Raw genomic sequence first — 144179 nt, 5'->3', positions numbered from 1 at the left:
GTAAACACAGTAAAATGCCTAACTTGGAGATGCACTTATTCCATGAGTCATCATTATTGCTCTGTGGCGAGAATAAGTTTTATTTAAATACAAATATTGGGAATTCTAAATTTTAATATTTCTTTATACTGAAGAAAAGGCTGAATCAGCTTCTCTGCATATTTTGTATTTTTATTTTCTCATATAACATAGCAGTGAAAACCCCTATTGCAATCAAACTTGTTACACATGCAAACTGTAATTCATTCTAGCTATCTTGAAAACTTTAATTTTCAGTTAAAAGTGAGAGTCGCAAAAGAAAACCATTACAGGGTTGTGTAGCAAGAGAAAGAGGGATCCTTGCCCTTTTGTAAAACCATCACATTTGAGGATGTTTTTCACTTCTTTTACCTTTTTAAATGTTTTCCAAAACCTCTGATAGTCTATATATAAAGATATGAAATTAATGTAGTATCTCAGTGTACCGGAAAAGGTATCTTAGATGCTTTTTCTCCTTAAATTGGAGGGAGAAATGTACATATATAAGCTAATGTAGGTGTGTGTTAGTTCAGTTTTCCAAAAGGTAGCTCTGCCTGTACCCTCCAGATGACTAAAGAGGCTGAGTCAGCCTCCTCCTGTGCTTATCTCAGTGCCCCCATTTGAAATCTCACAGTGGGAGAAACAGAGTGTCAAGGGCTTTACTAACCCTCTCAAAAAATCGAAAATAAAGTGGAGGGAAAATAGAAGCTTTCATCCTAATTCCATACACTTTTCACAATTACTTGCTTAATGCCACATGCCTTCCTCTGGGAAGGCAGCCACGTGCAGCTGTCCCAGCACCTGAGCTGAGAGTGTTTGTACCACTAGGGAATGGCTGCTGTGCTTGCCAAGGATATTCAGAGCAGTGACAGCTCTGCAGCAACACTTGGCTGACTAGAAAAGTTTGATCACAAGCCATAAACTTGGGATTATTTTGTGGTGTTAAAAGGATAATTATTTGTTAAGAAAGAGCAATATTATGCACTTGCAAATGATGAGAAGGGGAAGACAGCCCAAATAGAGAAGGCAGTGCTAACAAACTGGGGAAAGGTTGTCCTTTATTTTGCAGAAAACATGGAGAACACACAAAATTTTTTAGAAGGGAAAAAGGGAGACCAGTTCTGGGTGAGGCTCCGTAAGCCCTTTGAAGGCTGTCAGCTGTAGTTTGGATACTTGGGCTGTTACGAAGCACTGGCTGACCCTACCTTCCTTTCTGTCAACAAACTGGTGCTTGCTTTCTTTGTACCTTCACGCGAACACATGCGTATCCGCAGCTGAACTTTCCACTGCTGCCAGCAGTTGTTTTGGAACACTAAGGGGATTCCAAATGCAGAAATTTAGACTCAATTAGTTAAATACTTGCTGTCAAGCCTTGTTCCTTCTGCTGCTGCATGGAGCGATGAACTACTGACAGACTATTGGAGTCTGCAGTACAGCAATTTATGTGTAATGCTAAGTTTTGGATACTGTTCAGAGGATGACCTTTCGTTTGTTTCAGGAGAGGCATGAAAGTTTTCCCCTTTTTTTCCATAGCAGAAAGAGACAAAAATGACTTGCAGTATTGTGTTCTAGCAGTCTATCTTTGAACTCCACAACTAGGCCTCTGATAATGGTAAGAAAGTCTTGTTTCTAATTATGACACAAAATTTCATTTCATTAAATTATTACTACACGTTTTCCAAATCCATTGGTCCTCCTGTTTGCAAAGGTTTATACATTTGTCAGCACCGTTAAGTCACGAGGTTACACAAGGGACAGCTATTGCTGGAAGATGTATGTTATGTTTCATAGCTATTGAATTTGCATAGAAAAACATTGGAATTCAGCTGAGATGTTTTGGAAGCAATGCCAGAAAACAAAGTTATCTTGAAGCGCTTTTTTCCCCCCCATTTTCCTAAACTTCCAGAAGTATTAATCTCTTTTCTTCAGATTTCTAATCTCCAGTTACACCCTGGGTTTATGTTTGATTTTATCCTCGTGTCTTTTAACCAAATCCTTGCCAGTCCTGTAGTTTTTAATGACACTCACAAATGCTTGTTGTTTATGAGGAAAGATAAGCTCTTGTTCTGAAATGTTCAAAAGCAGATTTTCGAAGGTGCATAAGCACCCAAGAAAATTTTATGGGATTTCACCTGCTTGGGTAGGTGCCTAGCTGCATCCTTCAGTGGCCATGTACTTTTGAAAATGTTTCTTGCCTGATCTGGATAGACTGGGAAAACGCAAAAACATAACTTGCAATGAAAACAGGGGATACAAAAACAAAAAGGAGAGTCAAGTACAATTGGGTCATTCTTTGATGTGAGCATGAATATTTCTTTGTCTTTCTGAACCATGCAAGTGTTGTTTAATTGATCTATTTGTTTGGAATTTCATGAGAATTATTGTAATGTTTCTGCTTTTTCTTAGGAAATTTGGAATGAGGTGAGAGTGCTCAAAATTTAGCTTTTGGAAATAATAACTCGGCATAAATACTAGCACAGAGAGACAGGAAGCATATCAGCTACAAAGGAATATTCAACAACAATGCCATGAGCAGCAGAAGAGTCAAGGAGCATAAAAATGAAGTGTCATAAAAGAACTTTATCTGTGGAGTGTTGATTGGAATGGATCCACCAGTGGGTGTACAGGAAAGGTATTAAAATTGGTTAAATATGACCTGCTGAATGAGTGCGGACATGGAACCTTTCTGCTGAGAGCCAATTTGGTCCTGGGCCCACTTGTGCCATATGGGAAAGAAAACCATAACAAACTGAAATTGTTTATCTTCCTCCAGAAGCATTTCACATAATAACATGATGCTATTAACTGCATTCATATTTTTGACTACAAACACCCAACTGAAGCTTCCAGTACTATTTTGCCTAAGCTGTAGACGAGACAGTCTCAGCTCTGTAAAGTCAATCTCGATCTGTGTCTTAAATTTAATCAATTACTAGACACCTGTGTTACTCCATCTAAATAGATCTCAGTGTTGTTCCTAACAGCCTCTCCGTCTTATTTTCTGAGGTTTTTAGGTCTTCTCATCTCGAGCTTTACCCTATTCCTTAGAACTTTACTTCCATTTCTCCCAACTCCTCTTGGTCTGTGTAGGGCAGAAACCTATTTACAAGCTCAGCAGGTGCTGCGAGAGAGATGAAGGACGCTCTGGAAACAGACACTGCTGAGTTTGCAACCCTAAAAGAAAATGAACCCCACAAACTGCTGAGACATGGGTAGCAGTCAATGGTCTTTCATAGAAGATTTTAAGAAAAGCAGCAAATATTTAATTTAAGGGTAAAAAAAGAAAATCTCTGGTTTGTGTTCAAAAGTATCAGACTGAAGAAGTTAACTGGCTTGGGAGGCATGGAGAGAGGACTTTGTGCCACCACCATTGCCCAGCATGGTTTTTTCCTCCCATAGCTTAGGCAGCAGCTGGGGTTGGAGCAGAAATCCAGCCACTGAGACACAAATCAGCACAAGAAACATCCTTCTTTGATGCTGCTTTTCTAGCTCCAGTACTCAGACAAACACAGAATAGGGTTTATCCAGGTCATGTCTGGCACACTGTTAATTCTGTCAGGCCTCAGCCATATCTCAGGGGCTAGGGCAGTCTACCCAAAATATGCCTCAAAGTGTTTTAATATTTTCCCCACGCAAGTCACAAGCTGGACTCCAAAGCTAGCAAGTGTTTTCCTGATTATGGTCCATTTATTTATAGAGAAAGAATCAAATATAAGAACACATTTCACGTGCAGAAGGGAAGAAGGAAAACAAGGCACATCATGGCACTCCCTCAGGCTAATATGAAGCCTTTGGTTGGGCACAGATTTACCAGGGTTATTTTCCATCCCTTAAACTGTGTTTAGACTGTCTCAACTTCAGCAGTCTCTGAGACATGTAAATTATTTTATGCAGAAGGACAACAGCTTTTTGTGAAGTCAAAATAGGTTGTGAAAATTGTATGTAAAGCTACTCAAGAAGGAGTGCGTGTTCTCTGTTTTGAGTAGCAAACTCACACCATAGAATACAGGCCCCACTCCTATGGAGGAACACAGACCAACTGACCACAACTGCTCACACGCCCCGAGTTAAGCCCCTGTGGATTCTTAAGAAGATCGGAGCCACAGATTTTAGTTAGTAGAGGTGTACACATGAAAATAGTGTCATTTTCAATATGGATTTTATTCCAAACAGTCCTTTAGCCTCCTTTAATGTAATGGCATCAGTGTAAAATTAGGAATGCTTGTACAACTGTTAACTGCAAGGGTGTAAATTTTGGGAACAACTTTTAAATACATTACTAAATATGGTGGGAAAGCAGTCGTGCAGCTTGTAATAAGGCTCAGCACATGTTCATCCACCAACATCCTCTGTGGGAGTCTCAGCTGCTGAGGTAAATCTTTATTACCTGAGGAAAGAAAGGCACATCATAGCTGTTCTCAGCCATCATTAGGCAGACTTTCCAAAGCTCATAATAATTTACAAGGCCCATTTCTAGTAAGAGAAAAAGAGTAGAATATAAACTCTTGTTTATGAATCGTAACAATCAGCATGGGGCACAGCTGCTTTATTCTGCTCTCAAGTTCCACCTGCTTATGAATCCCAAGGCTTTCTCCCTTGAGGCTCCTCAAGTCCAACCCCGTCTGCCTAAAGCCACAGTTTCATCCACAGCCATTATCCTGACAGAGCAGGCAGAACCTCTGCATCTTCCACCTTAATTTGCTGAGAGAAACCCTTTCCTAGCCAAAGCACTAAATTATGTAAAATTATTATCTGTTATGTAGTGCAGAGGTGGCCACAAAGTACTGGGTATCAGCTGAGCCTATGGGATGACAGACTTGGCTTGAACTGGAATGGAGATCGTGGTGTTTTACCGTGCCCTTTCTGGAAGGGCTGGGTTGGGAGGATGAGAAGGACAATCACAGTCTGTTGTTTATGCAGCAGCCTGAGCCAGAAGCCCAGTGTCCCTTCAGGGCTCGGAGCCTCTCGTGGCAGAGAGGAGGCAGCAATGCAACTCCCAGTGTCAAGTCCAGCACCCAGCTGAGGTCTCCTGGTATTTTCTGAGCTCAGCTCTTAATGTTAGAGCAGATGGGATCACAGTTTAAAACTGTAGAGATGTAGGAGTTTGCTTTTCATCACGAACAAGCTCTAAATAAAAAATGTCATCAAGCTACCTTTATAAGCATCCCTTCCCTTCTCCCAAGGGTTTGTGCTTCCCTCCCTGGCTGCTGGTGCTACTTTGATTCAGCTTCTTTCCAGAACCAGTTTTTCTCACCCTCTGCTGGTTCTCATTCTTCTCCCCAGACTGCTGCATAAATGTGTGTTTTGCAGTCCAAAAATACCATTCCTGACCTACCATTCCTTGCCAGCTCACGGCTACAATGTAAATAATAGGGTGGGTGGGAAAAAGTTATTTTGAAAATCAAGAAAGTAGGTGATTTCCATATTTAGGTTTAATCAAAATTATAGCACCAAGATATATGAAACACTAAGGCACCAAGGCCTGGCTGATGTTCTCCACTGCTGTTGAAAGGAGCTTCTGCCTTCATTCCTTCAGATGGTTTTGATATATAGGGAAATATAATGTCCCAGTAAGTAGTATTGTATTTATCCATAAAAACTGAGAGCTAACAGTAAAGCAAACTAGTAAATAATTATTTAAGAATTTAGGATTTGGAGGGGCTTTGGCTTTTTATTAATTTTCCTCTGCCCTGACACTCTTTGCAAAAGTCCTTGGCCAGCTTATTTTCAAAAGTCTTCTAATTAGTCATTCCAGGAAAACAAGCATTTATGGTTTGTGCTTTTGTCTGTAGGTTCATCCAAGGTGAAAAATCTTGGGAAGTTGCCATCGCTCTTCCAAGTTAATTCAACAGAAAGTAATTATATCATATTTGGTCTAAAAGTTAGTTTTAAAATATGCCATTAAGCATTCATGTGTCACCACCTGCATTAATAGCTTTCTGAAAGACAAAAAGTAGTTCTTATTTATGTATAATGTTTCTATAGTAGTAGTTGTTAGTAGAAATATGGACATAGAAAAACAGATCAAAATGAAAATCAGAATTTTCTATGCCTGTTTTAATAGTGTTAGCTAAAAGGTATTTTTCTATTTCTCATATTCTCAGTCATTTTCCTGAACCCTACCAGGACTTCTGTGTTCAACATTTCAATGCAATCACAGAATTCCTGTTCGATGGCGTATCGAGTGTGCATCATTAGGTCTGACCTTAGAAATTCCAGTTAAGGGAACCATCACGAGTCAGGTTTTAACTAAGGATGCTCACTTTCCCTCCTTCCAACCAGTATATTTCAAAGGTGGCATCCAGACTGCTCATCCAAATCAAATTTCTTGTTGCCCTCCCTCATGCTTTCCACAGCAGGTCCATGCACCCTATTTCCTCCGATAGATCTTGGGTGCATTGACAGCACCACAGTGCTCCCATTTAAATGCTGAATTATCTCAGCAACTACAAAATTGTTTTCTCTTGCTCCAGTGACATTTTATGGCACAATAACACAGCCTTGAAGTGAGAACAACTGGCGTTAGAGGAATGCTCTTTATCATTTCAGCCCTTCTGGCCATGACAATAGCATAAAACATACACTGGGCATAATCTTAGTTCCTGCCCCAGATTTTTGTGGCAATGCCAGAGATTGCTGATCTGCTTTTCCCAGTGCATTGCAATTGCCAGTCTTGGCAACCCCAGGTTTGCTTTCCCCACTCTCTGGACTGGGCAGGCACCTGCACAAGCCTTACACGGCGCTGAGACCCCCACTTCGCTCCCACCCTTGGTGCTGGTTCTGCACACCGGTGTAGCGAAATTCTGGATTACAGCCTGATGCCTCATGCCTCTCCTACTGTTTTTAATTATTTGCAACACCTGGAGAAACTTCTAAGTCCTGCTTCTCATTTTAGTGTGCTTCACCTGTGCGCCAGCTAGCTCCTCTTTGTCTCCAAAGATCCATCAGTCTTTTCAAAAACAAGAACTTTTCTTCCTGACAAAGCCAGATTCTTGGCACATTCTTCCAGCATTCCTTTAAACATCCAGTCAGCAAACAACGGCGCAAACATTTGCCTGCACTCTCATTGTTTCCTGACCCTGATTTACGAGAGGTCAGTGTGATAGATGTTTAAACTAACCACAGGCTCAGTTTATACCAGGCCATTCCATCTGAGCTTTCATGTTGTATTTGTTACAATTGCTTTAAATTCTGTTGCAATTAAAATTGAAAGCAACACTTGTATGCTTTCAGCACCTCCCACCCAAATATCACATATTGCTTTAGGCCAGGTTCCACCCCTCTCCTCCTTTCTCGATATCACCTTCCCTTCTGTTCTTCATATTTTCAATCCACTCTTGAAAAACATGGAAGTTCATCAAATCAAGTAGACAGCCAAGTGCAGCGACATCCAAGAGCAAAGTGCTGCCTTTGATAAGATGGTTCCAGTTTGGCCCTTTGTAGATTTTTCTGAGCTGGCTTTCACAGCACAAACACGGGATGTGTCAAGCACACAGACTTAGATTTTCTGTTTCCAAAATCGAGATGTTACAGCCCTGATTTTAGAGATACGTGTCAGCGCTGCTTTTAAGCATTAGGGAGTGTGCCACACCAAATGAAACCATGGTTCTGTAGAGGCTGAAGTGTCCGTGCTTTTCCAACCCAGCAGTGGCACTCCACATGGCAAAGTGTCCTCTTCAGCTGCAGCACCTTGAGGGGATGCCCCTGTCACAGCAATGGGCAGCTGCACTGGGTTCAGCTACTTGGCCCCTTGCCCGACAGATCAACTGCTGGATCATAGTCTGCTTGCAGCACCTTGGCGTCCTCCGAATACTACTCACTTTTCCCCCCACTGCATTTCTTTTATTGCCTTCCTTCATCTTTTGTATTTCTAGCTCAGCTTTGTCTTAATTTCACTGGAACCAGCAACCTTCAGCTGGGCTCTCAGACTGAAGGATCTGCTGCACTTCCTTTATGGTCTCACAGGACTTTTGCTCAAGCTTCTGGCATAATTTCTTTCTTGTAGCTTTTTTTTCCCCCAGATTCTACTGAAATAGCTGTTTGCTTTTCCAGTAAGAGATGCTGCATTACTACCAGGAGCAGGTGGTTCTCATTTCAGAAATTTTAGTCAAGAAACTGAAGCATGTGACATCTTGTGAATCACAGATTCTTGCTGTCTGTCCTGATGTTTCTCTTATCTTTCTGAGCTGAAAGCTGATCCTTAAAATGGATAACTAAGTGAAATTGCACACCACGCCACTACAATCCAGCCAAATAATATCTAGACAAATGGCTTAGGCGGAGCCACTCCAAAATGTAGAATTAGAAAAGATCACTAGATTTTGGCCTAGACAAAGTTTTTATATTTGTTTTTATATTTTTATATTCCCAGATGAATTAAAAATTACATCTTACAGCTCCTAAGACTGTTTAAAATCTCCTCATATCTTCTATCAGCATAACTCGAGATTTATTTTCTTCTTCAAGAGGTTCAGCTTGAGATCCTGTTTGCCATTTTGCAGCCTTTCTTTGCTCCTGCCTGAGAACTGGAGTGCTGGTGACCCCAAGCAGCCATCAGGCACTTCAGCTAGTTCCATGCCATAGGAAGTCCAGCCTGGCCATCTGTCCAATGAGAAAAAATGCATAAGGGAAAAAAAGGCAAGAGATCCCAGAGAAAATTATTTTTAAAATATGCATTACAGAAGGTTATCTATGGCAAGATAGGATATCAGATTTAAACATCTGAAATTCAAAATCTGAATGTCTTACACATTTTAAAATATATCTCTGGGTTTGGATGTCTCTGGCTGGGGTCTGTGTCTCTCTTTTTGGCATTATCTGAACTGAGCTAGTTGAAAGGAGATTCTGCTGACTCCAGACTCTTCCAGTTGCTATCACTAGCCCATCACATAACAACAATAACTTTACACTTAGCTCATGAAGATATGCCAGAGAATTTTCTTCCACACCTCGCTGCAGTCCAGACGGGCTGGAAGGCAATGCAGTGTCCTGGGAGCAGCCGTGCCTGAGCCCATAACAACTTTTTGTCCTACTTCGTATCTGAATGTTCTTGTTTTCAGTTGTGTGCAAAGGACAAGAGTTTGGAGCTTGTGCACGTGCTATTTGAGTAGCCTCTGATAATGTCAGTGCCACGGAGTTACAGTCATTATCCCTGATTAAAGTAATGTTCTCCTGCTGTCTCCTCAGTGGATTCACTGCAAAAGAGGGAATGGCATATTTGCAGGTGCAAGTAGCAATCCTTCCCAAGGATACTTTAGTCTCTTAACCTGTCCTTAACTCCAGTTGCCCATCCAGGTGCTCTCTCCTTCTTGCTGGGGGTCTGCTCCTTGAGCAGCACATCATTGCTCAGCGTTTTCTCTTCACTTCTGACCTAGCTCTTCCCTGATTCAGCTTCTGCCTCCTGTGCTCCACTCAATCAGTGTACTTGGCTCATGACTTCCATAAAGTTCGGAACTGGAGGCAAGATGAGTCTTTCACTCCAATTTTAAACTGTCACCTTAAAAACATTTTAAACTGTTATACGTAAAGCTCAGGCATATGAAAGACAGAAGCTTGTGGGGGAAGGAGAAGGAGTAGTGCATCTCTCTCAGCAGCTTCCTTACCATCAGGGCTAACAAGGAACAGACTGTTCTATTCACACCAAGCTTCCGGAAAGCCCAGCTCTCTCTTAAGTGTCCCAGAAAAGCCTCTATTGATTTATTTCTAGCTAATACTACCTCCCTCTGATCTGTCTCCTACTTCCAAGAGATTTACTCAGATTACTCTTCATGCTTTCATTTGGTTTCCACAGTTCTATTTCAGCTTCCACATCTTTAATCTTTCTTACAAGGTGTTAAGGGATCCTTATTCTCTTTTCAGCGTTTTCTGGAAAGTCAAGAAATAGCTGTATTCAATCACCTCTTCTTCCCTCTCTGTACTTTGCTTCTGAAGGATCTCACCATAAATACCATTTTGGCACCTTTCTCCATGCTTATGATTCACCAGCTTTTCTACTTCCTATTTGTCACATTGGGATATTTTTGGTAATCTTTTTTAATGCCACTCCACTAAACACATTTTCTTGCAACTCTTGGGCTTCTGTATCCTCTTATTATAGAAACCTGATTTTGGTTTCTCACATCTGTTACTCCCACCTTGTACAACTTGTGTTCCCATAGTTCTGATACAGGTAGGAAAGCAGTGGTGGGTTTGTGTGGGGTCACCAGTCACTATAACCTAGAAAATGTGAGCAAAATGTCTTAGTGAGGTTTGGTAAATGGAAGTAGATCAAGTCTTGAAAACATCATTTAAGACTAACTTATACTATCCTTTGCTCATTTTTTTTCCCCTGCATTTAGAAAGGTAGATAATACATAATCAAGCCTACTAGATTTTTCTAAAGACAACTGTATCCAATTGTGGAGGTGTAAACACAAAAGAGAGGGGCTGAGTGCCTGGCACTGACCGAGAGGGAATAACTGGGAGTAATGAGATTAAACTGAACAAAGGAAAACCACTGAAGGTTGAACATCAGGAAAATATCCTGGCTGTGTCTATCAGACCATGGACTAATTTCCCACGGGAAGTGGTAGAAACTCCATCTCTTGAGTAATTTAAAATTAGAACAGATAAATCACTAAACAACAGAGGGCTGGGAACAACCCAATTGGAATTGGAAGGGGATGAACTAGACAGTTTTGAAAGATGTTTTTAGTCTCAGTTTCTCTTATTCTGAAATTAAATAACAAGCCTTGTTTAGGGTGTGCTCACGCAGGACTGACGAACCTGCAGCTGCATCGTGTTCTCCTCATTATGGCCAGGTTGAAATGCTAATGTGACTCTATCTGATCATTTGTTTGTGCTGTGGTACCATTAAAGCCTGAGCCTGGCAGGGAAACCAGAGGAGTTCCCTACGGGCCCTCCTCCTTCCCAAATCCCAGACCTGGTTGGGGACTGTCCTAGGGTTTTTCTGCCAAATCCTTTGTTTTCGATGGATTCCTTGTTATTTCCTCTACCATGTACCCTGCTGGGCTGAGATCCCCTAGATGGCAGAGCTGAAGCAATTTAAAATGCAAAATGCTTTACACAGCCCTGATGGAACAGGGGCTACCATAGACAGCCCACTAATTTCTCCAGAGCTGCTGTCTACAAACAGCTTCTGTTGCCATGGTTCACTCTTTGCTGCATGTGAGAGATGGTCCAGCTCCACGTGCAGTTACTGCTGTAAGGACTTGGCCCCAAAATCATAAACGATTCACATTTCCAGTTCTCAAAAACAGCAGGCCAAGAAAATGGCTCGTTCACAGTTGTGTCTTTAGCAACACCCCATGGTCCAGCTCACTGACTTTTTGAAAAAAATCAGCTTTAATACAGTTGTGCAAATGCTTGGAAAAGCAACAAAGGTGATGAGGCAAGTTCAGAGAAGATACAAGTGACCTTCTTGTCTTTCTGTTACGTAACGTTTCTGGTTATCCCGTCAGCAGCGTTAGTCCACACAGCATTGCTCTCAGTCCACACACAGCTGTTTTTCCAACTAATTGAACTCTCCTGCAATGCATTTTTTGGGGACTGAAGTGCTGAGGAAAGCTGAACCCAAACTGGATCATATTTTGAGGATTTCTTCTGAAATTAAACACGTAACTTCAAGTTTAAGGATCTGATAAACAATATTTGAGTTCTGTTATCTCCAGAACTGTCTTCATTTTCTATGGTTTGCTGAAGAGGACAATAGGTCAGGGGGTTTTTGTGTGTGTTATTTCTTTTTCAGCTGAGCAGCTCCACATGGGCTGTTGCATTTCTCAGCTGGCAAAATACTTTTTTTTTTAAAACTGTTGTTGGACTAGCACAGGACACCTGAGAGTTTTCTGTCTTACAGTCAGAAACAAGGAAAATAAACTGACAATTGTTGTAGTTGATCTATAGAGAGGAAAAGGGAATTACTTGGGAAGAAGATTGATCTGAACTATTTCAAGTGTCTCCTTTTCTTACCTATCTGAGGACATTAGGTAAGTAATGCAATCCAAATCAAGAGCTGTGAGTACAACATAGAAAAAAAAAAATTATCTGTTGATAAGTCATTGGTTCAGAATCAGGCTAACCTTCTTAGCTCTGAATTTGTATAGCTTTATAGATATTCTGGAAGAATTTTTTTCTCATATAATGATTATTCTGCTTGCATCCAGTCTTTTATTGATAATTTCATGTGTTATACTTTCCATTATTTTTATCTCTTTCTTGCTGAGTTTTATAATTTTTAATATCCTACTCACCTTTGATTGTCTCTGCTCCACATTTACTTTACTGTTTAGTCAGTTTTTGCTTTCTCCCTGTATCTGTGTTATTTTTATAATCACTGTGTATCTTTTTTGATTTTCCACAGCACAGCTTCACAGTATCAAATACTCATGTTGCAAAATTTCCCCTCGTATAAAGATCAACAATAAGTTAGCTGGAAGTCATCCGTATTTCATTATACTTGGCACTGAGAAGTGCAGCTTTTAAAGAGCCTCCACCCTACAGCTGCATCTCATCATTGATCCATTTAAATGCACTAATCTAGCCAAAAAGCAAATGTTTCCCATTACAACCTGTCTCTAAGTGACATCTATGTGCTAGTTTAGGAATAGATCTTCATAACAGAACTACTTTGGAGGTAAACCAGGAAAAGATATTCCTCTGGTTCAGTGCTGAACACTTGCATGCTTTTAGCCTGAAATAAGTATGGAGCTGTGTACTTCCATCCAGTTTTGTAGTGGGTAAAATAAACATTGTGAGCGTTGCTCACTGAATACAAATTCTGCAATTATGGGTTGTGTGTATGACCAGTTAGGTGACTAGAAATTGGCTCCAACATTGGTAGGAATTTCTCCACAGAAAAGGAAAAATATTAAAATCTCTAAAGCTCAAAATGAACATAAGGGAGTATATGTAACATACAGCTAATATCCCAAAGAACCTCAGGTCTTTATAATAGTGATCATAACACTATAGCTTCATAAAAGGAGTAATGAGGCCTGATCCGCCCACAGGCTATCACAGAAGTGTGTGGGATGGCTTCTGAGTTGGTTTGACTTTATTGACACAGTTATAGTACTGGAAATTCTGCTAATCAAGATGAAATGTCTAAAAAAAAAACCCAAAAATGGGGGGTTTGCAGGTCCTGTGACACAGGCACATTTTGAAGTCAGCCTCATAGAGAGATGAAAAAAAGGTTTCTTACAACAAAAAAGGAACACACACAGTGTATCCTATACTATATTCATTATTTCATACAAGTTTATGTTAAAAAATAATGATCAATATCAGTGCAGATCATCTTTCAGTCCCAAAGCTGCCTTTGCACACTTCTCAGCAGCCAGTGGGCTGCAGGACTCTACCCCGGCACTGCTCCGCTCTGACAGCTGTCACAGGAGAACTAGAGGGTTTTATAACAAGAGAGTGGGTAACTGCAATTTTTGTACTCAGGAACTTGTGGGAGTCTCTTGGTTCCGAAGGCAAGTGGATAAATGAGAATGTACAGTGAGAGATGCACAGGCTTTGGAGCACTTTTCAGGAGCTGCTATCAGGTGATCCACGGAGGCCATACCCAGCTACTTACAGGTTCTGGCACCTTTAGATATCCTATGGTTTCTCCTGAAGGCCCTTCTTGCTGCCAAATGATTTTTGCATGTGTTCAATGGATGCCTGAATCATAGATTCTGCTAACACTCACAAAACTAAGTCTATTTTTGATCTCCTTTCCAAAGCTTCTTTTCTAATTCATGGTTGTAGTTAACAGCACCTTTGACCTCTTACATCCCTTCCCATACACTCAGCCTTAAGACAGACTTACAGTTAAAGCCCTGAGTTGTATTTGCTTTCTGAATTAACATCCCGGCTGTGATAAATGTGGCAGTGCTTGGATACCAAAGTTATTGTTTCATGCTGTTTGCTGGCAGCATCAAGATAACTGCAGTGGTCTCAGTTCAAGCCACACACCAAAGGCTGTCTTTTATAGGCAAAAGGACTGAAAAACAATCTGCTGTAGGGAGGCCTTGGTTCTCCATCCCAGTTCCATGAAAGGAACACATCTCCAATCACTGTCTTGTCCAGGTGAACAAGATAAGGATTTAATCACTCCTAGTTACAGAATACTTTAAAGAATATCTGTACTGAAAGTCTTTCTATGATGCTGACATACAGAATTGATGTACAATGAACAAAAAACCCCAGCCTTCATGAGAGAAACAAGAAAAAACAAGATTTGAGTTCAGTTCTAATGCATTTGGCACACAGTTTATGATGTTTAACTCTTCACCTCAAGAGAGGTCAATTATATCATGTGTCAATATTTTACTTTTCTCTGGACTTACACACAAGTCACTTGTGAAACAGATCTTCTAATAATTTCTTATGGTAGTGGACACCACTGCTCAATTCTTTATTACTATTAAATGGACCCCATTCCTATGTCAATAAAAATGATATGTCAATAAAAATGATATATAAATAAAAATGACTAGGCATATTGTTTCAAGGGTCACAACCCTTCCTGGTATAGTTTGTGACAGCCAGACTGCTAAATTTTTAACATGATGAATGAAACTAAACTGAAAATCAATATTTTCTTTTACAGAAGCTTTCAAAATACAAGTCCTGGTGTCTTGCTCAGAGTAAAAAATCCTTCCTTACTAAAGACAAACCTCCAGTAATACAGATCGTGCAGCACAGTCACACTGTTGCTCTCACCCCAAAAAACAGCATGACAATTTATAAAGCTAAAGAATTAGAAAATACCTAATTAACATAATTGAAATGTCTCAGTTAATATACTTGGTTAACAGCAGTGTTACCAGGAGAAAATTCCCCCTACACACTTGGATGAAAGCCTTACTGTTACCTCATGTCATATTTATTTCTTAATATAGAAATAATTAATACTTTTATATGTGTAGTTATACAGAGCAGAATCACACAGCTGTCTCCTGCTAGCCATCAAAGGGATGTGTTTTATACATAGAAATAAAGTGTTACTTTTTTCGTAATTCTCCCAATGTGAGGGCGGACAAAAAGAAAATGGTCTAATAATATTGCAGTTGCAGTAGTCTGGGCTCTCCCACAAGTCACTGGAGAGAAATGAGAACCCCAAGAGGTTGATGCAAGCCATCCTACGTGTGGTATGAACGTGTCTGGTCAGCTTCTGGGTCTCTTCGCTGACTGTTGAGCGAGCCTAGCTGATAAGCTCAGATCAAATGAATAATCTATAGATGGGTAAAACCAGGTGTCATGAATACCATCCTCAGTGCCTAGTGCAATTGGAGAGTACAAGGCAAGCAGAAAATTTCCCTTGCCTCAGGATGTTAGGGGGCTGTTTTACTAGGCTCCCTGTTTGCCCAGAAAGGAGTCCTGTTGCAGCCAGATTTGTAAGGATTTGCTTGCTCCTGGAATTACCAACAGTGCCCATTCTGGAACACCTGTACCTGCAACAAGAGCCCCTCATTATTTTCTCCATGTGGAGGCTAAATTGCAGCTGAATAAGGCATTCATATTTTGAAAGAGAGTACCCAGCATACATTGTGCTAATCCATTAATGTTTTCAATATTTCAGCAGTGCTCCTGCTCTGAATTGGAACCAAAAGCAAGTCTTTTCATTAAAAGCCAGAAGAAGAGAGTACGAGATCCATTTAATTAAAGCATTTCCAGCCGATACGCCAAGGAACATTTAGATTCTGCACACATCTTATGCATAATCAATGGAAATTGCATGAGCAGAAACTGGAAAGGCTTGGAGGAAGCCAATGTAAAATGAGCAAAGGCTACTATAGTCTAGACCCTAGATTAAAAAGCTCTGTCATTTATCAGATAAGAACCAAAATATTTAGCTACTAAGTGGCCTCCCTGTCTCTCGAAGAGTGTCAGGTGAGCCCTGACATGGTTTAGAGCACTGAGTGCTCCAGCAATGCTTCTGCAGAGGATGCACAATCCCCTCGTCCAGAAGTGCCAGTCTCCCTGTATCTGGCATATCTTCCAGCTGGATCAGTTGTTTCTATATGCTCTCTCAATGGAAAGCAGCATAAAAAGGGGGAGGGCACTAATGCATTACTCCAGCAGTCTGTGAAATAACCATTTGGATCCAGCTGCAGCTAAATCAGGCAGCTGTTTGAGGTAGCTGTCTTCAGGCATCACTGACATGGACCATCCTTTCCCAGTGATCCAAGCAATGTGCCTCACTCTTTTCCCTCATCTTTGTTCTTGTAAGTACAATATTGTCATGATCATGAAGAGCATAATCCTCCAAGCTGGAGTCAGAAAACATCTTGCAGGAGGAAAAGCCAAAAGATGACTTCTGCAGTGTTTCCACGCAGTCCATCCCCTTCACTAAAGCAGCTAACTATTGGAAGGGACTTGAGCTCTACACAGATGTTATTTACCTCTATTTTGAAGTGCAGAAAGTTGCAGTAATCTGTTTATTTTTCTTTAACTCTTTTGTACTTTGGAAGTATCACACAGTTCAAAAGGCAATATGACTAATTTTTAAGAAAACTGTTTTGCTGGCAGTGTTTTAACAACTGTTGCTTTGTAAAAGAAAAGCAATAAATAAGGAAAAGCAAATTAAATAAACATAGAAGCTAAGAACAACACAAAAAAGTTTTAGTGAATAGAGAAGTTTGACAAATGTCGACTACTACAAATCTTTGCTTTTTCTCTAGCTTATATCAAGATTTCTCTAAAACTTAGACGATGTCTCAAGAAGAGCAGCCTGACACATTGCAAATGGAATGGAACCTGTTGCTCCTACTGGGGATGAGAAGAGCGAATAGGCATATGTCATATCAAGGAGAAGGGTTTTTCCTTTGGATTTCTTTTTTATATTAATCAGATCCAGTTACTCAGGCTAACTACCTTTATAGAAGTTGTATAATACTTTTGGCCCTCATTTCATGCAGGGATATAGTCCTGAACTCTAATTGTCCATCCCCACCTGATCAAAAGGAAAGACCACTCTTACTGTGTCAAAAATATTAATCAATCCCTGACCTTGGACATTGGAGAAAAATGCTTTGCATTACTGTGCTCAGAGTTTGTTTTGTATTTTGCTTAGGCCTTAAGGACCGCCTTGAGAATTAAATTAACTTGGACTGTTTTCCCTTGCGTCCCTTGCAATGCTTTGGTCTAATCCTGCAAATGACCTTTGTGTGGACATACTTTGCATCCACATGGAGTCATTTGGAGTCTGGCACATGTGAAACAGCACAATATTGCAGCGAAGAGTTCAAGTATATCCAATGAGTTAAAATATTTGGCTGCTGCTTTCTTCTGGGAAAGCAGTTCTGAAATGAATGTCTGAGGGTGTCTCAGCAGAAGACTGGGCTGAAAATATTCTGTAAACGTGGCTTTGTTCCTTAGCTCATTACTTTCATTTCAACTTCTCCCAGCATTATGTTATTGCTGATCAGATTTCTGGATTGATTTTTGACTGAATTTGAAACTCTAAGTTCATTGCCAAACAGGGACAAATGGGTGGAGGCTGCTGACAATTAATTTAGTCACACTAGAAACATGTTATATTCAATGCTTTCTTCAGTCAGTTCTTCCTTCCGTACTACAGTTTGCATAGGCAATCAACATAGCCTGTGTACAGAAAAACAAGGAGCATTTCTGTTCATTAGTTGCAATAATTTACATGGCTGGATTCCTATGTTGGTTTTCTTCTGTGGAGGCAGATGAGCTAAGTTGGAACTTAAACTCAATCCTGGGTGTCCCTTTTGCATGCAGTTGCCTGTGTTGTTTCCTAAAGCTACAGCAGAATCACTCATTAGTATCTCTAACTCTCAGCAGCCAGCAACTTCTGTAGCATTTGACATTTGTTCAAAGGGTTTGTAAAACACCAAAGGAGAATGAATCTGGTACTTTCTTCTTCTTGAAAGCAGCATTCTTAGACAATCCTTTCTCTGAAAGTAGTTGGATTTATAATACTTCTTCCAAGAAGTTATAGTGACAGTTTAGTTCTGTTATAATACCAAACATAATCCTAATCCAGCCTCTTCTGAAAAATTCATACCATACAGACATAAATACAATCCTGCTTGCCTCACAGGTGTTTGTTTTCGGTTGGTTAGTTGGTTGGTTTTTTGACTGTTTGGTTTGTTTGGGGTTTTTTTTGGAATTTTTTGTGAAGCGTCATGCTTCCCTGGATGTTGTCTCCCCATTTCCCATCTCACTTTTTAAAATCTGTAGCAGAAAGATGGAAAGTGGTGGGGGAAAAACAACAACAACAAAATCACAAAACCCCCTCCCCCAACCAACCAACCCCCCCCCAGTGTAATATCACTTTCAGAGTCTAGTCCCCATAAATAGTAATCAGCTTACAGGTTTAGACATCTTCTGGCCTTTAGATGACTCCTGCTGAGCTAGAGAGCATCTCTTGTGTCTCTTCAGAGAAAATAGAGCTGAGCAGTGGTTGATCAGCATCAGTAGCAGCACATGAAGTCATATTTAGCAGCCAGTAAGAGCCAAGTACCTAGTTTCTACAGGGTGTCTGGCAGTGAGGTTCTGATGAGCTCAAAGTGAAGTAAAAACTCTTTGGACAGAGTAGATAAAATAATAGAGCAGCAACTGACACATTGGGTGTCACCTTTGGGTGGGTCATGTCATTTTTGGAAGGAGGGAGGGTTTGAATGAAATCAATATATTCCTGTGACGTCTAATTTCTATTCATCAGGGTTTTCTCAATGCCTGAAAGCTGTCTTGATCCAGCTCAGTTCTACAGGAAGATCTGTTAAATGGCAGAGCTCAGGAGAAAGCTGCCAAACTTTGCCCATCTAGGGTAAGTTGTGGATAGTCAGAAGAAATAGGGGATGGGTAGCCTGAATTTTGGAGACAGCTGTTAGCACCTCTGTGCAACTAAAACAAGTTTTCACTAATCAGTGGATCAAGCTGCTGATTATGTGATAAAGCAGGGAGAGTGATAACACTGTTGTCAATTCATCACCAGCTACTTCCACCTCAATTGTCAGTTCAGTAGTTAAACTAAATATTTTACAAAATAAGGCTGATTTATCACCTCCCAGATGACAGCACAGAACCAAACACAGAGCTGTTATTTCAGTAGAGGAGCTAAGGTAACTCAAATGGTCATTTCACTTTTTTCTGCCATTCGAGCACTTAAACCTTTTCTGTCATGGCCAATTTTAAATAGGTTGGATATTTATTGTGTTGAACTCCTTTAAACTGTGCGTGTGTGGGAGGGGAGAGTTTCTGAGGGGAAATGCTGCACATGTAATAGTCCCTGCTGGCTTTCTAAAACAAGTTAACATTGTTTGACCTAAAGTGAATAAACCCTCAGCAGAACTGAGGCCGATGACTTTATCTGTTAGACTCTGGCTCCTCTAATTTAAAACAAATGAAAGAATGTAGATAGTTTAAGTGAATGCAGAAGAAATTTGAGTGATTTTTTTCCCCTAGACCTTTAAAAAATAGGAAATCCAGCTGTAAACAGGCATGGTGTCTTCAGAAACGTTGTCACTGTTGTTATTCCACAGTGACAGTTTCCAACAGCAAAGCATGAAAAACAAGTTTTGCTTTGCTTATGGTTTCAGAGTGTGTCAGTAGATTTTCATTGCTAGGAACCCAACTTAAAAGTATTAAGTGAGTTCTGCTGGGCTCCTCCTAGCCAGAATCTTGCTTGCTCAAATTTTACACTGCAACTCATTCCCTTGGGCTCACTGAATTATACTTGAAATTGTTTTTGTCTCTGGCTGGATGATAGTAAATTCCTGCAGGCTTGAACAATTTTGTATTTCTTTACAGAGTACCAAGTTTGCTGTCAGAGGTAAAATACTAATGCCACAAACCCACCAAAATGTATCCAACCCCAGACTAAGAATAGCAGGGATGGTTACTGTGAACAACTGAGCTAATTGCTGTAAAAGCCATGTGTCAGACTGCCTTGGTGCACTTTGGTAGCTTCACACAAACACGTCTGGGTTCAGTTCAGGAAGATTATACTCAGACATAGACAAGAGCATTAGTAAGTAGTAAGTTAGGTTATGAATTCACAAAGCATCAGAAACTTTTCACCGTCTCTGCTTTGGACATATTTTTCATGGAAGAATAACTTTTCTCACTACTTTGTTACCCTTTCTCTGAGGGGAAATGAAGCCTCCTTCCTGAACACAGCTTCCTCTCAGTTTGGTGATGGTTCAGGGATGCTGGCCAGGAAGAACAGTCATCTCGCTGTCTACTCCTGGCTTCTCTTTGTGCTTTGGACTTTGTCACCCTGACCACATGAGGAGCAGTGTCCTGACAGACACAGATCTCTCTTCACACCTAAGCTTCGTTATCTGAGAAGACTATGCTGATGAATAAAAGACACATCAGCTGAGACATTGGTTTTCACAGCATAGGTAACTGGTTCCCAAAAGCAGACAACTGCCAGAAGCCAAATAGTTCTTTCTCCCTAAAGCACAGCAGGATAAGAACTAGATACCCAGACTTCCACCCAAGTATAATGTTACCCTCTGTTGGCACTCTCAGGCAGTGATTTTCCCTGAGAGCTATCCTGCAGAGCACTGTATGCACTTGTAGTGGGTTTCTGTGGCTAGGTTTTGGTAGCAGGGGGGAGTGGCTACAGGGGTGACCTCTGTTAGAAGCTGCTAGAAGCTTCCCCTGTCCCATGGAGCCAATGCCAGCCGGCTCCAGGACAGACTTCCTGCCACTGGCCAAGACCAAGCCAAGTAAGAGTGATAGTAACACCTCTGGGATAACATTTAAGAACACAAGGTTGTTGCACAGAAATAAAGTTCCAGGCAGGGAAGAGCGGAGTGAGAACATGGGAACAATAATGCAGACACCAAGGTCAGTGAAGAAGGAGGGGCAGGAGGTGCTCCAGGTGCCAAAGCTGTGGCCCCTGCAGCCCGTGGTGCAGACCATGGTGGAGCAGCTGTGCCCCTGCAGCCCATGGAGGACCATTGGGGTGCAGAGACTCACCTGCAGCCCATGGAGGACCATTGGGGTGCAGAGACTCACCTGCAGCCCATGGAGGAGCCCATGATAGAGCAGGTGGATATCTGAAGGAGGCTGTGACCCCGTGGGAGGCCCAGATGGAGCAGGGACCTGCAGCCCATGGAGAGGGAAGCCCACGCTGGAGCAGGTTTTTCCCAGGTAAGACTTGTGGCCCCTGTGGGGGACCCACGCTGGTACAGTTCATTCGTGAAGGACTGCACCCCATGGAGGAGTGACCTACAGGACAGTTTGGGAGGAACTGCTGCCTGAGGGATGGACTCATGCTGGAGAGGCCCATCAAGGACTGTCTCCCGTGGGAGGGACCCCACCGGAGCAGGGGAAGGACTCCTCTCTCTGAATAGCAGCAGAAACAACTGACCTAACCCCATTCCCCACCCCCCTGCAGAGCTGGAGGGGAGGAGCTAGAACTTGGAAGGAAGGAGGGGTGGGGGGAAGGTTTTTTTAAGATTATTTTACTTCTCACTCTTTTGCTCTGATCCTGTTAGTAATAAATTCAATTAATATCCCCACTTTGAGTCCGTGCCGATGAAGGTAATCAGTAACTGACTTCTCCCAGCTCTTATCTCTACTCATGAATCCTTCGCTGTTTTTTTTCTCTCCTCTGTCCAGTTGTAGAGGGGAGTGAGAGACCAGCTTTAGTGGCTACCTGGCATCCAGCCAGGGTAAACCCACTACAGCACTTAAAATGGTGTTACTTTCTAAGGGGTATTGCTAAACACCCTGTGACTGGTGGAGACAGCTGACTGAAGCGTCAGGATGTCAAAATCCTCTATTACTGTGGACACAGTGGTAGGCCTTGATGCAATTCTCTTTGGCAGTACTCTGGAACAGTTTAAAACCATCAGCATCCAGGGCCAAGTGAGGTAGGTGTGATCTCCTGTGAGGAGAAGAATGAAATAAAAGAAAGGAGACACATTTGTCCAACTTCAGTGTAGCAGGGGAGCCAAAATGTAGGCATGGCAGCAATGACACTTATTTCTCTTGCCACAGTGTAGGTGATAGGAACATCCATAAAGTGAAAGAGGAATATTGTAGTACAGTTACCAAGAAAACAACTGTGATGTCTAGGATGCATAATGCACTAGTGCTAGACAGGAAACAGATGCCTATATCACGATCGAATCACAGGAATCTCAATGCAGAAATCCATAAGGAAAACAGCCTGCAGTTGCAGACAATGGTCATATTACTACAAAGCTCTAGTAATGATTTCATGGCTTTTACATGTCTAGAGAGGGACTGTCTACTAGCTGCAGTATCTTGGAAGTATCAATGAATGAAAAATGTATGTGTAATCCACTACTCGAACTCCCATTCTGGGGAGAATCTAATGAATCATTCTCATGCAGAGCACCTATCAGGATCCTTGGGAGTAGGAATGCTGTTAGACTGATGCCAATGGTGAAAAGGCTGTAGTCAGGCTGCACACCACAGTGTTTCCAAACATTGCCCAGGAGGTAGTAGTATTCCTTATGTACAAAAGAGAGGACATAGCAGGTGTCCAGGTTCAGCCTGAACCTCTCAAAGCAGGCTCTGACTGTGAGATTAAAGCCACTAGGGACTAGGGTAGAAAGTCTTATCAGAATGATCATTACCTCAGCAGCTCCTACAAGTGACAATTTCTGAGAGCAAACATTAATACAAACATCTACTTGCCAAAAGTGTATCTCCTCCCACTCACTCTTCTTTTCATCCCCAAACTCAGGCACTGTTAAACTTGGACCTTTTCCTACTTAACTTTTCAGACTTCTCCTCAGAAGAGAAAGTCTTGTCCTTATCCCAGCACAAAATACCCAAGATTTACTGCTATCTCCCACTACTGCCTATCTAATCTCTACTCCACACTAATCTAATCTAAAGAGTCTTGCAAAAAACCTGCTCTTGCTTTAAGTTCTGTTTCTCTCCACTCCTGTTGTTGTCTAACCCAAAGGTTGGGCATTTGGGACTGGCTGTGGCTGAGCCTTCTCAGCGACCATGCCACCTCAGATCTGACATATCGTGGTGGGCTGCAGGTGGTGGGAAGAGAGAGATCCTTCAAGATGGCAAGGACAACGTAACTGCTTGGCAAGTGAGTTGCTTCACCTGGGTGCAGGTTAGATGTCTACACACTTGTACCCGAGAGAGAAAGGCAGTGCCTGTGCGCTGCTAGAGGTGGTTGTTATGCACTATCTGAGAAGGAGGCAGGTACCTAAAATATATTTAATGTAATGAATTTCAGTCCTCCATTCTACCTGTCCAAGTGAATTTTCATGTCTACAGTTTAGCCTCTAGAATATCTATATTCTCAAGACATAAACATGTTCATTCAGCAAATGATAGTTCAAGAAGATAGAGCCCAATAATTGTGCCACCACTGACCCAGTAGAATAGACAGAACAGAACAACTGAGCACATCTTAGCCCCTGGACTCCTGCACAGGCTCAACTCTGCCTACTGTGGCAATTTAAATTCAGCTGCTAGATTTTGCACTGAAGTGGCTGAGATGCCCTCAAAGATGTCTGCAGTAGCTCTCCTGTGGGGATGATACTCTTTAGCAAGGAGTGATAATAAACAGTAGGACGGTGCTAACACTTTAAGCTGCTGCAGCTGTCTGCTAAGTGAGTATGTGTCAACACCTTCAGACTGGAAGGTGAGAAAGTGAAATTATAGCTTTCAGTTACCCTAATTCTGCTTTTGCAATCTCTTTTATTAAATCCATTTCAGGGGTGATTAAGGGACTCAGAGAGTTTGCTTGTGTGTTATGAATCCAAGAAAAGGAGCTTGCATCCTTCTATAACTTATTATTGTAACTATGACACCTTATTTAGAATGAAAAATTACAGCAGCATAGTCTTATACATGAAAACCCTCAAAACAGCCCAGCATTTCAAACAAAACCAACCGACACTAAAAAAAAAACACATTGAATATGAGGAAGAAAATTAAGTACACAGTTTACAAAGATTTGTGTAGCATAAATATTCTTTTGATAATTACACAAATATAACCTCCTCAGAGTCAATAATAAGATCTAGTCCCTCAGCCTAGCAATGATGTAATTTGTGATTCTAGGATCACATTTTCCTCTGTGATATTTTCATGTCCCTGTTATAGCTTGAAAGCTGAAGCTAGAGAAATTGATGGGCAATGTAAAAAAAGTAAAAATGGAAGATTTGTCACTGTATTGATGTAGTTGTGCTGATATAAACAGAGACTTCTTAGATACTATACAATCACTCAGTCTACTTATGGTTTACTCTGAGACATTTTGTAAATTTGACAATGGTCTCTATGGATATTAGTTATGATGCTAATTTACATTTGGAGTCATTACTGTGGTTCCTATAGAAAAAATTATTATGAATACACAGGACCAATTTTGTATACATCATGGATTCTTGATGATGTGTGCACATGCAGACTGACATGTTGACTTCAGTGCAGAGAGCAGTATTCAACTGAGCACACAGCTACACTTCTTGGTTCTGTTTGATAACAGATTCTCAACAGGAAAAGTGCCCTGACTGTTCCCCTTCTCTACCCTTCAAAAATCTCAAGTGATTTTAATTTTGGTCTTTTCAACTTCTTGACAACCATTGAGTGGACTATATTATAACAGTTTGCTCAAGGTCTGGATGGCAAATAAATCTTTAAATGCTGTATGACAGTGAGAAATGATTAGGGATCTGGGCAGAACTCTCCTGCAGATTGTCAGCTGGACAGCAGTATGCTTATTTAAAACATGTACATATAGTCTCTGGTCCAGGTCAGGTTCAGCCACAAAGTAGTCTTTAACAGCAGAAATTTATGAGGAACTCAATTTTTTCAGATACTACTACACATTTTTAACTGTATATGAAATCCATAGCAGCAGCACACAGTACTGGAGGTAAGCACCTGAAGCAGTGCAACTGGCCATGAGTTGTAACACCCTTTTAAACTTAGCAGATGTGACCTTGGTTGACAAGAATTAGCATATGGGCCTTGAGAGTTTTCCTCCAGCTACTGGAAGTAAGCTCTTTCCTCGGTTTTCTGGATACCAATATTCATCCCTGCTCACTATGCAATTGCTGATTGTCCAGTCCAGTCACCTCTTTTCAGAGATAGTGATCTCACGATCAAGAGCAGCACCGTAAAAAACTGCCACAACCCAAAACTTTACTATTGTTTTGAGAACACGAACTAGCCACAACCGTTTGTTTCACTGATGACCTTTACTACTTCTTACAAATGCTTTGTTTTCCTTTGTTCTCTTCCACAGAGACCTTACTTGTTCAGCCTCTACGCTGGAAAACACAATTCTAGAGAACGAAATTAAAAATCACACACTCCGATAACGATAAAGTATAGAAGATGTTTAAAATCACCGCCTTCGCGGAGACAACAAAACCAAGTTCCCCCAAGATTTGAGTCGGGTCCGTCCAGAGCTAGTCCAGGGGCGGTCGCAGTCCCGGCCCTCCTGAAGCCAGGTGCAGGTGGAGCTGGCGGCAGAGGCACCAAATCCTGCGTTAGGGCGGAAAATCTGAGCTCGTTCCTGAGTGAACACCCTCCGAAAACGCCCAGGGAAGGCGCAGCACACGCCACCGCCCCAGGCCGTGCTGGCGGGCGGGGGCCGGCGGGGCTCTGCGCTCCCCGGCCGCAGGGCGGGTGCCCTGGACGGCAGCCGGGAGCCAGTTCCTGCCCTCGCGGTGTCGTCTGAGGAGGTGGGTGGATTTTTGGAGGGAAGAAGAAACCGCCAGCCTGGAGGCGGGGGAAGGGGACGTGATCCCCACCGGCCCCAGCGGCAGAGGCAGCGGGAGCCGCCAGCGCTGGGATCGTCGCGGCGGGGGAAGGGGCCGGACCCCCGCGAGCCGCCGAGTAAGAGGGGCAGGCGGAGGGACGTGGGGCAGCGCTGCCAGCACCGCCCAGTCGGCTGGGGGTGGTGGTCGCCCGTGCCCCTGTCAGGGCGGGGTCCGCGTGTGGCGATGGGACGGAACCGGGGCCTTCCCGGTGATGGGGTTTAACGGGACGGGGCGGAACGGGGGCCGTGCTGGGGCCCGGAGGAGCGATCGTGGTGAGCGGCGCAGGGGAAGCGGCACAGCTCCCGCGCCTTCGGGAGGGCGCCGGCTGGAGCCCCTCGGCACGCCCGCGGCTCCCCCGCCCGCCGAGCCCGGGCCAGTGCCCAGGTAGCCGGGGGAGCTCGGGGAGGAGCCCGAGGGGGCGCAGCTGGCGCGGCGCGATGGCCCCAGCGCCGAGACGCCCTAATTGGCGGCGGGGCCGCAGCAGCCGCCGACTGCCGCTGTCGGGGCGAAGCGGCGTCTGTGCGGGGGGAGGCCCGAGGGAGGGGCGCGGGCGGGGCGTGGGGCGCGGTGGTCTGATCGCGAACGGCTACGGCTACGTCGACGGGGGGAGGGAGCCGCCTGTGAGTGGGGCAGATCCGCGTGAGAGACAAAAGCCCGGCACGGCCTCGCTGCCGCCGGAGACGTCTTTTGTTGCCGCTTCTTCGTCGGGGCTTTTCCCGCCGCCTCCGCTCAGTTACACCGCTGGATACGGCCAGGGCAGCAATCGCGAGCCGGCAGCGGCCTCCTTCCCGGCTCGGAGAGCGAGCGGCCCCTCGGCCCCGACCTCCACCAGTTGATCAAAGTTCGGCCGGGCCGGGGAGCGGCTCCACCGCCCCCGCCGGCCGGGGCTGCCCGGGAAGCGCTGCCCCGTCCTTACTCCCTCCGGCGGCGTGTAGCGAAGTAGGAGGGAGCGGACACCTCCCGCCTCTCCCCGCCTGCCCTCTCCTCCCCGCGGCTGGGGCTCGGGATAGGAGGAGCCGGAGGAAGAGGAAGATGACGATCGGGTGCAATTAGCCTAACAAGGGACGGGCGGTGGAGGCGGCGGCTCCTTGCCGAGGACTGACACATCTGCTCTCTCTCCTCCTCCAGCCATGAAGGCAGAAGCCGGGGAGCGCAGCTGAAGCCCAGGGTCGTTCCGGCGCTCTTCCCTATGGCAACCGCGTGAAGGGGCCGAGCCCCCCTCCCCCGGCGGCGGGGCTGGGCTGGCCGAGCCTCGCCTGCTGTGTGCGAGCGGCTCTGGCGTTGACTCCCCCTTTCCTGTCCGTTCCCTTCCCCGATGTGGGCTCCAGAGGATTTGCGCCTCCTTTGTAACCGGGAATGAAATAATGGCGACCCGGTGGGCAGCGGGGCCACCCGGCGGAGATGGAGACAACGAGCCCCCCCCGGGCGGCGGCAGCGGCGCCGGCGGCCAGGTAGGAGCGGCGGGGGCGGGCGGGGCGCGGGCCCGGCCGGGCGGCCGCCTCCCGCCGCGGGGAACGGCTTGGCTGGAGCGGGCTTAATGGCCGCCCCCTCTCTCCCTCCCTCTCTCTCTCCCTCCCTCCCGCTCTTCCTGCCCGCCCGCCCCGGAGTTGCTGGGAGTTGGACGCTGGGAGTGGTGCGGCTCCCCGGCAGCGGAGAGGAGGCAGCCGCCCGGCCGAGCGCTCTTGGGGCGCCGCTTCGGGGCCGGGCGGCGGTGGCGCCTCCGCTGCCTCACGGGCCGGGCGGCGGCTCCGCTTCCCGCCCCGCGGAGCCGCCGCCGCCCTCGCCCTCGGGACGGCGGTTTGCCCGGGGTCAGCCCTTGGGCCCCTCGCTCCCCACCCGGCCCCTCGGTCGGATCGCGGCGTGTCGCCCCTGCGCCCGACCTGCTCGCCTTGTCCCGACGCCTGTGCCCCGTCCCCGAGGGACGGGAGCGCTTCGCTGGGCGGCACCGAGGGTACGGCTCCGTCCCTGTCACACAAATCTACTGGGGTGATTTTTAGTAGAAATAAGGGTCCAGCCTCTGCCTCCTTGTACCCAGTACTTGCCAAGCTCCTGCCTGTCCGTAACGGCTTATATTAAACGTGTTTCTGTCCGTAGCATTTGTTGCTGCTACGATCGTCTCTGTCTGTTTCGTTCAAAAACTTCATAGTATGCCCTGTGGTGGCACCATTGCATGTTTTGACTCGCAAGACAAAGTTTTTAACGCAGAACCATGTCTGATGCTTCTTTCTGTGCTCCCTATTAATAGTATAAGTGTCTATGAAGCAACTGCAACTTCAGATCCAACAAGATACATGTAAGAGTTTCAGTAGGCTCGTTTTAAGATCTGTCTTAAACTTTATTTACAGACAAACGTGCTTTTGTATTTCTCAGGGTTAGGGGATGTTGTGCTAAAGTCAGAAAGCAGATTTAAATCTGCATAGGGCTGTGAAATAAACACCCCTTTTGTTTGCTGAAATTGAAACACGGTAGAGTGATTTTTAAACCTACAGAACTTAAATTTTAAAGTATGGGTGATTTTTGGGTTGGTTGTGGGGTTTTTTGTTTGTTTGTTTTGTGTGTTCTGTTTTATTTTGTTTTGTTTTGTTTTTCCCCCTTTGGACACTGAGTTTTAGTTTATTGCTATCCTCAGTTCACCCTTTTGCCTTGGTTTAAAAGTGGCACATATGGTATTGTAAGATTTTCCTTTCTCCTGTCACCACATTTAAGAGATTCACACAGTCTCTTAAAGCAGGTGGGTTAGGTGAGGACAGAACTGGAGTCCTAAGTAAGGACACAGAAAACGTTAAGACTTTGTGATAAAATGTGGTTGAAAACGTGCTATGTTTGAAGAACCTGTCCTTCAATACTGTTCAAATAGCGTGGGAAGAGGGGGGACACCACATGTCTAGGGGTAAAAATTAAAATCTGCTCTTTAATTCTGTCGTATTGAAACTGCTGGTCTTTTGGCACTGACTCTTGTCATAATCCACCTATCCCTGCTGTAGTAAGCCCCAACAAGGCCTGTGGCACTTTTGGAGCTCATCATGTTAAAGCTGTCTAATTGGGGACTGCTACTAGGTGTGGAATTGCAAAATGGACTCCTCTGCCTGTTGTTTTACCTGGTACTTACCCATACATGTTGCAGTTAAAATGTAACTGCTAGAAAACATACGCTTAGGCTGGTGATTGCCTTAATCACAGCAGGCCTGATGTAATCTTTGCTTGAACTTAGACAGCCCTCCTGAATGTCTGATCAAGGTTGTGTTGCTTTCTCGGTTACCTTAATATTGTTGCATGTCTTAAAGTTCAGTTTATTTTCTTAAATTTTTTTTTTCATAGATTCATGTAAAATGCCAAGAGAGAGGGAGGATTTGTGATTTGACATCTGCTGTCTCAGTTCAGTTGATGAAATAGTTACTGTGTACAGTGCTTGATGTGCTATATGTGAAAAAATCCCTTTAACTGAAGTCTTACTTGTTTGTACTGGACAGTAAGAACGGCTTTTCTGTTTAAAAAATCAGAAAACACCTTCAATGAAAGACAATTACTATAAAAATGGAATTTTAAGTTCTCAAAAAAATTACTGCAGTTGCAGGGTTTGACATGCAAGATATTAGCAACTTTGGGAAATGATTTATGGTTTTGGGACACTGTATCCCATATGGTGTTTGCATGGTAATGCAGTAATTAACTCATTTGATTTTTAGCTGTAGACCTGTACATGTGGCAGGTTGTCACGAGGAAGAGTCCCACCATAGCACTTGTTCATCACAGTCAGGGGAATCGCAGCAAATTAGGATGGTCAACCAGTTTAAGGTTTTGGAAATACACAACTGTAATCATCAAGGTTTCAGCAAGAACTGAAAAACTTGTCCTCTGGCTTCAAGATCAGTGGTCAGACAAAGAAAGGGCATGTCTGACTGAGAAGTGGTGCTTCTGTGTATCTTTGTGTACAGAAGTGGGGGAATAGAGGACATGCGATTTGAGTCTTCTAGGTACTGCATGCGTTGGTTGATAATTGTGTTTTGTTTTGGACGCCTGTCTAATCTGATATTAAGTTCCATTTGGTCATACCTTGCCATGGTTTCTGTTTTTATTTTCACTTCATTTTTTTTTCGTTTTCCCTTTGACATTGTACCTGGTGGTCTTTCTCACTTCAGAGCCCCTTCGCTGAAACGATTGTTGAGAACAAAGATTGCGCGTTCAGGCTTGCAGGCTCCCGTCTGAACATGGAGCGCTCGCTCAAAGGGACAGGTCACGTATTCTGGGCTCTGGGGAGAGCTGGCAGAGAGGGCCAGGGACTCTCAGGGCTGTTTGCCATTCCGTTTGAAATCTGACACACGTTTACAAATGGAAGAATTGCTGAGCTTATGTTCATAAGGACAGATAAGCTAGAGCGTGTTCTTTCTGGCTTTTAGATTAATAGGCATATGCTATCTCTGTTTCGTCAGGTTGTAGTGGTGTTTCGCTGGAGTGTTTAAGCCCTGCTGAGGTACAGGCAGTACTGCTTCAGTCACAACATCCCATCTACAGGCCTGTCCGGATTTGAGGCTGGAACTGGCTTCTCTCTTAGTGTCAGTTTAATTTCCCGTCCTTTGCTTAGAAAGGCACAACAAAAACTGCCCTTTTATTTTTTTTTTTCTTTTCTATTCCCACTGTTTTGCATTTAAAGAATTGCCAGGTCTGTTTTTGGTATAGTTTACTGTTCTGAATGTTAAATGCAGGATGAAAAAAATAGTAACCACAGCATGTTTAGCTTTAAAAGTCAGATTTTAATTCTTAGTAATACTATTTCCTCAATTTATGAATATTAAAAATACTTTGTCAAATAATTTCATGAAGACTGTTTGATATTTTTCTCTTGGAATTCATTAGAGCACACATACATTTATATATTTATTGCAAATTTCTAATACTTTACTGCAAATTTTCAGTAAGAGTGTGAGGTTTTGGGTTTGTGGGATTTTTTTTGTTTGTTTTGCTTAACAGCTGAGTTGTTAGGAACAGTGACTTGCCTTTGGAGATTCCCAAGAGCTTCTGCATTTGGCAATAGTTAGGAATACATTTCCAAAGACTCCTGTAAAAGAAAAGTCAGAGGTTATTTAGTAGTTGCTTTTTAATCACAACTGTTCAATTTCAGAGAAGGGAAAGAAAATCCCACAATATTGTCACTCCTACACCTTATCAGAGAGAGGACAACTGCGTAAGCTCAAGAGAAGCATGTGCTGGGTCAGGAACCAGAGAAGGGCAATGATGACGCTATAAATAGAAAATCATTTGCGTTCTTGCTAACAATAATTAATAGATCGTTTACTATTTTAACGACCTGGTTGGGATGACATTGCTAAACTTCGAGTGGTGACTCCCAGGTGTTACAACTCTCTAGGGGTAGAAGGACTGAAGCTGTATTTTGATCCTGCATTTCAGTCTTTATATTATTATGCCTGTGAACATGTAAACTGTTCTGAAACTGTGTTGTTGGTATTGGTGCTTTTGCTGTGCCTGATACTTAGGTGCTGGAAGGTTTAATCGTAATGTTGAAGTTATCAGAATTAGAGAAATGCACTTGCAAGATTTTTATGTGTCAAATAGTACACAATAATGATTGTTAGGAGTGTACATTACTTAGGGGGAAAGAGAATTCTGCACAAACCTTCCGTTAAGGGAGAATAAATTCAATATAAATACCAGTCTTACCAGGAGTTGTGATTGCAGCTATTCAAAAGGCTGGAGTCAAATCCTGTTTAATCATGCAAGCATAATGCTGACTTCTGCTCTCATTTATGTCACAGTAAGCATAAGATAATTTGACAAAACATGGATCTCTTCCATGAGGAAATGTTACATATTTGATAAGTGACAATATAAAGCAGAAAATATTTCCTTCAAGAAAAGGAAGGTATCTGCCTTCAAATGTAACTGTGTTTGATGTTTTTTTCAAAGTGGCTTTTTGCTTCCCAATAATACAGCTTTGTTGATCATACCACTTTGATAATTGTCTGAAAAAAGTATTTTTGCAAGACAAACAGAATGGATTGAAGAGTATCTTGAACTGTGTCCATATGAAATAATTACATATATTTAATGCAGTATGCTCATTATAAGAATGAACTTTTTTTCTTTAGCAGGTTTGACAAGCATCAAATGACTGAGTTGACTTTTTTCTCTGTATAAGCTATTTTTAATGATTTCTGTTTTTAAAATGTGAAAATAACGTCTGCTACTTCAGATGTATTATTTCATGTCCTTCATATTTACTTACATGAAAAAATAATTGAGAGAACAGTTGGGGAATAGGAGGTATTTAGTCTTATGCACTGTATGTGTTTGTGATCTTGGCCCTCTTGTACCTTTGAAAACATCTTACTGGAAGTAATCATAGCTCAGCTGAACAGTATGTGCTCTGAAAAGAGTGAAATAAAAGCTGACCTTTTCTTTTTCTTTTTTTTTTTAAATTTTGTGAATAGGTACACATACTGCTTTGTAGATGGTGATTACAATATAAACATGTGCAACTGTCAGCCTTACTAAAAGAAAAACTTTCTGTATCTCTTTCTAGGGAGCAGCGTTAATCTAAGCTATTAGGAATATATACTGGTGCTTTGTAGCTGGTGTTTTTTGTTTTTTCTCTGATAACCACTGGAAGAAAAATTGAGGTTTTCTAGCATTCAGAGGTTGTAAGTTATTCTTCCTTGCAGTTGTTTTTATATTAAATTGCATAGGATAGGAAGCAGATATAAAAAATTGGGAAATCATGTTAATTGAAAACAAGATTTATTTCCTGTGGTTAACAGGGGTCATTGTTTTTAAAAAGTGGGGGTTAGCCTTGGTTATAAATGGTGAGGCTTCTAAACTGGCATTGAAACGATCTGAATTGACAGCACCCCAGAAGTCAGTCTGATGGGCTGTTAGATATAATTCCCTGATTGTGGAAGGTGTCAGAGTCTATGTTCTCTTCAAAACCTTAGGCCCTTGCTGTAGAGGAAATGTTTGTCTGCCTACCACAACAGATAATATATTAAAAATAGTGTTATGCCAAGCATAGTGCAGAGACACTGGATGAGAATTATACTGTCTGGTCAGATCAGTGGATGAATGGGGGTAAGCATGCTTGTCTATAATACAAAACGTAGATAATGGCAACTGCTGTGCATTTCTCCTTCCAAATCCTTCTTATGTCTTGTAATTTTTAATATTTCTGCAAAGACACTTCTGTGGTATTTTTTGCCCGTCACCCAGCACTAGGCACATGCAGTAGAAGTATGATGGGTGGGAGCAGCGACATCAAACAGGCTTTGACTGTGTTCATATCAGAAGCTTGACCCATCCTTCAGGAAGGATATTGAGGTGCTGGAGCAGTTCCAGAGAAGAGAAACAAGGCTGATGAAGGGACTTGAGCACAAGTCCTATGAGGAGAGGCTGAGGGAGCTGGGGTTGTTCAGCGTGGAGAAGAGGAGGCTCAGGGGAGACCTCATCACTCTCCACAACTCCCTGAAAGGAGGTTGTAGCCAGGTGGGGATTGGTCTCTTCTCCCAGGCAACTATTGATAAGACAAGAGGGCATGGTCTTAAGCTGTGCCAGGGGAGGTTTAGGTTAGATATTAGGAATAAATTCTTTACAGAGAGGGAAATCAGACATTGGAATGGGCTGCCCAGGGAGGTGGTGGATTCTCCATCCCTGGAGGTTTTAGATGAGACTCGATGTGGCACTTAACCACACCAGTGTTGGATCAAGGGTTGGACTTGATGATCTCAGAGGTCCCTTGCAACCTGGCTGATTCTATGACTGTGATCTTGTAAACCTGAAACTGCCTAATCTTAGAGTTGTAAGGTGGGATAAGCTATTTTATGTATGCAGTTCTTGAATGCATAAAACTTATTTGATGGGAAGGCTTCCTCTGTGGCATTTTTCCTTTTTGCTGTTTTTTTTTTTTTTTTTTAACCAAGGTGAAATGCATTTTTCATTTAGTCTAGTTAGATGGGAACTCTGGCTACTCCCTGAGTTGTTGTTTATCTTGGTAATGGTGAAACAGTTTTCTGAATTTACTGTTTTATCATTGCTGTTGAATTTGCAGAGAACTCTTCTGGGGAGGTGATACTAGAGTTTAGAGAGTGGATCACTTGGTAGTAGGATCATAAAAATTAGGCACAACTACATGCTTTTTTCTCTGGATCTCTGCTTTGGAGGGGCTAGAATTACTGCAGTTTTCTGAGTTGGTGTACCCTGTTGTTCTGTATGGCAGTGAATTGTGTTCAGCAGAAGTGTTGCTGCTTTATATTTTCTGTTCTTGATTTTTGCATTGAAAACTTGTAGCTCAGAAGTGTTTGAGTGAAGCATTGAGAGCTGTTGCTGCAATTCTCTGAACAGTATGGTGTTTAAGAGAGCCTGATACAAATCATGTTAGTAAATATTTGGTGTTGGGCATAAGAGATTCTGTGTGGGCATTCTGGAAAAATACAAACAGCTGTTTAGATTTTGACTCTGGCTTGCAACCATGCGTGTACATCTTCGGGAGTGTAGGTAGTAGGCTTATTTTTGTTCTGAATTTCTTTATTTCAATTTGCCGGCAGCTGCTGCTTTGGTGAGAGTGAATGAGGAGCCTCCTTAGAGGACATGGCTAATTACAGACCCACTGTTGGTGGAGGGGGACACTCCGAGATAGACATTTTCTTTTATGTGTGTGTCATTTGCATAATGTGTTAGGACACACAGTATGGACTGCATTAAGCACTAGCAAATATGCTGTAGGGAATAATCTTGCACTGGCATCACTGAGCTGGCTGGATAACACGATCTTCCTTATTTTTAATTTTGAGGTTTATGTTTGTTTGAAGGGCCAGGGCTGAGAAATCAAATAGAAAACTTTAAACTGTATTGAGGAAAGAGATTCTAAATGCTTCTAACTGCAACCAACAGTTGCAGTTGGTACAAATAGGTTGAAAAGAGAAACCTGAACCTGTTTCTTCTTCTTCTTTTTTTTTTTTTTTACCTAATAGAAATGGTGGTGTGCCCTCCTACTTGTATCTATGTATATCTCATTGTAGACTTTACTGAAACTTTATTACAAACCACCCACCCTTTAAAAGATTGTATTTTATTCTCTTCTAGTTTAGTTTTTCATCTAAATATTTGGGAGGTTTTTTGTGTTACGAAGTTTATGAGAACATACGGGAATGAACAATCTTGTAATTAAAAAATGCTAAAAAAACCAAAACTTCTTAAATCACCTTAAACCTTAGTGTTGAATATACCTGCGTACTTTTTTTTATTTTAAGTGCGAGGGCAGAAAAGACTAAATTAAAATACTTTCTTGTGATGCAGTTTAACACTTTGAGATGGGTAGGTGTCTTGGGTACTACTTGTTCTGTCCGTGGAATGAGCTAAAAGAGAACCTTTAAATTCTCAGAAATCCCTTTCGTATCACTTGCTTTGTGGCAGACAGACAGAGTCTGCCCAGGGATATGTTCATGGCATTGAAGTGAACTTCTCAATTTTGAGAACTAAAACTGAGCTCAATCTACAGCTTAGGTTGTGGTTTTACATTGGAAAACTGCACATGGAGAGATGTTGCTCAAGAACAGGTTTATGGAGCTAAAGCAGTGAATTTCAAAACCGTAATTCAATTCCAGTTATTTTTGAGGAAAACATGACATTTTAATTTGTTCAAGGTCTGTCCTGTTGTAATAAGATTTGGAAGTGGCTAATTTCCTAAGAAACCTGACAGATATTTAAATACAATTCTTTAATTAAAGTCTATTGTAGTTCAGACAAGGTTAAGCTCATATGTCCTCAGTTTTATAATATCTAAGTGGGCTAGAGTTCAGTCAGCAGTTGCAGGAGTATGAAAAGCTGTCAAAATTTCCTTGTGATGCAAGAATTGAGAACTGAAATATTTTGTTGTTGTTTTGGCCAGCAAAAGAAGCAGCAGGTCTAGTATGTGCTCCTCAAGCAGGTGACTCTTACTACCTATATGTTCTGACCTGTTTTTGGTAAGATAAGGATCTGGTTAGGGTTATCTCTGAAAAGAATGCTGCAGTTTTCATGTAACAAGCTGTCCCACTGCAGTTCATGCTTTGTTATTGTTGCTGTGCTTTTCTTCTCAGGTCTCTAATTTTGATGCAACTTTAATAGGGAGCCTGTGACTCCAGTGAAAAGTATTCCCATGTGTAGCCACAAACATTTCTTATTCATCAATGGCTGTAAAATCTGACTTGTTCCTTCTTGCATGCATTTTAAAATTTTATTATCCTCAATCACCATGGTAAAAGGTGAGTAAGTAAACTTTGCCCAGAGTAATCAATTTTCATGGCAATTTTACAGGTCTTCTGCTCCATTCTCTGTACTTGCACTGGTTTTGTATGGGTCTGTCTAAATACAGTCTTGCACTTTCTGTATGCTTTAGTTATTTTTTAAAAAAAACATGTTGGAGAAGTTGTTTTGGAGCTGCTGGTGAGGTGGGATTTAAACATGATCTCCTTTCTTAAGGAGAGACCTTGTGTACTGCTTTGGGGGTATTAAAGTTTCCCATCTTGTCAAATTAACAATAATATGAAAATTGGAAGAGTGAAACAAGTTAACATGAATAATCTTCAGTGTTTCTTGCAATCTGTGCATCTGAATCAGATGCTGGAGTAATTTGGTAGCTGTAAGTAGTTTGCAAGCTGGTATTGTGATCCTGATGTCATGGGTGTCTTACAAACTCATTACTTGCATCTCTCTTGTTAGCATTTTAATTAAAAAAAGGGAAGTAGTATTCCCTCGTCTTAAAAATACTGCACACCTGACCAAAATGGGCCTTGTGGCTGAGTCTGTGCAACAAAGATTTTTTTTCTAGATGAAAGTGTTACGAAACATGGTCTTGTAGAATGGATGCTGGCCAATACCTGTAGCATTTCATAGCCCGTGCCCTTTAGGTGTTGTTTTTTCATGAGTTCTTTATAGGTGGTTGTAAGTAATTTTCTCTCTATTTGCACTGTGACTGAGGCTACAATCCAACTGTATATCTTAACAGGTCTGATAGCTTTCTGCTGTTTTCATGAGTTAAATGGCAACGGAGAGCTAAAGTGCTTATTTTTTTAATCTGTCTTTGTAGAGAACTTCTACTTGCTGATGCAGTTATTCAGATAAATAAAGATGAATTGTCTGTGAAGAAGTGCTGAAGGACCTTTTGATATTCAGCACTAGTTGATCTAAAATGAAAACTGAAGTGTGCATAAATGTCAAGTAATATGTCACATATAAAATACTGAGAGCTAATGATTAACTAAGAGCTCATGGGTAAAGTCTTAAGAGTTGTGGTAAGTAATTCCAAGGATTAAACAGTAGCTTAATGCTTGGTCAAAAATACAAAATTTTATCCATTTCCTAATGATTTTGAAGAGTTAATGTTCTCTGTCATGCCTCAGTGTATAAATCCATAGTGCACTTGGAGCTGGTGTGTCTAAGTCTAGTGCTGTCCCATCTCCCTTCATTTTTTCCCATCTTGGAAACAATATAGTGAAGCCTGAAAAGTCACAGAGAAACGCCAACTATGATAATTGAATTTATGGAGTTGGTACTGTATGAAAACCAAAAAAGGAAGCTAGGATTTGGCAGTTTGGGAAGAGACAGAGGTGATGTTGAGATGCTTTCTCCAACTCTCTTGAATTTCTATGGATCAGCTTTCTACTATCTACACCAAGAACTTGAGGGTGTCAAATGAGCATGGGTGGAGTGAGAACAAGCAAAAGGAGATGATCCTTTGCATAAAAGTTAGTTAAACTTATTACTCTGCACCATAATATTTTGGAAGCTAAAGGTGTGTATGCAACCCAGATGCATTTTTGAAAGAGCAATAGAGTTATTCAGTACCCTTGTAGTGGAATGGATTATGGATTTGTGAATAATTGAAGCTGGGAGGATAGTCTAGTGGTGCTTACTTCTATGTTCTTTCCTAATTATTGGCAGCTATCTGGATTTGGTCACTGTAGGAGAAGGGCTAGGTGAACCTTTTGATCTGACCTACAGGTGTTCTTACATGTTGCAATGCTGATTCCATGATAGCTCATCAGGATTCCTTCTGCTTTCATGAGGTTCTGTACTAACCCTGATGAAACAAGGCAGCTGTTGATGATCAGCAACAGGAAATGGAGTTCTTCAAATATTCAGGACTGGGATCTATTTTTGCTTCTCGAAGTTATCAAACTTGTCTTTGATTTTGCTCGTTTTTGTTAAAGTTGCTGGTAATTCTTGTTGCATTTTATAGGTCTAATGTTCTCCAGTTTTAATAAGCTAAAATGAAATGCACAGTTACCTGCTTTTGTATTCCCTCTATCTCATCCTCCACCCCCCCTCCCAGTTGAAGGAGAGGGCAAGGTGATAGGGCTTATACACAGAACTTAAATACGCTGTCATATTTCTTATTTCTTTTCCTCTTGTTTTCTTTTCCACAGTCAGGCAAGTGGGGTTTTTTGTCTGTTGAATTGTTTTCTGCATTACTTTTTAAGTGGACTGCATTACATTGCAAGACTTCATTTCTCAATTCCAAGTCTTACAAATACTGCAGCAGCAAAACCAGTAAATCCCTTAGAGCCAGTGGAAAACTCCTTTTTTCTTCTGTGGTGAATGATACCACTGGGTCTTCTGTTCACTGGAGTGAAAGAGGAGTAACTATTCTGCAGTTCTGTGGTAGCAGCTTAGGGAATGGAAACAGCACTTTCAGGGGCTACAAAGCGAGTTTCAAAGGCATTGGACTGAGTGATGTACAGATCAGGGAAAGAACGGCAGGGAGGAGCTCCTCCTGGCAAAATGGAACTTCTCCTCTTCACCAAAAACCTCTCCTCTTCACCTGAAAATCAGTTATCAAGAAGGTAAAAAAAAACCAACCAAAAACCTCCTACCTAAACAACTGTAAAATGAGATGGCCATGAAGTAGTTTTGTTGAGTTGGGGTTTTTTTCTTTTGTGGGTAGGCAGACCGACAACCTCCACCCCCAAAACCTATTTTTAAAGCTAGATCTAAAATGTTACAAGGCGACTGTGGCTAAGATGGTTTCTGCTCTTGTAATCAGTGATTCACGACTGAGAAACTAAATTCTTTAATGTGAGTGAGTAGAGACAGTGGTAATATTAGACAGTTACTCAGCAAGGCGTGTTCAGGGTAAACAGTTCTCACTGGTAAGTTTGTCTGCAGAGAATAATTTTTTCCTTGTTTCATTTAAACCAGGGAGTTGTATAAACTTACGGAAAAAATCCTGTGTTCAGTTTAGAATTCAGTGCTGCCTGTTATTCACACTGTCCGGTGTGAGTTTATTTGGGAAAAAGATTGTCCCCCTGCAATTCCCTCGGCATGTTAACCTTTATCCATTTCATGGCCAGTGTTCAGTGGCTTAAATTGTGGATGATGCAACATCAATCAGTGATGTAATGGTTGTCTGTAAGCTTCCTTGCAGTTCACAGTGGGAATCTGAAGTTTGGAAACAGAATTTTATCTGTGTTAGGTTCTGTGTCTACTGTGAGGGAGGTGAAGCAGAAATACCACAATCATCTTATTTTGGATGGTACCAGAAGAGTGAATCATGATGTTTTAGTGTGGGGGCTTTTTTGTTTGTGGTTTCAGGTTTTTCGGGTGGTGTGTTGCTGTGTGGGTGGTGGTGGTTTTTTTATTTAAAAATTGTTGTTTTTTTTAAATTCAAACCATTAATGCCACCAGATGAGCTGAGGGGAAGGCATTATGTGTGAGATTAGGAACAGGGTTTTGGGAGTGACTTGACCTTAAGTTCAGTTAATACAGTGTCACTTCCCCTACTTAGATAATCTGGTCTGGCCGATTTCTCTTTGCTGCTTAGGACCCAAGATACCATGAGCTTTCATTCCTTGGAAAGCACCTGTAGTCTTCCCATCTCTTGTAAGTGAGAAAGTAGGGATTACAAGCATATGCCCTCAGCTGAGCATTACTAGCCTTTTGAACCCATGAGCAGCAGTGGTTGTTCTTCCTCTGTATTCTTTATCACGTCGTGCAATTGTTTTTTGTGGAACTTAGTTTCTTTCTTGCAAAGACACTTCTCATTTGGGAAAGAAATAAAACTAGTTGCATTTTAGAATGACTAACTACAGAAGGATCTTTCAATTAATTCTTACCCCTTAATAATCCCTTTCTGGGGTAGTTGCACTTTATTTCACAAGTCTGTTTTTCTCTGTTACCTTATTTTGGCTGTTAAATGGCTGTTATAATGTGGTAGTAGAGGCTTTACTTTTCCATTATGCTATTTAGTACTATGAGTTCCAGCCAGTTCCTAGAAGTTCCATTGTATTTATTGCTTGAAATTATTGGAGTCTAGGCTATTTTTTATTCTTAAGCGCAGATGTAGGTTACATGATTTCAGAAATGATAACAAATATATGCATAGGAAGATATTTTGTGATGGCTTATGTTAATAAAACTTTTTTAATAATTGGAAAAAAAGTATTCAGTCTAATTAAAAATACTAAAATAGGGGGGAAAATACATTATTCATACTTCATAAAATAGCCTGTGTAAGTCCTTTCAGATGAAGATTCTCCTGGACTTCAGCAGGCTTTGGATCAGAGGTTCTAATAAATGAACCTTTGAAAAAAGTCTTTAGTTGTTGTGAAAACCAGTCATGCCTGTTCTGTTACAGTTCTTTAATGCTGACTGCTTTTTTATTATGTGCTAGAATATAAGTAAATAACTTGCATTGTATACTGGCTGCAAACCTTCTTTTGGAGGAATCAGTGTCAAGTTTAAGCAAAAATATCCCAAGCAACTAACATTTTCTTCAATTCTTAGAGTAAAAAACCTAAAAATACCAGTCCTTTTTCTTTTTGTAATGCAAAACTAGATTTACTATCGAAAACCTGACATGCTGTCATATGGTTCTGTGATATGAAGTCACAACATGAAAATAGGAAGAATGTTGTAAAAAAACCCAGTAATTTGAATTTAAACACACAGTGGAGGTTGATGTTTGTTTTGGGGACAAAAATTTGATATTTTTAACAACTCTTTTATTCTTATCCAAATTTAGTGGGGGGAAAAAGCTTGTCTCTAAAGGAAATCTGTGAAGAATGAGTCCTGCTTTTTTAAATGTCTGCAACTTGAAAGAGTTGTAGACACATCTCTGAAACCAGGCAAATAAGACTCTTTGCTGTAAACATAGTACAAATTGTGAATTTAAAAAAATGTAAATTTAATCTAAAAAAGAAAAGGAAAGCTAAAATAAAATCTTGAGCATCTTTCCATAATGAGTCATGGACTGAAGTATAATTATACTTCATTCAGTGTATCCTTCCAACATTAACAAAGTCTGACTGTTTTAAGAGAATTCTTTTCCTGTTTTGTTGTTTTTTGTGGCTTTTTTTTTTCTTTGCAACTTTGCTTATAGAAGCCTCATGTGTGAAGGGTGTAGGTATCTTACCTAGAAATAACAGAGTAGATGGTTAAATGTACTCTCTACACACTCAGCTGGGAAAGTAGTAAGAACATACCAATGTTTCTTAAAAAAAACTGCTTTTAAGTTTTTTTCTTAATTGTAATTGAATTTTATCTGTTGTTCTGCTCTGTGATCCTTTTGCAGGAATTTGTAGTCAGCTGTGAATATTTGAAGTATTTTTTCTCCTGTTAGACTACGAATAATGAGGTAGATTAATGTGAATGTACCTTATTAAAGAACATAGTTATAAATTTGGTAAGTAGATTTTTGTATAGCCTGAACTTGGAAGTAAGAGGTAGTCAGAATTGCTTGCAATGGCAAAGTACAGGGATCAGCTGATAATGTCATAATTAACTGTGGTACAAAGAAAAGGCTTTTCTGTAGTTTCCACAGGATTTTACCTGGAGCCTGGAAACCACTGCTGTACCTGCTGCAATCACTCTTCGGTATTAAATTTTTCTATGACTCAAGAGTTTCTGGCTCTCTGAGATCTGTATCAGGGTGAATTTGTTCTTCTGATTCCTGCTTCCTTCCATATACCCATGTGATTATATATTGTAATTGTAGATGCTGTAAGTAAGTGCTTGCTGAAGCCAGAAGTTTGAGAAAATTGACATTTGTGTGAATAACATCGTTTCAGTAAAATTAAATGAGAATGGCAGAGAAATGGATACCTCTTTGCACTTACCTTCACAGTCTCATGTGCATGCTAGCAGAGGGTACTGCCAGAGTATATTGGACATGAATCATTGAGGTTGGAAGGCACTTCTGAAGATCATGTAGTTCAGTAAACTGGAGCAGGCGACCCAGGATGGTGTCCAGGCTGGTTTTGACTACAACGATGGAGACTCAGCAGCTTCTTTGGCAACCTGTTTCAGTGTTATGATTGTGCTTATAGTAAAAAGTTGGGGGGGGTTTAATGTTTAAGTGGGTTTTCCTCTATTTCAGTTTGTTTGCAATGCCTCCTGTAGTTTCATATTTGGCCTCCAGCTGGACCTCTTGCTGTCGTTCATAACCCTTTCAGCCTGGCAATTCAGCCACTTTCCAGTTGAGTTCACTGTCCATTTATCTAACCCATACTTCATCAGTTTGTCTGTAAGAACAGTATGGGTGACAGTGTCAAAAACCCTTCTGATGTCAGGATAAAAAAGACCTGGTGCTCTTCTCTCATCCACCAAGCCAGTCAACTCCTTACAAATGACCATCAGGTTCATTAAAGATGTTTTCATCTTGATAAATCCACCTTCTTGTCCTTTGTGTGTTTGGAAACCTTTCTTGTTGCCCTTCATGTCCCATACCTGATTGAAATCCAGGTGGGCTTTGGGCTTTCCTAAGCCCCATCACCACATGCTCAGACAGCGTCTCTTGTTTCTCCTGGGTCACCTGGATCGTGCTTGTGATCTTGTATGCTTCCTTTTTACATTTGAGTTCAGTCAGAAGCCTCTTGTTCATCCATACAGGCCTCCTGCCACCTTTGCTTGATTCTCTGCACACTGGTAAGGACCATTTCTGAGGTTGTAGAAGGAGATCCATGAAAATCAACCAGCTCTCCTGGACCCCTCTTCTCTCCAGACTGTCTCCTGTGGAATTCTTCCAAGCTGATACCTGAACAGCGCTGTTCTTCAGAAGTCTAGGGCTGTGATGCTGTTATTTGGCTTTGGTTTCTGCTCTCAGGATCCTGAACCTCACTTTTCACAGTCACTGTAGCCAAGGTGGTCCCTGAACTTCACACCCCCAAGAATTCTTCCTTGTCTGTAAATATGAGGTGGAGCAGATTGCCTCTTCCTTTTTGGATCCTCAGTCCCTGTGTCAGAAAGTAACTGTTAGCACATTCTGGAAACCTGCTGGATTGCTTGTGTTCTGCTGTGATGTTAATAAAATTATTAAAAATAATGTATATTTTATTACTTACATTTTTTTCTGAATACCTTCTGAATTGGTCTTGTACAAGATAAAATAGGAGCTGCTCTTACAGGCTGTTGGCCAGGAACTTGTACAGGGGATTAAATACAGAGAAAAGGAAGTTTTGTTAGCGAATAATCTGTTTCATTATACAACATAATTTGAAAGCCAGGATATAAATTTAGTAAGAAAACCAGTGAAGAGGTTTGGTAAAGGACTATTAAATAATGATGTTTGGCACACGATATTTTGTGCAAACACACAAAGGTCGTGGAACTTCTGCCATTTGATTTGAAGTTGCTATATGGTGATTTTTTAAAAATTTCTCACTTGAAAGAGAAGGTTAGGAAATACATTTGCCTTTTGCAGATGTAGGAAGAAATGATAGCAAAAGCTTCTAGAAGAGAGCCACTTGTCCAGTACCAAATAGTTTTGCACCGTCGTATTACTGTCATGTAATAAAGAGCTTGGCATGTGTGTAGTAGTTTGTGATTGATGGGTCGCAGCGTGTGTACTCACACTTGGGACAAGGCTGGTAAAGACATTCCTAAGATGTATTGTGAACTTAGAATGACACTAAGTGAATTTTTTGTTAAGGATTGAGACCTGCTGCTGGCTGAAAGGAGGTTGTGGTGGCAGGCTTTCTGCTGAAATATAAGCAACTCTGAATTTAGTTTGTGACTTTCTCTTCATTATATAGTCAGCTTGTAGTTTTCCACTAATAAATCTCCTGCTTTTTTCTTGGTTTCTGCTAGTGTGTTGTTTTTTACCTATATTCCGTGCATTCAGCCATGCTTGTTTTTCTTTAATTTCTTTTTGGATGTTGTAGTTTTCAGTAACTTGTTTTGATTTTTTTTTTTTTGGCTGTAATATTAGTACTCCCCTGAGCACTGACAGAAGTCTGTTATCTGATACCTTATGATTGATTTAGGACTTGCTTGTTAAAATGGTATGTTTTCCTTGAAACTGTGATTTCATTAAGTTTCACTGGCACATTAATTTCAGGCTTTGAATGTAGCTCTCATGACTGTCTGGAACTTTACAACAGCATTTTGTGTGGTGTGTCCCTTCACACACAGAAATTGTTTTGGTGAGCGAACAGCTTTTCAGTCTGTTGGAGTATACAGGTTCATGTGGGTATATGTACTGTTTCCTGGGTGTGTGCACCTGGATTTCTGGCTTGTTTGATTCAGTCTTTAATTATTAAAAGTTTCTCTGAGATTTTAAGTGCTAGTGCATTTATTTCATATTTACTAGGAGTCTCTAGGTTGCGATTTTTTTTTTTACCTTTTTCATTTCTTTTGCATTGTAGCCCTGAACTTTTCAGTTAAAACAATAAAATAATAAAAAGTTTTTGACCCTTAACTCCATCCAGGTTTTTAAGAAAGAGAATGCGCTTTGTGCTTTGTATGCAATATAGAGGGAATGTTTTTAATGTGTGACAAATATTATAGATTTGATTATTCATGTTCCATTAAGTATTTGGATGTCTTTTTATGTTTTCAATCACTTGTACCGTGCAGCTTAAAAATAAGGACCACTTAATACCCTCTCTCATCCTACTCATTCTGCCATCTTCCTACTTCCTCTGTTGGGGTTTCTTTCCATTATTTAGTGTGTGGCAAAGACTTCTTTTTTAATGAGTAGACTACTTGAAAAAGGCCATGGAATTACATGCTGGTTTTACAGCTCTGGAGGTCCTAGTTCAAACAATTCAGTGAGGGTGGAAAAAATGTTTACCTATTACTCCTATAAGTAGTGCTGGTGGTGTAACTGTTTGTTGTTGCTATGCCTGTATAACGTTTTTGTCTGGTCATATTTAACTGTTCACAACATTTGCACTCAGTTAATCCACAGAATGTGTTGGTGTTGTTCCCCATCTGTTTGGTGCTGTTGAGATTCTTCCCAGAAGACCATGCCCAGTTTTTGACCCTCCCTGCAGGACATGACAAACTGGAGAGAAGGAAGGCGTTCAGGGACTGAAGTGTCTGCCTGGAGAGGAGGCCACTGGCACCAGCTGTACTCAGCCTGAAGCACGGAAGGCTGACGAGGCAGCTGGATGGGGTCTTCAGCAGGGGACAAGAGAGAACAGTTGCATAAGGGAAACTCCAGCTGAATACAAGGAAAAAAATTATTGTTGAGGCTGGTTAAATGTTGGAACAGGTTGTGTAAGGTCCTGCAACCTTCCTCTTTGGAAACTTTCAGGACTTCACTGGACAAAGACTTTAACAGCATTTTCATCAGTAGTCTCCAGTGACAGTGATTAGAACTGTGTGTTGTACTTTCTCTAGGGGCCTCTGGTGGTCTAGTGGTTAGGGTGCAGGACTCTCACCGCTGCGACCCGGGTTCGATTCCCAGCCCCCCGGGCAGATGGAGCTCGTCAGCCTTGTAAGGCAATCCATCTAAGAGAAGGTCACTCTAAACAAACCTACGTCCTGGGGCCCTCACTGCCACTGTCCAAGCTTGCTTGGCCCCGGCAGATGAACCTCAGGATTAAAGGGTGGGCTCAGTTCAGCGCACGCTGTGTCTCACCTAAAAAATCCACTGCGCAGGCTCGAAGGGTTAATGACCTTTCCCAAATCTTCGCTCGCGAAGACTGGCCATATTATTATTATATTGTACTTTCTCTAAATAACCTTCTGGTCTGTTATATTGTAAAAAGTCTTACTGGCATGTCCTTTCTAATAAAAATGAGGTATTTCTTAATCTGTTCATACCAAGAAAAGGACACCTATCTGTGCCTGTAGACTTCTAAAAAATGGGGAAAATGCAATTAGATTCACTGGAAAACACTGACTTTTCTGTTGCTCTCACAGGTGTGGGTTGTATTTATTTTTTCTCCTGAGTCCCACCTATGTAGTACTTCATGAAGATTACATTTTCAGTATAATGTAAAGCTTAGCAAAATTGTGCTATTTTGGATTAGTCTATTTTAGAGATAGAGGTGTTTCAGGGATAAGAAAAAAAAATAACATGATGGATCTTGATCTTAAGTCTCTCTCGAGAACTTCAGTGTGATGACTGAAGAGGAGATGGCTTTTCATCAGCCAGCATGAGTAACTGACTAGGGTGATGATTAGGTCAAATTTACAGTTCCTCCTTATTGCCTAACTTTAGAGGCTAAAATTTTGGTAAAGTAAATAATCATCAGGTTGACTTTCTTAGGAGCTATTTTATCTATGTGGCTCCTGTATTAACTGTTTTTTTTTCAGGTTCAGTGCTCAAGTAAAGTGAAGGTACAAGTCTGCTTTTAGTTTTCTTTCTTAGCTTATCCTTATGTTGGAGAATTCCAGAAATTGTAATTTAAAATAAGTTCCTGGAATCCCTTTGTATTTTTTCCTCATTGTGCTTTATGTTTTTAGTGTAAATCATTCTCTTCTGTCAAGATCTTGGGAATAAGGAGGAGGAAGGACAGATCCGAGATCAGTGTGCTTCTAAGAGTGATAAATCTTGATGGTGATGGTGGAGTTATGATACAGGCCATTGTACCACAGCTACCCTGCTTGTCCTTAATTTATTAGTGAGAGCACTTCAGTGAATGCTATGACTGATTTCCCAATAACATTAAAGCTACATGGCTGTTTGTGTTCAGGGTTGGAAATAGGCTTGAGAATAGCTCTCGAATTGGTGGGGTGGAACCCTGTTAGCCAGAGTTTTGCTGTGGCTCTGCTTATACCCTCTCATAACAGTAAGCACCCCAAAATATTTTTAAGATAAAAAAAGTGAGATTTACCACAATTTTCTTGTATATAGAAAGTTGATGTAAAAATTATTAGATTGAGTTAGAAGTTAAGGGAATAAGTCTCCACTCCCTACTGACTAAAAGAGAGAAATTCTGCTTCTAGAATTGGTTTCACATGAGGGTTTTTTATTAATTTTCTGTTATGAATTGAGCAAAGATCACAACTGCTCAGAAACCAGTTTCCTCTAGTGTATAGGAAGTTTTTTTTCCCATTTCCTCTGAGGCCTGTGTTTCTGGTGGTGTTATTAGCAGTTCAGTGGCTGAAGTGGTTCACTGAAGGGACAGGGAACAAGCTGTTAGGGTGGCTAAGCCCATCACTTCTAGAAATATCAGATAGACTCGAGAGATCGTGTGGAAAGTGAAACTTACTTGTTATTAGCTAGGGTTTTTAATGCTGATGAATGTGAACACAAGCAAACTTTTGTTTTTTAAGATACTTCATCCTTTTAAGGAAGCAAACATTCTGTTTGTCTTGCCTTCCAGGTGGACTGACGCTATTTTTTTAAGAGTTCTGGAATGATGAATTGTGCCACCAGTATCATGAGGTTTAAGAGTATAATTCTAAGCGACATATGAAGCAACAAGATCTACTTAGATAACATCCCTGTGGAGCTACATGTGTTGAGTCTGTGGTTTTTTGCAATCAGTGTATTTCCCTTTAGTGGTAAGCACTAAAAATTACCCTGGGTTCACAGTGTAATTGAAATGTTGAGGCCAGAGGGTGAAGCCATTGACTTCCTCTGTAAATGTAATTGGGCAGTGTTTTTAGTTGAGGAAAAAGGTCTTTGCCGGTGCTACAGTAGTATTTTGCATACTGTTTGTTTTTGTCATGAAAGTTCCTTTTATCCTGTGGTTAAGAAATAAAAATATTTTAAATTCCATTGTATGAAAGAATTATTAAGTATCATGTCAAGTCTCTTTCATGCCACAAGTAATTGCCTGTTACATACAGTCAAATTCCGACACCTGGCGTCAGTGCCTTTGATCATTTAGACATGCATTACAGTAATTTTACATAGTGCCTTTTACATTCCATCTAAAAATGTGTTCAGTGTCTGAACTGTAGAAATAAGTGGGATTTTGGATGTACTTCTTTTTTCAGCTTATTGTATTGCTGCTTTTAGCATCTGCCTGGTCTGTACCTCACTGTTTTGAATTTGCTTTTCAGACGCTTCGATCTGTCCATTGCTGCGATATGAACCTGAGCTTCCCATGTTGTAAATGCCACTCTGGGAGCTGTGCCCCATAAAGAGAAGTGCATCATCACCTATGCCTGTGTTTTGTGAAGTTGAGCTTTTGTTCTCTAGAAAAATATGCATTCTTCAGCTCTTACAGACATATAGACTATGGGGAAAGTAGAATCTAATGTATTGGAAAATGAATGTTGGTCAGGAAAAAAAAGTTTATTGTTCCACCTGTACTCGTATAACTTTTTGACAAGAATGTGACTGACTTCACGATTTTCAGTTACGATGTTTTTTTTCCTGAAGAATGTATATAAGCATTATAGGATTGGAATGTATTAAAAGCCTACAGTTCTGCAAGTTTCTTTTTTTACTTTTGATGAGAAGATGACAATACTTGCATTTCTGTAGGACAGTTCAAGAATGATAATACTATAGGAATGTGGATAAAATATGGATGGAGTAGAGAACCGGGTTATTGTCCAAAAAAGAAGAAAAAAAAAAAAAGGCAAGCTATGAAATGTAGCTTGTGCAATGATAACTGTGTGCTGAAGGAGTGGAAGGCAGTACGGGTGAGAATGAAAGGCTCGTGTTTTTCAGACAAAAGAGAGTCAGAAGCAAATGATGTAACGGAGTGAAGAAGTAAAAATTCTTGAATCTGATTTCTTCTATGCATGCCATCAGTCTGCCCATCTGTTAGTTCCTCTGCAGTTGCTCTTGAGGTCCTTGGCCAGTTTTGGTCAAATTCCAAGGCAGGGAAAGGTCTCAGAGATAATGAAATGCCTGGAGATTTAGAGCAACTCAGCAGCTAGATGGAAGAGAAGCCCAGGTTAATGCTTCACACTGAAGGTGAGATGGGGAAGCTCTTGTGGCCAGTCAGCACATGTGTGACTGCCAAAAAAACATTCTTTCCTTTATAGGGGATCTGACAGAATGAAAGAAGATGACAGGGAGATACAAGATGTATGAGACCGAAGTCAGTTCTACTACTCATGTAGCAACTCGATATGTTTAATTTGTTTCTAAAATAAACCTTAAGCCTTCTTAGAATTCCAAAGCTCCCTGGAAAATATGTTAACTTCTTTTAAAGTGTATTTTCTTCCAAGTCAGTCCACCTTTGGATGAATGAAGGCTTTAGAGAAGGGATGGAAACTTGCACAATGGTGGGGAAGACCTTGATCAAGTCCACATATTTTATACAACAAAAAAATACTGAAAGTGATTATTTGGTTTCATATTGTCACATGACTGATCCGATAACACTGTTCCTGCAAAATTGGGCTTGGTCTACATAGAAAAAAACATGGAAAAACTGATGGAAAATTTGAATTTTTGAATTTCTTCCAATTACCTAAATTGCCAGGAGAGATGACTAGATATGTAGAACTTAATCTTTGAGATTTGTTTTTTTAAAAAAGTAAAGATTTGAGTTTAAGCCTCTGAAAACACAGCATATGGAAGCAAGGTTACTAAAATTTTATTTGTGGGCTTGATATACGGGGAACAGGGGTGTTTGATTTTGTTGTAGTTTGTTTGCAGTACCTCATCTTCATTCCAAGAAGTGAAAGCTTCATCAAAGTTCTAGACAAGCCTCTGGCACTGTGCAACTTACTAAAGTTTGGGGACAGTCAGAAGAGAAACCTAGTCATAAGTCAGCAAGCTGTATTAGTTAACAAGCTGTTTTTATTTAACTCTTCTTCACTGAAGAGTGACAAGTGGTGAATCTTGTTTCTCTGCTGGGTTCTGTAGTTTGAGTGTGACAGGAGTTCTCTGTACTGCATTATGTTGCCTGTAATCAATATAACAAATTGCCTGACAGATTTGAAAACCTAACCCGTAGTAGCTTTATTTGGTAGCATATGTTAGCTACTATATTTACACTTTATCCCTCTTCAAAAGAATAGTGGAAGTGCAGATGTGAACGTTGCTCGTTAGGAATCTAATGTCTTGGGCTCTACCTTCCCTGTCCTTGCACCCACCGGAAGAAATGTGCTAACAGCTGTAGGCTTCCAGTCAGAGGTGTTTCCTTAGGGAATATATAAAAAGGGTCCTTATCTATAGAGAGTAATAATTCTTAAATACGATGTTTTCAAAATTTGCTTGCAAGTAGGGTGCTGCTGTAATATTGAACAAGAGTTAGGCTTCAGACTGCACTGAGTAATTCAGTGTAAATAATGCTCCTAAGTGGCGTTTCTCTGTAGCATTTGCATAACACTAACAATGTGTGAGTTCTGCTCTAGCTTTAAATTTATGAGACCACAGGTGGAAGCAGGAGAAGGGCATTTGGAAAGGTTTCTGTGCAGAGTACTTGGAGGTCTCTGATGGTGTGGAGGTGAAGTGGCTGAGGAGGGTGTTCAGTGTGCATGGGCCTTGCCAGCTGGAGTGTAGCCCTGAAGGAGTTTGCTGCAAGACATCTCAGTACACTGAAGGGATTTTCTCTATAATCACCAGAGCTAGCACTATATTTTCCTGTGTGTTTCTTTACACATTAATATATGTAAGGGTTCTGTTTTATCACAGTAAAAATTAGTATTCTGAAGCCCAGTCTTGGGCAGGCAAGCAACTTAGCTGTGGCTTTGGGCTGGGATCAGAAAATAGCAGAGCTGATCACATGGCACTGCACTGCAGTGAAGACTAGGAAGACAACAGGAAGTCCCTATTAGAATTATCCCTGTGGTAGGGCTCAGGCCAGTTGTGGAGTCATGTGTGCTCAGACAGGATCACTAATACTGTAAATAGAAAACCTTCTGTAAAAGAAAATATGTGTGCTGTTGAAACCAAAGGCATTACATTTGATGTGATTTAATTTCAATGCTTTTACTGTTGTTCCTTGGGGGAAAAAAAAGAAAACCTCCCTGCTTTCTAACCTGATCATGGCTGCATCATTACCATTGTGTGCAGTGTGTCTTCTGGAGATTCACATGTAATCTAGAAATAAGTAGTAATGTAGCTTATAGTTGCTGTTTTCAGGAGGACAAATTGGGAGGTGATGGGTGGTATGGTGGGTATTACTACCATATTACATTATGGTAGTAATAAACATGTCTGTATTTTTTTTTCATTATTTGTTTGGACATGAAAATTATTACCATTAAGAAAAAGTTCAAATTAAGTTGTGTTGCGTTTTTTCTTTGAGTTGTGGTGATGTAAAATAACCAAGTGAATAGTAGTATTGTGATTAGAACTGCACTTAACAAATATACTTGTTTTTACTTCTTTCTTGAACTTGCTTTTTTCATCCTCCGCTGACATACAAAACTAAGGATAGTGAGAACAAATGAACAGTGAAACAAAGTGATACAGTTGTATAGACACTGTCTTAGACAAAGAGAAATTTCCACAGGAGCAGTAGTTTTTGTCACCCAGGAACTTGGAAGTGGAAAGCAAGTGATCCCCCCTTGTGAGACACTGAGCTTGTAGTGATGATAGCTTGAGTAAATGTACATGTTCTCATGAGTTTGATCTTATTAACACTGTAGATGTTATGCTTAATGGTATCACAGAAGTACACTTTGCGTAAGAGTAGATATGGCTTGTATTTCTTATTCAGTCCCCATTCAACTTGGCTGTGCTTTTCTTAAATAGAACAGTGGCAGAAGTTTCCAATTTGTAACTGCTTCTAGTTTCTGAAGGCTGTTAGTTGCCTTTCTAGAATTCTGTTTGGGGACTAAGATCCTGTTTTATATCCAGTATATTCATTTTTGTGGGATAACATACGAATGATACTTTCTTGTAGCTGAAGTTAGTAGAAGTCAATTCTTGTTTGAATACCTGATCTTCTCTGAAATGAAGAAATCTGTATGATTGAATGTCAGATAAAGAAGAAGAGAAAGTGCACATTGTATCAGATCGTAAATGAAAGTTGGTCGGAGAAAGGAAATGCCAGACTAGTCCACTGAAAATGACTAAGGCTAAAATCCAAGGAAGTGGGCAGTACTTGAGCTTAACTGGTGAACTGAGCTGGTAGCTCAAGAGAAAAGCGCTTTTCTTTCTCATTACTCAAATTGACTTTTGACAGGTCAGTACTGCTATCCCATGTCCTCCTTGGAAGCAACCAGACTGACGGTGAAAACATCTTGAGAGTGGATGCAAAAGAATTTTTTGAGAATTAGGCAGCAAAACTGATGAGCACCTCACTGCATGAGTGTTTAAAACACAATTAGAACAACTGTCTGTATATGATTTAGATCATATGTGGGGTGATGGAGTGGTGCATTTACAAAACGAATCAACAGATGCACTGATTCATCTGATGAGCTTATACGTTGATTAAAAATTGAAGTTGCAATCATGGAGAAGAAAAATGACAGTTGTTTTCTTTTGCCCTTGGTTTATGATGGAAAAGTGGTAAGTCTTGTGTACTTGCTTAGGTTTTTTTTACTTTTATTTCTAGTAGAGTTGTAGCAGTCTGGTATGAATGTGTTAAACAGCCTGAAATGATACTGTGCCAGCTGTTGTACCCTGCATTTTTTCCCCTAAGGAGATCTCTTGTGGTTTTAGTTCTATGAACTGTATTGCATCTTAAGAAAGAGTTGATAGAGGAGGAAGGAAACACTCTAGAATTTTTAGGTTTTTTTTTTACTGGGGAGAGAGATGTTTTTTGTATTTGTCGTCTTTTCCTTTTTTAATGTTCATAGCTTTTTGTAAAAATTTCAGTGATAGGAAAGAATTCAGAATGGAAATCATATTTCAGCCTCTTCCTGCTGTTGACTTGGTTCGTAGGAACTTTTCTCATTGTCAGACTTTGTGAGCTGAGCAATGGAAACACTTAGTGTTTTCAGACGTGCTTTTCCTTTTTGTTCTTGTGTATTTCTCTATTTCATTTACTAAAAAAACCCTAATTTCCGCTCCAGCTTCACCATCATCATTACAAGTCTGCACCTTTTTGGTGTAGGATTTACCCTTTCAAAGAACTCTGTGTTCCAAGTTCTGAACAGCATCTTTCTGGTTCACACTTCAGTGTGTGCTGACGATGTGGTTGACCCTTGTGTGCAGCTTGCATATTTGCTCATGTACAAAAAGTATCCGGAGTTGTAAGGAAAAGGAAGCCCTTCCTTTCTGTGAGCATGAGCTGTTTTCTGTTTCAGAAAGCTCACTGCAGTATTTACAGAGAAGTAGATAATGAACTTTGAAACCTGGTGTCATCAACATCTATTTTTCAGTTGAAACTCAGTGTATGATAAAGGCTCTTTGGGCAATTGGACATTGAGCTCTTTGGAGCCTGCTAATACTGATGTGTGTCCCTTGTCATACTCTCGTTATGCCATGAGTGCATCTTTAAATGCTCTGTTGATCTTCAAATTGGAAAGTCAGTGTGGAGGCCTTGCTTTTAAATTTTGAGCAAATCTTTTTAGAAGTTTTAAGTGTTTACAAAACCAACTATTTTAGTTTTGTTTCTCCATTAAACTTTTTGAAGGAAGACCTTAGTAAATTGAGTGTTGAAGACAAAAAGGGAAGGCCTCTGTTTATTGTAGGCCTACTTAAAGGAGGTTTTATACACAGGAACCATGCTTAGAAGAAACAAAAACGGTCTCCCATTAAACAGGTTAACAGTAAAGAAAGGTTAGAACAGAGGAGTGCTGAACTAGTGGAATTTGGTTTAACCTCGTACCAGGAAGGAGATTGTCTCATGTAAATGAGAGAGTGGTTGTCAAGCTACTTGATGATCTGTTCAGGAACAGTGTTCAGTAGTGGCAGATCAAATTTATAAGTACACAGACTGACTTGGAAGAAAATTTTGAGATAGTCTATTTTAAGCAATAAGTGCAGTTTACTGTTGAAGGTGCTGCTCTTGCAGCAGTTTCTGAGCTCCTCCTTTTCCCTGAGGCACTTCAGTAAAGACTCAAGCTTGCAAAAACTTTCGTCCTCACCTCATTCTATGCCTATAGGAATTTACAAGTGTTTTGATACTAACCTTTGGTGGCAGCTGTCAGGCCAATACTGACTGTTTCTAAAAGTGTTCTCCTACTGCTCTGTGTTGTTATTTATGTTTTTACCTGCAGTATTTAGACACTTTTGCGTAAATTGCAGTAGTACATAAGCACTGCCCAGGTTGTAGGAGGAAAAGAAAGTGGTTTAAAATTTCCTTAAAGCAGTTTTGAAAATGAATGCTGAAAAGTAACAGGTTAATAATGGTTTTAGTAGAGAACATCAGTCTTCTCTTAATTTTCCAGATTTACTTTCCCTTCTTCCCTCTGCCTTATTTAGTTGATGACAGCATTTTTCCACAGTGCAACAAATGTGCAGCTGGCTGCTTTTCCAGCCATGTGTAGGCTGCCCCACACGTTCTGCCAGCATCCCTGCTGCCAGTCCTGCAGGGTGCCGGGTCCTTCCTCGTTCCAGCATTGCTGTCCTGGAGACTTCTCTGCCTCATTCTGCTCTGGCATCTCTGCAGTAACCCCCTGCTCTGTAAAATCTTCCCAGACATCCTCTCCAAGATTTCTCAAGCTTGGATAGTTATGGTGTCTGTTGTGAGGAAGTATATCTGTTCCACCTAGTAATAGTTGCTAAGCAGGACATTTTTTCTAGCCCCTTGTCATGTCAGCACAGGCTGCTTCAGTGCAGACCATCTAACTTATATATTATTGTTCTAATTTCTCAAGCTCTTTAATCTCCTTCTTTTAGTGTTTTTTTTTCTTTTCTTTCTTTTTTATTTTCCTGGGGACACATTCATTTTGTGCTGTGTTGCACTGATACTACTGTTCTCTCTTTTGCTTGATTAGGTGTTGTAAGGATAATAGAGAATCTCTGTCATGTATATCTTAAAATGAACCAGAATAGATTTTTTTTTTTTTGTACACAACTGTGTCTTGGAAATTTTCAGACTATTCACATTGTCGAGAAGGGAAGAGGTTGGCTTGGACTCTGGTATTAGTTCCCAGAGCCCTTGGGATGAGAAGTTGGGACAAGATTTTTTTATTTGGTTTAGTTAAAACAAACGGGGCCTTATTCATGTAACTGTTTCAAAGTTATGAGCTGCTCTTTGGCCACACCATTTGTTTGACCCTTGTGTACAAGTTTGTTGTATTTCCAGACCGCTTTTATAGCACAATTTTTCTTTCACATTTGAATTACTTCTCAGTCATTGGACCATTACTGAACCAAAGGGTGGATTGGCCACCTGTTCTGTAGCTGTTCCTCCATCCTTTCCCAAGATAGAAAAGTCTCTTGTGTCTCACTTGTTAGCTACTTGTATCATTTAAACTGCAGTATTCTAAGTTGGTTCTATGATGGGTCTAATAGTTCATGTAATCGTCAGATAAAATGTGTATGTTTCTGCAGAAACACTTCCATTCTGAATCTCACCTTGGAAGGGGAGTACAAGGTAGACAGTCCTGATACAGAAAGTGAGGTGCATGCTGAAATAGGGTAGTTGTTCACAGATTGCAAAAAAGAAATACATGAAGGAAGAAAGAAACTTTTCCAGTATTTCTTCAGTTTCTCAGGATCCCTCTGGTGTTGCAGCCCTGTCAATATGGTTTTCATCCTTCATTACAGAAGGCAGTCAGTGTTTCTGTGCAATGCTAACAGTACTCCTGTAGGTTTAAAGAGAAGTCTGCTGTTTAAGAGCCCAAAGTAGATAAACCCATATACTTTTTATGAAAACTGAAGTTCTCATAACATTGAGAAATTGCTCTTACTGTGCTGTTTTAATATAGCCCAAATCTTTTGGATCACATGTAAACACAGGAGCCATCATCACAACTATGCCTAAGCAAGTTTAAGATTCATATGATATGAATTATGACACTAAATTGCTGATATTCAGAGCAGTTTCAGCAGGAGCAGAAATGAAGGGGGTAGGGGAAAGAAAAAGCACAGTTTGAGAGTGCCTTTCTGTATTTGCTTTAGTGTGATTTCTTAGGATGTTCTTATTTCTCATTTATTCCCAAGAATGCATAATTTGTCAGATTCGGAAGTATTATTTTGAAGAATGTTACTCAGTTCTGTCAGTTTATCTTGTTGAGTTGACATATGGCTGGGGTGGGAAGGGAGACTGAACAGGAAGGAAAGTCCTTGTTCCTGAATGTCATTACTGCATAGCTCTCATATCCTCGAGGATCACCGGGACAAAAGCTGAGTCAGAGCACAGCAGCACTCTGCGCTATAGCAAGACATGGCCCAGCTCAGGATTTTGGACTGCATTATCAATCACAACTGGAGTTTCATATGTAACCTGTATTGTGCATGGAGTGATCAGGTTTGTTGTTTGCTTATCCTTACATACGATTATATAATTTAGTATGAGGTGGAAAAAAAAAGGCTCTGGTCGATCTCCCCACCCCCAGTCTTACTGAGGATGTACTATTAGAAGTCTTGCTATTTACTAAGGAGTTTTCTAGAGTTACTAAGCATACAAAGCATGGTTCAAATATATATTTGCTTTTTTTAACACTTTGAGTCCTTTAGTTTGTTCTCTTTAGAGTCTTAAGCTTTGAGGAGTCTTACATAATGAATTGCATAGAAAAATAAATATGACATACAGGAAGGGGGAGATATGCCAGGATAAACTGTGCTGTTAATAAATATAAAGCTGACTTGTTTTCCTGCTTTAAAAAGATGGAGCATCTTGGCTATTGCAAAATACTTGATCATGAATAGGATTAAAGTGTGAGGGGAGGTTACTTTTTTTTTAACGTACAGGCTTAAATTAATTTCTGCAGGATGCTATTCAGTTCTTAATATGGACAGATTTAGCTCTATTTCACTGACTTGCTGCAGAACTGGAGGGAAAACAAACAAATGAAACTTGCCTGGATTTTGAAGGAAAAGGTTTTAAAATAGAATTCACTTACTAAAGGGTTTTAAATAGTGTATGCAGTTGTAATATTACTTTAAAGGTACTGTAAGTATTTGTATTTCTCATATAACATTCAACCAGTTACTTAAGAAAATTTTTTTTATTTTTCTCTGGTGTAAGGGGGAGGTAAGCACTTCTTATAAAGTTGCAGTTTCAGTACACTAACTAAAGGCAGGTGATTCAGAAATTTTCCCCACCATACATAGAAGTCCTTTGAAATAATCTACCATTTAAAATACATACTACCCCTGTATGTCATGTCTGTACTGAAGCTTCATAATCAGAGAAGTACATTGCTATGTGATGGTGTTGTGGTTTGGTTTTGGGTTTGTTTATTTGTGTCTTTTGTTTTAGTTTTCTTTGTTAATGATGCAAAAACTGATTCACAATGTCTGGGTTTTTCAAGTGATCTGCTTAGCATTACAGGTAAAAAGTTTCTTCTGTTGAATTTGAAAAAACTGACGAAACGTGATGCATTCTCTTAGAGTTAATTTTTACAGACACTGTTTGATCTGGTTTGCTTACATATATGTAAGAATTCACCTGTACAGTCAAATTCAGTGTGACAGTTGCTTCCTATACTTTCACAAAAATCAACAAGAAATAAGAAAAGGCTTGGCTCATGGACAGTCCTGTGAAGTTTTAAAATGCATTTTAAAATTCATTTGATATAACTAGGGGGAAGGGAAAAGAGGATTTTTTTGAGCATATTGAAGTGAAAGATTTAAAAAACAGTAAACCACTGTTCTCTCCCCCCCCAAAAAAACCCCCTAAACCAACAAAAAAACCCTCCACCCCAACCCAGAACAGGGTTCACATAATCTAAAACCTGTTTCCTACCAAACTGGAAAGAAAAACCAAGTTTTAGATCAATATACCTCGAATTACTTGCATGCTTGAGGTATAAATTTTACTGAACTGTTTGACCTTGCTAGATTTTATTAAGTAGACTGTGCAATTGCTGTGTGTGTTTGGGGTTGTTTTGTTTATTTTACCTGAAGTCAAGTCCCTGTAAACTGTACATTTTAATGAACTGCTGCCAATACTTTTATTTGAAATGAAGCTGGAAGTTCACTTATGGGATATTACAGCGCAGCTACTCTCTTCCTGCTGCACTGAAGTGCTGTGGCAGAAGTGGAAGCTGCCAGGCCTGTGAGAGAGGCACTCTGCTCTGTACAGCAGCGCTGCTCTCCACCCGGCAGCGCCCAAGCAGGCGGCTGGTGAGAAAGCAGAGAGGTGACCTGTGAAGTCTAAGACTAACAGCTCTTCCTCAAGTGTAACCTCAAAGCACAGTTCTCATAATTCAAGGATACCATGAACCAAAGGACAAGTTAGGCAGCGTTTTTGACAATTCCCATTCATTCTGACCCCAGTAAAACATCAGGGGATAAATTACTCCTTGTCATGTGAGAGCTGAGTTGAAGACCTCCCTTACAGGAAAACAAGTTTTCTTCTAAAGAGTCATCAGAAATACAGATTCAAGAAGAAAATGCAAACCTAATTAATTGTCTGCATCTGTCACTAATAAGTTCTCAAATTACATTACAGAGTCATTCTAAGGATTTCTTTTGTTTTTACTGCTCACTGCCTCCCCTCAGCCCCCTCAGCCCCCTCCCCCACAGCTTCCCAGCATATATTTCCCAGAACTTGGTTTTTAAAACAGGAAGCAAACAAGGATGAGATATGTAAGGATATTTTCTCCTATCTACAATGGTAATTTATATTTTACAAGAAATACTTTCACAGTGCAGCGTGAAAATTACTATGGCTGAGCACAGTTGCCCTTTGCACTCTGATACAGGAAATTGTTATGTGTATTAGAATGTTTTCAAAGGATATGCAGTGTTTCATATTAAAACAGAAACCTCTAAAATTAAATTATTATATGATATAAATCAGTGGAGTTCTGTTGGCATCAGTGAATTACAGTTTTTAGTCCAAACCTTGGATGGAATTGATGGCTATCATGTGGTGATGCATAGACAGTCACTCAGAAGCCTTCTGCAAAAATCTAGAGTACAGAAATAAACTTGATTGCTTGCAGTTTTTCATCTTTCACTTTTTCTTCATGAGAGAACTTCATTACCTATCTTAAAAATATTTCTGAAAATGAATTATTGCAAAGTACTGAAAGTGTCTTGCTTCTCTTTTGTGTTGTCTGTGACAGTTGTGGGACATGGGATATATTCAAGTGTTAGAGTCTTACTGGCAATTCAGAACTTAAACATGATTGCAAATATAGAATTGGTGAAGGAGAATAGTTGTTAAAAAGTTTTTATCCTGTAGGAGACCTTTATGTGCAAATTTGAATCTGTTCTTACCCAGACTGCTGCAATAATATCATAGATGATTAATCCTATTACTTATATAGTCTGGTCTTGGTAAACAAGGACATTTTAAGAGAGAGGCGGCCTTAGAAAGTTAAGACAATTTTTTTTTAAATGATAATCTGGTGTTTATGGAGTTGCAATCTTGGAATCATAATTTAGCCATGGTCCAAGTAAAAGGAGTTCCTCAATGAATATATGGAAGTGCTAAGGTGCTAAGTAATATTTTTTCCTTAGTAACATACCAATTAGACTCATCCTTGGTAAGGTGCAGTAGGAACTACCCCTCTGCCCTTCTAAGGACATCCTTTATCAGCATTCAGCACGTGAGCAAACTCTTCAGATGCTTGGTATGTCCATTGACCTTGTGGCCATGGTGGGCTATATTAGAGCAAGTAGGTTTGAAACAGTGAATACCATTGCTTTAGATGGTTGGAAGAAGTACTGGTAGGTACTATAAAGTAGGTGATACAACGGTTGCAGTGCGAGCCCTTGCATTGCCTTCGTTCCAGCCCCAGAAGGCAGCAGTGCTGCAGCAGCTGCTGCACTGCAGCTATTTCCCTTGCTCCCGAGAATCTCCAGTAACATTAAAAAAACTTTTCAATCTTCCAAATGTGTCACTTAAAGGGATGAAATAACAAAGGTGGCTGCATTCCTTCTGAGATATTTGCAGCTGATAATGGTTTTGAAATGCGGTATTTATGTTACCTTACTGTGCTCTTCTGTTTATCTGCTGCCTCGGGCAGGGAGGGAATATGATAAAAATCTTGTCTTGGTAGCAGTTCGGGATGTGCTGTTTTCACTGTAACTGAGTAAAAAGAGTAAAATCATTGCATGAAATAGCTGCTGACTTTACTCATTGTGGAAATTCACATTACTGGAGAAACATTTTGTAATGTCAAGAAGTACAGGGAAGTAACTTGGCAACAGTGAGCAATTTAAGCCATAGTAATAGGCATGTAAAGACAAGTAGTTCTTAAATAAGCAAATAGATTTGTGGTAAAATAGGTTTCTTCTCCCCACTCCAACGTCCAGACAAGGATACAAATGTAGATTTAGTCATCTATATCAACCATTCTTACTGACATATGCAATGCAAACTGTGAGGAAATATGCAGGTCACGTATGATCACATCATAAGTCAATGCTCAGAAGCTTTTGGATTTGCAGTTAAACCGAAAATCCTGTGGACAACTTTCTCTTCTCTATCCTCTTAGTGATAGCTCCTCTCTGAGCATAAAGATTTAAGATTTTTTTTCAGATTAATGACTTCACAGTCCTTTTTTAAGCATTTTCCTGTGCATTGTATCTTTGTAAAAGAAGTTCTTTACTGAAAAAGCTACTTTTCTTCCTCTCTTGTATATGCACAATAGATTACAAATTTAGAGGTTGGACATAATTTAGTTTGGATGTTTGCATATGTGGCTTTGCATCTGTGTATGCTAATTTTATTTAATTGTTCAAAACATAAGTTTATTCATTTCTGAGTTTAGGACTTTTAAAACTTAAGAGTGTGTTAATTTGCATGTTATATAATATGTTCAAATGTCTTGGAATGCAGGAATTGTATTTAAGTGATGAGTTTGCAGGAGTTAATAAATAGTCTCTGTATCAGAAAGCTTTAACACTGAGTAGCTCCAGCTGTATATTTATTTCGAGGTTATTTTTGAGGAGAGAAGCTGTGTATGTGGGGAGGTAAAAAATCTTGACACATTTGTCATAGAAGTTTTGTGGTGTTTTAAGTCACGTTTTTCTGTGTTAAAATTCCTGTGATGTTTTTTTGGCTTTATACAAATAGTTGTTCTCAAATCAAATAGTTGTTCTTAAAACTCTCCCCATGTGTCTAGGTAAACCTTCTGCAAACAGAGTCAAACTCTGGAATAACAACTCACTTGCAATAACCATGTTTTCAGGCTGACAGTTGAGGTTTTGACATTGAGAGGGTAAATTCCTTGATCTTCCAAAGGCTTCTGTTTGGCTTTGGGCAGGTCAGAGACTTTTCTGATGTACATGAAATAAAATCCTAAGTAAAGCCTCAATATTGCAGAATTGAATGAGCTTAAGTCTTAACAGTTTAAATTACTAGCAGGTATGATGATGTGGTTATTCAGATGAACTGGTGTGTCTAGTCTCTAAATGATCTCATTTTCTTGTTTTTAAAACAGGAATGAATGTATTCTGTTTATGTTGAAAAGTTCAGTAGTTTCAGCAAGAGAAAATCAGCCTCATACTTATATTCCATAGAGAGCAGGTGTAAGGTGTACCACTGTCCCAGGGCTCAGCCCACAAAGAAAGTAAATCCCTTACTCAGCATTGTAGCTGCATCTTGGAGTAGCCTAATCCAAACACAGGTTTCTCATAAGGACAAAGAGGCTGTGGAAAAGTGGTTGTTCTCCTGGGTGGTTTGGTCAACTTACTATGTCCCTTGTATGTTAATTTTTTGATCCAAGACATAGTCTCTGTGGAGAGAAACAGTATGAACTGAAGGATATCTGTAGGTGGTTTCAGAGCTGACATTAGTTTCAAGTGTGGTGCATCAGGTTATTGAAATGGGGTCTGTGCAGGTTGGCTTTTACACTGTGCAGTGATTTGGTTTTCTTAATGGCTTCTACAGAGCTATTTCACATGTAAATAGGTTGGGGCCCCTGGTGGTCTAGTGGTTAGGGTGCAGCACTTTCACCGCTGTGACCCGGGTTCAATTCCCAGCCCCCCAGGCAGATGGAGCTCGTCAGCCCTGTAAGGCAATCCATCTAAGAGAAGGTCAGTCTAAACAAACCTACGTCCTGGGGACCTCACTGCCACTGTCCAAGCTTGCTCGGCCCAGCAGATGAACCTCAGGATTAAAGGGTGGGCTCAGTTCAGCGCACGCTGTGTCTCACCTAAAAAATTCACTGCGCAGGCTGGAAGGGTTAATGACCTTTCCCAAATCTTCGCTCGCGAAGACTGGCCATTATATAGGTCTGTTGTAATAGTCTGGTGAAAGTGTAGTGGAAGCTGTCTGGTATGCTGTGTGTTTGATAAAACCCATGTTATTCTAGAAAGCAGAAAGAGTACAGACTTCACTGAAACTCATTCCAGTTTTTGCAGTAGTGTACTTAGCTGGGAACGTAGGCAGTGTTTCTTATGGTCCTCTCCCTGTTTGTAGGAAGCAAGAGTCACGGGGCAGCTGGTATTCTTGGGTCTGTGAATAAATTCCCATAGGTTGAAAGAAGCAGTGTAAGGCAGCTCTTGACAGCTGGTGACTGTGCAAACCACTCTTTATCACTTCTGTCAGACTGCTGAGAAGGTTCTTTTATCATGCATGGAGTAACCTCAAAGTTTCTTCAATGCTGAGGGGCAGAAGCAAGCTTTCTTAGTCTTGTGTCTCTGATATTTCCAGATTACACTGTAAGATGAGGACAAAGCATTTCCTATTCTTAACAAGCAACGACAGAACATGCAGAGAAGGAAAAGTTTCAATTTAGCTAAATTAAGATCACATGACATTTTGCTGTTGTGCTACCAGCCCTGCAGATGTTTCCTTTCTTTCCAGTTTAAGGATGTAGCTGTTAAGAGGGGAGGCTTTTGCTAATGAGTCTATAAGAAAACAAGGAAGCTCTCAATTTCTTTTTGTTTTTAATGTTTTTCTGACTAAATTTAATACTATGAACTCCATATTTATTATTGTAAATACTAAATTTGAACTACAAACAAAAATATATTGTGAAAATACTTTGTATCTCTGTCCTGTGAATTCTTCATACTTTTTACTCTCTGTCTTGGTTCTGTTGCTTGAAATTGTCTGTTACTCTGTGGAAGTATAAGACATGATCTAAACTGAAGTGCACTTAATTAACTTTGCAAAGAAATCTCAAGTCGAGTAGTATAGTTTTTGGATGTGGCCAGATTACTACAAATGTGTGTATATATATGCACACCCACAAAACACAGGATACTTTTTTGTGTGTATGTATATGTGTATAAAAATAGACATTGATATGGTAGATCAGGATCACTTTAATGAGTTGAAATATGGTAAACTTGCTAGTATCTAGTGTTTAAATGGAGATCTGGGAAGCTAGGTTATGTCTGCATGTTTTAAGGGATTAGGTGCTGAGTGTGGAGCAGTCCTGTTTGAGCAGTGGTGGAACAGTAGTCACCAGATATGATCTTGGTTTTGGTGAATTTAAGAGCATAGTACAACAAGTTCAGCTATCAGAACAACACTATGAGAAAACCAGAGCTTGTGCTGTGTATTTAAAAAAAAAAAAATCTAGCCAGACTTAGTAGGTTGGGATTTTCTCTACTCTGATGTAGAAGAACTCTTTTGAATCTCACCTGGCCTGGGAAGCCACATGTGGCTTTTATTCAAGCGCGTATGTCTAGCTAGGCTCAGTTTGCAGAGCTACTTGGTGTCACTGTTTTTAACCCAGAGCCAGGTAAAACGAAAAGTTTTCAGTTGAACAGATGCGTGGAAGCAACTTGATTGAGATCATCCTTGCTGTAGATAGGCTTCAGGTTTGCTTTTTGGGTCTTGTGGAGTAGTGATGAGACTGACACAAGCAGCAAGTCTTATGCTATACAGGGCAGCCTTTCATGGACAGTAGAGTGCAGTAAGGCAGATTGGAGCTGTGTAATAAGATGCACGCATAGAGGTTTTTTTTGTTTGCTTTCTGTGTATGCCTTGATCTTTTTGAGAACTGAAATACTTTATCTTGAAAATACTGTTTCTCCTTTGAATGACTGTGTTTACTGCAACAGTAGTAGTACGGAAGTACACAGAAACACGTATCACTGAGTCCTCCTTCCACCCCCAAGCCAGCTCTGTAGCCTGCGTGGTGCTTGACAGAAATTCATGTTTCCTTCCCTGTGCCTCCCAGCCATCTGCCGTGCTGGCACAGATGCTTTGGTTTTGAAAGGTCGCACATTTCCCACTTACTTCATATGCTGGGAGTAGTCAGGTGTTGCCATCTTAGGCCTTGCTTCCTACCTGGTCTTGGTTTGAGTATATGATTTATGTATTTTATTGAATTGGATTATTCAGTTTTGAGATGCGCTTCTAAGTGTGTGTTGGTGTCCTCATCAATCTCTGCTACAGGCAGGCAGTCGCTTTGTTATTGAACTAAAAGAATATTCCAGGCTTATATTCTACCTGGGTGGGATTCACAGTCCTAAAAGAAAATGGTAGGTTTGGTTTGCTGTCAGGATTATTCCCTAGCACATGCCTGAATTAACTTCTGTTAGTCCACCAAAAAAGAACCTGGGCTTAGTGCCTTAACAGTGAGTTAAAGTGATAAAAAGTGGGCTCCTGTGAGGGACACACTTAGACCTGTGGTCGCTCCGACGCTCACATCTTTATTGCCTTCCCTTGCTCTGAATTGTTGTCTCATTGTGGCTATTGGCAAGAACCAGGGGGCCTGAGTGAGGGAGAGCTCTCACAGAGACCACCTCACTGCTGCTGGTGGCTGCTCAGGTCCCACGCAACCAACCAACATGAGCAGCAAACATGAGAAATGACTTTGCCCATCCTTCCCCTTAGTCTTAGGGTGGTCACTAATAGTTTATTTCTGTTTTCTCGTTGTTCAATACTGAACCATTCATCGTGGTAACTTAGTCTCCATCTGTGATCCTAAAGAATTTGGATCTTGTTCTAGAGTCGTAGTTGAGTTCTTGTTTGTTTGCCTTTATTATCCTTTCCAGTTACTGCATCCCCCTCAGCTGCAACTCCAGAGAAATATTAGTGTTGAGGAGTTTCAGCAAATATCCTGCATTTCACGCATGCGTAACACCTGTCCCATAAGAGATGAGTGCAGTTCCCTGGTGACTCTGAGAGCTGACACTTTCCCAGAGTTTTGGAGTTGAAATCTCCCTCTGGAGACTGATTTTTCCTGCTTTATAGTCTCTTCCCTACCCCCTTTCCCCCCACCCCTGCACCCATTCTTGAAGAACTGCAGCATGGAAGAAACCTGTGCCCCCAATTCCAAAACCAGACAGCAAGGGCCCCAGAGCAAGGGCCCTGTCTAAACCAGTTTTATCTGTCTCTGTGAATGCTATCTGCTGATGGTTTTATGTGTGTGGACTCAGGCTCCGTTTATCTCCACATCTCGGCTTTCTCTTGTGGTGAGAGCGGTTCTGTAGCTGTTTGATCTTTAGAGCTTTGAGGGCTTGTTTACATCTCCATTTCCAGTTTCAGGTGCTTCATGGCAGGTCAGCCTTCTCTTGGTAGCTGCTGAAAACAGGCTCAGCAGTAACAAGCATTGAGCAACCTTTTGCTGAGGCTAAAAGTGATGGAACTAATTTGTATTGAGAAGAAAGCTGTGTTCTGAATACCTGACAGATGAATTTACTTAAAATGACACCTTTATGTCAGTCATTACTTTTTTTTTTAAACTGAGAATGACTTCTGTATACGATGCTGTTTGTACATTCCAGTTTGATTTAAAAACACATTAGAAATTACCTTATGGCCTTAGACAGTTTCAGTACGTGATTGTAGTATTTGGCTTTATAAATGTGACCCATTTTCCTTGAAACTTTGATTTATGAGCTTGAGAACTGAAAGTAAAAGAATAATTTTGCACTTTTAGTGAATGATTCTGCTTCTCAGGTGCTGCTATGATAAAACATTGGCTGGCTTTGTGTGTTGGTTATACCTTCCTGTATTGCAAATGAGGATGGAGATAATGTATGTCAGAGAAAAGTTGTATAACCTTTTATCTGGCTGTCTTATAGGCAGGCTTTTTTCCTACACATTCTGTAGTCTTAGCTAGAAAAGACCTTTTTATTTCTTCTCTGTTACCTTTTTAAAGAACCTAATGCATTGTCACATTAAAATAAGGTCAGACTGTTCTAGAAAAGCCTTTTTTCTCTGCAATAGCAGATTTAACAGGGCAGTTACCTAAGTGATAACTACTTAGGTATAAAAACTGGGGAAAATAAATGACCTAATACAAGAAATATCACTGTTTTCAAGTGAATCTAGCATTTATTAGGGCATTTGGAATATCCTGTCTGTGTCTCAGGGTGATTTTAGGGATTAATAAGTATCCTTCTTTGCTCTGGCTTATGTCAGTAGTTACTAAAAAAACCTAAAAATCACATGATGGCTATTGAGTCAGTAAAATCAGGTAATATCAGCGCATTTTCTCTTCAGCATGTATCTATGTAGCTGAACTGCTATTTCTTGGTAGACTAGCTAAAAGTTGAACATTGCTAAATGCAGCTGAAGCAGGTGCTGCTTAGCACAGACTTTCTCCAAGCTGTTACTGAGATATTGATAGAAAAGTCCCCTGGATAGTCTGGTGTGGGGGTGGGGAAGGGGAGGATGTTATTTGTTTGGTTTGGGGGTTGGGGTTGTTTTGGTTTGTTTGGGTGTTTTTGGGTATGGGGGTTTTTTTAATGCAGCTTTAGGCTCCAGAAAATACAGTGTGGGTAACCCTTACATTTACAATGAGACTTATTTATGTAATTTATTTGTGAAGCATTCTGTATGGTAAAAAACCCCTAAAACAAAACGGTTTAAAAAGTGTAGAGCAAATCTGGATGCCAGTCCCATGTCTCTTTAGAAATAATTTTGAACTTGTGTAGTGAACATAAAGATAAAAATGGGTTGGTCATACCAGCTTTTAAAATGGCTTGAGTGATTTTTCCGGAATTGATTGTGCAATGTATCGATTATTTCTTGTGTTCATCACTGTCCACCTATGAAGACAGCGTTCAGAAGTTTGACCATACCTATTTATCTGTTTAGACAGTCAAGATAACAATTCTTTATTGCTAGCTTGTATTGCAGCTATGACTGTCACTGAAGGATTTTTAGCATACTCACTATAGGTCTGTAAATTGATCAGAAGATTAAAAATTAGAGGGGCTTTGGGAAAGCATGCAGGTTGGATGTTGGAGCTTTTTGAATTTTCTTTTAGGCTGGTATAATGAGAAACTATTGATTTGAGATTTACTTTTAACTGGAAATAATATAATTTACAAACATCAACGCTACTTACTGATTTTTCCGTAATTCTGTTAATTTGTGTTAAGCTGCCAGCGATTCTTGTAGTTTTTTATGGTGCCATCTGATTTTTCATGGATGCGTTCATTGCTCAGAAAGAAAGGCTAAATACAGTATTAAAAACGAGGTATGCATTTTACAATGCACTTAAGCATCTGTTGTATGTCCTTGTAATTGCATAGAACAGGAAATGATGCTTTGAGATACTTTGTGCAGAAACCTTGTATGAAAAATTCCTGAGGGAAATGATGCTTGAATCATTTTTAGTAGCCTGGGATTCTTCAGTCCTTGAACTCAATTGTATGCATTCTGACTTCAATTTTGAGCACTGAATCTATAGAGAAATAAACACATTTCAATGAGGAATATGGCACAATAATATTGGGTTTGTTGGATTTTATATAAAAGAAAAGAAAGCATTCATTTTTCATCTCTTGAAATGCAAATGACTCTACTCAAAAGACACAAATCACCTTATGGATATGAGATATTTATGTATTTGTAATTTGATATTTGGCTCACAAGGAAAACCGTGTGGGTACTGTGCCTTCAGTAATGTATTCTGGCCTATGCTAAACATCATCTGTTTCTCGCTTGCTGTCTTGCATCCTTGTTTTGTTTGTGTTTTTGAAAACTTTTCTTGTTCCCTTTTAAAGACTTTTCTGGCAAGGGATATTCTGGTGGGTGTGCTGTGGTTGGACGTGTCACAGGGTTACTCAACAGATGTTGACTCTCTTTGTAAATCAGATTCTTGCTTGTTCATAGTAGTGGCTGAAAGTTGCTATTACTGAACATATCTCACATTTATTACTGATACTGGGTTTTTCTGTTGCTGTGTTGGCAGACCTTGCAAGGGGTCCCAGGTTGGCATGAAGTTAACCTTTCCCTTTTGGCATCCTTTTTCAAGAAATATTTTTTTGACTGGGAGTTTATGAATAGCTTTTAGTTCAGCAACTTGTGTGAATGCTGAAAGTTTACATGAAATTACAACGAAGTTAGAGGTTCTCTTGCTACAATGGAATGCTGCAGCTCCTATTTGTCAAAGCTAGTGAAGTTCTGTCTGGCTGTATTTCAGACTGAGGTTACGGTACTTCTGTATGTAAACTTCTGCAATCAGTTGTTATACGTACTAAAATTACCTTTTGACTAATTAAGGAGGTTTTTTTTAGAAAAAAGATGCAAGTAGATTTTTCAGTGCTACATTTAAGCTTGCTGTTTACATATTTGTAATTAAAGGTATTTGCTTATTAACGTTTTTTGATACCTGTGGTTGTTTGATCATTCAAAACTTTGCATCACACATTGCCTATAAAAATCTGAGAGGAGAAACAAAAGATTGCAAGGGAATGTTAAATAGATGGGTTGCTGCCCATCACTTAACAGAGGAAATCACTGTCATTTTTTAGAGGTCAGTGATTTTTTTTTTTATTAGGAATTATTTCTTTTGCCAATTTACTAGGATCAAAATGTTCTTACTGGCTCCAGTTTCTGCTCGTGTCCTGAGATTGAAAGCCTGAGAAGGGACATTTATTTGTGCAGAACTGTAAAATGCTGTCATGTTCAGAAGCTTAACAGAGTGGTTGGGAACACCTCTCAGTAACAAACCCCATCCTTAGGCTAAAGGACTGTCTGAGTTTTACCTTAATCTCTGCACTGTTTGAACTTGAAACTCAAGCCACTCATCTTCGCAGTTCCACAGCGCTCACTAATTTTCCATTCGTTAGTCATCCAGTTGCACAGTCTTTTCAGTTTCACACTAATACTGTAGAACATGAATGAAGATGATATATGAGGACAGTCTAGGCTGAGACAGAGTCCTTGATATTTATAACTGTTCTTTTCCAAATCTGCTGATAATCCTTCCAGGCTGTTTGGAAGAGCAGGACCCGGTCAGGGTGCTCTGGATTCTCTGTATTTTTTGTTTCAGAAGCAGCTCCATTTCTTGACTTGGCTGTAGCACCAAGACCCTTCTCAATTTGTATGGGTTTTTTTCTTGCTGAAAACAGGGTTGTTGGAGGTAGGGAGCACTGACTAGTATTTATGGACATACTAAGATGTGGATTTCTGAGGACAAACTAGCATCTGTGAGAAGCGTTATGCTTTATGTACCTGAATGCAGAATGTTGTTCTGGCGGGTTAACTGTCTCATCAAGGAACTGCAACGTTTACCATTGTGGTTAGAGTGGAAATGCATTGTCTTCTCTGTAGATATTGGTTGGAGTTGGCTGAGCCCACCTTGCCAACAAGCACTGCAGTTCAAGATACCAGCTGTAAGACTGAAGCAAAAGAGATTATTTTGGAGCAGACCAGGGAGAAAACCAGGCAGTAAATTCTGACACGTATCAGCCAGTTGCTGAGCCACAGCAGCAGAGCTACTGGAGGACAAGAAGGCTATTATTTCTGTTTGAATACCCTTTGAATAGGGTATAGGCTCTGGTATCTAAATTTGTTTCACGCATCGTTTAACTGGGATCTTTAGAAGAGGGTCATAGGATTTTGCATGCTTTCTTTGTATGTCTCCTGCTTCTGATTTGAAATGTTATGTGTGGTATGACACTTTGAAAGTTGAAATGGAAGATTTCATATAAGGCTGAGAAGATAAATATTTTAATAATAATCATATGTTTCTTGAGTCATAGGTATATAAAATTCCCTGTAAGAAAAAAAAAAACAAAACCAAAACCAAAAAACAAGGTGGCTTATTTCTGCATGACAGGAGGGATTATAGCAGGACTGTAAAATGAAATGAGACTTTTTTACTTTTGTATTTAGAGTTTGCATACTGAAATGTTCAGAGGAATTAACTAAGGATGGAGAAAACAAAGGTGAAGTAATAGTAGAGATGAGTAGAGGAGAAGTGTCTTGCTGAAGAAGCCTAACCAATTGTATGTGTTCTGCAGTTCTGTTTTACTTGTATTAAGTGAGGAGATACAAGTGGAGAAAATCATGCCTGCATTTAAGTGTTTTGTACTTAAGTGTGTGAGATGTGTGCACCCAAAAATTGAGTCCCAGAAGTCACATATTTGTCTCTAAATAGAAAGCAAATAAAACATACAAAGCTGTACACATTTGTTGTGGTTCATTCAAGTCTTTCATTGTTGTACGTTGACTTTTTCATATCTAGATCCATTTAAAATTTAAGACTTATTCTGCGTGCAGTATGACCAGAGGTGTAATGCTGTAAGGGATGCTGCTTTACAATAGACATTTCATTTGAAAGTAGTGGTGATCATCAAGTTATTTTGGTTATGGGGGGAGAAATTCTATTTTTAAGTGAACGAGAATATCTAGGAATTTTTACTCTCGTTTTCTTCTTCTTTTCAATGATCCAAATTAAAACTACTGTGCATGTCTTTTTCTATTCTAGGCATCGAAAAATAAAGATGGAAAAGAACAGAGTGAAGCTATATCACCATCGGAGGAGGAAGAAACTTTCTCTTGGCCTGGTCCCAAAACTGTCGTGCTGAGGAGGACATCTCAGGGTTTTGGCTTCACCTTAAGACACTTCATAGTTTACCCTCCAGAATCTGCAGTGCAGTTTTCTTTTAAAGTAAGTGAAATTAGTTGTGCACAACTAATGCACTTAATATATAGCCGTGTACCATTTAGGATCAAAAATCCAGCTTACTTGGAAGTAAATGTATTTGTAGATCTGTGTGACACAGATGAAAGATCCCTCATGTGTAAGGTGGATGACTGAGCATGTCAGTCTGTTAAAAATATTTGTACCATGGGTAAGACCAGTGGTCATTGCAGAATATGGAAATACTTTTCTGTACAGATTTTTTTTTTCTTTTTTTTTTTACCCAAAGCCAGTGTCATTAATTAGTTTGTGCATCTTTTAGACTTCAAGGGTGTGAGGTTTGGATTTCTTCTTTGTTGTTGTTGTTCCCCACCTCCCCAAATTGAAGTTTGTCATACCATCATACTAAGAGATGAAGAAACATCAGTTTGCCTTAGTTTCTAAATGACTATCCTAAAATTAATGTACATTAGAAAGACAGGTTATGTTTCTGTGTTATGTTCTTTGTGCTGAAAAGAACAACAGCTGCAATTCTCTGTTAGTCAAGAGACAGATATATACAAAATATATACAGGCCTACATTAAAGAACAACTTCCTTAAAGTATTTTACATTTTTTTTATTTAAAACAAGTAGGTGTTAAGTCGCTAATTGATCTGCCTTGCTCAAAGAGTGTACATATTCTCTTCTGTGACTGAACCTTTTGAATGCTGCTGTACTACCAGGTGTTGAGAAAAAGTGCATTTAATACTGAGAATTTTAATATTGAGAGGGGGTGTTTCCTAGTGAGTTCAAATAAGATTTGCTCATTTTAAAGTCATCAAGTGTAAACGTTTTCATAATCAATGCCACCTCTCAGTTTTGCTTTTGCTTTTCCAGTTAGGCAGAGGAATAGATTGTTACCGAGCTGGGGAATGGGTATTGAAACTTTCCTGAAAGAGCACGAAGCTAATTGACTCATGTATCTCTGCAGGAGTCTTTCATTAAAGTTGTCTTTCTTTGCCTGTCCTTGGTGGCTATAAGATTTCTTTAGAAGTAGAAAAAGCTTTACAGGAGAAAGCTGGCACATTTTTCCAGTTAACTTCAGCTATTTGGCCTGCGCTTGAGTGCCCAGATTTTTTCTCTCAACAATGACTCACTGAAGTTATATGGAACTGAGACTGTTAGCAGTATCAGGTGATCCCAACATTTCTGTCCTTCAGCATAGGTTATAGCAATCTCTGGTTGAATTCCAGTGTGAAACAGAGGAAGGAGGGTGGGGAAACCTTAGCCTTGAGCAGAACAAACTGCGTGCACTTGTTAGCATCTCCCAGCAAGAGCCTCTCTTCATGCTGAGGGTGAAAATAAACAGCATGAGCAGGATTAACCTCCTTATCTAAGAAGTGACTGAATACATTCTGGAAGAAAGCCATCACTAGATGTCTCTGAAGAGGTCAGTATGTTTTTCACATGCAAAAGGAGGCAGGCACAAGGAAGGGCAATATAAAAAAGGAATGTCAGTCCTTCCTCTCTCATTTATACCTGATGGTTTCTGAGAGAGGCCCAAGCAGTACATAGTGAGCCTGATACCTGTAAATCTCAAGATGTCTTGAAGCTCTAACTCCCCTCTTTTTCTGCAACAAAGGTCTTAATGCCTTTTCTTTTTATCCTCCATGTCTTCTCTGATATGTCTGAATCTGGGTAATTCATTCCTATTTCTGTCTGGTTTTGAAAAGCAAATAATTGAGATGGTTGAATGAACACCTTTATTAACGGATTCAGTTTCATGTAAAAATGATAAGGTTTGTTTGGGCCAGAGCCCAGTCAGTACTTCTTTAAATTAACTTGAGAGGTTATATTCTCTTTTCTTCTTTTTAATGTCCATGAGATGGAGCAAAAAAAAGAACAGATCTTCCAAATTATTACTCCTGAGTCTTTCTAAGGTGGCTTTTATAGAAATCTGTGTACCTAAGTTATGGTATGAAAGAATGAAATTCATCTGTTGTCAGCCTGATCCTAAATGAGGCAAATCTGATTTCTCTGCAGTTCTTATTTGATCAAAGATCCTATTGGTTACCAGCTGATTACAGTCTCTGTCATCAGTTCTATGCTCAAACACCTTTCCTCTCTTTCCTCATTGATCAAAATTGTAAGGGCCTTGGAAGTCAGAGATGTTTTGTTTTGCACACCTTAAAGGGAGTATAATAATGATGAATATGATTTGGTTTTCTGAGTGTCTTGAATCTTGCAGTAGCCTTGTCCCTTCTTCACCCCTAAGAATGCATGTGATCCCCTCTGATGTAAGGCAGATACTACAGCTGGAAGTTGAGGATGCCATTGACATAACAGCTGGAGTTACTCAAATCTCCTGCCTATTTCTCAGAACCACAGCCCTTCTGTTATCACAAGTGTCAACCTGATGCTGGTGCTTACCCTCTAGATCAACGCAGAGGCCTTTTTTTACCCCAGAGAAGGCTTTGCATTCTAGCTCCTTTGATTTTCATTTATTTATTCATTTATTTAAATTTTTTTCCACAAGGTAAGCTTGCCCTAAGATCTCTACATTTTACTGCAAATCAACATAAACTGGTAGAAGTAGTGAAAAGAAAAAAAAGCATCTAAAAGAGCTTTCCTTCAAACAATCTTTCCACATTCTTTGTGTATATAAGTGGTTTTTATTTTTTTAATAGCTAGTCTTTGTTCCAGTTCAGAAATATATCATGAAAATGTCCCCATTAGAAGTTCTGCTCCCGTTGCTTGCAGTTTGTGTGCTTGAAAAAGCTGTTGACAAATCAGGTGGAATCCTCTGGGAAGAAGAGGACAAGACTCTTAACAAGGGGGGAACAGTGGCATCTCTAGGACAGAGAGCATAATGTTCTTTAGCCTGCAGGGTGTGATAAGGATCACACCACAACTGGATATTCCATGTTTTTAACAGGCTGGAGAATACTGCAGCTTCGAAAGCCACTGAAGTGACTTTTCTTGGAAGCAAAGATCTCCAACCTAAAGGATGTATTGAGTGGAGAAGAGTGGGCATTATTACTTCTATAAAAATGTATAAGAACCTGTCCTCTGCCTAGATGTGTTTGAGGTGTTGGGATGTTATTTAAATTTTGAGAAGTTCAGTGTGCTAGTTGGTGTAATAAAAAATATGTTCAGTTGGAAAGCCTTCTTGTGTGTTGTCCTGAGGAGCTCTCTACAAGGAAGGAGTGACAGGGTGACAGTGGCTTGAATATGAGGGGCATCCATAAAGCTCTGTTTTCTCCATTTATATTCACATCTGACTGGATAACAGACCTTACTTGCTGTCATTGGAATGATTGAAAATGATTGATTATAATAAATTCAGGAAGGATCTCTGCATATTTTAAAACTAAATAGTAGTATGTTATATTTAATTTATATTTTTATTATATATATAATTTTTTTTATTGTATCTAATTTATTTCATTTAACATTCAGTATGTACATAACACTGCAGGTCTCTCTCTCATTTTAATTGGTATTAATTAACTAATTATATATATTATAACATTATGATAGAGAAGGGTTATGGAAGAAAGTGTTGTCTGGCAGGTCTTGTTGAGAAGGACAGCCCTGTGTGAAGGACGGTGTGAAAGATGATCTTGGAAACTGAGGCTGCGGTTTAACACATTTCATTTTGGCAAAAGTACTTGGCTGTGCTTATGTGGGGACACACACCAAACTGGGAATAGCTAACACATTCAGGAATAACCCATTATGTATCTCCTTGCTTCCCATGCCACCTTTCCCTTAAGAAAATGAATAAAGAGCGTGTGGAAGATTTCTTAAGCTAGCATTGCAAAAAACCACTGTTACCAAATGCTTTTAGCATCAGATGTTTATTAGGATTTGTTAGAATCAGACGCTACTTCTGCATGAGAAGTTTGTTCTCCTGAGTCTCTCCATTTGTCTGAGAAGCAAATAAGTGATAAAAGAAAACCTTCTCTTCAGGTATGAATGCAGCATATACTAACATTTTGCAGTGTGTAAGAGGTGAATGTAGGAGGGAAAGCTGGTTTCAAAACACTTCCATTATAAAGCATCCATTCCATTTTTCAAGGCCTGAGCTCATTGGCTCACTAATGTGGCAAACTAATGTTTTGCAGCTGTCTTCTAAAACAGAGCTTTGCATAGCCAGTGACAAACTGACAAGCCTATTGCAGTATTTAGTAAATTACAGCATGTCTATATTAGCTAACTTTTCACTTCCAAAAATTTTTGTTAAGTAGCGTCAAACCGAGTAGTCTCCCATACATGTAACCCAGATTTTCTAGACTATGAGCTCTAATATTTCAAGTCGTAAAGATGTTGTTTTCAGTTCAGAGCTTTGATGGCAGATGTTAGCCTTCTATAATTCTTCACTGCTGATGGGAGTTCAACTGGCTGTTACAGGGCTTCGGGAGTAAGCAGTCAATAGTATTTGTCTTCTAGTGTGCCGTTGTTACCAAAGTATAGAGCAGACAGGACTCTCCAACTTAGGGAATACACTGCTTTAGTGGCAGTGATAATTACCATGGCTTTTTCAAAGTAGGGTGAGTGCCAGATTTCTGTTAACTCAGTGTTTCAGGTTTGGGGGAGTTCTTTTATTGTTTCTCTCTTCCTTAAAGTTGCCTTTCTGTAGTATCTTACAAAGCTCCAATAGAACTTTTGTATGTGTCACAAGAAATCTATTGCTCCTAGGACAGGCTGGTCTCATCCTCATGATTATATAGTATTAGTATCCAGGTCTTATTCCCTCTCTTTCTTCAAGACTTTCTCTCTTGAATGGATTGCTCAGTTGAGTGTATAGTTGCCTTGAGAGTATTTAATATGAAAAACATAGTATTTTGTCTTTAAATGCAAAATACCTAGAAATTTGAAATTAGTCCATTTAAAAGTAGGAGGAAATATCCAGGTGAAAATTATTTCTGTGATCATCTCCTTGCTCCTTCTTTCCTTTAGGACAAAGTTGTTCTAATTAGCTGTGGTGAATTGTTAGAAATACTTTCTAAATAGTACATACTAGTCTAAGAAATTGTATTTAGATTGAACATCTATTACTCCATGAAGGTTACAGTTCAGAACACAAGTATTTCCATACTTAAACTGTGCTTCTTAAACCGTAGAATTTTGTAGACAAGATTAACCACAATCTTTCATTCATACTGAAATATTGACTAGAAAGTATTTAAGTAATTTTTTTTTTAGTTTAAGCATGCCATTTTCCATCAGTACTTTCTAGTTGTATGATTTTGGGGGGTGGGTGTGGTTAGGGTTTGTTGGTTTGTGTGTTTTTGTTTGGGTTTTGTTGTGGTTTTGTTGTGGTTTTGGGGATTTTGTTTGTTGTTTTTGTTTTGTTGGGGTTTTGGTTGTGATGATGTTGTTTTGTAGGACTGTCAGTGATACCTGGTAGTTATGATTGTCTAATATAGTTCAATGAGCAGAAGGAGACTCTTCAAGATTATTACTAAATAGTGTTTGGGGTACGTAGTTTTTCCTAGACAGTAGTACTGAGTGCAAAACAAAAATATTCAAATTTTGGGAAGCATGTTCAGACCTTGCTTACAAAATATTTTGTATCTCTTGCATATTTAGCTTTGAATCCTTAGACAATTAAAGTGTAGCCTTTCCTGCCTGGATTTCAGGGTGAAACATGCTTGCCAGAACACACAGTGCGGTATTAGGCTTCATGGCAGTGTTTCATGTGTTTTGGTACATTTGTTTTCACATAATGCTGTTCATGTTGTGTCTGGGAGGATGTTTCATAGGACTGTGCTTAGTTGTTTTTAAAATAGCTATTACTCTACATTCTCAGAATAAAAGCTTTAATTCTCTAAGTTGAATAGTTGTGGAAAAAGTAGGAGGTACTGGAATACAGACTTAACCTTACAAGTTCACTTCAAGTCTTTATATCTTATAGATGCCTGTGCATTTTTTTCCATTTATTGAATTTTTAATATGCACTCTTTCTTCCTCCTTAGGATGAAGAGAATGGGAATAGACAAGGTATGTCTTGCTTTTATTCTCTCATAGATCCAATATATTGAATGCTTCATCTGTGTAATAGACTTCAATCACTACTTAAGAGTCTGAAACTTGAATTCACTTCAGTGTGAGCATTAAGCTCATTGATTAGTCACTTATTTCTAGGTTATGCCAGTCAGTTCTGCTCCATTTTTATAGCTTTCTCCCTCTCACATTGCCTATGTCTGCTCTCTATCTTAATTCACACGTTAACTTACTTTTTGTAAAATATTTCCATCCGAGTTGATTTAAATTTCTCTTTGGTATTTAGCTGTTTTCTCATCCATACATCCATTTTGCTGATACCTTACTGTTTCCTTAAAAGGGTGAAAAATGTATTGATTTAAGGAAACTGGGTTTTCAGATTGGGAGCCCACCCACTTTTTGTTTTTCCCAGTCTATCACGATGGGAAGGTACACAGGGGAGGTGGGATCAGCTGCATTGTGAGTGCAATGTCCAGGGCTTCAGTTTGTGCTTCACCTGGCAGAGCAGTGCAGCTCCCTGGGGACAAACCTGCTCAAAGCTGGGTGGCAACACGGGCTGAGTGCTTGTTTTACTGGTGGGTTATGATTTGTAGCACCTGGTTTTGGTGTATTTTTAAATACCTTGTTTAGTTGGAAGACAGAGGACGTTTCTGAATTTCTGTTTCCATTTTCTTTGTGTAGCTGTGTTATACTGGAAGCATTCTGGGAAATATGAATTTATTTGAACTTTCTTAGTTTTCTCTTGGAAGCAGATGGATTCATCCATTTCATCCCCCTAGTTTTGCTTGGCTGTCATCACCTGTGTGTTAAACAGTGAAAAGTTAATCTCTTCCTACTCCTTATCACTCCCTAAACTTGAAACATCCTTTATCTGTTTTGACATACAAAAAGAAAAGGCAGATTCCTTTAGGAAGGGAAGGGAGTCGATGAGCTGTGCCAAACCAGTATGGAAGATACCACTTGTGGTCTCGAGGAAGGAGTTCTGTGGTATTCTTCTTCTTCTCACAGGGAGAACTCAATCATCTAAAGATGTTACGTAGTTCTGTTTATCTAAAATGTTATCTGAGATCTATTTTTCAGTAGAGGAACAGCAGTAAATAAATATTTCTTTGATTCACTATGAGACCTGTGCAGGTGGGAACAAGATTACTTTCTGGAAATTTTTGTTTAGCTACTTAAACTATGAATCACAGCTCAACTATTGCTTTTTTATGGCAGCTTAGTATCTTGTATGCCTTGAAATACAGATCAGAGGGCACAAAGCACTCTGAAAAGGTAATGGCATTCTCACTAAGGAGAGAAGGTTTGACTTGAGCTCCTGGAAAGAGAAGACTGTGGGGCAGAGGATGTAGGTGGCAGTAGAACTTAACCTACCAGTTTTGTGTATTACACCTTTAAAAATAACAAAATGGGACAAAGTCTGTAAGACGTTTTTCTCCAGCATTTAGTGTGATCCTTGGGGGCGGAAGGGGGTGAAACTATTTCTATTTAGATTGCTGCAAGTTGTTCCTGTTCCCAAATGAGCTGAGTAGGCAGCTCGTGGGGAGAAAGTCAGGAAAAGCGCACATCTCATTTTGGATGTTCACAAACGCGATGTTTATTCAGCAACAGCAGGTACAGCCTTGCGCCCCAAGTTGTGTGAAGGGTTATCACAAAGATTCTTGGAGCCTTCGCACCGGGACACGGGATCGGGCCGCGTTCGGGGCCGGGCAGGGAGCGGCGGGGCCGTGCGCTGGAGCCACCCAGTGGCGCCTTCCTGGCATTGCAGCCGGGCTTGGAAAACCTGCCTCTGTGAAGCCCTGCCGTAATGAGCAGGGAGAACATCCCGTTGATTAACGCTCTCCTTTTGAAGTTTGTAAATGATAATTCGCTTAATTCACTTGGGCTTTCCTGTCTGAAAGACTAAACTAAGGGGATTCAAGCTTCTGATTTTTGTGAAGCAGTGTATGCCAGTGCAGGAGTATCTCTTTTTATCACTTTTCAGTGAAGATTTTGCCCTTTTGCTTTACCCTTTTTGTAGGTTAAGCTTACCTTGAGGCTTTTTATCAGATTTAGCATTTATATATTTGATTAGGTGCATGGGAGAAAAGCATCTCTATTGCTATTGCCTTTTATTGAGAGCACTTGAATATTTTTTTTCTGAAGGAGCAGAGTACCTAATTAAGCCTAGAGGGCAGAAGATAAAAGTGTGTACCAGATTCGATGTATTCTAACAGTGAAAGAAATATTTTTATATGGTCTTATATTCTCATGTAGAATTTAGTATATAATTAGATCATGCTCATGGCTTGCATTAATCTTACTTTTGATAAACAGTAAGGTTTCAAAGCATTTAGAATAAGAGGTAGTGCAGATTTGTCCAGGAGAGCTCTAACTGGGTGATGGCCAAGAAGCAGGATTGAGTTGTCAAACAAAGAGGTTAGGATGCAGTGGATGGGAGACACTTCATGGTCAACAGCTGGGACAGAAGTGGACCACCTCAAGTGTATGCACATGAACAAGGATGTGTCTACAGGACAATATGGGGAGATGAGGAGAGCTCTCATGCCTTTTTCAGGGCCTCTATGAAGCCCCTGTGCACTCACACATGCAGCTTGGGGGACAACCAGGAGTTGGAGATCTGCACTCAGTAGCAGCGCTATGATCTCCCTGGGATCACAGGAAGGGGGTGGGATATCCAACAGGAGAGGGCTAGGGTGCTGCAGTGGGTCGCTACGGGCATTTTGGGAGGGACAGGTTGGGACAGTATGGAGACTGAATTTTCTTTCTTGTCAAGTTGTGAGGGAGCAGCAGGAATGCATGGAGCTCTGGCTTAGGATGGGTGGGGAGCTGGCTTAGAGCTTATCATCAGGATTCCTGGGCAGACTCTGTGTGGGCAGTGTTTTGGTGGGTGTCTGCTACTGCCCTTTAATGGAAGAAGTAGCCAAGGCTTCCTGAGACCAGTGGTGGAAGAGTCACATATGGTCCTGCTCCTCCTTGGGGACTTTAGCACCCTTTTATCTGCTGGAAGGGCATCACAACAGATTTACCCTAAATATTTTGTAGTTACTATTTTAAAGTTTTCAGTTCTCTCATGCTTTCTCTGCACCAGATTGTTGACCTTAAGCCAAGTCATTAAAAGGCTTTAAGAGGTGCACCTTATCAGAAGATGCAGATCTTCCACAGTGGATTCTTTGCTGGAAAACTTTTATCAGCTTCTACTGTTTTCTTGAGAATTTCTGCTACACTTACCAGCCTATATTAAGTATTTCTTGGAGTTATTATTCCAAGAAATAACTTGGAGTATTTATTTCATGTATTCTGAGGATGGTTTGTCATCCTCAAATAAGTATTCTTATTTTCTGGAATTGCCGTTTTTAAATATGCAGTTATTTATTTAAGTGGTATCTCACAGGTAAAAGTCTCCCAAGAGAGCATATTAGGAATATTTGGAGACAAACTCAAAAATACCTACACCTAGTAAAACCAGTAGTATTATTTATTAAAACTTGTATTGTCAACATGTCGTAAATGGTGCTGGAGAAAAATGTTTCCATGCTGTTTCATTTTACACTAAGTATGATTCAAATTCAAACATTACTTAAAACTCTAGATACCAAAATACAAGTTTAGTACATATGAAATTGGTTGCTGGTAATTGTATATTGTCCCAAACCATCTTTTTCTTCAAAAACATTTGGCTTGGTGGCCATGCTTAAAGTTAACGGTGATAATCATAAAGAAATAGACTGAAAGAAATTTGATATTTCATGAGAACTAAGCTATTTTGTGTTTAACACAGTGCCTGGGATTCCAATATCATTATAATCCAGTATCTTTTTGTTTTAATATGATGTTCTTGCTTTTCATATGTTACTCTCTATTTCTATGTAGAAGTATCTATAGCGAATAGCAGCTCATTAATGAGATTTTAGACATCTGTTTTCACTGAGATTTCTAGAACATTAAACTGTGATCGCCAGGCTATTTTTTTTTAGTGTTTCTAAATATGGGTTAAACTTTCTACCCTTCAGTTGTCTAAGCTAAATAGTTCCAATTTATTATCTGTGCTTCTTCACTTCTGCAGGTGTACTGTGGTGATGTAGAGCCTTTGGGGGAAGGGTGGAAAAAATTCAGGAAAAGCTTTTTATTCCTTACTGCCGCTTACATAAGACTTGGAGTTTTGATGCTTCATTTCTTTAAACAGATTCTTGATTTCTGTAAGGTAGTTAGTGTTCTCCCAGGATTTAATTTAATCCCATGCTTTTTAGCGTCATGGTCTGTTGGTTCTATCTGTTATGAAATAAACATATTGTGCCTGTGATGATGGGAACAAGGTTGATAAGGAACAAGAAAATGAATGTTCAAAGCAAGTATTTGAAAGGTCATAGATTGCTGGGGTGATATGATCTAAGGTGTATGATAATAGAATTAGGGGTAAAAGGCAACAGACTAATGCTTTAGGATAGTGCCCCTATCCTAAATTGCCCTCTTGAATCTAACATTTTTTAACACCCAAATGTTGAGAATGCTAAAAGAGGGCTCATTTAGTTTTCTACTGAGACCAGAGCCTGAGGATTTCTTGTTCCTTTATAGTTCTTCCAGAATGTCCAGCGGATTGACCTTCCAACTTGTCACATGTAATAATTTCTCAGTGATTACTGTTGAGTTCAAATCATCTTTGAATTTCAATAAAAACACAAAGTGTAATTTCCATGGATTTAAGGGAGATTGTAGGTTCACTACAACAGATATAAATTGTATGGGTCTATGCTTATCTAAGAACTAAAGTAAATCCTCTAGACTAATCATAGCTTAAATTTTAAATTTGAATAGGTTTCATTTTAGATTTGAGAGAATTAAAAAAAATAATAGTTTTGGCAAATAAAACAGTGGGGAAAATGCAGGTTTGGAGGTTTTGTAACTAAGTCGAGACTGTGTTACATGTTTTCCATAACAACGCCAGATTATTTTTTCCTCTCTACCCCCACCTTGCCAGGAAGATTGAGTTGAGGTTGCATTAGTCAAATGGTTTAACAGGAAAGTAAGCAAAAGAAGAAATACCAACTTTGAGTTGCCTAATCAAAATGCCAGGGGTGCTTTGAATAATGAGGGTGTATTTTTCCTGTATCTGAGAGTTGAATGCCAGGTGTTTCTCTGCTAAATGACTCAACCACCCTAATTTACTTATTATCCTCTTTCAGAGACTTATCCTTGGCACTTTATTTTGGTTAGTGTTTTTCTATTGAGTTATTTTGTGCTTGACAGTGGACGAAATAAGCTCTGTTGGGCTGGGGTGGGACCTTTGGGCTCCTCTTTTGCAATGGATTGCTAGTGGAGAAATGCCTACTATGTATGAAATTCAATTTGCAGAATATCCATAATTGTCTTTAGTGGGACTCTCTTAGTTAAATGTAATCTTGACAGTTTTGTGATTTATATTTAATTAAATGAAATTTCAGGTAATAAATGTAACCTCTGCTATACTTTCAGCAGTCTGGTTTTGAGTAGCTTGGGAAATGATTAGCAAGTTTTTGATTCATTAATCAATTTGAAGCATTTGGCCCCCCTGTATCTATTTCTCCTCCTTTTGCCTGAAAGGCACCCAAAGAATCAGTGCCACTGAGCATTGTTGAACCAACAGAGCTCAAATGCCTTGGATATCTAAAAGCATACTTGTAGATCTTCATGTTCAAGAGGAATATTCTCCTTCTTGAGTCAGAGAAAGATGTGNTGGGGCTGGGAGTAAAAATGTTCTGGAAAAGGTTATTTAACAAAAATCTGTAGGCTTTATTCAATCCCTGTGTTATGAGGAATTCTAAGCACAGTTCAGCTGTCCCGAGCAGAAGATTTATTTTTTTTTTCCTCCCCTCTAGAAAGAGAATGGCATGTTTTTAAGCAGTGAGTTCTCAGGAGAAACTTTGTAAGAGAGTATGTATTCTGCTGTGTCCCAACACTTGCAGGTTTGTGCTCTGCAGGTCAAAATGAAGGAAAGAGCTATGTCAGCAATAGCTCTTTGGCACAGTATTTTTTTTTTTTTTTTTTTTTTCTTTTTCTAAATTTTTTCTGAAGACCCCTGAGAACCTTCATTAGATAATAAGACTGAAATACATCCTGATTCATTTTTTTTTTTGTTTCTTTCTTTTTTTAATTTTTTTTTTCTCTCCAGAATGTAAAGCTTGTCAGGGAGGTGCCCTTTTTGTGTAGTCTTCATGACTCAGGTGTTTTTATCTGACTGTGTTTTGTATCAGAAGGTTAATGACTACAGAGAAACGATGTGGTTATTGCTGTGGTGTAGTATGTTGGTAGATTTGATAGTATAACTTCTGCCATGTCATTTTGTTTTCCAGGTGAATCACAGAGCAGTGTAGTAATTCTGCCTGGTCTGCAAAGAGTACCTTAAAAACTATCTCATGGCTACTGCATTTAATATAATACTACTCATGTTCCTTGCAGCAACTGTATTTCAAACTAGCTTTTTAGGGGATTAAGCTAGAATTAATTTCTATGTCAAGTTTGGGGGAGTTAAGAGAAGTTTTACTGGTTGTGATCCCCCAGATTGACAGTAAGTCAATTATAAATGTTAACTAGTCTTACTTCTACTGTTATGTTTAGAAGTAGTAATTTTTTTTTATATTCCCTTTTACCATGGAGAGGGAGAACGTTTTAGAATTTTACTGTTTTGCAAATAAAGTGGTTGTGCTAGTGCAATGTACTACCCTCTGCTACTTCTGGCATCTTAAACATTTGTCAGGAAAGCTTCCTTGTAACTTTGCAATGAGAAACCCACTTACACTGTCAGACTGTGAAGGCAGTATGGACTTGTAGTCTGAGCTCAAAAATCCGAGTACTATAAAGGTTAGATCATAAATTGTTCTATGATATGTATATGAATAAAGTTTTAAATTTTATTTTGTAATCACTTGAACCACAGTTGAAAAAAGACACTAATCTTAATTTGTAGATTTTGCTGTGATCTCACTGGTTATTGAAGGTAGCACGAAGTATTTGTTGAAAATTGCTGATCAGTTAGAAGATTTGCATAGAGTTATGAAAAACGTGCTGGCTATTGCTGTTTCCTTGCACATGTGAGTGTGTTATTGGCAGCTCACACTTTTGCCTGTTTTCTGTGTGTTTGTGATGTCTTATTTCTCACTTGCAGTTGAAGATCTGGAAGAAATAGTCCTATTTGCTGGTAGCTGGCAATGTAATGCTCAGTTATAAAGTTGCTTACAAAAGTATGAAGAAGGAGGGAGAAGGCAAAATCATATGCAGCAATGAGCACTGGAAAAGCAGTGGCAAATAAGGCTGCATGTCTTACAGACTAGTAGTCTGAGCTGCTTTACTGTTCTTTGTTATATCATATTGTAAGGAATTGCTGGCATGCTCAAAAAAATTGGGCCTATCAATATTAGAAAGGAAAATGGTGAATCCTGACAGTATGTAGTGCAGAGCTGGAGAACTTAATATAAAAGTTCCACTGTTATAGTCTGCTCCAGATGGTGGAGTTTGGAAGAGGGGAAGTTTAGGCTCACATTTTTAGACAGCATCTTGCTTTTGCCTGATGGTTGGATGTGGACAGGACCAAATGGAGATTTAGACACTATTAAATTGGAATGTAGTAGTGTTAAATTTGGAGACATGAGGTGAGTTATTAGATTATCCATTTTACTTGAGATTTATTTCTGTAATGATTGAGTGCATGTCTCCAAGATTTGTTCCCCTTCAGTTGGTCTGAAGAACGTATCATTAGCTCCTGCTGTCAAAAAACATTAGCTTTGCTTGTGTTTCAAACTCAAAATATAAATGTACACTTTGAGGCTATGTATTCAAGGAAACTCATTTATATGTTACTGATTTAAAAAAAGATTTGGTTGATATCCAAGTATGTAAAAGATCAAGGAGAAATGAAGAGCGTATATTCGTTTACCGAAGCTTGAGAGTTCTAGGCTTTTTTCTTGTCTTTACTTCTGTTTGGGTATTACTGAGCTGTAAAATGAACCTGCAAATGTAAACATTTTTAACCTTTCATTCTAATTTTTTGCCTGTAAATTGATCTTTAGGGTGGTGGTGGACCTTTTTTGGAAGTAGAGTGACTGTTCAATATATCCTCCTTCTGCAAGTAGGAGAAAAAACCAAGCTTCTTGAATTGGTCCATAAAATAGCTGTGGAAATGTGAAGTGGGTGCCTGTAATGTTGAAATACCTCTTGGTGTAGCCAACAGGTCGGAAGTCAGATGTCAGGGAAGCCTGCAGTCTCTGGTCTCCAAAAATCGTTACAGGATTCCCATCTTACTCAGAAGTGGGAAGTGTATTAAAGGAATTCTGTGTTGGATACTGAATGGGAGTAACCTTATTTGCCTGACCTCTTGCTTTGTGTGTTCTGGTATGGACAAGGTATAAAGGAGCGTTTGAGTACTAAGCAAACTAGCAATAGGCCACTACCATTTTTTTGGAGAGTATTTTATAAAGGATGCTGAGGTAGCCCCTTGGTGTTGGGTTGTAATTATCAGATATTGTGTTATAAATTAAATGCGCCATGTGAGCTGCATTATTCTTATTTTTCTTGTTCCTTTTGGGACTGTATGTTTCTACAGTAAAAGATTAAGTGGCAGCACTGGGAAGGATGTTTGGAGTTGCTATAAAAGGTCATATTTTAACTTCACTCTTTTAAGTCATTGAAACAACCTTTTGTTCATGGTATCGGGTAGATTATTCTTGGAGCTTCTCTAAACTTGCTGAAACATTGCTGCCTCTTAAAGGGCGAGACCCATCATATGTTCAGTGTCTATTTAAATCTGCAGATTAAAAATGACAGATATTAACTTTGGTTCACAAAGAGCATTTTGTATGTCTTGGAGCTCTGTCCCGCTAATCAAATTTTAAAGTATTTGGGGACTGAGCTGCCAGCTGGAGTTTCTGGGTTTGTAATTCAGTTGCTTTATATATAGTATTTATCTGATTCTATCAAATCAACTTTTTGATTATTCTCTGAAAATCTGGAATTATTTTGGGAAGACCATTTAGAGCCATATGAGTAAGCCATTTTGTTGAACTGTTTTGTGGTAAAATGGCAGATACTGAGAGGTTGCAGAATTGAAGGGATTAGGCTAAAACTTGTATTTGAAAAATGTGGATCAGTCAGAGGGAAGTCTGGTTCTGTGCAATTTACTAAAGTTTTTCAAATAATGAGCTTTTCCAACATGGAAACTAAAAAAAAGGGGTAAGGGAGACACCTTATTTATATTCAGGAAGTATTGCTGTGGCTTATTAAACATGTGCATGTTTAAAGCTGTAGGGAAGGTACTTCCAAAGGCAGTGCCATTTGTGCCTAAGTCAAAGGTCAGTCACTGAAGAAATGATTAGAACCTAATACTCCAGTTCTGAGGAGTGTTTGTTTTATCAGCAGTGCCAGTTTTAAGCCATCCCTTTATTCTTTCCTGCTGTTCCTTCTTTTTCTGCATTTAAACCGCTGTCTCAGCTATGCCAGGGTTTCCTGGTAAGCTGGAACCCAGGCCAAGCTTACTTTCATACCATGTCAGTTCCCCAGGCTGGCTCATCATGTAGCCCCCAAAGGTGGTGTTTCCTTAGCTTAGAGTGTGGAACAAAGGTAGTAACTGGTGATTGGAGTTGGAGGGACTGGGCTGTTCAAGCCAGCACTGGCACTGTAAGGGCGTGTGGATCTGGCTGGGACCTTCCAGGTTCTGCCCCCGGTTCTGTGAGTGCTTCAGTTTGGACCTTGTGGGGGTGTCAGGAGACACTGATAACACTGTAGAACAAATTTAGGTTGAGTGCAGTTTTCTGTCGGACTGGAAATAATTTATTTTGGGAGGGGTGGGGGAGTCTTGCATGTTTGCGTTTTTGCAGGTTTTGGTTTGGTTTTGTTTTTTTTTAGCTTACTGCTATAAAAATTGTATAAGTGCAGCTGTGTAAATGCTGTAAAATGACTTATTCCAGCTATGTGGAGATGTAGCGCAGCACCACTATTTTAGCCTGCAGTATAACTGTGGAGTTTTTTGTTTGTGGTGTTTGTTTGTTTGTTTTACTGCACACACACCCACCTTCCCCCCATCTTGATATTCAGAAACAGTGGCTGCTTAACTAAGAATTACTCAGCTTTGGTTACATGTGTGTAAAAGAACAAGGTACCTGTGTTTCTGGAAGCATAGAAATTAAGCGTGTATTGAGAAAGCAAGAAGATACAGGTGTGCATGGTTTCTAATTACTGTAGATTAACTTCCACTTTGTGTAATTATGGATATGTACAGCATGTCCAGACATTATAAGTTACTTGGAATGATGTATTGCTTTTTGAACTCTGATAAATCTTCAAGAAAACTTTCTACTTCATCTTGGAGCATCTGAAAAACACTGTTAGAAAATCAGTGTTACAGTTCCATGAGGACTGTAATCAGTGTTTTTTCCATCTAAAGAAAGATTTAAAAATTTCATTTTTTAGCTTACATTATTATTTCTTACTCTATGGGTCTGTATGAATAGGATTATGTCCCAAAATATTGTTAGAGTAAAAACATTAAGGCAGTATAATGAAATGCTATTAAATATTCTTTCGTCCTCAGGAAAACAAAGAAATAGACTGGAGCCAATGGATACCATATTCGTTAAACAAGTTAAAGAGGGTGGACCTGCTTTTGAAGCTGGACTGTGCACAGGTACTGTTCTTTTGTGACATCAATAGCATGTTTGTGTACATGATGTAAAATATTTGTGATTTAAGTTTCTGCTTATAGTTCTGTCTTCCATTTAAACCTTGTTCTTTCCTTCACAAGCTTGAAATCTCTCTTTCAAATTGTCCTCAAGGATTTTTCATCTTGAAAGCACTGTGATGTTTATTAAGGCATTACAGTCTTAGTGTTTTTGATTTATTATCTTAAAACTGGTAAGAATAAGTATATGTTAAGATGTGTGAACAGAAGGAGAAAAGGGAGGAAAATAACTCCTGTGAGCTCCTGTTTCTTTTGGTTTGTGACAAATTGATAACCGGAAAACATTCAGGTTTATGTGCTTTAAATTGTTCTATTCTACCTCCTTTAAATTCAGTAGGAACAGTCCAAGTCTATTTCTTCTTAGAAAATTCTGCTCAGTCGTTCATTTAATCAAACTGGAGAGCAGAAACCATGGGGTTTTTTTGTGCAGTGTGTCGCACCTTTACTTAAGTTTCAAAGGAAAAAGTTGTGTTAGAGTGGAAAGTCTTACAGGTGATAAAAAGATCAGTTACACAGATGAATACCACTACAAACACAGGTTTCTTAAAAGTGCAGCAAGACTTACAATCTACGAAAGGTTTGTACATGTATCAATAATGGGATGTTGATATTTTCCTTCGGAAACAGTCACGCACCTGCATTTGACTGGAATAGAATAAGCTTGTATGGTCTTCCTAAAGAAATACAAAGTTTCTAGGATGATCAGTTTAAAACCAGTACGAGATCCTACTTGTGCAGTGTAAATTGTGGTTTTTTTAAACTTCTGCTTAAGTAGTTATTCAGGGAAGGGCTACTTTGGTGTTGTTTGATGATATTATATAAAGAAATGTTTTGGTTTGATAAAACTCAGCATATGTTGTAGTTGTACAGAGGAGCCACGTTAATTTCTGCTCTGTTCAGTGTTTGCCAAATTGAGAGAGATGAAATCTGTAGAGATTATTTTATTTTTGGTCATAGAAGAGATTTTTAGGAGCCTAGAATAAAGAAGATAAAATAAATGAGAAAATACGTTTTTTAGTTACTAGAATATTCTTCTTAAACACACCCCTGATAGCAGTTATATCTAATTAGGTCATGCCAATATTTCTTGTTTACAAGTTTTAGGGCAAAATATATGACTATATCTCTGTCTTGAAATTATATTATAAAACACTCAGGGAATGATCAGCCAGGTAGATTGCTTAACCTCTGATACAGACACCATATAACTTTCTTAATTTGTAAAATCAGCTATATTTTTTTTCCTAGTATAAATTGGCACTATTTTGTGATCCCAGTGAAGAAAAGAAAATACTTGAAAATTGAGTAGGAGTTACATTTGTCAATTCTTATTTAGCTGCTGCAGGGTCCTTTGTAATACTGAAAGTCTCAACATAAGCTTCATTACCCAGAATGAATGAACTCTCTTTCAGGAGTTTACCTGGCTGCTATTCACCAGAAAACTTGGAATATTCTTGCTAATTTCAGCAATAGGTTACAATATCTTAAATGTGAGACAACCTGTTCTGAATATTTTTAAATAATCCTGTAAAATCATCTTTGTTAGAGATAGAAAGAAAATACTTCCTGTATTTAACCTCTGAGACATTTCATGAAAAAAATAACATCTCTGAGTTCCAAGCATAAATGTTAGAAATATTGAAATACAAACAGCCAAAAGAGATGCACGTTTCCCATGTCTTGATCTTCATGCTGTCATTTTTATATATGCAAAAATATAAAGAACTAAAATGTGTGTAGAAAGGGAGATGGTTTAAGTGCATTCAGAGTAATTTCTGGTTTGATCAAGGGTATTTAATGAGCCACCAGACTGATGGAGAGCTATTAGATAAGGTCTTCAGGATTCTAAATAATTTTTTACACTACCTTCCCCTTTATATCTCCCTGAAGTGGAGCAAAGTTGTATTTTGCAGAGTTGTCTGTGCTCACATCATTCGTGTGAGAGTTCCACAGCATGTCCCACTGGGGTCGCTTGGTGGGTCCATTGGATGCACGTTTCAAGTAGACTCGTTTCACTGCTGTGTATGATCTGGTCTGCTTCTTTGAAAAATAAAAGCTGCACAAGTCTAGATAAGATGGTATGACCTATTTTAAAGATATTCCTAGTTATAGTTCTTAGGGGGAATACAGAGTAAAGATCTACATCTGTGCGCACATTCTTAAACAGCCTGGAAAAAGGCTAGTTCAAGTTCCAGAGAAGGATCTGGTGTATTCTGAGGAAATCTTGCGATACAACCTAGTAGGACAGGGCTCAGAGCTTGTAAATAAAAATATTTTTTGGCATAAATTATAGCATTCCTTCTTCCTGCAGCTTTTTGAAAGGATTTATTTTGGTGTGATTCTGTGATTTCAAAATTAGCTTTTGTCTCCGTGGATAGTCCAGTTTCTCAGCCTGATTGCATGACTGTGTGTGTGCAACAGTGGGATAGGGTTTGCCATCCATCACAGGTGCCTATCAGGCATATGGGTTGCTAGCAGCTGTTAAATGTTGCCACCAAGCTTTCTTTCATCGCTTAAGAAGCAAGAGACACAACTTAAAAGAGTTCTTTCAGGTGAGGAAAAAGGCAGTAACCAGTGAATTAAAGGGAATATGTAAACTTTTATAAAGTTGAAAATATCACACCAGTTTATTTGCATTACATTAATATTGTGAGTGCAGACCAAATTAAAATGTCAGAAGATCCATGTAGTTTGTAAATGCATAGGGTCTGTAAAGGGAACCTCCACAGAGCACAAGCACTTAAAGTGTTATTTTCTCCAAGTCAGGCCGAGTACTTAGAGTGAACAGCTTTTTCCTTGCTTTAATTTGATCTTGCCAGCAACATGAAAAGGGCTTTCAGTTTCTAAAGCAATGTTAAAAAAGCCATTCTCTCTGGCTTACTTTACATGGGTCCTTTCTTTCAGCTCTCTTTTTCTCCAGCAGCTTTCCAAAGCTCCTTACCTAGCTTTAGGCCATTTTCTCCTCATTAGTAAATTCAAGATAAGTTTCTGCTCTTTGGATCAGAGATGACTTAAATATTTAGTCAAAGGAATGGGATATGTTTTTCATCAAAAGCTACAAATAGCTCTACAAAATGGATTTGAGAGTTAATTTATGAGAGTATATGAAGCTCTTAATGAGGAAGGTGCAACAAACTATCTGGAGAAACCTTACAAAAGTGATGTTAGATCTAAAGATTGAACTGTATGGATAAGAATAACCCATTACCGTTGTCCAAGGCACACTGAACACAGTAATGTCTTGGAAACAGCCCTGATTATTCTGAGGAAGGAGGAAATTGTAGCTTTCAGAAGATCTGGTTTTTATTTCTAATAAGGAAGAAGTACAGAATTGCAGTATTTGCTGTTATTAAAGGAAAGTTATAAGTTTGGGTTTATTTTGAGGTTAAGTGCTGGCATGAAATGTCTTGTAATTCGCTTAGGAATCAGGCAGAATTGTTGGTATATGTTACCATCCATCAACAACTTTGTTTTGAAGATGAGATACCTAAGTGAACCTCTGGTATAGCTTACACCTGCCTGTAGTTTTCTTTCTGTGACTTTCTACATGATTCATTTGGAAGCTTAGGGTAAGATACACATCTGAATGTGTTCTGAGAAAAGAGTAGAAATTTGATGTCCTGTATAGGTTACATGTAGTTGTGCTGTGCATCTTTTCTTTTTTTTATTGTTAAGGAAGACTAACCTTGGATTTATATTGGTGTTCTTGATTATTATGGGGTACAGAAGTACAAAATAACTGTTAAAAAAATGTCTAGACAAATTAATTTCAGTTATAACTTGTTCCCTTTTCAGGTGACAGAATTATAAAAGTCAATGGGGAAAGTGTTATTGGGAAGACATATTCTCAAGTCATTGCTTTAATACAGAACAGGTAAGATACTAGTATTTCATTATGTGCCACACTTTTTGCATACTAAGCAGGAAATGACCATTTGTGGGGGTTTTGAAATGTCATTGTATTTTTAAAGTTTCCTTAATACACAGTTTTACTATTTCTTTTTTCACGTATTTGGTGAATGCTGAGAAGGTTTTGAGAATAGATGTGCTGAATTTGTACCACAGTCCTTTTATGTCAGTACTTGTCCCTTGTTAGCAAGTAACACTGAGTGTTATAGAGGAAGGTTGAACCTCGAGTAGACAGAGTAGATATACATACACCACGTGTATATGTGTCGACTGAAAATCAAAAAAATCTACCTTACGTATAAGATCTAATAACTCAAGATCAGCATATTTGGTAATGGAAAAATTTTATGCTAGTGCACACCTCCAAAATATCTTGGCTATCCTCTGTTTTGCAGCAAATTATGAACCTTGCAGATTTGAGGAAATGCTAATATTTACTGCTCCTGTAAACTCACTAGAGCTTGTGAAATCATGTCCATACACAAGTCTGGATGCTCGTTTTTGTGTCTCGTCTGCCTCCATTTTTAGTTTTCTTGGTGTCAGTTTTTGTTCTATAGCAACAAGTTTCCAATATAATAATGAGTTATGTGCAAAAAGGATGTATTATGATCAGCATGAAAGAATGTGATGGGTAAGGTAGACTGAAACATGTTTTATGTCATTAATAGTGTCTATACAGGAGCTGGAAAGATGGAATCTTTTTTTTGTCCTTCACTGGAGATAACATTAGCCATGTATCGTTTCTTTATTTTGTATTTATGCAGGTACCACTGTTGTACAATAGTGTATACCCAAGATATTACATGCCCAACCATGTGCATCAGCCAATTCACTCTCTTAATCCAAGAAAGAAAGAGACCAACCACATCTGTGTGGTCAGTGATTCTTCAGTGAACTCTGGGTGTGCTCATCAGTAAAGTTTTATTTTCAACTCTGTGAGTGTAGTTAGGGAATGATTCTGTAGAATTCAACCCCTGCCCACTGTGGATAAACCAGGGACACCTGAACAAGGCCTTGTCAGTGATTATCTAGTGCAACCAGGAATGGTCTCTGCTGCATCTGTCCCCCTGATTTCCATGAGCGCAGAGAGGATGAAGGGATGCTATTGTTAGTTACAAGAGGAGAACAGTTTGTTTTCTGAAGCCAGATGTGTACATCACAGAAGATTGTAACAAAAGGTCATGTGTATCCTCAAGCGTTTTATATAGAAAATACAACCATTAGGAAGTCTTCAGCTGAACCTCTTGGTATAAACAGATGATTATTCATTCTGATCCATAAAGAAAGCTCAGACTGCAGACCAGGTGTACCTTTCTTGTGGCTTACAGGCAGTACTTCTCATGTGACTGAAGAATCAACTCTCTCATTCTTTGCTTCAAAACAGTATTTTGGAGCTCAGAGCAGTTTATTTGGCACATAAGTATTTTATTTCTTACGCTACCATTTCATGGCAAATAGAATTTTATTACGGTGTGTGCGTCTTGCTTTAGCATGCTGCTCTTGCATCAGCATTGCCATCTTGGGTCAGGCCGATGGTCTGTGATGTCATTATCCTCTCTGATAATATCCAGCAGAGATTTCTTAGGAGAAGTCTATGGAAACAGTGAAATATAGAGTGGTCAGATAATACCAACTCAGAAAATAGCATACCCATTCCCAGAAATCCTTGGTTTAGGAAGTTGCTGAACTACAGGTTTTATCTACGTTGTTTGATTTAATAGTTGATAGCTTGGTCTTGCACAATTTTGCTGTTGAATGTACTTAAATTCTTCATTTAAAAAATACCCAGTGACACAGTTCTTGATGTGTTTTGTGTCTTAGCTGATCTTTCATCAAGCACACCTTGGCTTCTTAGTAGGCTTTGTGCAAGCAACTTGCTGAAAGGCCTTTTGAAAGGCTGTCAGTTGAAATCTCCTTTATTCATGACTACAGTTTCCTTCATAGTCTCAGTAGGCTGTGTGTTGGTTTTCAAGATACTTTAATTGCTGTATTTTTAATTATTGTTTTTATTTACTCATTCAAACATATTGATGACTGTAAATGCTTATTCTTTTGTCATTTTTCTTGTCATCTTCAGAGTAGTTTTTAAGGATACAACAGATTTTATAGTCTCTCTTTAGAAAGAAGAGAGTTCCCCTCCCCTCCTTCAGTGTTCAGCTGTTTGTAATGAAACTCAGTTTGGACTTACAGATTTTTATAGATTCCTCCAGTGGCTCCATTTTCATAGCTGCTCATTATTTTTCTAGAAAGTTTTTCAATTGTAGCTGTTTGTCTTCATTATATAATGCTGCAGACATCAGAACTTAGCTGTCTTAGATGAAATGATACTCATATCTTCCAGTGGGACTTAGGGATGCGATATAATTCAGCCGTGCTTTGTATGGTTCCCAGAAAAGTTTCAAGCTGTGTCTAGAATGTTTTCTATTTTGCTCTGCTTGGAGATGGCAAAGCTAAACTTACACTGATTATTTCTGCTGGAAGATGAAAGACACATCTCAAAAGAGTTGCTACAGTAACTACACAGTTAATCCCAAGAACACTTTCAAGTCTTTTTCCTGCTCTTTACCAACAGTTGTTACTTTGGTCCATTAAGAATTTATTCTTATCTGTTTACAGACATATTCAACTTGGCGATCTGTTGATTACTAATGTAACTCTAAATTATTTCTAGTTCTAAATAAAACAAAAAACAGATTCTGATTTGCAACTTCTTTTTTCCCACCTTTTTTTTCTTAAACTGTGGGGAATTTGAATGATTGTCTGTTCCACTTGTTACTCTTTGCAAATTCTTCTTGAAAGCATTGGGATTACTCAGAAATGTATAGAGTTCAGCTACTGAGTCATTAATACAAAATGGTGCATCAGAAGGGTAGTATTTTTGATTAGTGCTTTAGTTTGATGTCTCTGGGTCAATACATTTAAATTCGGCTTTTAGAACGTGTAGTGAAAGAAATTTGAATGATAGCTACCTCAGAATTCTCAGTACTGTGCCTAGTATTTCAGTGTAAACTACCATCTTCTGTGTGGTGGTTCTTATCAACACTTTCTAGTTCATAATTTGCATGTATATTGTACAGTACAGTACACCAAAAGTCTTCCTTAATACTTTTTGTTTCTGACATGAGAATTGAAAAACATGCTGAGAGAACATCACAAAATATAAACTAGGAAGATGCAAATTGTCTCCAGAAAGTTCTTCAGGCAAACTGGAATAGAGTAGTTAAGTAGTTGACATTTAAAACATTGTTCCTGAATGGAACTCTTTTCTCTTTGGGGTGGCTACTAAAAAAGCTGTTAACTGTGTGAGTGGAAATAGATTTAATCACTTTCTTAAAAAATATAAATTGAGAGGGAACACGGAACATGTCTGAATGAGTATGATTCTTTCTGTCTCAAATTATGTATCTTTATATAAAAAGCACTTTAAGAGGACCAATGTTATTTATCGTATTTTTAACATCCAAAGTCTTCATTGTGCAAGTAAGCATTGATTATTATCAGTTGCTTAATAGGATGTATCCACACACAGAAACGAAGTCTGAACGATTCTTTAGAAATGCCTCCAGCTGTGGTATCTGTTTCATATTCTTTTTTCCTTGTACAGCTGATAGTTTAAAATCCATACAAAGGAGCTTAGATAAAAGTCAGATCATGATGACACTACTTTTAAAGAATAATTTTAAATAGTTCCACTGTTTATGCATTCAGTCAAAATGGGAAATGCTATTGTAAATGTACATAAAGTCAATACTCTCTTGTTTCTTAAAATTCAGTATTTTAAAAAATCTTAACAAGACTTTTGAAGACTCATTTTTTCATAGATGTGTGTAGACTTAAAAAGAAAACCTTAAATCACTGCTGATATTTGGTTTTAAAACTAAAGTAATTTATGCTTCTTGGAGAACACTTTTCTCCAGAATGAATAATGGTTTAAGAAGATTGTGAAACCAAATACCCTTACTGTGCTATTTTGGAATGCAGCCTTGTGTCTGTGGTTGCTAAAAAATGGAAAAGGAACCACAAAATAAAAACATTCTTCATATAAGGAAGCATAATAAATCACACATTACATGTTTGAGATGATGACTTTCTTTTCTGCAGAAATAAGAAACTGAGGTCCTTCTCGGTGCTTTCATAAGATGCTCAGTGTGCCCTGGAGTTGGGGCCAGTCTTTGTGCTGGCTTTATCTTTTCTCAACTAGTGTGTTGTACTTACAGATAAGTGAATTTCTAGTGTGACATACCCAGTTAGGTTGTATGCCTTTTTTTTCTTATGCTGGTACTGGACAGTTTTTTTAAATACCCCCTTTTTTTTTTTTTCCTTCTAACATGTAATGTGTGATTTCTAAATAACGGTCCTAGAATGTTCATTTTCTGTTTTTCCAACCTGGATATAATAGGCTGTACATTAGTCTTTTGTAGCCCTTCTCCTGTTCCCCTTTACATTTAATGAATGTGAACACATTATTCCTTTATCTCAGATGAGATAATGAATTCAGCTATTTCGTATCCCATGTTACAAGCACATACTTCTCTCTTGCTTGTAAAAATACTTTTTTCTGGTAGGTGCTGACTGTGGGTTTCACTGTTTTAAAATACTTGATTCTGGATAACTGGTACATTTAGTGTCCTGATTTTGCCTATGTTTGAGTCACATTGGTTGAACTGTCTGGATTCCTGGACCTTTATGCTGCTGCTGCTTTTGGTTTCAGCAATTCTGACCGACAAATGCAGCACTTGTAAATAGCAAGTGTTTTTCATCCATATTTCAGATGTCATCTGGATGACTAAATGTATTTAAGCTGATTCTGCCAGGAGGTGATTGGAGTGGAAAGGTGTAAGTCAGTGCTTGCCTTGGTATTGCTCCACTTTTCACATGATGTGGTGGTTATGACTTCTCCCTAGCAATTTTAGAGAGTGCTGAGACTTATAATTAAATTGAAGAAGGAGAGAAGTTTTACCTCGTATTCACAAATTTGTCACATTGTTTTGTCTTAGAAGCTCCAAATGAGTAGTATACCTTAGGACTTCAGGGAGGAAAAAACCCTGCCAAACCCAGTGTGTTGGTTCAGTAAACTGGTTTTGCTGAGAACACAGGTGTGTTCTTGCATCAGATTTCTGTTCTACCCTGACTTGCTAAGACTCTAATGGAAATCAGTGTTTATTTCTCTTGTGTAAAGTATTTGTCAGAATAGCTGAGGGTTGGAATTTTTGAATAGTTGTGATCTATCCAAGTTAATGGATCATCTTTGTAACAAAAATTGAAAATCTTCTCCAAAAGTTCATGTGTGATGTATTTTTTTTCTATTTGTTTCAGTGACAGCATATTGGAACTTAGTGTTATGCCAAAAGACGAGGACATCCTTCAACTGGTATGTTTATGAAGCTTCTATTCAGAGAGTTTATTGACTAAATAAAAATGTTCTGTTGTTGGTTACAAAGTCTTTGGACTCCACTATCACCAAATAATTAGAGTTAACATTTATCTCTTTGTCACTCTTTAGATATTTTCCTACCTCCTTACCATACCTGAAATTTCAGAGGAATCCAGATATAGGAAATACCATCTTCACATGATATTTCTAGCATGTTAAAAAAAAAATCGTGTTTTTATTCTAATTTGGATGAATTTCCTTATGTTAGAATTTATGAATTGAATTGCTTCCTTTAACCAGGTTGTCTAATTCTAAATAATTTGAATTAAAAAACTAGCATATGATGCTTAAAATTTCCTTTCGTTAATGACTCACTGTTTGTCAGTGGTTTTCCAAGAAAGAAGCAAGGTGATAAATGTGCTGAAGGTTATTACCAACTTTTTAAAATTGTGACTGCTGTAAATGTGTTGTTACACTAGTGCCTATATACCCTCGATTTGAACTGAGGTCCTGCACATATAGTGAGATAATTCATCTCCCATTTAGTGTCTCTTGAGTCCAAAAGAGCCTTGAATAATACATGATGTGTAAGTGCATATTGTGAAAATTAGAAAAATACCTAGTGTACTGTTATGCTCTAGTTTATTTTTAATTGGAAGCAGAGGAAAGGAGAAGATGACAAGCAGGGTGGACTTTTTGGTTAGTAGTTGGAAAAGTGTATTTTCTAATCCACACAGAAATAGTAAGAATTGACTTTAAGTTAAGAAAAACTGTGGGTTTCAGTAGCTGTGGGTAAGAAAAAAAGCAAGAAACTTTGTTTTGAGTTGGAGATAGAGATTAGTACAGGAACTCAACCATTTAGGCCAACAAGCCAAGGTTATTAGAATAGAAGTGATATTTTGAGAACATTTGATAAAGAAATATTTCAGTAATCCAGCACAGAAAATGTTGGGGGCAGGGCGTGAGTTCTTTTTGCATGAATCAGTGGGAGGGGAAAACTGTGGGTGTTGGGGCTTTTTTTGTTCTTTTTTTTTTTTAAATTTTTTTTCTTCCTTTTTTTATTGGAACTGTGAATGTGTAGAAATGCAAGAATAGTGCTAACATTTAAATTATTAAACCTTTGTATTTGTCTGGGCGACAAGGTCTTAGGCATATCTTCCCTCTGCTGATGAAACATGAAGTGCAACGTTCAGGTGAAGTAGAGATGAAAAGCAGTTGATTGGATATAACTTGTTATATCAACAAGTGAGGTAGTGGGGCCAGAGGAGGGAAAAAAGACAATTGTTACTTTTGGGTTAGAAAAGGATATTGACAAAAATAAAAAAGGGTCGTTCTCCTGGAGGAGATGGAGGGATAAAGAAAAGAGAAAAAATATCTACCTGTGGAAGTTTTAGGAAAAGAAGGGATATGTCTGTGGGAATAATTTTCAGGTGTCATTACAAAAAAGTTCCTTTTGAGTTGTAAGATGTGACAGAGTTGTGAATTTTGTGTATAAGGCTCCTCTGTTGAAGATAGAAAGGGGATTAGGTTTGAGAGATGAAGTAATGATTTTGCAGAAAATGGTTTGCGTTGCCTCTGTGGTGTGCATGAGTTCCTTCTGACAGTTGTTTGCTGTTGGGGTGAGTTGGTACATGGTCATGATACAGGAGGAGTTTATGTTCCTGTTTGCTAAGATGCATTTGTTTGGGTAAAAGTGAACTTCCCTTGAGGACTTTCAGTTCCACATAGGATCTGCCAGAGAAAGCCAAGAAGAGACAGGTGTTTTCTGTAGTCCTCAAGAGTGAGTGTTGAGTGTACTTAGGCCTATTGGAAAAGACTTCTGATAGCTGCAGGTTGTTCACTCTGTCCTGTCTTGGACTACTTTAGTAGATATGTTTTCAAGTGTCAGTCTTTGATGGCAGAGTTGCAATTTATGAAGATTCATAAAAATGAATTGCATCTCACAACAGAGACCGTCAGTTATGGCCTGTAGTTTTCTGTCTTTTAGCCCACCACAAAGGAGGAAAAATCTTAGCACTTGTAAAGTAAGAATCAGCAGACTTTTGAGACTGCTCAAGTGAGGGCATCACTGTAACTTCAGTAAATTGAAAAATCTGTGCAGTTCCTCTGAAGAGAGTTAGGATGCACAGTTCTCATTACAAGATTTGGTGAAGAGCTTTGCTCTACTCGAATTTGAACATGTTTAAAATACTTTCAATGTAACAACATAGAATGTTACTCCTTTCACTTCTGTGAAAAGACAGTAAGTTTTTATTTCCAGCTGAGAAACTGCATACTTTTTAAATTTTCTATTTTTATCTTTGTGATTAATGCTGTATTAGCTTTTGTGGAAATCTTATGTAAAAATATATATATAAATTTTAGAGCAAATTCTTATTCCTGAATGAAGGTAGAGCTCATGTAAGAAAGTGATAACAGTAATTTCTCTAGTAGTAGTGTCAGTATAAGTGCAAAGTGAATGGTAAATGGTAAGGTACAGTAGCCTTATTAATGGAGGAAAAACACCTGGAGTTGTGTTATGTAAGAATGTGTTGTTATAGAATGTTAAATGTAAGTTAATAGAGAGTGCTAAATAATCTAAGTTATTTTCTGTGACATATGTCATAAATTTCACTGTAAATGTCTTCAGATAGTATTACTCATTGTAAACTGATGCTAAAAACTGGTATACTGTAAAAATAGAAAACCCCAAAACACTGCAGGATATTGGAGGAGCTAATGAAAGGTGTATCTAGTGCAATGAGGATGGATTAGTTTCATTATATTCAGGAATAATGCTGGTTGTGGTAAGTTTTATAGTACTTGGCAATCTATTCCATGTGTTGATGGCTGATGGCTAGAAACACAGTTGCTTGTTTCTATCCTTAGTTTGCTATTTATAAACCTTGAGTTTAGTCTTCAGAAATATCCATATATGTCTGTGAACCTCTTGATATATTGAATTTCCTGAAATCAACTCTTCAAATCCATTCATCAGTAGTAACAATGAAGTGGTCCAATCCACAGGTTACTGCCGTGTGGCGGTGGCATGTGAACAGTTCTCGCTTGGAAGGGAATTACATGTGAAACTGCCGTTAGTGAAATCGGTGTCAGTCGTGTTTGTTCACTGGCGTGATCTTGAAAATGTCACTTTGTGGATGGGGAAAAGGATATTTAAAACATCTCTATCCATGACAGAAAGTTGAACTCTTGACAACTGTGTATATGTTCGGGGGTTTTTCATGCTCCTCCTCAAATATGTGGTTACTTAAACTTATCAAAAGATATTATTTTTAAACATTTCTAGATATATAACCATTTTGAAAGTAGGAGGAGGATTATTTTTCTATTATGTTCTCCTTAGTGTTTCAAATTTGATGTATCTGTGTGCAATTTCTGTAGCATTCTCAACCTTTTTGGCAGAATTTTGGCATTACCACTGACTTACCATGCAAATGGGAAGACACATTTAGGTCAACTACAAATAGTTCCTTTTTCCCAAGTGTATTCAATGAAATTGTTGCTGTTTTGTAGCCTTTAGATAACAAGTTCAATACTAAAATGCTGTTCAAATTGTGACAGCTTTTCAGTTGTTCAAAAGCTTTTTGTTTTACGTGGAAAATACTGAATGTAAAGGTGCTCCCCAGAGAGAGAAAATAGAGTTTTCTAAGCCTACTTGCAGGTCAGCATTATTATGAATCTTGTCAGCAGACTTTGTAGTGTCTAACACATGTATGTTAGGGTCTCCTTAGTATGCAGGATTTTTTGACCATTTTTGGGGGGAATGTTCATGTTGGAATTTCCTTATTTGCTGATTGCTCCTTGTGTATGTAAAGAAGAATACAGCTTAACAAGCCGCTGAATTTCTACATATCAAGGTCTCAAAAATACGACTCTTTGAAAAGTGGTGTCTTTAATATGGTCTGCATTGGAGCTGTTTGATGGGAAGGTTTCTTGTAATGTATCACATTAATGTTCTTATATAGGTTTTAATTTAGGTAAATATATTTATGTAGATATTATTTTGTAAATATGTATATCTATGTTATGTGTGTGTATAAACAGATACATACTATAGGTAAGTTACCCTGATTTTTTCATCTTTCACTTTCTGGCACTTCTCTTATTACCCACTCAAAAGTCCCATCATACCTAACTTCTATTGTGACTCCAACAGTTTAATTTCAAAACAGTTCTAAAAAATCATTTCCTTGCAGGAGTTACCCCAAAAGGTAGGAGGTTACTTCTAGTCTTAGATGTTGTCATCATTAAATTTTATTAGTGTACAAATCTCTTGAAATGTGCCTTACCATTCCAGAAGGAACTCTTTCATTTACTGGAAGATTTTATTGGGCATTCTGTGAATAATGGTAAATGTGAAAATAAAAGGGGGCTGTTTTACTACTTTGGTTTTGGTATATTTAATTACATCTAATCTTTCCTTAAAATTATGGACCAGTGAAGCTACATATCAATAACTGAAAGTTGACCACACTTGAACAGAAATGTTTCTCTTGTCATAGATAGTAGGGTAACCATAAAATCCTAGATAGGAGTGACCAGGAAAGTGAGTGAAAGTCAACTGAAGCATATATTTTCTTTACTTTTTTTTTTTTCCTTCTTTCTAGTCAGGTGATATGGAAGTTTTCAGTGTATAGGGAGATCTGGGCAGAAAAGAAGAGTTTGCTGTATTATCATTTCTGAACTTAGTATTTTTGTGGAATTTAATGGCTCTCAAGGCCTTGTAGTACCCTGAAATTGCCAGTGGTGCACCTGTATTGAGAACAAAACAAAAGAGAAAAAAAACAAACCAAACAAAAAAGACCCCAACACCATAAAGAAAAGTTACCTGCATGAGGAAATTTATTCTAGAGTTTTATACGCGCCAATAACCTCATGTCTCTGACTACAGGTCTACCCACAGTCAACTTTAACATTAAAGACTGTATTTTTTTTTCTTCTTCCTGATGCCATCCAGTTGCATCAGACCTAGTGGAGCAACATGGCTCCTTAATTGGCAAACTGTGAAATATTTTCATTTGCTTTATATTTAATAAAGTTAGAGATGTTTTCATAAGTAGCTGTATTTAGTCAAGAGTCTTGGAGCATTTTTTTACTTTCAGATTTTGTACTGACATACTTACTGATGGGCACAGAGGTTAATATTAAAACTCTGGCAGCAAGTAAAAATGGAAGGAGGAGGGGTGTGGTGTGAAGACATACTGACCTAGAGGTAGAGACTAAAACTTTATTATTCAATATTGCATATGTTAGAAAATACCATTGGCATCAAACCTCCTAACCTCAATTTAGACTAATATTTACAAGAAAGTCTCTTGCACAGCTTGTATTTTGAAATAAAATCTTTTTGGGTTTAAAGCATTAAATTTTATATACTAAAATTGCTCTGCCTTTGGGAAGAAAGGCTGTGTGGGTTTTTTGTCAAGTGATGTTGTCTGACTGTAGTGTTTGGGTGTCTCTGAGTAAAATGAAAGCACTTGAGCTGTAGTACTAACATTTTTGCCAGAACAAACTATAACTAGGAAGTGTTTCCTTTCAAGACAGCTGTAAAACTTTTCTGATGTGCAATTCCCATACTCATGCTAACTGAGAATAAGTTAGGACTGGGAAAGAGAAAAATTTAGTGGTAAAGAAATATGATCTGAAGCCAAACTGGTTGGAGAAGGAAAGAAGAATGCCTCATGCTCAGTCTTACAAGGTGCTGTGCACATTGGCCTCTGACTCATCAAAATGCTTCTCTCCAATTTTGCAAATAGTTCTGATGAAGTCAGTGTTGTTATTCATGCTGTAGTGAAGCATACTCATCCTCAGTGAAACACAGGACTGCATGTTTTTATGAATTTGGACTAAGTGGTGTAGGACATGGTTGGTTCCAGCTCTGGAAAGTACAGGTTTCACCATAATTCTTACCCAGAGGAATTCTTGTATGTTTGGCTGTTATTATTCTAACATCTAATGGCATAAAATCAAATGGGGGAAAATGGGATCAAAACTCTTCAGGTGAATTTTAGATGGTTAATGAAATACCTTTTAAAATGCTTCATTTGCTTAAAATGTATTTTGCCTATCATATGGTATTGAATGTATTACCTTAGGAGTTAAACCCTTAATGGCTACAGATTTATAGTAAGAAATTAATTCTTTGCCATAGGAGTTTGCAAACTTGGTGCAAACAAAACCAGCTTGCAAGATGGGGAAGAAATTGTACCCGATAGCTGGAAACATGCTGAGTTCTTACTGTAAGCACAGCAGTTTGCTTCTAGTAATTTTTGCAGAGCTGTTATCCATCAGAGCTGTTAATGTCACTCCAAATTGTTGCATTTGTATGGTAAGCTTTCCATAACTGTTGTTGTTTTGAGAAGGTGGAAGAGAGCTCATAAAACATCAAGACTGACTTTTGGATCCTGTTGAGACTTCTGAATAACTGCTGAGTATCCAGTTCCTGTAGGAATTCAAGTGGGTTGGCTGGTGTCTGATTCAGGAACATCACTGATCTGGATATTAAAAAAGTTTTAAGTTGCAAGGTTTTTTTTTGGTTTAAGACTTTTTAAAGACTTAAATTTAGACCATACTGTAATGACATTTTTATGAGTATATCATTTGTTGCAATCATTTAGAGATAAGAGTAGCATTTTCACATAATATATCCTTTGAGAAGCCTTTAAAGGGAGAATAGAGATATTCAAGCTGTGTTTTATAATTGCAAATTGCGTTGTGTCAAAATAGTGTATGAACTAATAAATATATTAGTGTATTTCACATTTTTTAGCCTCTAAATGTCTAAAACCTTAACCATCACTTTCTGCTTAAATTAATTAAAATATTTCATAGTAAAATATATGCTGATAATACATAATTCAGCGTGACATTATTCAGAACGGATCCATGCATTTCTTTGTGACTTGCACTATTTCTCTGTTGGCCCTTAGTCAGAATTATGAAACAAAGGTATGTAATATTTTTTATGGAAACATCAAAGTCCCATTTATAAGCTTCTTCTTTCGTGGAAGGATGTTGAGCTTTGTTTCAGTGTTTCTTTGGGAAGTAGGTAAAATGAGGTTGAAAGGAGAAATACACTTTCCATCATCAAAACCTTTTTTTTGGTAACTCTTACACAGAACTGTCAGTTTGTCTGTCTGTCTGGATATACCTGCAATCATGAAAATATACTCTTTACTGGGGGGAGAAAGTCAAGCTGATCTCATTTTGAAGGTGGTGTTTTAATATCTGTGATAAATTTTGTCAAGAGCTGAGAACTAATTTTTATACTCATTTGTAGTCTTCAGCTACGATCAGATCACACCAGTTTTGGAATCTAACCTTTCTGCTGTCAAAGTCAAATGAAGCATTGTTTGTCAGGGGAATGTCTTACAAAAATATAAAGGTGGTGTATTTACTGTTGGTGTAATGTGTGCATATCCCAGCGAAGGTGGGATATCAGCTGTTTTATGAGCTGTATAAATTGATAATTGTTTTCTAGTGGAGGGGGTGATTCTTTTTGGTTGTCCTGCTTGCCAGTAATATCTCACTCAGTCCGTTTTCTGGGTCTTCAGTATCTCTTCCAATTTTTTTAAAAATTCTTACAGACCATCAAGATTTTAAATAGCCATTTATTTAAAGATTTAGAAATATTTATTTTTGTGTGTTCCTTCCCTCCATTAAATGTACCAGTGGAAGCTTGGCTTGATTTTTACTATGAGTGGAGGGAAAAAAATACAAATCATGTGAGTAGAGTGTTTCTGCAGCATCATTCCTCTAATTTCAGATGTACAGCGTGAAAGCAGCTGCAGTCAGCTGACAGCTTGTGGTCATGTTCAGATATATGTGGGGAAGGGGCGTGCTGTTTTAAGTGCATAATACAGCCGTTGTTTCGTCACCAGGAAGCAGAGATGGGAGCAGCCCAGGGGAAACGAGAGACAGTAATGTTGCTGTAGTGGAAGGGAAGTCTCGTTGCATAGAGCCAGAGCTCTCTGCAGGCAGCTGTAGGGATGCACCAAGGCAAAATGGCACAAATGTATTTTGCTTTCTGTAAAGGTACAGGATAAATACAAGGAGCAAATAAAAGGCTGAATGGACATGCTTGCAAGGAGGGTGAAGTTATTTTTTATGCTCTACTGCCCTTTACATCTGTTGGTACCTTCCAGTGAAATCAGTGTAGCTGTATTTTTAGCTTGCTGTAGTCAACATCAATATGACAAGATAATTCTGTCTTTACATCTGTAAGCAGCTTTTACTGTGTTTTCCTGTTTTCTGCCAGCTGCAGTTTACAAAGGATGTCACAGCACTGGTAAGAATTGTACAGTAGCCATTTCTCTGATGGTTTTGTAAGGCATGTTTTGCTTAATGGTTTGTGAGAAGCAAGAATATGAAACAGCAAGTTTGTTGGAAATGAGCTAGATAGTCTGAGCTGAATTTTCTTCATAATGCTAATCTCTTGATTTGTGGTTTGTGCCTGTGTTATTTGGTCTGTTTTTCTCTTGGTGTGCTTTAATATTTTGCACTTCACTAATGCTCGTTGTAACATTGCAGCAGTACTGTAAATGCCTCGCCCTCCTCTGTACTTTGCTCTGTATTAATTTTATGGCTGCTCTTGGGCTTTTATAATCTGTCTCGTGTTAAGACAGAGCACATTGATATTCTGGAATTGAGCATGTTGTGATTTGGACAGGAAATGCTGTGATATGATACCACGCCTAAGCGTGTAAAAGCCCTGAGAAATTTTTTTAATCTTCTGTTATACTGGCAGGCTCTGCATTGGCTCTTTATTGCATTATGTTCAAACTGAGCGAACTCATGCTAAAGTTTTTCAATAATAGGATATTGTTTAAGTATGCTGTATGCTTCTCATTGATTTATTATTTTGGATGTTCTCTTAATTTCACAATGACAAATGCTGCTTTTCTGAAATGCTGCAGAAACATACTAAGTGTAATATAACCATTTTTTCTCAGGAGTCAGGCTCTTATGCGTAAAGATGCAAAGTGCACTGAGGAAATGAATTTGAGATTTCAGTTTGTGTTTCAATAGTGTGTGGACAGTAGTGGATATGTATGAATTTTCTTACTGTTTGTTCCTTGAAGTTAAAAATGTTAAATATCATTAATATTTTTGCAGTAAGATTTGTGTACTATGTACTTGCTGTCTCCTGTAAAATGTAAGATGACTTATAGGGTGTTGGCTCACAACAAATATGTTACTGCTTTAATTTATTCCTTATATGTTTAGGAACAGTAGCTTTTATGTAGAAGACATCTTAGAGGAGTGTGTGTACTTTTCATATGTACTACATTAAGTGAACAGAGTTGTTTTATACACTAAATGAATAGAGAATTTTCTAGTTCTACTTGAATTTATTATGCAGCATTTTAACCTATTAATTGCTATGAAATTCTGGTTTCTGGCAATGTGAAGCTTAAATGGGAAGAATGTATGAAGCATCATGTTAGAAAGCAAAATTAAGGGGGAGAAAAATACTGTGTTTTGTGTTCATGAATTTTGAGAAACCTGCCTCAGTGCCCTACCTGCAGTATTTCCTGGAATTATCAATTGAGTTTTTTAACTGAGCAAGGGAATATATGTAATGATTTTGCTTGTTCTATTTCTTGTTCCTACATCACTAAGGGGATGGAATGCTGTTTTTATCTTTTTAACTAACATTTTGTCTAAAATTAGAGATAGTGTGAATTTTGAACTTGTATTCCCTCTCTCGAAGATCGATCATGCAAATACCGGATGGCGAACTTTTCCATCTCCCTCACTACTGAATACTCACTTAATCCTCTCTCCACAGGCGTATTCCCAAGATGCCTACCTGAAAGGCAACGAAGCCTACAGTGGTAATGCCCACAACATACCTGAACCACCGCCAATATGTTACCCGCGTCTGACATCCACAGCTTCTGTTAAGGCACAAGCTGCAGACAAGCTTTCTTCTGACTTCTCACTGGGGAAACAGCAAGTCAGCAGACCAGTACGAGCATTGACACAGCCAGAGAGGGCCTACAGAATGGAAATACAAGTGCCTCCATCACCAACAGACATTGCAAAATCAAATACAGCCGTATGCGTTTGCAATGAAACTGTAAGGACTGTTATTGTGCCTTCTGAGAAGGCTGTAGATTTGCCATCTTGTAGAAATAATCATGCTGGTCCCTCACACAGGACAGAGGAAGTGAGATACGGCTTAAAAGATCAAACCAGTCTGAAAGCACGGACCACATCACCATCATCTTCAGTGTCCACTGCCATTGTACTTCCCCAGACTCCAATAACAAGGCCAGTTGATACAACTGGAGCAGTAAGTAAAGCTTCAAATTATGTAGTATGTCCAGAAGGAATCCCAAGCACTAGACCTCCTGCTCAAGCCACAGACTCACCCTCAGTCTCTACTAATCATTACAGTTCTCCAACCTCCCACCAGCACATAGACTGGAAGACCTACAAAACTTACAAAGAATACATTGATAACAGGCGCATGCACATGTATGGCTCCCGAACAATACAGGAAAGGTTAGACAGCTTAAGAGCAGCTTCTCAGAATACAACTGATTATAATCAAGTGGTGCCAAACTGCACTGCTTCTCAGGTACGGCGCAGGAGCACCTCTCACGACAGAGTTCCACAGTCTGTTCAGATCCGGCAGAGAAGTGTATCCCAGGAAAGACTTGAAGATCCTGTGTTGATGAAAGAGTGGCCACGAAGTGCTTCACAAGATACTCTAACTTCGCCTTCAGTTAATGCTAGAAATCACAGGGCTCGGTCATGGGATTATCTCAGCAAACAGGGTGAAGTGCTAGAAAACTTCCATTCTGAGAATATGATTGCAGATACAAATGGAGATAGGAGAAAGACTTACAAGTGGGCAGGGTTTACTGAACAAGATGATCGGCGAGGTATTTATGAGAGATCTAGACAGCATGCATTTCATATGTCCCTTCGAGGTCAAAATTTTCCTATAGCTCCAAGTGCTTATATTTCAGACAACAGGAGAACTGGTAGTAGAGCTTCTCTGCCTGGTTCTCACTTCCAGAAAATTTCACCAGATTTTAAAATGTTACAGCCTTCTCGAGATTTGCAAACTCCTGGGGGAGTTTCAAAACCTGCAGCTGTTTCACAAGAGAGATTGTGTCTCACACCAGCCAGAAGTTCTAGAAGTAGCTCTCTGAAGAACTCTGCTCCCTATGCAGCAAAACCATCTATTCCCCTTAACCAGGGCCTGGATGCTATTGCCAGTAAAGACCAAAGAACAGTAAATCACTTGCATCAGAGCGGTCTCTTAAACCAACAGTCAAGGATCCGAGCAGAAGGTGCCCAAGATCACAAAACAGAAACTGGTAAAACCATCCAACCCTCCTCTCTGTCTCCAGCTTCTGCCAAACTTGTTCAGCCAAGTGAGTGTTCAACTACCTCTGACAATGTAGATGGTTCCATAAGACAAAAGATTCATTTTGAAAGGGAAGATGTCCGTGAGTCTGAAAGTCTGCAAACGGATGTTCAGGGAAATGACAAAGACACAGTGGTCATGCGGGACAAATCACCTTCTGGCCACCAAACTCCACAGCCTTTGAGGCATCAGTCCTACATTCTTGCTGTAAATGACCAAGAGGCAGCCTCGGACACTACCTGTTGGTTACCTAACGATGCTCGGAGAGAAGTCCACATAAAAAGAATAGAGGAAAGGAAAGCATCGGGTTCCAGCCCACCTGGTGACTCTTTGGCTTCTATTCCATTTATTGGTGAGTTAAACTATTTCAGTGTCCATCAAATGCTTTTCTCTGCTAAAGGTGGTGGAGAACACCATGCCAGGTTGTTCCTGTAAACCCTAAGGTTGAGAGCCATGGTGGATTTCTCTCGTCTAGAATAATTTTAGGTTGGTAAAAGTAAAAGTATTCTTCAGTAGAGGAAAAAAAAATGTTCTGTTTTGTTTGGGGTTCCTAGAGGATGAGCATTAAATAGCCTACAGCAATGTAACATTTTTCTAGAGTTTTCCTTAACCTCCTGGGTAAGTCCGATTACATAACTGTGTTTTGCTATCACTCCACATAATGTTCTGATGTTACATATACAAACAACTAGCATTTGCAACACCTTTCAAATATTTTTACTTCTCTAGTATAAAACATATTTGGAATCCAGTAAAGCGAGAATACAGATGCAAATCCATATAAGGGTGATTTGTGGAGAAAAAAAAAAGTTTGGCAGCTGAATAGGTATGGTGAAAGCTTTCTCGGAGAGATAGGGAATAGATTAAAGCTCTTTCAGGTTAAAGGATAGCAATCAGAGGAAGTGGATTTGCAAATCAAGATGCTAATGTGGATATGAATGGAAGGGATTGTGGAAGCAGAATCTGAGAAGGCAGAAAGATTCGCTGGTGTGCTGTGACACAGGGTTGGAATTACAGGGAGCTTATAGGACAGGGGCTGAGATCTTTTGAGATAATTTAGAAGAGGAACTCAGGGAAGGATTGTAAATAGTAGAAAAACCCCCTGAATTTTGGATAATGAATTCATGTCTTCTGCTGAAGAGGGAGTTGCAGTGGCAGAGCATTTCTGTTCAACTCAAGTAGTCAATGCCACTATTGTCTTTGCCGTGCTGTTGTTGTTGTTGGGTTGGATTTTCTTTTGTTGTGGCTGATTTAATCCTTCGGAGTCTGGATGTCTGTGGATCATTTTCCACACGAGTTGATTTGTACCTGACTCTGTGCTCTTGAATTTAGTGTAAGAAATATTTAGAAAACACTGAATTTTGATTCTGAAACTCAAGTATGTGAAAAATAACTCTTCATAATGATCCATGTTCTTTACACTTTAGGTTAAGGGAGTTACAGATAACGTCGTTTTACCATAATTGTCTTCTGTTGTGGATCTGCAGCAGGGATTTTTTTCCCCCTAGTGTTATCTATCATATCTGCTTTGTGTTCACTGAAGAATAGAAATCATACAAAAGATACAGTAATTCTGTTCTTTTGACAGAATGCTGTTAAGATATTAAAAAATGCTTTGTGAGCTAGCAGATGGTTTTTATGTTAGGTTTTCCTTTTTGAATGGGAGTTGTATAGACTTTTTTTTCATCGTTGTTACTGGACGCATCAGTATCTGGTATAATTTTGTATTCTTCTTTAGACCCTGTCAGCCTTTCTTTGAGGATTAGCACAAGTTTGTAAAGCATTTAACTAATCTTTGTGCAGGATTTTTTAATACTGCCTAAAATCAGTGTTGGACTCTTGATTTAGTTATGTACAGTGTTTGCTGGGAGTTTTCTTATTCTGTACAGTTGAAATGTCATGTAAAAGTCAGATCAAGATCGGTAAAGTCAAGCCCAACCTTTTCAACACCATCTCCTATCTTGATTTTCAACAGAGATTTGCTGTGAACTCCTACTCATGTGACTTGCTTCCATATTATAGAGAAATGTGTTGACTGAAGTTCAGAGAAGCCTTAAATATGTCAATTGCACTACATTTGGGTAACAGCTGAGCAGTTCAAAAGAAACAAAATCATAACTCTCCACTGCAGCCTCTTGGCATAATACCACATGGGATTGAATTCTTATAAGCCTCTTGGAGTGAAACCTCCTGAATGTTCCAGAAATCCTAAAACCTGGTGCTCCTGGAGCCAGGGCACAATCTGAGCCAGCATGGTACTTGTGGCTGTCTTCCTAGCAAGAAATTCTTGTGCTGGTACAGGTGCTGTGGGAAATCTCCTCCACAGTTCCAGCAACTTGAAGAGGAAATAACCCTCTCTGAATAGGAAGACCATGAAATGCTGTTAAAAGTGGACCTCTTCCCAAGTTAGAATTAATGTGCATTATTCTAACTTTGCTTGTTCAGCTATCATTATGCCTAATTACAGCTTTACTTGTTAAAAGCCTTACTTAATCAGGCAGATAAAACCCTAGATCTGCTTTGAAACTCAGTTAAAGGCTTTTTAACTCTTCTGATGGAAAGTCACTATGATTCCAAGCTTACATATTGCTACCGTTTTACATACTTTGTGGTGTATGTATTTTTGTTACCACTCTCTGCTCATTAAAAGTAGTAGATAATGGCCACACCATATTTTGGTAGAAATTCAGCCAGGAACATTTGGCTTCTGCAGCAGTGTTTTGTGACTAACCTGCTCCTGAGAACAGCACAACATCAGGATGATTTTAGCTCTTGCTAAGTAGCACAGTGCCTTGCGCCACAAACAGAAATCCAAGCAGAGTTTCTGTTAAGCATTTTACGGCAAATTCTTGCACGGATCATGGTGTGTTACTGAAGAACTGCCTTTTGACACTGGTCTTTTCACAAAAGGCAGTTCAGAAGCAGGGAGGTTAAGTTTTGGGTTTCATTTGCTTATAGAAATGAGAGATTTGTTCAGACCAAACCTAGTAGGTAGATGTAATATCTCTTATGGGGAAAACGGATTTGTTTTAAAAAATTAGGCAAGATACTATGTGCTCAAACTCTTCTTCCGATAAATAGATGTTCTTGGGGGTGACAAAGCTGCCTGGCTTTACAGATAAACGTGCTCTGGTATTGCAGACTTCAGTACTCTCCATGTGCTACTACATGCAGGGTATTGTGGTTAGCTGAGAAAGCTGCTGGTTTTATTTCAGGTCCAAAGAAAGATTCTGGTCTTGAAATTCTCTTTATTGTTTCAAACTATACCAGTTAGTCTAATGATAGTTTCCTCTTTTACCCAGAAATTGTCTCATCTGGTCTCTAGACTAATAAAAATACCATTTTCTTTGGCAGTGACTATATTAGCAATTTGTGGTGTTTAATGTGCATTTTTCAGACTTGTAAACACGATTTCTGTGTTAGAGAACAGCAAATGATAAATTTCTGACCTACTGGGTTATTTTTGGATGTGTTTACTTCTACTGGAATGGAAATTAAAATGCTACTTAACATCCTGATAGACATCAGTGACAAGTGGTGCCCCTCAGGGGTTTTTACTGCGGCCAGTGTTATTTAATATCTTCATTAATGACAAGACAGTGGGTAAGATAAGAAACCCTTAGCAGATTTGCAGATAACACCAAGCTTGAGTGATGCAGTTGCCACACCTGAAGGTGTCATCCAGAGGGACCTGGACAAGCTCAAGAAGTGGGCCTGTTGGAATCTCCTGAGGTTTAACAAGACCAAGCGCAAGGTGCTGCACCTGGGTTGAGGCAACCCCCGGTATCACTCCAGGCCTCGGGATGAACAGATTGAGAGCAGCCCTGATGAGAAGGACTTGAAGGTGCTGGTTGATGAGAGGCTGGACATGAGCCGGCCGTGTGTGCTCACAGCCCAGAAAGCTGCATCAAAAGCAGTGTGGTCAGCAGGGTGAGGGAGGTGATTCTGCCCCTCTACTCTGCTCTGATGAGCTGCAGTGTTCCATCCAGCTCTGGGGTCCCCAGCACAGAAAGGACATAGACCGGTTGGATTGAGTCCAGAGGAGGAATACAAAGATGATTAGAGGGATGGAACACCTCTGCTATGAGTAAAGGCTGAGAGAATTGGACTTGTTCAGCCTGGAGAAGAGAAGGCTTTGGGTGATGTAATTGTGGCCTTCCAGTACCTGAAGGGAGCCTACAAGAAAGATGGAGAGAGAGTTTTTACGAGAGCATGTAGTGATAGGACAGGGTGCAATGGCTTCAAACTGAAAGAGGGTAAGTTTAGATTAGAGGTTAAGAAGAAATTCTGTACTATGAGGGTGATGAGGCAATGGAACAGGTTGCCCAGAGAAGTTGTGGATGCCCCATCCATGAAAGTATTTAAGGCCAGGTTGGATGGAACTCTGATCAGCCTGGTCTAGTCAAAGGTGTCTCTGCCCACAACAGGGAGATCGTCTCCCTTCCAATCCAAACCATTCTATGATTCTGTGGTTTTTGTAACCACAGAAAAAAGGTTGATTCAGAATAAAGTTCTTTTAATACATTTCTTAGAGATGTCTAGTGTGTGTGTCTGAGACTTGCAGCAAGGTTGAAAGTATTTTTTTACTTCTTACACTATTTACTGTAGAGTAGAAAGCAATGCAAAAAAAAGGATAATCCAACTCCCTTACTGAGTTGAATGAACTACCCATAGGAGTGAAATAGAGATGCTTCTTCAATACTTAACCTGGTTGCAGCATGTCTGACTGCCAGTGCAGCTTAGTGCTTTGGCCAGTACAATTGGGTGGATGTTCTTTCCAGCTTCACAGTGGGTTGTCACATGAAAATGAATCTTAAATGGATATGTTTTAAAAACCTTAACCTAAATAAATATCATCTTGACGTTTAAATTTTTTTAGAAATAAAACAAGTTCATAGTCTCATCCTATTATAGAGCTTTTCTCTTAGGCTTGTAGTAGCATCAGAGAAGTACAAAGACTTTTCCTCAGAGGTGCGATCCCATTTTGAAAATATTTAGTACATTCTTACCCTAGAAAAATTATAGGTCACTTCACTCCCCTATTAATTTGTGAACAACTGAAAGAAAATTAGCCAGATAAAAATATTTGACCAGATTTTGATAACACCAACATACTGTAAAAAAAAAAGATGAGTGTTCTCCCTCTGACTGAAAATGATACCTAAGGAAAGGTATAAGAACAGGACAAGGGTACGTGATACTTAATGTTGGTACTTTCTATTCTCCAACTGTTTGCACTTTACATCTCGAAGCCTAATATGATTTTAAGTGCTCCATGAATTTCTCTATTCTCTTTTGTATTAGAGTAAAATTTTGTTATCCAATACCTTGATTGATTTAAATAAAGATTTGCCAGGAGTTTCACAGCTTAAACGAAATGGTATTTGTTCACTTTGTATGTGTGTTTTTCTAAAAACTGTCTCCTGTTGGCTGAATTTCTGATACAAATGAAAGATTTACCAGCATAGTGCTAATCTTGATTCACCATTCAATGCCACTAATAGTTTTATATCATAGAGTCATACAACAGAGGGGGTTTGGAAGGGTCCTTAAAGACTGTCCCAATCCCCTTGCCCATGGGCTTGGGCACCTTCCAGTAGACCAAGTTGATCAAAGCCCCAGCCAACCTGGCCTTCAACACTTCCAGGGATGGGGCATCCACAGCTTCTCTGGGCAGTGCCTCACCATCCTTGCAATAAATTTCTGTATTGTTTCTATCCTTAGTGCAGTCAAACTACCATAGCAATTTCTGTGCTAGTAATCAGGCAGGTTCTGCTGTTCATCTTGCATTAAGAGCTGATCTTCATACTAGTTTTCAAAAGCAAGAAGTCACGTACATAACTCCAAGTACTTTTTTGAAAGTGTAATGACTTTACTGTCTTTTCTTAGTGAAGTATATGCTTTACCTTTTCTATCTTCCTTCCATATCTGTATGCCTCTCTCTGCAGGCTCTTTAGGCTTGGAGGATGACATTGTGAATACACAGACATTGAATGCAATTGAAACAATAAAATAAATCGATACACTTGCACACACACCATGAGAAGGGTTACGATGGTATGAATAGACAAAAGTTAGGGGAAGTAAGCAGAATTATTCTCATACGCAGTAACAAAACATTTGAAAGAATGTACTTATTCTGTTTTTTCTTCATGAGAAGAGATAAACATCAGACAGAGAGAAATTCAAAACCTCAGACTTCTCCAGCAGAGACCCAGGCTTGTCAACTCCAAATGTATGGATACCTTAAGGGCAAATGGTGGCTGAATACAGATGGTTGATATGGTGTGTTTTAAGGAAACTTTAATTTTAGAAAAAACCGTTAGCAGTCAAGATGCAAATGAAGATCTTTGTTTATTGTGATAATTTTCTTTCCTACAAGTTACTTCCTAGCTATTCCAAATGATGAAAATATAAATGCAATTGCAGTAGAGATTAGAGCTGACAGATGTTCATTTTTGAGGGCTATTTCTTCTATTATTATAGTGATAGCATTGGCACAGCTTTTAACATGTCATCAGTGTTTCTAAGATAAGCATCAGTCTTCAATTTTTTTTCCAGGATTTTACAGTGTGGCCTGCCAAATCACTATTGCTTCAGGCTGAAAATTGCAGTGTTTCTTATCCAAAGAACAATTTTTAAATCATTGTGGTATTCTGAAGTATAGTACCCAAACCACAAAATTACAAATTAGTGTTATAAATACCATTTAAATGCTTCTGTAACTCAAAAATATTTTTTAATTAAAAGTTAAAATTGGGAGCAATAATTCGTAACACATAGAAGAGTTTTAATTGAATAGAAGCATCAGATTTGTGTGATAATGAATAATATTTTCAAAGCATAAACCGTCCTTACTGGATCGTTATAACTTCAAATGATGATTTCAGGTAATAAGGGCATGCTATCAGGGTTTTTGGCAAAAAAAAAAGTATATTGGAAATTGCACTTTTTTTGTTGGTTTAATACTACAGGCAGGAACCTTTAAAATTGCTTTGTATAGAAAGATAGTTATACATTTGTTTAATGCTGAAATAGACAACAGACTGTCATAGATGAGGTTTTCAGAATAGTCTCACTTGAAGAATAACCTTGGGAAGCCTTTTCTGTTTGTGTGAAACTCAGTCAGTATCACAAACATATTATTTACATGAACACATTAGCAGAGGACTGGATTTGATGATTCAGGAGGCTTGTTCCAGTCCTGTGTTTCTGGGGCTTAGAGAAATGAATGTGCTCAGCATGCAGACATGTTTCCATTCTATTCTTTTGGCCACACAAGGATAATTACGTAAAGTAGATATATGAAGAAGTTCTTTGTAAAGACAGCGTTGCCAGTGCTGGAAGTACTTAACTAACAGAAATATATTTTTAAAGGTTCTTTTGAAAAAATAAGGTAACACAGGTCGTGATGAATCCAGGCAGTAGTGTATCTTCTTTCCAAATCATGTGTTTCCCCCTTGGAAGTCTGTTCTTACTGGAGCTTTTACCATTGCAACTTGAATTATAAGATGCAGCAGCTTGTACTTTAAGATTTGTAACAAGAAGTCCCTACAGTGGGGTATTTATTAATTCTTTGTGCTATCTTGTGTGATAGCAGGGTCAGTTCTGTGTAGTTTATTTTTGATTGAACAATTCGTTTCCGTTTTATTGGTTACTTCCGGCCTTCTCACTATTCAGGTGAAATTGCATACATGGTTTTTTTATTTGATTGTCTTTCTGACAGGCTGTTAAGAAAAATGGTCTATATTAGTACGTCTGTGTTTGCCTTAAATTCAGCTTCTTCTGGGGTTTCCTTGGAGATAGACTTTTTTTTTTAACTCCCTTGCCTGTGTGTGGATGAGGATCCTCTTCCTATCTCTCTTAAGGAAGGGAGATCTGATTCATAGATAGAAACCTTCTCATCTGTGCCTGAGTTGAATGAAGATAATGTTTTTTAATGACTCTTATAGCCCTTTGCTTTGGAGACAGAAAGCAATATGAGCTGCCTCTCCAGCCTTCTACAGAAGGCCGAGCTTTTTACAAAGATCAATCACTGTTACAATTCCAGAAGATCTATGAGTAACCAAAATTGCGTTAAATCCTATGAGGGCATCTTTAAACACATACCTAATCTAAGAAATGGATATGATTTTCAGGAAACCAGTAATATTTACAGTACAGTTTGGGAAATTGTATGTTTAGCAATTTTTTTTATTTCTGAGGGTGCATGCTGTCTCAACATTCTTCATGTGAAATTTAAAGCTGTTTCAAGTGTATGTTCCTACACAGCTATTACATTTTTATGATTTGAATCTTTAAATCAGATAATAGTCTTTTTGATAAAATATATACTTGTTGAATTAAGCTTTATAGCCACATATTCACATTGTCCATTTAAATTGAAATGCCCAATTAGTGTTTTAAACAGTAATCTGGTCTGCAATACATTTATTAAATAATGCAGTTCTTTCTTACAGTCTTTCAAGTTGAAATATTGCTTGAAAGACTGCCATGCCCAAAAGGGCATAAATGTGAAGGATGACTTTAGCCTTGGGGAGCTAGTTTTTTCCAGTCATTTTTTATTACCAGTGAAGAAAGCTTTGGCAATCTGAACCCCCAGGGATTGGAGGGAAAAATCACCTTTCTCTGTTAATAATCCCTATTAAAGCATCCCTGATGGTTAGTCTCTGTACTAAATTTAGTCTCTGAATTTACTTCCCATATGTATATGTTTTGATTCAGTTAACTAAACAATTTCCTTAAATACTGCTCTTCCCAGCTCCCCCCACCAAAAAAAAAGAAACCACAAACCAACCAAAACCCAACAATCTCTACCAGCTTAGATAAACAGAGAGCTCTGATGCAGCTCAACCCACACCTGTCCATCCAACCTGATGAAATGCATCTGAAGATGCTGACAGAGTTGGCTAGTGTCCTTGCAGAGATACTGTCTGTCATCTTTGAAGGATCATGAGGACTGGAAGAAGTCCCTGCTAACTGGAAAAAAGCAAATTGTGCACACATCTTGAAAAACTATGAGAAGCACAGCTCAGGGAAGGTCGTCAGTTGACTTTATCACAGCCCTTAGGAAAATCATAGAGTAGGTCCTCTTTGAACTTGTTTCTGGGCAAAGGAAGGAGAAGATCATTTGGAATAGCTAGCATAGATTTACCAAGTGCTTCACTCATGGGATTGCCTTTTATAGTGAGATGAAATCTGTGAAATGAGAGGAAAACACAAGGTGGTCACCAGCCTTGATGTTAGCAAGGCTTTTGAGCTCTTCTGTGGCACCATCCTTGTGCTGTAGTCCAGGTTGCTGTACTGCTGGATACGTAGGAAAACTGGATCATGAGGTATAAAGGGCAGTGCCTAAGGGTTCATGTTCTACCTGGAGGCTGGTTATAGGTGGTGTTCCTCAGATCTACCTTGTTTAATGTTGATAACCTAGAGAGGACATGAAATGCACTTAACAAGTTTGGCAACACCAAAGTACAGGGTGCAGAACAGTACGTGTGAAGATGTATTCAGGAGGACTCATCCTAGAGGGGTGGTCTGATAGGAACATCTTGAATTTCAAGGACATGTGCAAAGTCCTATTCCTGGAATAGTTTAACTTCCTGCAATGATACTGGCACCGCGAGGGTGAGGAAGACTTGCACTATATTGGTCTGCACCAAAAAGAAAGAGCACAGCCAGGATATTGAGGGAGACCTTCCCCTCTGTTTGGCACTTGTTGGACAAGAGCCCTCAGCAATATGGTCTGAATTCAGCACTACCCCTGCTCAGTGGAGGAGGTGGGCCAAAGGACCTTCTGCGGTTTGCTCCCACCTAAATAATTCTGTTATTCATTTACATTATATTTGAGGTTCTCAAAATGTGCCCCCTTTCGTGTTCAGGTTATTACTTTCAAACCTTAATGTTTGAGGAACTGTTCCAGGAGATGAAGGTGTAAACAAAGACATTAAATGTTACTTGAGTCATGATAAAATTGTATTGTAGCAACATAGTAGGTTATGATATGGATCTGTGCTTTTTTTCAGTTTTTTTGTGTTTTGTTCCTTTGAATATTTGTTTAATACTTGTCCCTTAGTTTTTCATCCATAGAGTGGGGATAATATGTCCTCTCTGTCATGCTTTCTCACCCATGAAATCTTCTGTTTTGAAATCTCTGGATCTGCCTCTGAGCCCATTCTGTGTAAATTTGTGTCTTTGCAGAGTCATTTAATATTTTTCAGGTCACCTACAATCTGTACAGATGCTCCTTCTCTTTGTAGGTCCCTGATCTCCAGCTGCACGGCAATATAAACATACTTTGATGTATGAATTTCTCTCTGCTTTAGCTAGAGGATCAGTTAACTCTGGTTGGAGCTGTGTTGCCTATTTATTACAAATTTTCAGTGTCTTACTCCCATAAATGTTTTTGAAGTAAAGGGCTCTTCCTGAAAATCATTAGTTGCAACTGTTGCATGCTCATGTGTAAACAGAGGTTACAAGAGACATCTCCCTCTTGGCCAGAGATGCTGTCACTGTGCTGACTTGTATCCAGTGGCCCATCTCTTGAGTAGCTTTTTAGACAAAAATGCAGAACGGATTGTATCCATTTCTCAAATGAAAAGTAAAACTTTAAGTAGTCCTGGAATCATAGAATAGGGATCCATCAGGATCATTGAGATCAATTCCTACCCCTGTGCAGGACTCCCAAGAATCACACCATGTACCTGAGAGCATTGTCCAAAACCTTCTTGAACTCAGACAGGCCTGGTGCTGCGACTACTTCCCTGTGGAGCTTGTTCCAGTGCCCAACCACCCTCTGGGTGAGAAGCCTTTTCCTGATATCCAACCTAAACCTCCCCAACTCAGCTTTGGGCCATTTCCTCAGGTCCTGTCACTGGTCACACGAGTAAAGAGATGCCCCTCCTCTTTCCCTCATGAGGATGTTGAAGACTGCAATGAGGTCTCCTCTCAGTCTCTTCTTCTCCAGGCTGAACAGATCAAGTGACCTCAGCTGCTCCTCATACGGCTTCCCCTCCAGTCCCTTTCTTATATTGTGGTGCCCAAAACTGCACACAGTATTCAAGGTGAGGCCTCACTAGTGCATAGCAGAGCGGGACAATCCCTTCCCTTGACCGGCTGGCGATGCTTTGCCTGATGCCCTCAGGACACGGTTGGCCCTCCTGGCTGCCAGGGCACTGCTGACTCATTTTCAACTTGCCATCGACCAGAACCCTCAGGTCCCTCCTTATGGTGCTGCTCTCCAGCCTCTCATTCCCCACTCCATACACACAACAGGATTGCCCTGTCCCAGGTGCAAAATCTGGCACTCACCCTTGTTAAACTTCATGTGGTAGGTGATTGCCCATCTCTCTAATTTGTTGAGGTCTCTCTGCAGGGCCTCTCTGCCCTTGAGGGAGGCAACAGCTCCTCCCAATTCAGTGTTGTTGGCACACTTCCTTAGCGTTCCTTCGAGTCTTGCATCCAGGTCATTAATAAAGATGTTGAAGAGAACTGGGACAAGGGTGGAGCCCTGCAGAACCCCACTAGTGACTGGGTGCCATCCTGATGTTACCCCATTCGCTATAACTCTTTATGCCCGATCTGTGAGCCAGTTGCTCACTCATCACATAACACAGTTATCCAGCTGTGTGCTGGACATTTTGTCCAGAAGGATCCTGTGAGAGACAGTAATAAATGCTTTGCTGAGGTCCATAAAGATTACATCTACTGGCTTCCCTTGATCAATGAAGTGGGTTACCCTATTGTAGAAGGAAATCAGGTTTGACTTTTCCCTCGTGAAGCTGTGCTGGCTGTGACTGATGACTGCATTGTCTGCCAGGTGTTTTTCAGTGCTTCCCAGAATAATGTTTTCCATGGAGTCTTTGACCTTTTTGTTCCAAATACTTAAAGAGATACAAGTAATCTGTGAGGTCACAAACTGAAAGAGAATTATTTTATGGGGCTTCTCCTCTGGCTTGTTTGTTCCGTATGCTTTGCTGCATTTTGGACACAGTCGTTTTCATTGGTGAGCCAAACACATCCTTTCACATGCTGTACAAGGAGTTTTGGGGTGAAAATATGTCAATTAATCAAGGAAACTGAAAAGGGAGACAAATAAGAAGAAAGAAAAACCAAAATACAAGGGATATATGTAGTTGTTTGGGTTTTGTCTCTTACTGTACAGCAGTGGTGGAGTTTGCTGGTGCATTAAATTAATAGGCAGAAACTCCTATGGTGTACATCATGATTTGCTCTATAATCACTTTATATTATGTAAAAGCTTGCCATTAGCTGACCTTCAACCTCTTTAGGGATTGAACAGTTATGCCTCTCCTGTACCAATGTCATTTGCAGTTCCTGTAAAGTTTACCTATTTCCAAAATCAATTCAGTTTTGATTCATCTGGGGATTAGATGCACTGTGAAGTAATAATGATATGAATATTTATTAAGAACTGGTTTTTCTCATCTGAATTCTTGGATTTAAGTGTTGTGGGAAATTGTATAGTGTTGCCAAACATGTTTGTGTTCACAGCTTGCACGGATCTATTTCGACCACTAGTGTTTTTATAATTTTTGGGAGTAGAGACTGTGATATTTGAGATATGTCTGTTAACATAAATAACAAACCTGAACACTTCCAGTTTGTGTGCTATAAACCAGTTAATTGTACAGCCAGTGGTTATATTCCTTAGTCAACCTTAGTGTGTTTCAGGGTTTGCTGCTGGGAAGTGTAGATGTAAAAAGACAACAGGACATTGAGCTGTTGTGGTTTTGAAATGGAAGTGTAGCTGAGGTTCTTCCTGTCTTCTGGTTTCCGTAGAGAAGTGATTTGTAAATGCTTCTAATTTATCACTGTGGATGCAGGTAAAACATGCAGATTTTTAAATTGTAGCATCACGTTTTGGTGTGAATTCTTTTGCTTTCTCTTTCTATTAATGTTTCTGGTTTACAGCTGGGTTTTTTTGGATATGCTTTTTTAACTTCAAAAATTTTTACATTTTCCACCACAGACAATTTAGAGGGGTGTTATTGCTAAACCCTCCTGCACTTTGTTTATTGCTGTGTTTTAATTGTACATTGCCAAATTTTGATGGTACAAGTGCTGCCTTAACAGAACCGTTAGTGACTGTTGGAAAAGCACAATGCAGCACACGCAGTTGTGTTCGCACAAAGCAAAGAATAAACCTCTGTCTGTGAGTGTTCATTGATTTCAATAGGCTTTTCAGTAGCTCTGCATATTACAATTCTTAGCACCTAGGGTACATTCATATTCATTACGGCAGTACAGTTCAGCCCCTGCTCGTGACTTGATTTTTTTTTTTTTCCATTCCCTCTTCTACCAGAGCATGAAGTAGAATTATCTTTGTAGTACTAGTAATGTGTTCTGGAAGATGTTATGGCTGTTTTCTCAAAATGATTGAAAATGCATCTTTTGGCTTCTTCCATCTTGTAAGAAACATGTTAAATACTAGAAATGCTTAAAGCTTTTTGGAATCTTTCATGATGACCCTTGTGGCTGTTGAGACTGAGAGATGCTGGGCATGTATGGCATGCAATCGTTTGTATGAACAATTAGTGGAAGAACTGCTTGGTATGTAGTAAGTAGTCCCATCTTTTAAAAGTATGGATACTTGCTTCATTATTTGAATGTACGGAGGATGGGGGGATTGGTTCCTTGGATGCTAGATAGCTGTTTAAAATGCTCTTTTTGTTTGCTTGTGACTTGGCTTTTTTATTTGAACACTCGTTTAAACCAAATGGCTTCTGTTAGTCTGCCTGTATTTTATTGTAGTTGTCTGTCTCTTGAGGTCAGACTTACTGATATAATAAATGTGGGTTCACTTATGCATATAAACAGAAATACTTGAAAATAAATACGAGAGATTAGCAAATAATTCCTGTTTCTTTCGCACACAACAAAATCTATGGGTTTTACCTTTCTCTCTGATGTACAGTTAACATCCCTATGAAATGAAACAGGCTTCTCTTCATGAAAAAAAAAGAGGACCTTTGACAGTGTGAATTAATTGGACTCTTACGTTTGTTGGAATTACTTCATGTGTAAGATATCTGATATCCCAATAATGAGAAGTTCAGACAGCTATTTGGTTTGAGCATTTGATTAATGCATTTAATATGTTAATATATGACATATTACCTTTGTAGATGAACCGACTAGTCCTAGTATTGACCATGATATTGCACACATTCCTGCTTCTGCTGTTATTTCTGCATCTGCTTCTCAAGCACCAGCTATAACAACTGTTCCTCCCAGTCCCACATCTCCAATCCCTTTAATTCGGCGACAGCTTTCACATGATCATGGTGAGCGTTGATTTCGTTCTTTTTCTCTTGCAACTTTTTCCTTTCACACTCTGGAGAATGGGAGTGAAAATTGTAAACTCTTTCTTGCTTGAAATAAATTGCTAAAATGTCATTCAGGTTCCTACACACTCAAAAATTCCTATTCGTTTGTAGAATCCATGCGGCCTAGTGTTCTGGATAGCCAGCCTGCCGCAAAAACTGAGAGATCGAAGTCGTATGATGAAGGACTGGATGACTACAGAGAAGAGGGGAAATCGTGAGTTCATGAAAAATACAAGTTAATTTGGACATCTATTTTTGAAGTGTGTAAGATCTCATTTTAACATTTGTTTTTCTCCCAACAGATCCATTAAGCATGTATCTAGTCTAAAGGGGATTAAGGTAGGTAAATATGTATATAGCAACTCGTAAACGTTACACAAGTTGCATGAATTATACACCTCCATTATACAAAATGATGTGTTAAACAGACATGAAGTTTATTGGAATTGCTACTCATCAAATTGTTCAGCTATATGCATCGCATAAGTGAACATGGTCTCTTTTTTTTCTAGACTCATCACATGGTCCTTGATTTTCATTTTCCTCAGTCTCTGTAAACAAAGCATATGTATGGTGGGCTTTTGTGAAAACATACTAATGAGAGTCTAAGACTCCACAAGTTTCTCAAAGTAGTCTTGGATGTGTAAAGTCACTATTGATGTATGGAAACTTTAGAAATTATGTTTTCCCAGAAGGATATTCCTGGGGGCATTTTTAAAGTAAGAAGCATATTGAACCTAGGTACTTAGAGAAGTGTGTTTAGAAGTACATTGTGGGGTTCTTTCTGTGATGTTTTCTGTAGGTCCCAGACAGCCAGAAGTCTTCAGAAGACTCTGGTTCCCGAAAAGATTCTTCTTCAGAGGTGTTTGGTGATGCCTCAAAGGAAGGATGGCTCCATTTTCGTCAGCTTGTTACAGACAAAGGAAAGGTACCTGTTGTGTTTGGGTTTTTAACCTGGGACAAATACTAAGCTGGTGAAAAAACAAGATAAGAAACTTGAAGCCTTCCTGGTTTGCTTTTTTGATTTTTTTTTTGGGGGGGGGGAATAAGAGCATCAATAAGATTGACAAAATGTTAGACCTGCTAGAACATTGACCTCAGTCAGTTCCTCAGCTTCTTTTACAGACTGCTTTCTAAAACTGTTCTAATTTTACATTTCAAAGCATCTGTGAAGTGAACTAATTCCTAGTGATTAATTAAGTAGTAAAAATCAGTCCCTTGCTACTTGTAGTTTGTGGGGTTTTTTTCCTCTTTGCTAATAAAGAAAAAAGGCTGTTGTATTTGTGAATGTTAGGGAGTTGAGTTCAAACTAACCTTTTGCACAAATGTAGGCTAACACTTAAGGAAAATTGGGAGTCTGGAATTGCAGTGATGTGAATATGTGAGTCTGACTTGAAGGCAGTTTAAAAGGCATAGGCAAGAGTCCCCTAAATATTTCTTACTGTATTTGTATTAGTGCCTCTCTGAAATTGTAGTCACATTCGGTTTCTTGCTACTCTCATGTGTAAAGTCACACCTAATGGGTGGTCTGGGAGGGCAGGTTATTGAACAATTCACTCCTCTAACAGAGAACAATTAGTGAATCCTGTGTTTGTGTAGTCTTTCTGCCAGCATTCTTAATAATGGTGTAGATAGGTGGTTAGTCTTTCTTTTTAAAACTTCTGGAGGTACTTTTTATAGTCCTCAAACATCCACTGTAACAAATAAGCAAGCTAACATCTCAGTTGATGTTTTTCAGCGAGTTGGTGGGAGCATTCGGCCGTGGAAGCAATTGTATGTTGTTCTTCGAGGTCATTCACTTTATTTGTACAAAGATAAAAAGGAACAAGTGACCCTGTCTGAGGAAGAACAACCTATAAGCATCAATGCTTGTTTGATAGACATCTCGTACTGTGAAACCAAGAGGAAAAATGTATTTAGACTCACCACATCAGACTGCGAGTATCTGTTTCAAGCTGAGGACAGAGATAATATGTTAGCATGGATTAAAGCAATACAAGACAACAGCAACTTAAATGATGAGGTAATCGTATGATACGTAATGAAGAAGACGTAGTTCTTGTCTTTTAATTAAAAATTTATTGTGTTTTCTTATAATTAGTATTTGATCAGAAGAAATAATTTGTAATCAACCAATAGACCAAAATGTGTACAGGAACATACAAGAAAATGAGGGGAAAGGCAAGGTAACTGAGTAAATAAATGGAGTTTAAAGAAAGGCAGACATAGTCATACCAGAGAACAGAATTTTGAAATAATTAATGTAATTTCTGATTTGACTAAAGATACACTTTATATTAAACTGATCTTCTAAAAGTCCCTAGTATTTTTAAAAAGATAATTGCAGGTTTAGTACCAGTGTGGTCTCTCTTCAGACTTGCGTTGCAAAGTGTTGTGTGCATTAGTACAACAGGACAAGTTTCTCAGTAGTTAAAAAGTGAAACTTTGAAGGATGCCTGTTTCTCTGATTAAATGCTGATGTTTCTATGAATTAAGTTAATGCTAATTGGAAAAGGGAAACATATGCTATTGTACATAAGGTATCAATATCTGTCCCAATATTGTCCTCAGTGCATTTTCATTGCAGTGATGAGCAACAGAGGAATATTTTCCTTTCTGTGGTCATGCACATCTGCTCATATTCTAAATAATTATCCAAAGGAAAATGGCTTAATAAGCCTTATTGAATAAATGGATAAAAGCATGTTTGAAGTCATGGCTGTTTCAGCTCTACTTGTAGTAGCAATTAGTTATATAAGTACTGTGTGCACATAGGACTGGATTTTTCATAGTAGTATGTGTTGACTTGTGTTTTTCTATTTAAACTTACTTTCAATTTAAGAGGATTTAATTTTATTATATTGCTTTGAAAAAAAAGTCTAAATAGCAGCACTTAATTTGTAATTACTCACTTTAGTTTTCCTCATGGTTTTTAAATGTCCTGTCTTTACTGTTCTTAAGAACTGCCTGTTAGTATGTTTGATTTGGTTATAGGCTTGTTTTTTTTAAATGAACTGAAATGTTGATTTTTTTTTTATATGCATTTGGTGACTGGAAGAGTTATTCATATTCTGAAAGGAAAAAAAAATTTTTTTTTCTGTTTTATAAGACTGTAAAGTAGTTCTCAATTCATTTTATAGGATACTGGTGTTACTAGTAGAGATCTAATTAGTCGAAGGATTAAAGAATACTCTACAATGATGAGGTAGGTGAATTTTTTGTTGCTAGTAGTTTTTGTAGAGTTCTTCTCTAGATCTTTTTACTGAAGTAATATATCTTGTTTAGTTCTTCAAGCAGCAAAACAGAGCCATCTCCCAAAACACCTCGCCAGAGTCTAAGTATCAGACAGACTCTACTTGGAACTAAAGCAGAACAGAGGACTCAGAGTCCACATTCTCCTAAGGATGAGTCTGAAAGGAAGCTTCTCACTAAAGGTCTGTATGTTTTATGTATTTCTTTAGTTCCTTACTGCCCTAGTGCAAGGCCATCGAGGTGTCCTTCTCAGTTTTTTTGAATTCATGAATGTACAGATGCAAACCAAGTATTAGATAGGATTTTTAAAGCTGCAACTCTAATCACTCATTTCTTGTAACCACTTCATTTAGACATTACCTTAAGATACGTTTCAGATCTTCTCAGACCCCTGAAGCTTTTTATTTCAGTCCCTTTTCAAGAGAGTTTGGGGGTTTTTTTTCCCCTTACAGCTCCATGTAGTGTTAACAGTAGTAAAATACATGTGTTAAGCTTCTTGTGAGCAAACTTTTGCCAAGCTTTGGAAATGATTTTGTGTGTAATTCATACTTTTGTCTCCAGCTGACTTGGAAGTGATAAGGTAAATTTGTATTTCAAATATGCTCTTAAGAAACCAAAGTTTTTCACTGAAGTGTTTTAAAAGTAGAGGAGAACAGATTTTTTCATTGTCTTAATCTTTAAAATGCAGGAGTGAAACTATGTTTTCTTTTCCAGAACAAAATTACTGCCTGCTGAGTTCTAAAAATGTCCAATGAGCTGGCACTGCAAACTTGAATCAGTGTCTGAACTTCATCAAATAATGTCACAAGTTACTCTTTTTTTTTTCTTTCTTTCTTTCTTTCTTTCTTTCTTTTTTCCCCCCCCATATAGTCTGTAAACATATGGTGTTTCATACCAGACTTTTATTTTAAGACTGTTGTATGCAAATTCAGGCAACTGGATTAGCAATCACTTTTGATCAACCACTTTTGAGCTATTCAGTCTTGAATTTAAGCTGTGAGTGAATTCTGGTTTTTGTTCCCAACAAATGTCCCTTTGCTCCTGCTATGCTACACATTATCTAACTAAATTGCACATGTTGAGTAAATGTCAGATCTACTGAAATAATATTTCCAGAAAAAAGAAGGAAGTAGTATTGTATTAGATGACTTGCAGTGCAGAATAATTGGGAATTGCAATTTGCTGCAAGAATTGTATAGGAGAGGTAAACAAACCAGCTGAACTTCTAATCTGATTTTTGGATAGAGAATGCTTTTAAATGAGTCATGTTTGGAATGATTTTGTAGTGACTAAAATCTGGTAATTTGTGAAAGAGTGAGTAGGTCTGCACAAGTGTGGGTGTGGCTGTAGAGTTTGATGGGTATTTTGTGCAGCAAAATTTGTAATTCAGTAGAGATTGTTGTGCTACTAAACGTAGATTTTATTTTTCTTAGATGTAGTTTATATACCTTTAGTCTTTATGCACCTTTAGTCTTAGAATGATGAAATTCCACAGCACCATACAGCTACTTGCTTTTCTAAGTTTGGAGTGTGAGTATGTTCACATTTATCTTTTACACCACAGAAGAGTAACAGAAAGTATATTTAAGACAAACTAATGTTTATCAAGTTGTGTGGAAAGCCAGGCCAGTAAAAGGTAAAAATGCAGCAGGTGTCACTTGCTCTTTGCAAATCTGTTACCTGTATTGACAGTCGATTTTGTGACTTAAATGTTCTTATTTTTCTTCTTTATTTCTTTTTTTTCACTCTCCTAACCAAAAAAAAAAAAAGATGAGACAAGCCCACCAAAAGACAAGGGGACGTGGAGAAAAGGCATTCCAAGCATTATGAGGAAGACATTTGAAAAGAAGCCATCTGCTGTAGGAACATTTGGTGTTAGATTAGATGACTGCCCCCCAGCTCATACCAACAAAGTATGGAAGTACAATTTTTCTTTCATTGTGATTTTAAAATAATGTTTTGATTAATTACTTATATATATATATATGTAAAACTTTTCTTTTTCTTCAGTATATTCCACTGATTGTTGATATATGCTGCAAACTAGTTGAGGAAAGAGGTCTTGAGTACACAGGTATTTACAGAGTTCCTGGAAATAATGCTGCCATCTCAAGTATGCAAGAAGAGCTCAACAAAGGAATGACTGACATTGATGTTCATGATGATGTAAGTCTTCGATCACACTATTTTCATGTTAAAATCCCAAAAACTTCTGGTTGTGTTGTGACTATAGAAATATAAAGCATGTCTGACTTTTTCTTTTAAATATGTAGAAATGGCGTGACTTGAATGTGATAAGCAGTTTGCTGAAATCCTTCTTCAGAAAGCTCCCAGAACCCCTTTTTACCAATGGTGAGTTGTTTTCCTTGCAGTTTTGTCTTTAGGAATTGCTGTTGAATAGTTGTCTTACAACATTCGGACGATTTGAGAGAAAATCCAGTGGAATCATCCCCACTCTCCAATGAATGTTCTCTTTCAGAGCATAAGAATGAGATGTAAATAGAATTTCTCTGATAGTGAAGTAATGATGAATAATTTTAAAAAAAAAGAGAAAAATTTTCAATTCTACTGTTGGAATACTGTACGAAACCTGGGAGGTTTTTCCCCCTACTGCCATTTTATTATATTATATATAATATAATGGGCTAATTTATGACTTCCAGAGGTCATTCTTTTCATATGTTACCTGTGTTCATGGGGCAGTGGGGCTGGGAGGTGGGGGTGTGAATGCATACATATATAAATATAAAAGCTAATATATATATATATATATATTTGTGTGTGTATATATATATATGATTAATTTCTGCTTTTTTAACAGACAAATATGCAGATTTTATAGATGCCAATAGAAAAGAAGATCCTGTTGAGCGTCTGAAAACACTGAAGAGACTGGTAAACTGAAATAATTTGTGTTGTAGGTGCACCACAAAATTTGCATTAAATGTTTAATATTCTGAATAGTGATTGTTTGTTGCAGATTCATGATTTACCTGAACATCATTACGAGACTCTCAAGTTTCTTTCTGCACACCTGAAGACAGTAGCAGAGAACTCAGAAAAGAACAAGGTATCAGAAACAAAAATTTAATGTATTTTTGTTTGTTTCATTAAGTATTATTTTTGTACAGGATTATTTCTAATTGAGGGGATAATTTATTGTTGTGGCTGAAATTAAGACTTTCGGATTAGGCTAAGTGCTCCTACAAAAATACACACCTGCTTAATGTGAATTAGGGTTTTTCAAACTGGTATTCATTCTTGTGGGAATAACTACTTACATCCTAATTTTATCCCAAGTCTGTAAACTTCAGTTAGTCCAATCTAGACACCTGTAAGAGGGTGCCTGGGCAGGGCACAGGTGAACAACCCTGTTGACACACCAGCTTTGTGTGAAGCCTCACTTCTGGACACTTCAGAAATTTTTAAGACTAGGACTTGCTGTAGTTACTTGAATGTTCTACATTCTATGTTCTACCACTACAGGGTCTTTTTCCACCACTAAGTGTAAGTTTTTGTCATTTTTGTGGGGTGGGGAAGATGTAGTTTGTGTTAAATGCTCCCGTGTGTGCTGCAATCCTACCGTAAATGCAAATAACAGTATCCCCTTTGTTTAGCTGAGTGCAAAGCTGTCCACAATATGGGTGTGCTGATGGATGCTTATCTCAGGGCAGGTAGTGTGGTGGCTTGTTACTTGGCTACCAATGTGCAGGGTACAGGAAAAAAAAATATGTAATTGATGCTCTATAGAGGCACCTACGGCCAATCTTAAATCATTTAAAATATAAGAATAATTTAAAAGATCAGTTGAAATGAATATATGGTAGATTTCAACATCAGTTCTGCAAATAATACCTTCCAGTTAAATATGAAAGAAAAATGTGTGTGTTTATAAAAAAACAATTCAACAAATTATAAACTTTGGTGGAATTACAGCTGACATTATAATGAAATTATAGTAAGTGTCATTTTTAAGTGCAATGCCTAAAGGAAGCTTTTTTTATCATTTTACAGTCTTGGTGTGCTGTATAAATGTTGTTAAATACTGTTAATATTGTAGAATATATAAGGCTAGAGGAGTGAGGTGATGTTATAATTGTATGACTTGCCAAAGGACACAATTCAAGTCAAGGAGAGCATCAGGGGCCTGTGTCATGTTTGCAGCCTACTTCTGGTAAGCACAATGACCTTGCCTCCTGTATATTATTGGTCTCTTCTATACCAGAACAGTAAACTATAAATCAGAGAAGTAAGCAAAAACAGAAGGTAAGTATTCTGCTGCTGCTTTCTTGAAATTATTTGTCAGAGATGTAACACTAGTCATATACTTAATTTACTTTTAATGTTGTGACATGGTCACATAACTCATAGTCTGTCTCATGAATAGATGTGTTGGGTCTATGATGTTTGTTGCTGCCACTGCCTCCAAAGTTGGTGCAAATTGAATGAGGTCTTTGTCAGTAGACATAAAACAGCATTTGATTACCAGCCTAATTTTTTGTGGTTCTTGTAAACATTTTCAGGAAAAAACCACAGAGAACTACCAATGCCTTTTTATAAAACAAAAAATTCTTAAAACAACGTTTCTGAACAGAGGTGGTTTTACATGGGAAGAAAAACAATTCCCCCCAAAAGTGTAAAGAATATTTTCTGTGCTCGTGGAGCCATTTGCTTGCAGTGGGTTAAGGAAGGTTGGAATTTTGAATTGCAGAAATGTTGGAAGTATTTATTGCTGCTGCACATAGGAGAGTTTTGGTGTAGTGTAACATCCTATTTTGGTGTAGTGTAACATCCCACCTGAGTCAGTAAGGTGTTTTTAAAAAAACTTTTTTATGTCTTTATTTTAAATGGTTCTCGTATATTAATAGTTATATTAATTTACTTAACCCATATTACTGTATTTTCTCATTATTAATGTATGATGTGGAAATATTTCATTTCTTAGATGGAACCAAGAAACCTGGCAATAGTATTTGGTCCAACACTTGTGAGGACATCTGATGATAACATGACACACATGGTTACGCACATGCCAGACCAATATAAAATTGTAGAAACACTCATCCAAAAAGTAAGTGGATGCATTTCATTATTTAAAAAATAAGATTGTGCACATATCAACCGGCTTTTCTCTCATTGGGCCAGCTTGGGTCTGGTATTTATCCATCAAAGTGCCATTTTTAGTAATGTCTGTGTTAGATTGTGCCACTTTTGGGGTTTGTATTTCCTGTGGGGTTTTCACCTTTTTTATTTTAAATTGTAGCATGACTGGTTTTTCACAGAAGATGATGCTGAAGAACCTCTTGTAAGTATTGTGACATAAATACTTGTGTTCTAATTATCTTAGTTTAGAATCTGCTTCTGCTGCCTCTAGAATGTCTGTATATTTCTTATTACATGCCTGTATGGTTTGCTCTTCAGAAGCACATTTGTAGCTTTCCAGTCCTTGCAGTAATGAATTTTATTTTTTTTTTAAAAAGCAAGCCATGCATTTGTTTTAAAAGCATAAAGGAAAATAGGACACGCTTTCCTCGTGTTCTTCAGGTGAATAATGAAGTTTTCTAAATGCTGTTGAATCATAATGAACTGTTTGTGAAACGATGATGAAGAGATCTTTGTTTATTAACTGTAGACAGCAGTTCAGGAAGAAAACACTGTAGAATCTCAGCCAGTGCCAAACATAGATCATTTACTCACCAACATTGGAAGAACGGGAGTATCTCCTGGAGACGTATCAGGTAACTCTTGCCTGGACAGTGTTAATCCATAGGCTACAGTAACCTACTCTGTTAACTCACTGTAACTCTCTCTTCCTATTTTCTTGTACTAATAAAACGTTTTCCTCTTTTCCGAAAGACCATTAACACTTCCGAAAGACTTGAATTGTTGATAATCATGCACGATATAATTTGGAAAACTTTTTTGTATAACAGGAATTTAATCATTAAAAGATGAGGTTTGCACATACTACTTTACTTATTCACAGTAACCCATGCAATCATCATCGTGAGGTGAAGCAGATATGCTGCTGTAAAGTGGTTTGTTGTGATGGCAGAAAGGCTGATCTTCGGTGGTGGTCTAATGTTGCTCCTTCCGAACATTAGGAATGCAAAAAACTGAGTTATGTTTTCTTGTCAAGTGATGGACACTTGAAGTATGTTGCAGTATGTCTATACTAAAGCTGATTTCCTTCTGTTTATAAATGCCATCCTCTTTTGTGGCTAAGGACAAGCATTACAGGCTCTTTTTTGGTGACTTTTTTCCCTCCTCCCTTCACTATGCTATTGCACTAACCCAGCATGTTGTATCCCACAAATGTTATCCCTCCGTCTCTAGCTTTTGTTTCAGTTTTCAAAGGGTTGTTCAGCACTTACTGAAACAGTCACTTTGTACTGATGTTGTAACAGGCGAAGTGGGAGGAGTCTATCACACGGTGATGTCATTAGTGGATTCTGTGATGTCACTGATGGACAGCTGGAACTGTAGGAAGAAGGAGGACTGTTGCCCACACTGTAGCTGCCTTGTCTGCAGAAACCCCCGTTTCTTGTAAATGGAAAAAAACCCGAGTTGATCTGTGCTGTAAATTTTCTTTTAAGAGTATTTTAAACAGATCAATGCTACTTTTTAAAAGTTTTTCTGCTGTTTCTTGTTATCTCTGAAGCAGACCCTGAGGAGAAATAGCATGGTATGGTCTACCAGTCTTTCTAGTCATAAAGCATTAGCCATGTGTCAAAAAGGGGTGTGGCAGGGGGCTCAGCTCTTTCTTCCAAGGGAGAAAGTCCCTAAAGCTGGAACACATCTAAGTTCATATTTTTTAGTCATTGTGCTAGCCCCTTCCTACCCCCTTTATAATTGTATAATCTTGGGTTTTGCGAGACAGTAAAACTATGGTGTCCATTTTTCATTTCATAAAAGCGCTTGTTATGGAAAAGTACAAAACTGGTAGCTGCTGAAATCTAGCAGATTTTAAAATAAAATTTTACCTAAGTAAGAGGTGGAGGGAGTTGTATAATTGGGGTTTTACACACAAAATATGACTTAATTCCTTTAAAAACTCACAAAAAGAATATGACTACAAGAACCATGATTTGTACCTAGGAAGCCAGCTATACTAAGACACCCAATATTGCTTTGTGTATCCTGAATCTCAGGAGAGTACACAGTGCCATCCTGAAAAGGTCTCTCAGCTGCGGTTTTGCAGGGGCTGTATACTTAAAGCATTAAATAAACATTAGTATTTCTGTTTTTTATTTAGAAGAACAGGGCTCCTTTGCCATTCCTATCATTGAGCTGGTTCTGCCTACAATTCACAGCATCCTTTCATGGCGGTGGCTTTCTGTGGTGCAGCTTGCATCTTTGTGAGCTCTGACTATTCACTCTGTTCTGGTTTTTATTTGCTTCACATCTTGTTCTGTGCTTGTCTTTTTCATAAGTCCAGCATTGTCTGTAGTAACAAAAAAAATTGCACACAACTGAGCAGAGTTGTTTTTTTTTCATTTTTCCACAGATTCAGCTACTAGTGACTCAGCAAAATCTAAGGTAAATCATTTTGTGATATGATATAGTTACAAGCTTCTGAATTCTGTTAGATATTTGCTTGCTTTATTAAATCACTTATATGTGGATGTACTGTAGAGCTTATGTAGAATTTCTTGAACAAGTGATAATACTGTTTTCTCATAACATAGTTTTGAAATATTACACTGGAAGAGTATCACTTGTGTGCAGTCAGCTGCATCTACCAAAGCAGTCAGCTGCACATATCGACACCTTTGTTCCAAACCCTCACAATTGTGAGCACTTATCTTCTTTTTGCATCTCATTTAGTAGAGGTAAATGTATATAATATGTTCCCTGTTGTTGGCATACTGCTCACTCACAGCCAGTATTTATGCTTCGCTATTTCACTGAGAAAAGTGCAATACTTAGAATTCAACCTGGTCTTCTTGAGAAGGAAATAGCTCCTCCCTTTTATAGGAAGGCAAAGGTTGTAGTTAAAGGTTGCTCTGCAAAATCTCCCTAGGAAGTATTGCTGTGCTTGGGAGGAGAGCCGTGTAGATGATGGGAGTAATACTGGTTCAGGGTGGGACGTCACAAAAGTGGGCATTTGTTCAGTCCTCACTTCAATGACAAAGTTCTCATCTGACATGTGGGCAAGTCTCTGTCTCTGGGGCTGTTCAGTGATTCTGACACTGGATGTCTGTAGCTTAGGGTGACAGGGCAGCACACAGCTGACCTCAGCTGTGAGCCCATGGCACAGCTTTATGCTGGTGTGCATTCCGGTGTGTCACTGGTGCCCCCCTTTGGGCTGAGAACAGGACTCAGTGCCTCCTTCTGGCTCATCGTGGAGATGCCGGCACAGCTGCTCTGTGAGGGTGTTTGGTGGCTCAACCATTACCTCAAAATAGCCCCATTGCCAGGACACCACGTCACGCTGCCTGGGGCACTGGGGCAGTGAGTAGGAAAGGTACATAGCTTTGAAGTGGCCAGGTGGTAATGCTGTCATGTAGTGAAAATAGTTTTTAATTCATAAAATGGAATAATTTGGCTTGTCCCTTTATTGCTTCTGTGCAATTCTAAAGGTAGATAGATTCCTCAAAAATCAGGAAGAAGTTTATTTCTGTTCATTTTCTACATTTGTGCCTAAACTAGAGTTTTGAATAGCATTCATTTTATTGGAAGTAATGAATTGATACAGTTTAAAAACTCAGTCTGAAAGGTGAAAGATGAACTGAAAAACAGTTTGAGAAATTAGCCTTTTTGTATAAGTAAGACCTTGAAAAAAGAGCTTGAAACCACACTCTTGGGACCTCACATGTGAAGCAGTTTCTGTGTCAAACTGGTCTTGAAAAGGTTTCTTACTGCAATAAGGGCCTTCTTTATTAGTCAATCAAAAACTAAATAGCTGTATACACAAACCTAGTCTTTTTTAAGTTGAAGGGACTCAGATAAAAAGTGGAATTCTCAGGATGAAAATTGACTTCTTGGGCAACGTCATTTAGACTACAGAAAGAGCATGGAAATGTTTCCTGAATAAAGACAGACTATATACTGTGAAGCTCAGGATGTGCTTTTAAACAGTGTCAGGCTAACGATTTTTCTTTGTGATTTTTAATTATGCCCTCTCCCTTTTTTTAACAGGGTTCTTGGGGTTCTGGAAAGGATCAGTATAGCAAGGAACTGCTTGTGTCCTCCATTTTTGCAGCAGCTAGTCGCAAGCGGAAAAAAACAAAAGAGAAACCACAACCAAGTAGTTCAGAGGATGAGTTGGATAATGTGTTTTTCAAGAAGGAGCTTGCAGAGCAATCTCGTGGTGACACAACAAAAGAGGACACAGCTAAAGGGGAATACGAAAGAGAGAGAGAGATAGGAAGAAAACAGAGGATGTTTGTCCTGAAGGAAAAAGAGAACAGCAGTAAAAAAGATGTGAATGTTGTAAAGGATGAAAAGAAGTCATTAAAGAAAGAAAGTATCCTGTCAGAGGAACCTTCACTGCCTTACCATGAAAAATGTACAAAATCATCAAATCTCAATTGTCTGCAAACCATGCAGAAGAATAACCCAAAAATGCCTATTTCACAGTCTTCTTCCCAGGTTGAGGAGACAGTGTCTGACTCCGGCACTATGCTAAGCACTTCCTCCCAGGCTTCCCAGCACAGATACTCATGCAAAAAAGTAGCCAGCCCTGAAATTAAACACAATGAGTTTTTAGCAGCTGATGTCAGCTCCATCACCTCAGATTATTCTACTACTTCATCTACTATGTATCTGACTGGTTTAGATGCCAGTATGCTGAGCCCTGAGGTGCAGTCAGTGACAGAAAGCAAGGGAGAAGATGCTGATGATGAGAGAAGTGAATTGATCAGCGAAGGGCGTCCTATGGAGACAGACAGTGAAAGTGACTTCCCTGTCTTTGCCACCAGCGCTGCTGCCGAAAGGCTTTCCAAAGGGAAAGTTTCAGAAGTGGTGAAGACCAGTCGGAGGAACTCAGAAGAAAGCGAAGTAAGTTGTACTGAGGGAAGTTCCACACCAAAGTTAGAGAGTCGCAGACTTTTTAGCTCACACAAACTTATTGAATGTGATACGCTCTCCAGGAGAAAATCTGCACGGCACAAAACGGACAGTGAGGGTTCAGGGGATGCAAAGAGTGAGAAGGACTTGCCTACTGTGACCAAAATGTTTGACATCATGAAAAAAGGAAGATCGACAAGCAGTTTAGCTACATCAGCCAGAAGTGAGGCTGACAAACAAGAACCTACCTGGAGACTTAAAATTACAGACAGGTTAAAGCTGCGACTCAAGTCATCTGCAGATGATATGTTTGGAGTTGGGAATCAAAAAGCTAATTCTGCAGAGACTGCAAAGAGAAAAAATATCAGGCGAAGGCACACGCTTGGAGGACAGAGGGATTTCGCTGAAATAAGTGTCCTGAATGCTTGGAAAGCTCAGGAGCCAAGTCAAAGTAGAGAGAGAGAATCTGAGCTTTCAGCTGTGACTCGGTTGAAGCCAAAATGTCCAGCACAGGACCTCTCAATCTCAGACTGGCTTGCACGAGAACGTTTACGCACTAGCACAACTGACCTTAATACGGGTGAAACTGGAAAGCCCAGACTTGAGAACACTAGCTTAGCAGATGTATCAAAGGTAGATCTGCCCTCATCTGCAGACATGCAGGCAGATGAAGGCAGTTCTTCCAGCAGCTTGACTTTAATTAATAGAACACCACCTTCGGGACCATTTCAGCCACTAGACCAGGTAAATGGTGAAAATTATCAGAATATGAACAAAAACAACTTCAGCCCAGCAGTTGATGCCCATCCTCATAAACTGTCTGGGACCCAAGTGGTTCGATCTCGATTCTACCAGTATCTTTGAAACAGGAAGGTATGTCCACTGCAGCAATTCATTAACTTACTGTTACACTTCCCAGTAACTCTGTGTGTGTGTGTGTGTGCGCGTGTGTGTACATATATATATATATTTTCCTGTACTGTTGTTGTTATGCAGCCTTCATTTGGGCTGGTTTCATCAATATGCTCTGTGGAACGTCTTCACAGTGCATTACCACAGCCAGAAGAACACTAAAGTTAAAGTATATATATATATTTTAAGAAAAAGTATATTTGATGGCTGCATACAAATGTTGAACAAAGCATCTGATGCAACATGCTGTGTAGTGTATACATGGTTTTCTGACTGAGAGTTGGCCTGGCATTAGTATGCAGGAAAATTGTTCTTTTGGTTTAGTCACTAACAAGTGCCTCATCATAAATTCATTTGGTTTGTTAGGGTGCCATATTGTTAAATTAGAGAAACTTATTACAAACAAATGAATGCATTTTACTGTTAATGAGTTTCATTACATTTTACAAATGTTAACACAGGTGGCTACAGAGCTTCCATTCCTTAGGCATTCCAGTAAATATTGGAGTTTTATATTTCCAATTTTAATACAGATTTTGAGTTTTATGTGACTTGAATTTCTAATCTTTCTGTAAAATAAGTAACTTAAATGTACATATTACATGTGTATCTTTTCTTCAGATACCAGATTTGATATAAATGTTGTAACATAGGCGTGTAGATAGTGGATACTGGATGGAACTGGTTTCTTTTATTGAGAATATAATTCTGCATGAAGACCTAATGAATCCAAACCTGTATCATGCCTGTGTGCATACCCACTTAAACACTGGAAATAAAATCGTTTTGGTGACTCTTTGTGTGATTCAAATTCTTTCTGATGAGCTGTTCTAGAATGTCGCATTTACAAGTTGCAGTCGGCAAATGCTCTCACCAGCCCTGCAGTTCCTGCTGGAATGAAGTACATTTCTCTTCAAACTTTTGTTTGTGGGACAACACCGTGGATTTTAGCATGTGAGAGAGATTCAGTTGGTTAAATATTTTCATCTTGATACATAAGTTGCATCTAAGGTATGTAGCAAGTTGATTTAATGTGCAGGTTTTGTAGCCCTGAAAAAAACCATGTCCCTGATCATCCTCAGGTCATAAAGAGTGAAGATCTGTATCTGCCAGTCAGAACAATACTGTAGTTTGGGTCTTGGACTTTTTACAGTTTTAACTACAAAGATGAGTTTCTACCTTAAAAGCCCTTCTCTGTGTGAGCTCCATACTAGTTGTTTTTTTCTTCTATGTTCTTGGAAACCTACTTGAAAACAAAACAGCTGTTCTTTACTTTGGGTACCCCCATATCTTACACTGTTGCTTGCTTGGCAGAGGATTAAACCTGTGTCAATGTGTCCAGTTACTGGGAAGAGAAGGAATTGTGGTACTAGGATGTATTGGCTGACATGTTTTTAAGCAGACCTTGTTTCTTTCCCATGCTTTGATGTACTGTGGTTTTGACCCTTGTGAGGAATCATTATAAGAATTGGCTGCGAAGAAAAGTGTCAGGTACGACAGCTGAGCTCTGAGAAAGTTCTCAGCACATAATTGGGTCCACCTAGTACCAGGTCCCATAAAAATGGACTACATTCTTATGGTGTCCTTGCAAACTAAAGTGTCTTTTCCCCCAGAGTGAACAGGAAGCAGGTGCATTAGATGCATTCCTGTGTGCCGTGTGAGGAAGGAAGGGTGTGTTTTGTGAAGCTCAGAGTAATCTATGATGATTTTTGTTTCAGTCCTAATAGTAAAGTGTATTTGAACAAGAGGTTTCAAAATCACAACAAAACGTTGTCATGCCTCTGTACTGCTATTCATGAGCAAGCACACACTGTCTTTTACTGGAAGTGTATTTTGTCCCATCATTGCTTTCAGATGCTTGTCATAATGTGTACTGAGCACCCACAGTAAGGTGCAGGGGTCTTCTCAATGAAGCAGTGTACTTTACAGAGGTACACAGGGGTATGGGGCTCTGCATCTTACTCTGATTTGACAACCATTTGGTGAATCAAGTTAATTTTCATTTTGTTGTGTTTATAGATGACTGATAATTTTAATCCTGAAGCTATATGCATGGCTACCAACGTTTATGCTTGAGAACACAGAACTTTTATTGTATTGACTCAAAAAAAACACATCTTCTGAAAAATTAGGAACTTATTAAAAAAAACCCACACCAAAAGGAATTGCATTGGCTGACAATTCTGCAGGTACAAATTTAAGGGCTCATCAGCCTCCATGGTATTGTCTGTGCTGCACTGGCAGCGTGGATGCTGCAGGGCAGTTGCAGAAGGAGCTTGGACATAAGGATATCCATGGGGATGTAAGAAAGGGATTACAGTCATTTGGACCACCACTGCTCCACCCTTTTCAGGTACATCAGCTCTCGAAGGAGATGACCTGGCAGGCAGGGTGGGAGGGAGAGAAACCCTGGGGAAGCCCTCAACTTGAAGGGGAGATGCAGGGAGCAAATCCATAAGGTGCATGAGGGAGAGGTTACTGAGCTCCACCTTAAGAAAGTAGTGTGTGACTGCATATCTGAGTCTGAAAAAACACTGATGCTTTTTATGCTCTTTTAAGACTGGAGCCACCTTAAATTTCAACCATTGCGGCAAGAGACGACAGATATTTTTAGCAGTCATTGCTATGCTCTGATCTTAACAGCAGCTGCCTCAGACCCTTACCTGTAGTGCTTTTTGACTGTACTGGGTTTTATTTTATTTCTGTTCCCCCCCCTTCTGTGGAATGGAAAGGTGACAGTCTGATTGACTCAGGAAGGGAAGTGTGTGCATACAGTAGGCTGTCCTGAAGTAGATACTGTTAGTGCCACTATTTCCTCTAGAAGCTGGATTCAGTGGGCTGGGCAGTTCCACAAGGTTGCAGTGCAGGTGAGGTGGGCAGGGACCTCTGGGCATCTCGTAGTCCACCCCCAGCTCAGCCAAGTGCAGCCACGGCAGGTACTCTGGATTGAGGCTGTGGTTGGTTTTTGAATATTTCCAAGGTTGGAGGCTCCACAACCTTCTTGGGCAACCTGTGCTAGTGTTTGGTCGCACTTACAGTTAAAAGAGGTGCTGCTTTTATGTTTAAACAGAACTTCTTAACATTGCCATTTGTGTCCATTTTTTATTTCTCAATTTGTGATCATCAGAAGGATTCAAACTGGCTTGGAAAGTACTTCTGGTCTGAGGACTGCTTGGAGCTCTGTAGCTGCAAGTTGGGACAGGCCTAGGCTGAGATCTGAAGGGGAAATAATGGAGTATGAACTGTGTTGGTAGCAATTGTGTTTGGATTTTTAAAATGGTTCCTAACAGCAGCTCTTGCTTTAGTGGGGGTGGTTTAGTCTGAACTGCATTTTCTGGGAGCTGGAAGGTTCTGTATGGCTGCTTTTTAGACTTTAAAGGGCTTGTTAAGGTCCCCATTAGTATTGCTTACAAGACTGATAATGTGGAATTAAGACATGCCCACAGTTCAGACAGTTTCTTCTTCTTTTGTGCTGCTGCAGAGCTGAAGGAAAATTCTTTGCTGAGCTGCACATGAGGGTTTCAGGTTCCTCTCTGCTGCATCTGAGGAGAATCTCTCCACTTTGTTCAGGCAGGATGAAAGAGTTTGAAATGTGGCCTCATCTGCTACAAAAAGCTGTGATCTTGTTTTCAAAGCCAGGTCAATACACCATTCTCATTTACATACTAATCAAGCCATTAATTGTGTCAGCCTGTGGAAATAAGGGTGTTGGCTGATGCATGGCTGGGAGCGGAAATGGCTTAACAGGCCTGCCATCGTTGAAGTGGTGCATGTACCTGTGGCTCCCAGTCATGAGATTGTAAAAATCTGCCTTGACCACCTGCTCTTGAACCTGTGAGTTTTTAAGCATGATGGAAGAGCTGCCCCTTAGTGGGGATCAGATGGATTTTGACCCTGTACACTTCTAGGCAGAAATGTCCTGCACATCCCTCCTTTTTCTTGCTCTGTGTACTCTTGCTCTTCTGCTCTGGCTTCCCACCTGTATCCTGCCCTGTGCAGGGGCTCTGTGCTGTGTCACTTCGTGCTGCAGTTCCCACAGGAGGAATCAGCTGGCACACAGGAATGGGGCTTACTCTGAAGTTCTGGGCTGGCTCAGACTACAGCAGGCAGCAGGAAGGTCCTGCTCACCTTCCAGCTCCTTCCATCTCAAAAAGGAGTGGTGAACTGCCTCACTACTGGTGTGTCAGAGCAGTGAGGCCAAGGGCTGCTCTGTCAGTGCAGAGCCCTGTTGCAGTGGTACCTGCTCCATGGCTCTTGTCCCGAAGTCGAGCTGCAGCCAACTCTACCAAAACTGCTCTTCCTAACTGGTTTGCAGTGGGAGACCTGGCTTTCTCATCACTGGCCGGTGCTGATTTCTTCTGTGCTCAAGGTATTTATTTCCAGACTTGATGATTTTTCTAAATACTCTGCCCAGTGTTCAGAAACATTCCTGAACTACAGCCTGTGCACAGCTCTTTCCTGCCTGCATTTGTGAACACCTGGCAACTTCATTGCTGTACAGGCAGGATGGCGAGGGAGTGTCACTGCCTGACTCCGAATGTTCCCGGCAGCGCTGCCTGTGCTGGGATTATGTGGGTTATGTGCTGGCTGAGCCTGTTGATGTTTCCTGGCGGGTGCTGCACCTCAGCACTGAGCAGGTGCACAAAACGTGGAAGATGTGCAGGTAGCAGTGTAGCCGAGGCCTCAAGTGGGTGTTGTGTTCACTCCCTGATGGCAATTTCCACATTCACCCCCCCAAGCAATAATTCCCTGTGAGTACAGCACTGCCTTACTGCTCACCAGTGACTGTGCAGGGTCATTGGTTATTTGTACAACCACGGTCTGGGTCTAAATTCAGCCCAGTACAGAGAATGTGCTGCTGTAGCCCCTCGCCTGAAGAAGCAGCAGTGGGAGCAATGCCAGAGCCATTGGGGACCCTGCCTGCTCATGGGGAATGTCAAACTAACAGTTTAAGAACAAAATCTGCTATGCCCATCATTTATCTTGAGCTTGCATTTTGGCTGTGTACTGTAAAGGAGGAGTGTGGTATCAGGCCTGCTGGTGCTCCCTGTGTGTGCTGTCTGTTGTGTGGGGAACCTTGGTAACACGCTACGGCATCAGATGAGGTGAGTTCCCTTCAGAGCAAGGGAGTCGTGTACTCAGCATGAGAGGAAGTAGAAAACAGACCAGGCTCTGGAGCCACCAGTCACTGCTGCTCTGCAGTGGCTGGAAGAGAACTGGCTTCACTCTGGTCGTTCAGTGTGGGCACTCTGAACCTGCCTAACGCTTCACTTTGGCTTTGGAGCCACCCAGTCTGTCCTGGGCTCATCTCAGCCCCACACTGAAGCTCCTGTGCTCTGCAAGCGCCAGGGCCTTTGCTGCTATGGCAGCCAAGGGGAATGGCACTCGGCATGATCCTGCTGGAACTAGACCATGTGTTGTGTCTGTGAGGTATAAGCTAATGTTTACATTCTCTAGTTATTTGCCTGCATGGGATGCACCATCTGAGGGCACAGCCTTGAAATGACACTTATAAGAAACTTCCCTTTTCACAAGGGGTAACAAAGAACACTTAAAGATGGAAAAGAAGATACCTCAGTCAGTCAAAGGTTTTTCTCTCCTTGCTGGTTTTCTAACTGGGAGTTCCAGCAATGAGCTTTAATTTTAAAATTATTAATTATGGATGGCTTTAATCCAGGGAAAATAAAGTCAGTTTTTCTCCTGATGGCTTAATGCTCTCAGGCAAACACCTTAGCAGCTACTTGAGACCAGCCGAAAATACAAATACAAATATATAAGCATGCAGCCCTTTATTTTTGTAAAGATCTTTGCTTCTGTATATTACATTATGGTGTTATACAAATAAATTTATTTACAAAATCATGAGCTATGGAAGTTTCTCACTCTTTTCCTATTTAACTGATATCCATCTTTTTCAACCCTTCCCCATATATATTTTTAAGCATGCATAAAAATTAACTTTGGTGTGGTAAAACTACTCTATGTGCCCAGCCACATACAGTATTTCTTTATTTATAGATATTTATAGATATGTACAAAAGTTTGCCAGTATACAGAACAGTACTGAAGTGTACATTTTAAAATCCACAATGCAATGCATTAATGGGCTACCAGGTCTCAGTAAAATAAAACTGAAGGAAAAAGGGTGGATTTAGCTAAGAAAAAAAGTAATCAGCAACTATCTATATGTGTAAAACAATTTATTTTTTCCTTGGCTGGCAAATTCTTAAATATAATCTGAATGGCAGTGCAATAGTTTAAGTTGCCTCATACACACATAAGACCAGTCTCGTTTTGTTTCTTGTGTAGAGGTTTACTGTCCAGCATACTACTTTCAAATGTACATTACAATAGTATCAAAATGTTTTGGCAAAAAGATCTCGAAAGGAACCATGACATTTGTTGACAAAAATAGAAATCTGTAACAAAGCTAAATAACACCAAAATAAAAGAAAAATATTTTAGTTTCAGTTTTACAATTGAATATAATCACACTTTAGTATATCTCTGTTCACTTCTAGACCCCATAATGAAAAATAGCTTTATACAAAACAACTTACTAAATTTTTAACCATACAATTCCCCATGCTCAGTACACCGCTGTGCACGCGCAGTCCAGTTCACTCACACACCTTCACACTTTTTGTAAGAGGTGCTGCCTATAGGAAGAAAATGCTCTTTTATCACTACAACAGCAACAGTTTTCCAAAAAGCTTCACTCTAATCTAGTGTAGTAATTCATATTTAGCACGTGATTAGTATTAAGCCTCCAGCAATATAGTTAAATGGTTACATTCCCTGGTTAAAATATTGGCTGCAGAAAATGAACAAAAAGCCTTGGTGACCTGGCAGGTGTGCCGTGCTTAGCCTTTAGGATGGCTCCTTGACCGTGGATGGGGCGGACTTGCCGGCATTTCCATTCTGTGCCTTGTAGCTGTTGAAACTAGGTGTGTGGATTGTCCTGATGCTCTTCATACCTTGGTTCAGTGAAGGGGGGGAGAGAGAGGAGGGGGGGGAGGCAGAGGAGGAAGGAGGGGGTGGCCGGCCGTTTTGAGTCTGTAGTGAGAAGGAGAGATGGTGACCTTTCCCTGGGTAAGTGGGGCTCTGAAACTTGGAGGAGCCGTTAGAGACAGAGGGGATGAGGGAGGTAGAGTAAGTTATGCGACCTGACTGAGGACCGAGAAGGTTGGAGGAAGGAATGGAGGTTTTAGTAGGTGGATTAAGAGAGTTAGAGCTGTCACCGCTAGAAGCAGGTGCTGAGCTGCTTTTCCCAGAAGTGGGAGAAAAGGCTGGGATCTTAGAAGCAGGTAGGGTAGGGGAAGTAGCCTTACAGTCCCCACCAGCTTTCTTAGCACTTCCATTAGCCTGCAAATAAAGATGGCAGGAGACAGTTTGTCAGAAAGCCAGTAACATGATAAACCAACAGGACCTGGGAAAACAGCCCTGCAGAGAATCAGAATTAACAGTTCAAGGCCTGAGCTACGTCTTGCAGCCGTGGACTGGACCTGGTAGAAAACCCAAAGTGCCCAACGAAAAGTGCATAGAGAGAGTGAAAGCCAACAGAGCTTTGTGAGAAGGCGTGATCTATGGGTTACAGACCAGTCACTACGAGGGCCATGCTGGGTTATTAACATGTGAATAGACATGTCTGGCTGGAGAGTTAA

At 39.3% G+C, this 144179-nt stretch overlaps 2 protein-coding genes across 23 annotated transcripts in view; one reads left to right on the top strand and one right to left on the bottom strand.

Annotated features, from left to right (window-relative positions):
• Positions 1–26363: 26363 nt before the first annotated feature.
• On the top strand, positions 26364–137313 carry ARHGAP21 (Rho GTPase activating protein 21). 4 transcript variants are annotated; one of them, XM_017817085.1, is made up of 25 exons: positions 26364–27211; positions 70479–70661; positions 76597–76621; positions 87183–87275; positions 91125–91203; positions 96555–96609; positions 104870–104899; positions 106403–108347; positions 122140–122298; positions 122452–122554; positions 122643–122679; positions 123143–123268; positions 124079–124363; positions 125481–125545; positions 125626–125774; positions 127363–127505; positions 127603–127758; positions 127866–127944; positions 128414–128487; positions 128573–128662; positions 130538–130663; positions 130856–130897; positions 131225–131330; positions 133100–133131; positions 134734–137313. In XM_017817085.1, exons 1-25 carry the CDS (start codon positions 27125–27127, stop codon positions 136465–136467), a joined length of 6003 nt encoding a protein of 2000 aa, XP_017672574.1. In that variant the 5' UTR covers positions 26364–27124; the 3' UTR covers positions 136468–137313. The 4 variants fall into 4 exon arrangements, with proteins under 4 accessions (XP_017672574.1, XP_017672578.1, XP_017672576.1 ...); XM_017817086.1 differs by lacking the exon at positions 26364–27211 and adding an exon at positions 56073–56197; XM_017817089.1 differs by lacking the exon at positions 122140–122298.
• Positions 137314–142806: 5493 nt separating this feature from the next.
• Positions 142807–144179, bottom strand: part of KIAA1217 (KIAA1217 ortholog) — a 338499-nt gene continuing 337126 nt past the window's right edge. For 16 of the 19 annotated variants that reach the window (XM_017817068.1, XM_017817065.1, XM_017817078.1 and 13 more), the window contains one exon: positions 142807–143880. In XM_017817068.1, coding sequence (XP_017672557.1) covers positions 143386–143880 — 495 coding nt within the window. In that variant the 3' untranslated portion in view covers positions 142807–143385. The other 3 variants (XM_017817084.1, XM_017817076.1, XR_001875173.1) reach the window with 2 other exon arrangements.

This window comes from Lepidothrix coronata, unplaced genomic scaffold, assembly GCF_001604755.1.
Source record: "Lepidothrix coronata isolate B3197 unplaced genomic scaffold, Lepidothrix_coronata-1.0 Scaffold59, whole genome shotgun sequence".
Taxonomy (NCBI): Eukaryota; Metazoa; Chordata; class Aves; order Passeriformes; family Pipridae; genus Lepidothrix; species Lepidothrix coronata.
This window is presented reverse-complemented; position numbering and strand designations above follow the sequence as displayed.

Coding starts and splice junctions, on each gene's coding strand:
- ARHGAP21 (XM_017817085.1), top strand. CDS start 27,125: ATGGCGACCCGGTGGGCAGCGGGGCCACCCGGCGGAGATGGAGACAAC. Junction 70,662..76,596: donor CAGTGCAGTTTTCTTTTAAA/GTAAGTGAAATT, acceptor CTTCCTCCTTAG/GATGAAGAGAATGGGAATAG. Junction 125,775..127,362: donor AAGGAAGCTTCTCACTAAAG/GTCTGTATGTTT, acceptor AAAAAAAAAAAG/ATGAGACAAGCCCACCAAAA.